The sequence below is a fragment of the Ciconia boyciana genome, chromosome 18 (assembly GCF_034638445.1).
Source record: "Ciconia boyciana chromosome 18, ASM3463844v1, whole genome shotgun sequence".
NCBI lineage: Eukaryota > Metazoa > Chordata > Aves > Ciconiiformes > Ciconiidae > Ciconia > Ciconia boyciana.
This window is the reverse complement of record NC_132951.1, coordinates 6,158,772-6,269,991: the sequence shown is the minus strand read 5'-3', so window position 1 is coordinate 6,269,991 and position 111,220 is coordinate 6,158,772. Positions and strand designations below refer to the sequence as shown.

Here is a 111,220-nt window from a genome sequence, read left to right as displayed (position 1 = left end):
AAGGGGATGTTCGCAAGCCGACAGGTCTGGGGGTAACCCTGGCCACAAAGATGGCAATAACAGATGCATGGATGTGTGGGTTTAGCGATGCACTAGGAAAAAGGGGGTTGGTGAAGCCTGAAGCGTGGGTAGACCCTGGCTGGGGCCTCATCCAGCCCCAGGAAGGGGAGGAGAGAGGCAGGGGACGGGCTGAGCTGAGCCGGGCAGCGGATGCGCTGCCCGGCTCAGCTCAGCCCGTCCCCTGCCTCTCCCCTCCTCTTCCCAGGGCAGCTCCTGCATTGATGCCTATCCAAGCGTGCAAGCATGGGATACTGGATACTACCCCATCCCCAGTTTCCAGCCCCAGTCATAGCTCCAGCCGTGCCCCAGAGAGTGCTGTGCTTTGGCTGTGTTATACCACTGATTTTTCAGGTCTGAGCACAGCAGCGGGGGGAGGAAGGGAGGAAAGACAAGACCTTTTGCGATGAAGCAAAGCGAGCAAGCGCCCTAGAGCGGGGGGGACCGAACCTCGCTGCTTGCACGCAGTGCTCTTCCCACGAGGTGACTGTAATCCCGACAATTAAATCAACAAGGACGCGTTGGGGAAAACCCCCGTGATGGCGTCTGAGGATGCTTTATTAAATGCATGCAGCGTGGCAAGCCCACGTGGAACAAAGGCTGCGTGGCTGAGCCTGGCAGACTTGCTGTGTCCTGGGGAAAAAGAGCTCAGTGGTTTTATTAGACACTTTTAAGTAAATACCCAAGGAAAGAAGAGCTTTCTGCAGATACAGACTTGGCTACGCAGCCCATGCAGCTCCCAGCGTTTGCAGTCAGTGTGGAGTGTCCTCAGATCCCATCCCAACCTCCGGTGCTGGCGTGGCAGGAGAGACAGCGGCTTCCCTATAAGCGAGACCCTGCTCTGACTGCGGCAGCGAGTATCGCCCAGGGAATGATCATTTCCATAGCAGCGTGTTGCAATATGGTGAACAGACGGCGAATGCACCACGAGCAGCACACGCAGTCGCTTAATGAAAAAGCCAGTCCAGGCTGGGGCTGGGCAGGCTGCAAGCTCGGGCTGCAGTCGCTGGCGGTGGGGAGATGCGAGTCCTGCCCGGGCTGCGGAAGTATTCCTCAGAAGAGAAACACGGGGGGATTTGCAAAGCAAAACTGCTCTCAAGGGCTGGCCCTGCATTGGATTTTCCTCTCTGAGCAACCAACCCGGCGCCTTCCCTGGCGCGCTGACCGCATTCGGCTGCACAGGATTGTTTTGTGCCCCAGTCACTGTTCAGATTTCAATCCCGCCAGCCCCAGGAGTCTTTCCGGGCTGGGGTTGTGTTTCTCTGGCTGTAGAAATGTCACTGCATCCCAGAAAATGCCATGAGTGTTGTTATTTAAACAATAATAGGGTTAAAGCTAATAATTAGGAAAAGAAAGTGACTGGCTTGCACAGTTTCCGATTACTTTTCTCCTCTCGTCTGTGTGATCTGAGCTCTCTCTTCAGCGTTCCCCATGGTGGAGGCAGGGTAGAGTTTTAAATAGAATTAAATCCCTTTAACATCAGTTTTGCATCAGCAGAGCTTGTGCTAAAACGCCTGGGCTGCACGGGGAAGCTTTGGGACCTGGCTGGTCACCGCAGCCGGGCGTGGGACAGCTCATGCTCTGCACACAGCAGGACACCCCTGCTGCAACGCGGTTATAGCCCAGTGACCACAGACGAAGCAAAATACTGCAAAAATTGGTATTTTGCTGATGGGCAGCAAAGGAAGGGGCTGCGCAAGGCATTTTGCAGCAGATTTGGGGACCAAACTGAAATCTGCTGAGGCCTATGCCTGAGTCGCAGGCGGGCCTTTGTCCCTAAAAGCCGTGCAAATATTGGTAGCAACCGGGAGGGATGCGGGGGGGAAGGCGGGAGCCTCGCAGAGTCCTCGCAGCCATGCGCTGCAAATCCCCCATCGCTCAGTAGTTACTCCTGGTCATCCCCCGGGACATGCCGCTGCTGGGTGCCCAAGCTGGGACATCGTGATGGTGTTTTTATACTCTTCTGCCTTAATGAGCTCATTTGCGGAAGGCTGGGTAATAGACGACTATGCATTTTAGAAACATCTACCTGGGGAATGTATCCCCAGAGAAGTGAGACTCAGGCAACCCTTTGCTGCTAAAAAAAAAAAAAAAGGTGCGGAGACCAGCGCTGTATCAGCTGTGCTCCCTTCGCAAATACCCCGTGTGTTTTGCGTTGGGCTCTCTGCAGCCTTGCAGGCAGGTTTTACTGTATCCAAGCGCAGGTTTTTTCCCTGCGTGGCTCCTACCACAGAAGCCCAGGCATGTTCGGGCAGCTCCAGCGAGGCCTTCGTTGCAACACAGGCAGGAAGAACGTTGTATTTATCGTGTGCATCGCTACAGCTAACGAATGTGTGCACGCATACACAGAGAGCTTTTGTAGAGGCGTAAAGCCCTGCATGGTTTTGAGGTGGAAAAGAGCTGGGTGCCGGTGCTTGTAGCACTTGTATGGTTTCCTGGCTGTGCTGCAAACCTGCTGCAGGTTGGATCCGTGGGGTGTTTGAAGGGATTGAACGTGGTGTCTGTATGCATGTTGCAGAGTGAACGAAGGCTCACGAGAGCCCTGAGGATCCTGGGCCGAGAGGCACAGAGCTGCCTTCAGCTGGGGCAGCCGGGAGTTGAAGACGCTTCCACAATGGAAGGTGTTGGTGTCCCCCCAAGGTCACCCCCGGCCCCCAGGCCCCGAGCTCAGCCTTGCCCCAGGCTGCCTGTTCCACCCCGCGACCTCCCCTCCCTCCCCATATCCTTCAGCCCTCCACGCAGGACCACGACCTCCAGCGACGGGAGGGCTTGCCAGCACCCCAAGCTGGGCATCGCCCACCCCCCCTTTCCTCCTCCCGACATTGTGCTCCGGGTTCTCCCCGCTGATCCGTGCGGAGCTGCTCCGGGGTGGGGGGTGGGGTGGGGCATCCCCGTGGCGGAGACCGGGCTGGGATCCCCCCGCGTTGTGGGGGGGGGGGGCCGTGCCGGAGCCCCCGCCCCCCCCTCCCCCCCCAATCCCATCCCATCCCGCCCCGCAGCGCGGCTGCTCCGCGCCTGGGCGGGGAGGGTGCGTGTAACCAGGGCCACGCAGACACACACACGCACACGCACACACACACACATACACACACATTACACACGCACGCACACACGCACACGCACACACGCACACGAAGGCGGCCCCGCAGCGCCGCGCCGCTCGCCTTTGCGGCCAAGCCCCGGCAACAAAGACACCCCCCCCCCCGCTCCCCCCTCCCGGCTTCGCTGCGCGGCGCTGCCCGTCCCCTCCGCGGGATGTAGCCCGGCCGGGAGCTGCCACCGAGGCACCGCGGCCCCCCCCGTCCCTCCATGCCCCCGCAGTGAGGCCGGGAGGCGGCGGGCGAGCCGGCGCTGCGCGCTCTTGGCGGGGCTGACGGCGCTGCCGGCCACCATGGGGAAATCCAACAGCAAGTTGAAGCCTGAAGTTGTGGAGGAGCTGACCAGAAAAACGTACTGTGAGTACGCGGGGCCTGCCTGCGGGAGTGCGTGTCTGTGTGTCTGCGTCCGTGTGTCTGTGTGTGCGTCTGTGTGTTGGGGGGCCGGGGGGCTGCGCCGCGGGGATGCTGCCGGGGCGGCCCCGGGTGCCGGGGGAGGCGATGGGGCCGTGGGGGGCTGCCGGGGTCCGCGGCCAGCCCTCACTGGCGGCGCCGGCCCCGGCCTCCTCCCCCGGCTCGCCCCTGCGTTTGCGGCGGCGGCGAAGCTGCGATTTCTCCGGGCATCGGCGCTGCCGGGGCCGTTCCCCGGGGGAGGGCGCAGGCTCGGCCGGGCTTTGTTGCAAGAATTCCAGAGATCGGCCTGGGAGGATAACAAAACCCCACAAGGCAGCGGAGACGAGGAGAGGGGTAGGGAGCCAGGGGAACACTGTTTTCTTATGAAAACAATCCGCCGGGGCCTATTCCTAAGCCTCCGGTAACTGTGGGACGAGGGCCGCATCCTGCCCGCCCGCTGTGCCCACCCGGAGCGATGCGCCCTTCTTTTCCTGACCCCCCCGCCCCTGCTCGGAGCATCCTTCCTCCCGGGGCTGCCTGCCCCCGGGGTTTCGCTGCCAGGCGGGTGCCCGGGGACTGGCCGTGGTGGTTGTTCTCCCCTCGCTGCTTCCCTGGAGCCCGGCAGCTTCTCCCTAAACGGGGAGCCAAACCGTCTGGGTGGCTTTCAAAGTTTGGGTGCCTTAGTTGGAGGGGTTTCCTTTGTTATTATGCTCTGAAGTGGAGAGAAGAGCCTGACACCAGAGAGTTCGGTATTTTTCTATGAGTATCTCAGTATCAGTTTAATAACCTGATTTTCTAAGTGAGTGGCTTTCCCGTCTGAACCTCCGCTGTAATCTTATTAATGTGGCTAGTGCCTGAGCCATCCAGTTTTAGCAAAATCCGTTTTTTTTCTGAAGGATGCACGAAGAAAACAAAGGCTTTGGTGGTTCAAGTTTACCTCTCCGCTCACAGGTCGGAGATATTCCCCCTTTGCTTCGCCAGAGAACTGCTAACGTGTAGCAGACCTGCGAGCTCTCCCCGCTGTCATTGCTGCAGTCCCACGGCAGCGCTTACCCAAAAAGGCAATAGATTAGGATGCAGCAAGTTCTCCCATATGGAGAAGAGGCAATACTGGTGCATTGCACAACCCTACACGCGGGGTTGCTCTCTCGCCGTGGCACAGCCGGCAGCAGGCAGGAGGAGGGCAGGTTGCGGGGGGCATGTCCGCATAGCCAAACCGTGAGTGATGGTAGGAGAGGTTGGGGTGCCCTGGCTGGGCTTCCTCGAAGTGGCTCGGGGAGGAGAAATAGTGAGAACGTGGCAGTGCCGGCTGGGCACAGACCCCGGCTGGAGCTGGAGCTGAGCCCTGGGTTTTGGTGTCCTCACTGCAGCTGTGACCACGGCGGGTGCAGCCGCGCTGGGCCAGGTACGGTTATTCATAGAATCATAGAATGGTTTGGGTTGGAAGGGGCCTTAAAGATCATCTCGTTCCAACCCCCCTGCCATGGGCAGGGACACTTTCCACTAGACCAGGTTGCTCAAAGCCCCATCCATCCTGGCCTTGAACACTGCCAGGGGTGGGGCATCCACAGCTTCCTTGGGCAACCTGTTCCAGTGCCTCAGCACCCTCACAGTGAAGAATTTCTTCCTTATGTCTAATCTACATCTGCCCTCTTTCAGTTTAAAGCCATCGCCCCTTGTCCTATCACTACATGCCCTTGTAAAAAGTCCCGCTCCAGCTTTCTTGTAGACCCCCTTCAGGTACTGGCAGGCTGCTATAAGGTCTCCCTGGAGCCTTCTCCTCTCCAGGCTGAACAACCCCAACTCTCTCAGCCTGTCTTCATAGGAGAGGTGCTCCAGCCCTCTGATCATCTTGGTGGCCCTCCTCTGGACTCGCTCCAACAGGTCCATGTCCTTCTTATGTTGGGGGCCCCGGAGCTGGACGCAGTACTGCAGGTGGGGTCTCACGAGAGCGGACTAGAGCAGGAGAATCACCTCCCTCGACTGCAGGTCATGCTTCTTTGGATGCAGCCCAGGATACAGTGGCTTTCTGGGCTGCAAGCGCACATTGCTGGGTCATGTTGAACTTCTCATCAACCAACATCCCCAAGTCTTTCTCCACAGGGCTGCTCTCAATCCATTCTCTGCCCAACCTGTATTTGTGCTTGGGGATTGCCGTGTTGCAATCGCCCGCTCGGTTTGCAGCCGCCACGATGATCCAGTCTCCGATGGAGAGGGATCTGGGAAGAGCTGGCCCCGGCACAGCCTCGTCTGCTGGTGATCTCCTGCGTGCTGGGCTTTCTGCACCCCTGGGGTGGCTCCTCTCTGCGTTGGGAAGATGCCAACCCCAGCGGGGCCGATGGCAGGGCACGTGGGCAGTGATGCCCTGTGTCTTACCGGCAGCCGATGCCGAACAAACACAGCGCTGGTGAAACCATCATCTGTGGGCACGGGGATGTCTCTTTTGCTGGGTGAAGCCAGCAGAGGGTCATTGCCTTTTGAATCACTTCATTCCCAACTTTCTGCTCCTCTTTCTTGGGTGCCCTCCCCTTTCCACCACACCCCCTCCAAAAAAGACTCCTGTCTTCTAATCGCTCCCTCGATGAATTCCCAGCCTGCCTGGGGTTTTGCCTGCCTGCTCTGGGCCTCTCGCTGCCTCTTTTTTGAGGTGCACCAGACCCGTGTACCTGTGCAGGTGAGGCAGCAGCGCCCGGCAGCCGTGCCGTGGGGCAGCACGTGGCCCGTGGCCCTTTGCGTGGCCAGAGCCTGGGGCAGCATCCCAGCGAGCCCCGGCAGCGTGTGGCCGGCAGCGCGATGCCTGTCAGGGAGAGCCATCACTGATACCAGGCTCTGTTTGTTGAGCTCTGCTCGTTCCACCTCTCGTCTCTGGGATTAATTACTTTTGCTGAGTGTTTCTGCCCCTTTACTGCAGCTGTCAAGGCGAGCGCGCGTTCCCTTGTCTGGCGAAGCACTTCACAGGGCCCTCCCAGGCACGTCTGAGAGCCTCTGATTTATCTTCAGACCCTGGGAGATTGGAAAGATACTGATTTCCTTCTGCCTTTCGGGGAATCCAGGCAGAGGAGATGCAGGTAGGAGGGCAGGGTTGCACTGAGTGCAGTGGGAGGGACCGATCCAGACCCCTGTGCCGTGGCTAGCGGACCAGCTCGAGCAGGGGATAGTCGTACCCGCAAATCCACGGCATATTCAAGGGTTTCTGGGAGTCTGCTTGGGAAAGGTTTTACTCCACAGCGCTGTGGTATTTTGGCACCTTTCTGGTGGACCGGCGATGACCATCCTTCCAAGAGCATCCCCAGTGCGTGGCTGCCCTTCCCGCATGCTGGCTGCCATGTCACTGAGCGGGCGCTGGCTCTGCCTCGTGCGTGGTGCTGTTCTGCTGCTGTTACAGCACATCTGGGCAGATGTCTCCGGGAGCCCATAACTGGCAGCTAATGACGGGGGACCCGCTTTTGTCCCAGGCGGGTTCCCGTGGCAGTGTGAGCCAGGGCTGCGGTACACGAAGGGTTTCTCCCACAATGGAATTTCCTTCCATTGCATCATTTTCTGTTTGTGTGATTTCGAAAGAAAATGAAGCAAATAACAAAAAGCCCCTTCTTGGTTCTGCTGGGATCGGCGGGATGGGGAGACTTCACCCCCTCTCCCTGCCCCATGTGGCTTTTGTACAGATTTGTCACATCTGTGGGACACAGAGGACCCGCAGCCTGTGCCATGTCCCCTCAGTGCTTTTCCTATGCCTGGTAGCTTCTTGTGTCCCCCAGCCGCTGTCCCCTCTCGTTTCACCACCTCCTATTTGTGGTGTTTCTCTGTCCCTGCCTCAGTGGCAGCAATCTTGGGACAAGCAGTCAGCGGGAGCAGCCGGGAGAGGAGCGTGGGACCGCTCACGTGCCAGGGCAGTTGCGGGCACGGTGGTCGTGCTGGGGATGCTGCAGGGTTGCCATCAGGGACCTCCATGAGATGCAAGAATTATTTCACTGCAGGTATTTAGAGCAGGTCGTCCTGCTGGGTCCGGCCGGGTCCTGCCAGGTCCTGCCGGGTCCTGCTGGGAACCGGACACGGAAGGGCAGGAGCCTGGAAACCTCGTCTCTTGGCTCCCCTCCCCACCCCGCTCCTGACTTACGGTGCCGGGGGCCAGATTTTAATGGCACTTGGACACCTAAAGGCGCAGAAGGACATCCGAGGGCTTCTTCGAAGTGCCAGCTGCCCAAGTCCTGTTGATTTGGACCCATCACCGTGTGCCTTTCAGCATCTCCGGGCACCTGAGTGCCCAGGAATATCTGTCAGTGCCAAGCTCACCCGTCTGCCAGGCGCTGGAGCAGCGCTGGCGGGGAGAGCCTGGCTGCGGGGTGAGGATTTAACCTTCCTCGGAGGCCAGGCTGGTGCCATATAGGAGTGTGCGGGAGAAGCCAACGCTAAGTGATAATAATAATTAATAATAAATTATGTAATTCCCTGTACCTCCATAGAGCCTTTCATCCAAAAGCTCTTAAAGTGCTTTATAATCATTCATTTATTGATCTTCCTGATACCTTGTTGAGGTAGCTCGGAGACGCAGTTTTGGCCACTGCGTGTTTTGTCCCAGGAGGTGATAACGCCTGAGACTCGAAGGAACCACCGTCTTCCCTGGATCGCGTCTGCTGGCCCCTCTCTGCCGGGGATTTAAGCCTGGGCTTAACTTGGGCCAGGTGCTCGCGGCTCAGGGCCGCAGTGGGATTTAGGATTGTGCCTAAGAGCCCTGTGGGGCCACGGTCAAAGGGTTCTGCTAAGCTGGGGATTTATGAAGGTCCTGGGGTATCGCTGCTCCCTGCAGCCTGCGTAAAGTTGTGTAAAGTGCACGTGTGCATTTGTGGGTGCTGAATATGTGTCGTGGGTGGAAATGGCTTGACGTTGATTCCTGGTAGAGAAATTGGGAGAGAAATGCGGTGCTGAGTATCCCTGCTTGCAGCAGTGCTCCCAGGCCAGCCCAGCCACAGCATTGGCAACCCTTAAAATCATGAAACAGGCTTAAAAATATGAGGTTGTTGCAGAAGAGCACATTTTAGCTCTTTTGTTAGGCATCTGGGGGGGGGCTTGGATTTCAGGGTTCACTTTTTATAGCTATTGCCAGTGTCCAGGACTACTAACACTGTGATTTCTTTAACACCAGCTGCAATAGCCATGCAGTCCAGCACACTCGGAGCCACGTAGGTGCAGTGGCATCGCTGCTGGGACCGGGTGTGGGGTCAGGACGACGGTCCCAGTGCTCCGGAGGCCGCAGCGAGGCTCTGGGGAAGGCGTGGGAGCTGCGGTGAGGGTGCCAAAACGACGCCCGCGGCGCTGGGAGGCCTGGGCTGCAGAGTGGGCGCGGGGAGAGGAAGATGCTCTTTTCCCAAGAACCGTGTCCCACCCACTGTGATCTATTTTGTGGATTTTAAACTCGCTCTGGCATCATCGTTTTCTGCTCTTTTACAATAAGCCGCAAAATTGGCTCTGTTGCTCAACAGTAATACATTGAATTAATGGGCATTAGTTTAAGAGCAAACTACAAACATATTGATTTGTAGATACGGGGGTACGTAGTGGCGGGTTGAATTCTGCGGGAAAGGAAAGAAAATTCTCCAATTGCAGCAGTTTTCAGCCAGGAAAATGAGTCGGTTCCTCGCTGGGGGCACAGGGTTGGGGATTTGCTCTGTCGTGCCGCCCCGGTGCCGGGGAAATGTGCCGGCCGGGGCAGTGGGCAGGAGCAGAGGGGCAGGCGGAGCGGAGGAGGCACCTCGGTGGGTCCCCACTGCTGGTTTATTTTTAGCCTCCGAAGTGTTTGGCCCCGGGCGCTGGGTTTCTCTGGCAGGTTGGTTCGTGTTGAAATCCCTCCTGCTGCTCATCCGGCAGAAAGCGGGGCCAGGTGGTTGTGCACCCGTTATCCCTCGGTGGCAAATGCTGGGTGAAATACCTAGAGCGTGGAGCCCCGAAGTCGGGCTGAAACGCGGCTCCCTGCCTGTGTCTGGCAGCTGCCTGCGCTCACCTCTGCAGCACCAGCCCCGTGCCCCTTGGCTCCGCTCAGCCCTACAAGCACCCGTTTTGGGGCTGCCCGCACAGCCCTGGGCAGAGAGCCGGTGGGCAGGATCCCACCCTGGGGTGGGAGCCCCGTGGGACCTGCTCCTGGGCGAGGGGCACCGGGGTGCCGAGCTGGGTGCGCGCCCGGCGTGTTCAGCTGAGGCTGGGCTGCTGCTGGCTGGTTGACCCGGCGAGCGTGCCTGCCTGCTCCGAGCCCTCTCAGCGTGTAACAGGATTTGCAGGAGCCCAAAAGGGAAGTTTTGGGGGGGGGAGGAGGAGAACACCTGCCCCAGCACCCTGGAGATGCTCTGGGGAGGGGGGAGCAGAGCGGGTCTGCCCTCCCAGGGGGGTCCCGGGGCAGGACGTGCCGGAGGGATGCCCAGGGGCTGGCTTTGGTTTGGGGCCTGTTTTTACTGCAGCCGCGTGTAACCCAGAGCCGCCAAGGTGGCAGCTGCAGTGCGGGTTCACTGCGAGCTCCATGGGGACCTGATGTGCTGCCTCTGGAGGGCTGTGGTGGTCCGGAGGGTATCTCCAGCCCCTTCCCCAGGGACACCCCAACCTGCGCCCAGGGAATCTCATGTCTGGGTATCCCACGTGCACATGGACCTGGTGCTCTGCGGGTAAATGCAAGCGAAACAAGTTTTGGGGTATCAGAAGCAAGTTTTGGGGTGTCCCTGTGGTCCCTGGGAGGTGCTTGCAATGCCGGGGTGGGAAGGGGAAGACGTGACCAAGGGCCCCTCGGGCTCCCTCTGCGGCAGAGCGGAGCAGCCGTCCCTGCCGGCCACGCTCGCGCCGCTGCCTGCTGCTGCTCAGGCATCAGAAGAATCACATTTCATTTATCCCCTGACACGTTAATGGATCTGCTTAACCAATCTCCTGACCTTTGCTGCTGCCGCTATAATTAAGGTTGTGAAACAAGAAGCTCTGAAGGCATCAAAGGAAGCGGCTGCTTCAGGGAGGAGCCCGCGGACACGCTCGCTCCGTTATCGGGGTGACATTTGTGGGGTCGCTTTGTTCCTCCCTCCCCTCCTCAGCCTCCCGGGTCTTCTAGGGAGCTGGATGGGAAGGGAGCCAGCGTCCGTGTCCTGCACCCCTGCCTGCCCTGCCTGCCCAAGGGCAGGGGTGGCTGAGGGGTGCTCAGCCCAGGGCATGGTGACCGCTGCTGTGGTTTCTCGGTGGCCGCTACTGCAGGTTCCCGAGCCCGGCGGTGCCGGCACAAAGCTTGCTCCCCACACCTCCTGCACGTTGTTCTCCCTTCAAGGCACATTTTCGTTTCTACATGGAAGGAGGGCTGCCTGTGCTTCGTGTTTCTCCAGCGTCTCCTGATCGATGGCCGGACCGCGTGGAGATGCCTGAGGTGTCTGTGCTACCCCCTGTGGAGGAGCGGGTGTTCGGTGCCTCCAGCACCCTCCGCTTCGGCAGCCCTTGGCACAGCCCCATCCCTGTGGGCGAGACGGGAAGGGGGCAGAGGCCCCGCTGCCAGTGAGGCTTTGCCCTGCAGCATCCTCCTGACCTTCCCTTGGCTCCAGGGTCTGATGGCCGAGGCACGGAGGCTGCCCTTCCCCTGCCCGCGCTGGGTGCGGAGGGGAGTTTTCTCCTCTGCTCGGGGCAGGGACCGCTCCGTGGGTTGAGGACAGCCCCTTGGAGCGGCAGGCCATGCCAAAATCCCCGCGGCCAAGGGGAGGATTGAGCGGGGGGGCAGGACACAGCTGCCCCCGCACGGCCGGGGCGTGGGGGGCTGCTCTCTCCCTGCTCCCGGCAGCCCTGGGGATGCTCTGCCCTGCCGTGGGGCATCGCCGTGTCAGCTCGTGGGGAAGCCGGGATTAAATCCAGCCTGGGATAGACCTGCCGCAGCCAGGTCTATCACAGCTCCTGCTGTGGGTGTGTTTCAGTCTGATTCATTAATTTCCAAACGAAGGCACTGTGCTTTGCCCTTCCTCTGCTGCCTTTGCTGCACGGAGTGACTGCTGCTTTTTCCCTGAACCCAATTTCCAAAGCCTAATGTCAGGCCCTTAAATATTTAATAAAGTCTAAAAAGGGTTTTAACTGCATATTGGCTTTCCTGTTGGTACCAGCCCCGGGGGAGATGAGAACAGAGCTGCTCATGGACCTGTTTATCCAGTCTGGGAGCAAGACAGACCACTAATGGCAACCGCCGGCAAGAAGAGTGCCAAATGCACATGCAGTTCTCTCTGCGTATTGCTTCGTATCTCAGCAGTAACAAATGACACCAATAACACTGTCGGGCTTGTGCTCCGAACGTCTCGGAGGCTCCTGGACCCGCCGTGATGCTGGCGACGTCTGAGTCTGATGGAGTGAGAAGCCAAATTGGGCAAGTGCACGGGGAGATGGGCGAGCTGGGATGGGGATGTCCTGCTCCGACGGGTAGGCAGCTCTGGCTGTGTTGGCTCCCGCGTGGTGAGGCTGCTCCGACGTCCCTTTGCGATGGGATGTTCCAGGGACAGGTACCCACACGAGGACGACCCCGGCATGGGGACACCTCCGGCGCGTGGGTGATGCGGCCGGGAGCGGGGACTGGGCATCGCTGGGGTGCGTGGGGCTGAGATGGAGGCACAGTGGTTCAGGCAAGCTGCTGCGGGTCATCTCCAGGAGCAAAAGAAAATGTCATCGGTCAGGCTCTTGCCACGGTTGTTTCCATGGGGGGTGACCCTGGTGCTGCAGTCGGGTTTTGCTGGGGTCGTGTTTTAATGCTGCTTCCCCAAAGGTTTGCACCGGCCCGGGCGCAGGAGCAAACCCCAGCCCCAGGGTGGTCTGGCAGCCCCGGAGCTGGGGCTGAGCCCTGACGGAGGGCAGGAGGACGGTGTGCTCTGTAATATTTAACCAGGACATTGGTTACATATTTAAACCTGAATTTTAATGAGACCAAGTTGTCAGGGCCAAACAACCCAAATTTTTCCAGAGTGCTGACGTGTGTCGTATCTTAAAAGTTACCGTCATCGAATGGGGACCCGGGTGAGCTCTGAGGTGCCCCAAGACGGGGTGACGGACAGTCCCGGGGAAGGACTGAGCCCGTGGCAGCCTTGGGGCTGTTTTTACCCCTTCCCCCCCTCCCTGCAGTGCAGCTCCCGCAGGCACTGGGCTCCGTGCCGGGGGTTTGGTGCCGGAGCCGGGGGAGCGCGTTGCTGGGGGAGTCTCGTGCCCACACTCCAGCCGTCCCCGGGGCCAGCAGATACTTCCCCCCTGCCAGCCTGCACAAAGCCACCCAACAGCCCAGGCTGCCGGAGATCGTCCCAGAGAGCCCCGGCACACGGCGGGTCCCGCCCGTGGGGAGACGCCCGTTCTGCACCAAGCAGATGCTGCCCAGCGCCCGTTTGGGGACTGGATGAAGCCCCACAGCTACTGCACTCATCGGTACCTCCAACAGCTTGAGCTGCTGCCGTGCTCTTGGCTATGTGTTTTGTAGGGATGAGGCCTGAATTTGGTAACGACTGCTCAGGTTATGATGCGGTTACCCCGGGTAAACCGCTCTGCAGGGCCGGGGGTTGGCGCTGGGCATGGGTCCATCTCTGCCGACTGATGGGACCTTCTTGGGTCCGTGTTTGCAGGAGCGAGGTGTAAAGTCTGCACCGAGTATCCCTTCAGACGGCTGTCCTGAGCCCTGCGGTGGCTCTGCGGGGACCAAGGGCTAAGTCTGGGTGGGTGTTTGTTCGGGCTGTGATGCTGACGCCCAAATCTGGGTCCCGGGGCAAGGAGTGAAATCCGCATGCACGTGCTGCTGAGCCCCGTCACCCGCGCGGTGGGGAGGGAGGGGGAGCTCATAATTGGTGAATATTAACGTTGTGATGATGTTGAAAGTGGAGTTTGTAACAGATTTATGTTCAGACAATTCTTAAATATGTATGTTGCAGAGGCGAGGGGTGTGTTGGGCATAAATTGCAGGGTGTGCGGGGTTCACCCCGGAGCACCGTGGTATTTTACGCATGAGGGACCAATGAGCTCATGCATGAGCATCCCAGTCATTTCTGCCTCAGCACCCAGTAAGTTCACGCATGAGCACCCAATTAATACACACACGAGCGCACAATTAATTTACATATGAGCACCCGGTTGATTTATGCATGGGTGGCCAGTTTATTTGCGCTGGATCGCACACTGGTCTGTGCATGAGCACCCTGTTAGTTGATGCATGGGTGCCCAATTAATGGGTGCATGTGCCCCCAGTCAGTTCATGCCCGATTGTCCAATTAATTTATGCATGAGCACCTGATCCATTCACACCCGAGTGCCCAATTAGTACCTGCACAAGTGTGTTATCTACTAATTGCACTAATTTACACGAGTGCCCAATTAGTTCATGCAGGAGTGCCTAGTGACTTTACGCGTGAGTGCTCGATTACTCCATGCATGAGCGCCAGATAAATTCATGAGTGCCAAAGAATTTATGCATGAGCACCCAGCTGGTTCATGCATGAGCACCCAATGAAATCATGCATGAGCACCCAATTAGTTCACCCAGAAGCACAGAAATAATTTATGCATGAGTGCCCAATTAGTCCACGCATGATCACCCGATTTATTTTTGCATGAGTGCCCATCTAGCTGCGGCATAGGTGCCCCATTAATTCACGCCTCAGCACCCACTTTGCTCACGCGGGAGTGCCCACTCTGCACACACATGGGTGCCCAGTTTCCCCTCATCTGGGCGCTGCGCTGAGCATCCGCAGCAGGTTTAGGCAGCCCCAAACCCGGACGGGAGCCCCAGCGCGGGGTGATGTGCCGGCTCCCCCAGACCGGGATGCACGGGGACCCACGGGGACCCTGGGAAGGAGCCACAGCGCGTCCCCGGGGGAAATGAATGCCACAGGACTGCCACCGCCACGCCTCGGTGGGTGATGCCGGACCAGTTGCCCGTGGGTTGGTGGTGGAGCCCACGGCTGGCAGAGTGGGAGTGCCCTGCAGCGGCGGGGGAGCTGCTCTGTGCCTGGAAATAATTAACCCTGGTTTCCCTGATAAGGCGGCAGTGCCGGTGGCCCCATGGGATCAAGGTGCTGTTGTAGCTGCTGGAGCGAGGGGGCACATGCCAGGGCTCGGCGGAGACTCCCCCGCTGGCTGCTGCATGGGGACGGTGCTTGCCGAGTGTTTGGGAGCTCAAGCCCACACGAGGACAGGCCTGTGCCGTGGCCGTGGCCATGGCACATGGGGGCAAGGCTGAGTGTGCACGCTCCCACTCAGGATCTGGCCCTGCAGCTGTGGCTAAACCCCTGCCCTTGTGCAGGCTGGGCAGGGGGTGGCTGCAGAATGGGAGGGCAGCACAAAAAAAGCCCTGTGAGGCTGGAGCATCGTGTCACCTCGTGCATCCCACCGTGGCCAGAGGTCCCCAAACCGTTCCGAATCCGGCCACCTCTCCTGCACTCCTTACTGCTGCCCTGCGCCCGCCGCGGTCCAGCGAGCTCCGCTGCAGGCAGGGCAATGGATGGGGATTCGCAGTCCTGGGTCCCTCCTCTCCTCGCTGCCTGGCAAACAAATTAACAGGCTGGAGCTGATTAACCAGAGCTGTTTCTTGCTGCAGTGGCAGCTGGGTGGTGGGAAGAGAGGGGGCACACGAAGGGCGGGTGGTGACGGAGCTGTCAGTCCTCGCCTGTGCCGTTGGGGATTGATGGAAAAGTGGGGGTAGAGGGTTGGGGGTTTTTGGGTACCGGTAGCTGGGAGGAGGCGGGTGGGTGCTGCTCGCAGTGCAGCCCCATCGGGCAGTCTCTGCCCCTCTGTGCTGGATGAGATGTGTGGCTGGATGAGATGTGAGATGGGAGCGGGGATGGACTGACCAGCGCTGCGAAGGGGCGGCGAGGGCCCGTGGCTGCGGCTTTGGCCATGCGGAGCAGCTCCTGTGCTGCTCTGGGGTGACTGCCCCTGCTGCTTGCCCCTGCTGCCTGCTCCTGCTGCCTGCTCCTGCCTGCCATGCGAGCCCTGCGCTTGGTGTTTCCCTGCGCTTTGCTAAGAGCGGCGGAAACAAAGATGCTGCCGGCACGAGCTGCCGTGCGGCATTGTACATGCGGGAGGGAGGGTGTCTGCAGCGTGTAGCCGGGGCTCCCAGCTCGGCAATGCCTCTTACAGTGTTGCGGTTCATAACGAATGCTAATACCCTGCCTTTATTTAGCGCCTTTCATCCCCAAGGATCCCAGGGCACGCTGCATCCGCTAACAAGCTGCTACATGTGCTATTTATAGCCATCCCCATAGCGGCTGCGGGAACGGCGGTCCCTGGGGAGCATGGCACAGCAGCTGAGCCCAGCCGCAGCCCCGGCTCGGCAGGGGCACGGCGAGGGAGCCAGCCCTGCTCCGGTGGGATGCTGCAATGGGGCTGCTGCAGGTCATCCCCTTGTCCTTGAGCGCTTGGGGTCAAACGCGGCTGAGGTTTATATTGCTGCAAATTGATTTGCATTGGCTCAGCGTCGCGCTGTAATCAATGCCGGGAGAAATGCAGCAGCCGCTGCTGCACAGGTATTTTCTGTGAGCTCGGCTGGGCTCTGCACACCGGGGAGCTGCAGAGGATGGATGGGGGAGAGCGGAGGGACAGCCCTGCCCCTGCGTGTGTCCCCTGTCCCCAGCCCCAGGACAGGTGGCTCAGCCCGGCCAGGAGAGTGGCATATCCACAAGGCTTCCATGGCCGCGGGTCCCTGCTGCGGGGACGGGCATTAGCATCCCTAATCGGTGCCACTCGGAGTGTTGACACCCAGCGAGGTCAGAGCGGCTGGGAAGTGGCAGCCGCGAAGTCATCATCTGTCTCGGGTCCGTAACTGCAGATACAGGGAGGCAGGTACTCGCTCAGCCCCAGCTTGCCCGGCCGCAGCGACGCTGGGCTCGGGGCCGTGGTGTTTCCCTGCGCTGGGCAGATTTGGTGGCAGCGGAGGGACGCGTCCAGAGGTGGGTGGTTTTCCAAGGGCTGGGAGATGGGGCTGCGTTCCCACCCCAGGGCAAACCCCGCAGCTTCGCCTCGCACCCGGCGCAGGAGGAAGGGCACCGGTGCCAGGGCGCTGGAGGAGGGATGGGGCTTTGCGTGGCCCCATTCCGGGGATGCACATTAACGAATCCCACCTCAGGAGCCCTGTGCCAGTTTTCGGGCTGGCACCTGCACAGTCCCCTCCGTTGGAAAAGCCTCTCCCGGGAGCATCATGGATCCCTCCCCTCCTGCCCCTGCCCGAGCGTGTCATTACCAGCATTTCTCCTGTACTAAAAAAAGCACAAATTTCTTAATTGTTTCCTGCTGGAGTTGAAAGGCAGCTCCCGGGCCCAAAATAGCACGTTGTGGGAAACACAGCCGAACAAGAGAGAGAGGAGAAGGTGATTTGCCGGAGGGGCTGAGCCGAGCCTGGACCGCAGCCCCAGGCTGCTGCCATTGCCTCTTTCCCCTGCGCCGAGGGCTGCCCGAAGTCCTGCCGCTCACCCTCCTCCTCTTCCTCGCACCCACCTTCATCAGCGCCTGTGGGCGATCGGGGCTGCAGAGCTGGTGCCTGGGGCATCCCCTGGGCATCCTCGGCAGGAGGGCAGTCCTGGCTGGTGTCTCGCTGCTTGTGGGGAATGCGTGCAGGGACAGAGAAGCCTGTTTCTGTTAGAGACATCACTCGGCATCTCTTTTTTGGAAGGATGCTTCGTGCAACCCTTTTGTTTGGGATGGGGAATCCTTTGGGACTGACATGACTGTTGGTTTTGCCCGCCCCAGCTCCACCGCTGGACACAGCGTGTCCCTCCTGGCTCCCTCCTGCCAGGAGACCTCTGTCCTTCCCCTGTCTGCTCTCCTCCTGCCAGACAGCCCTGCCAAAACAACCCTCCAAAGCCCTCCTGCGGCGCGGCCGAAGCCCTCGGTGTCCTTCAGCCCAGGTGCCGAGCATCCCTATACCCGCCTCCCCGCTCCATCCCCGGGTGCTGCCGTCTATAGACGTCCCGCGCAGTACGGCGGGTGCTGCTGCCCTCCTGGCACGGCTGGTCCCGGCACGGCTGCCACGGCCCTTTGCCAGCTCCCTGGGGAGGCAGGGGGAGAGGCTGCCAGGCTCTCTGCGCCACGCCGAGCCCTTCCCGGGGGGTTTGCAGGCTCTGTCCCTCCAGTGGTCCCCAAGCTGGCATGGAGGGACCCCCTGTATGCACCGGGACAGCCTCGGATGTGGCGATTCCTGCCCACGGGGACGTGGGAGCCAGCACCCGGCTGGCTGCGAGGTCGGGGCCAGCACGTGCCCTCCTGGCCACCCCACTGCTGCCACCTGCCAGCCCTCACCTTCTGTGGTCTGCGCCTTCTGCCAGGCACGTTGTAAATCTTTCTGATGGAAAATTGCTTTCTTTTATTTGCCATCCAAGGTAATTGGCATCTGTTGATGTGTCTTGGGTCTCTATTTTTATCAGCCGTTTGCACATTGACACATCTCCGCTCTGCCTCATTATCCCAGCGCGTTTCAGACCTATTGCTTTTTTATTATTATTTAGATGCACGATGCAAAGGAAATGACTAATGAGGCCATTCCCCCCGCACCCACCTGCTGGCACCGGGCTCCCCGCTGGCGTGTCGGCCAGGCACCGCTCCTGCAGCGGGACGTGCGGGGACAGGCACCAACCCCCCGCCCCATCGGGCTCCCCGGCATCCCACATCCCAGCGGAGCCTTTCCTCTGCTGAGGACGTTTGCGATCTCAGTAGCTGTCCCTAGGCTGGGGACACTCGGGGTTGCCAATGCTTGCCATTTTCTAGCTTGTCACTTTTTGGGGGTTTCTCTGGAGCCTGGTAAAGCTTCCCGGGGCCCTGGCATGGGTTTGACGATGTTTCTCCGTGCGGTTCAGAGGCAGCTGGTACCTGGGGGGATGCCGGCCCTGGGGCTGTGCCCATGCCCACATTCAGTGTGTTGGTGTTGGGGCCGGGCGGGTGCCTTCCCCACGCTGCCTCCAGGCAGATGTTTTGCCAGATGTTTCCAGGGATGTTTTGGCTCTGGGGAGGTGGGAGGGCAGGGCCGGATCCTCCCCAGCCATGAACCAGCCCAGCCCCTGCGTGGTCCCTAGCGTCTTGCAGCGATGGTGCTGCACTCCCCTGGCAGGGAGCAAAACATCTTGGTGGGCTCCGTGGTTTTGGGGCTGGAGGGGCCCCAGCACCTGCATCCCTGGCCCCGTCGAGCACCCGGGCTGGCCCGGGCTGTGCCGCGAAGGCAGCCGCTTGCATGCGGGTAACACGCGGCAGCGCATGGAGCGAGCGAGCCCGGGAGCATCCCCCCCAGGGAGGTCACTTATGTGAAGTGCAGAAGAGCAACCATCACGGGGAAAGCGCTAAATTCCTTTCTCTTTTCTTTTCTTTTTCTCTTTTCTCCTGTTTTCTCTTGCAGTTACGGAGAAGGAGGTGCAGCAGTGGTGAGTGTCCGGCACGGCGGCGTGGCGGTGAGCTGCCGAGGCGCGGGGCTGGCAGGCGAGGGGGTGGGAGCTGGTGGCACTCAGCAACCCCGCCAGCCGTGCAGAGCAAGGGGGTGCAGGACGGTGCGCCTTTTTGGGGTGCAGGTGTTAGCTCATAGAGGGGAGACCAGAAAATAGAGGGTTTTTTCTTGCACACCTCATGCACGGTGGATGGTGGGGCTTGGCTCTGGCCGCTGTCAGCCGCCCATGTGGGACGGTGCACCTCCCTCTCGCCTCTTCCCTCCCCGTATGGGCGGCCGAGGGGAGCGGGGACATGGGGACTGTCCAGCTGGTGGCCGTGGCCCTGGCTGCGGGAGACTGGTGCTGTCCCAGCGTGTCCCCGTTTGCAGCGGGGCCCGCAGAGGCTGGCAGGGGCCGGGGATGTGGTGTCTCGCCAGCAGCACGCTCTCGCCTCATCCCCTCCACCCCACCAAACACGACGCCCTAGAAAAGCCACCGCTTCCCTTTCATCTTCCTATCCCACCAGTCAAGGTTTGCTTTCTTTATCTCTTTCTCTCATCCTTCCCCCCCCACCCGATGAGTCATAGCTGCAGCAGCGTGAAAAAGATGTCACCGGCACTTCGGTTTCCCACCTCGCCACCCCCTTCCCCTCCTCCTCCAGCCCTCGGCCCGCTGCAGCGGGTGCCTGACAGATCTGGGCGACGCGTTGCATAATGCTCACGCACCCTCCGTGGTCCCTGCGTGGTGCCCGCGTGGTCCCCGCGTGGTTCCCGCACCCGCGGAGCCGGTGAGCCCCTTCCCCTGCGCCCTCCGGGGTGGCACTTTGCAGCATCCAGGTCCAGCCCGGAGCCGGGACCAAGGGCTTTGGGGGTGTTTAAGCACCGACGGCTTTTGGGAGATGGCCTGGGCCGTGCCACCCCGAGGACGCAGCAACCCCACTGTGCCCCCGCAGCTCTTCCGAGCAGCTTTCACTTGGGATTGCACAAAAAATGCTGTTGCGGAGCCTCGGCTGCCCCGGGTGCTTCAGGCCGCCGTGCTGTTGGTTTTTACCAGGGCACGGCTGCAGCATGTGCGTGTGGAGCGGTGGGTTGCAAATTGCCCGTGGGCTTGCCATCGATCGTGACTCCCTCCCCTGCGGCGGTGCAGCGACTCGGGGGGAGCTTTGCCAGCCGCCTCTGTGCCGGAGAGCTGGTCGGATGTGCCCGATGTAGCGGGGCCGTGCCGCAGCGGTGGAGGGGAAGGGGAGCTCTGGCCCTTGGGTGAAGCTTTCCGGTTGCAGCTTCTTGCTTGGGAGCCTGAATGTTCACATGAATCTGAAGTTCTGAGCAAGGGATATAAATGCTCTCCCGCTGGCCCCGTGATGGCTTCAGGGCCGAGCGAGGCATCGCCTGCCCCGGCACCTCCGCCTGCGGCGTGGCCGTGCTGGCGGGAGGTGACTCTGTGCAGAGGGCTTTTTATTTTAAAGGAGGTTTAAAAGACTCTCCCAGGTGCTCCTGGCTGGGCAGTGGGTCCCTGTCCTCTCCCAGGTCCTGGTCAGTGTTCATCAGGAGCCCGGTTGTGGCTCGGTTGCCACTTCTGGGCTCGCAGCGGGGTTGGAGCAGTGCGGTGGGCACCGCTCGGTGTCACCGGTGCCGCTCGCTGCTTCTCCAGGCTCTCCCCGCTGCCACCCTCGCTGCGGTGCTCGCAGGGACCTCATCCCATGGGGCTGGGAGGTTGCGGGTGGATGATGGGAGCAACACGGAGCGTCCAGGGACCTTCCCGGCTCCAGCCCACCGCAGCGCTGGGGAGAGCCCCATCCCGGCTCCGCAGGGCTTGGAGGGCTGCGTTCGGCGGGGAGACCCGCCTGGTGCCCATCCTCTGCCCTTCCTCCGCAGGTACAAGGGCTTTATCAAGGACTGCCCCAGTGGGCAGCTCGATGCCGCTGGCTTTCAGAAGATCTATAAGCAGTTCTTCCCCTTCGGCGACCCAACCAAATTCGCCACCTTTGTTTTCAATGTCTTCGACGAGAACAAAGTAAGTCTGTGAGCCGGGGGCATGGTCCGGGGGGGTCGGGGCTAGGCCCCTGGCGACAGTGGGACGGGTTCAGTAACACGGCTGCGCGGCGCCGGAGGACCAAAATATTCCAGCGCTTCCTGGGGCGTGAAATTAAAGCGGCGCAGCTGTAGCGAGAGAGCCCCCGCGCTTATTTTAGTCGATGAGAGTCACGCGGGAAAAGGCGATGAAGTGGCAAGCAAGAGAGGAGAAATGCGATGTTTCGGTGCCGCTGACAAAAGCTCACCCGCGCGCCGTGTCCCCCTGCGCTCCGGAGTCGCTCCCACCGGGACCGGCACCGGTGGGCTGGGCACAGCGGCCGGATCACGCTGCTGGAGATAAATGTGCACCACTCCTCCCTCCCCGTTTACTTTTCGGATGTGACCCTAAAAGCACCCGATGTCGGGCATGCATGGGCAGGGAGGACTTTGCGGGGCGGGGGTGGCAGCGGCACCCTCACCCCCTCCTTCCCCCCCCCAGGATGGGAGGATCGAGTTTTCGGAGTTCATCCAGGCGCTGTCGGTCACCTCCCGGGGGACGCTGGACGAGAAGCTGAGGTGTAAGTGCTCCCCACGGGACACCGGTGGGCTCAGCCCCGCGAGGGGGCCGGGGGGTGGCCCGGGGGCGGCGATGGGGCGTGCGTCTGGCGGGGGGGCTGCAGTCCTCAGTGCCTCGGCGTTGCTCTGTCTTGCAGGGGCATTTAAGCTGTACGACTTGGACAACGACGGGTACATCACGAGGAATGAGATGCTGGACATTGTGGATGCGATTTATCAGATGGTGGTAAGCCTCGGGGCGGGGGGGTGCAGGGTGAGCAGCCCCTGGGGGTCCCCACTGGGCTGGAGCCCGGCTCTGCGGGCAGGGGGGCTGCAGGGAGGATGCTGAAACACCCCCCCATTCCCTCCCCGGGCTTTTTTGGTGGGGGGTTGCGGCCATTGGGGTCTGGATCTGGCCACTGAGGACGGCTCTGGCACAAATGCCCTCTGTGCCCTGTCCTGATGCGGGGAGGGGCAGGGGCGAAACGTGTGTCCTCGCCCGGGGACACCGTCCAGGCAGGGCACAAACAGGTGCGTGACCGGGTCCTGTCTTGCCACCGCAGGGAAACACGGTGGAGCTTCCCGAGGAGGAGAACACGCCAGAGAAGAGGGTAGATCGGATTTTCGCCATGATGGACAAGGTGAGGATGCTCGAGGGTTTTTTTTCCTGGGGCCCAGGGATTTAGGAGGCAGTTGTGGGCCCCCTTGACACGTCTCAGCTCTTGCAGGTGCCTCCTTCCGCTGTGAATACAAGGTCTCAGCTGCTGCTGGGCTCGCTGCAGACGCCCGCATCCCTCCGGGATCCCCGTATCCATTTCAGGGCCCCCAAGGTGGCATTGCACCCTCCATGGCATTGCACCCTCCATGGCATTCCTCCCTGGCTGCAGGCGTGGGTGGTTTGATGGGGAAACTGAGGCTACAGCGGTGGGGGGGACCCGGGTGGCTGTGCGGGATGGCGTGGGTGCTGCCGGGGCCCCAGGGTGCTCGGTCCTGGGGTGCTCGGTCCCGGGGTGCTCGGCATCTCCCTCGCCAGGGCAAAGCGGCACTGCAGCGGGAGTGTTTTGCAGAACGCGGACGGGAAGCTGACGCTGCAGGAGTTTCAGGAGGGCTCCAAGGCCGACCCCTCCATCGTGCAGGCGCTCTCCCTCTACGACGGGCTCGTATAGTCCCGGGGCCAAGCGGCGGTGAGTGCAGCACAGGGGGGTCCGGGGGGGCCCCATCTCCCACCCTCCTGATGCCATTCCCACCTTCCCTGGGGCAGGCGGCTGGTTCCCCTCTGCTGAAGCTTCAAAGCATGGGCATCCCCCTCAAATCCAGCTGGGGGGAGGATGTTGCCCCCGTACCGATGGGTTTCTCCCAGTCCCCCCCATCCCACAGAGCACCCCAGGACCACGAGGAGACCACAAGCCACCCAGCTGGCAGGCATTTGCCCACGGCACAACTCGTGCTGTCGCCTGCAGATGCGGCTGCAGAGGAGGCAGGGAGGCAGCTGGCATGCTGGGGGCATGGGGATGCTCTGGCGAGACATTATATTAAATGTTTTATTTATATCTTATTAAGTTACGCTCTGGAGCTGGCAGGGTTTGCCATGGCGGTGTCAGGGACGCTGTGGTTCGTAGCATCCCAGGGGTGTTGGGCTGAGCACCCTGTGGTCCTCACCATGGCCCACGGGGCCGTGCAGAGATGTTTCTTGGGTTGATTTTGGTCATCGCAGGACCAGGCAGTGTCCGACCATGGGTGGTGGGTTGTTTTTTTTTTTAACCCCGCTGGAGTTTTGAGCTTTTCTTTATTGCGTTTCCAGCTTTGCCCTTCCAACTGCGCTGGTGTCGCGCGAGGTGGCTGCGGGACTTTCTGCCCATCCTTCTCACCCGATTTTCCTTCTCCCCACCCTCTCCTGCAGATGCCTGGGGGAAGACGCTCTCCGTGCCATCCGACCGCTGCCGCACGAAGCTTGCCTGTCCCTCTCGGCCTTCCTTTCTGTTCCGCGAGCAAAGGATGCCCTCGAAGCGCGAGCTCACTCCCCCTCTCTGCACTCTGAACCAGCCGCTGCCATTTGCCAACTTCTGCTTTTTCCAAAAAAAACCCCGCAACGGATCCCGGTCTGAGCGGCAGCGAACGCCCAAGACTTCAAGGCCGGGGGAACGGGTCGAGCATCGCTGAAGGCAGAGACCCCCCCGGCCTCCTCGCCCTCTTCGCTCCCCTTTCCTACCTTTTCGGATGGGACTGCGGATGCGCCGGCGCCGGCGTGGTCCTCTCCCGGGAACTGGCTGGCTGGAGACAGAGCCCAAAGGTACCGGGGGGCCGTGCACCCCGGGGTGCTGCCTGCGCGGGGCGGCCGGGGAGCCGAGGCACCAACGGCGATTGGGAACACAGTCCTGGCGTCACCTGCGATGCCGCTGGCAGCTCGGCCCGGCTCACTAGGGATATATATATATTTTATTTTGGTTTTTTTTTTGGTGAGACAGTATTGTGCTTTTTCTTTTTTTTTTTTCTTCTTTTTTTTTCCGTTGGTGGAAAAAAGTGAGGCTTTTTTTTATATGCCTATCTCGACGATCAATATCCTTATTTATTTGTTGTAAATGTTGCTGCCGTGTTTCGTCTCTCGTGTGTGTGTCCGACCACCTAGGTGATGATATGTAAGGTTTACATGCTCGTACACTATTGCGGGGCACCGGGAGCCTGCAATAACAATGAAGCCAAAAATCTGCCTTCCCCCCTCTCCTCCCACCCTCCATATCCCGAGCTCCGTGGGCTGGCTGCTGTTTGAAGGGGATGCTGTAGCTTCTTTTCCTCTTCCCGTTTCCCCGTTCCCTGCATTTTTCTGTTCACCCTTCCCTTTGCAAGCCCAGCGAGGGCTCGCTCAGCCCAGGCTCCGAGCAGTCCGAGCCCGCTCCATCCCTTAGCCAGGCAGGGCGAGGAAACCACTGCGCACCAGAACATCCTCATTTCCATTTTTTTTCCATTTTCTCACTGCATGAAAAAGTATTAATGGAGCTGAGAGTCGGGTTTAGCTTTCAAGCGGATTCCTTTAATATTTTCTGTTTTGCAAACGGTGGGAAGGTCCGTTTGTCTGGCTGTGAGTTAGCCGGTGTGCCGGCGGGGCTGGGGGAGCAGTGGGGATACCCGCGGGGATGGCTCGCTCCGTACCCCCGTCCCGGCTGGGGCGATGCAGCAGCTCCTGCCTCGGGGTGCTGGGCTGGGAGACGTGCAGCTTGGGGTGTCTCCTTATCCCCTTGCTCCTCGTTTAGGATGTGGGAGGTTTTGCTGTAAACGGAGAAAACGGCCCCGAAGCAGAGCCGCTTGCGCCCGCGCTGGGGGAGGCGAAGGGCTGGGGAAGCGCGCCTGGAGACACCCGAGCGTGGGGCTTGGAAACGGCCCCCCAGCCGCGAGCAGTGCCTGCGTGGCCGCTCCATCACCCACCGCCACTCCGGGATGTGCCCAAGCAGGGCTCAGCCCCACCGGGACACGCACCGTGGGACGCCGGTTGGCATCTCGGCTGGAGGACGAGCGTTAAGTGGATGCTGCCGCAGCTCCGTTTCCACCCGCCTTGGCCCCTGCCCTGGGGAAGGAGAGATGTGCATCTCCTCGGGAGCAAAGTGCTGGATGCCTGTGGGACTGCTAAAGCCAGCTGGGGTGCAAACCCCTCCTGCTCCAACGTGGTTTGTTCCTGGCCCAGCAACCCCAGTGCCGCTCTCCCACCACCCTAGGGGCTCACCCCTCCATCCCCGGTCCGGCTGACGGCCGGGATATCTGCAGCTCCCGCGGCTGAGCCCAGCCAGGGGACTGTCCCCGTGGCGGTGGGAGGTGACATCTGGACGTGGAGGATGTTCTCACAGGTGTCCCATGATGCGGGAGACACGACGATGCCCCAGCGGGGTCTGGGTCCTCCCAGCGTGGCAGGGACAGGCTCTCCAGCCAAGCGATGCTGGTCCTTTGCTCCCCAGTTCTGGGGCTGTGTGCTGGTGGCACTTTCTGATGCCCATAAAAAAACGCCCTTCCCCATCCCCAAGGAGACCGACCTCACACCCATGTGCAATATTTCTGCCTCTTCTGCGGTTCCTGCCCCCGAGGGTGCCCGTGTTTCATTGCTGGGGGCTCCTGGAGGATGTTACCCCACTCCCTCCCATGGAAACTCCTTTTCCTTGATGCTTTGTGGCCAAAACGCAAGTCTCTTGGGTAGATCTTTGCAGTGCCTCCAACTTCTCTAACGCTCGTCTGCCAGACTGGTCCCTTCCTGGTGCCAATCGATGTTCCCCATGAATGTGACACTGCTGTAATTGCCTCCGCTGATAAATGATGGACCTCGCGACGTTTGACATAATTCCCAGGCAAAGGCAAACCTCATTTGCTCTGACGCTTTCCCCTGAAAGGCTTTTAATTTTCGGAGCACCTGCCATGCTTCAAGCTCCATCAGCGCTCGCGGATGTCTCACCGGGGAGGCAGCCCTGCAAGGGCAGCGGGTGTGCGGCCCCCGTCAGGGGTGCGGTGAGGGTCCGGTGTTGGCTTGGGAGAGCTTCAGACCCCAGAAATACAAAAATTCAGTGTCCACCAGGCCGGTGCTGCCATTGCTGCCAGCAAACTCCTGCTGCTGCTGCTGCTGGCGGGCTCAGGGGTGGAGCCCGATGCCCCGTCCTCCCTCGCCCCTTGTTAAATATTTGCACATTAGAAAAAAAAAAAAGAGCAAAAAGGAAAAAAGGTTTTTGCCTGTATTCCCAGGCTCTGTGCCGGCTGTGAGGACCCTGTTGGTTTGGCGGTGACGGTGAGTTTTCCCGGGCAGAGGCCCCTCCTGCAGGGTCAGGGCTGGCTCTTGTCCTGGGTCCCAGCGTGGGGTCTGTCCTGCCTTGCTCTTGGCGTGCTGAGCGTCCCCGAGCAAATCATTTTGGCCCCAGTATTCCCCCCAGCTGCGGATTTGGAACCCTGGCTCGAATGCTTCTAGCCTGCCTTTGGGGAGCACCAATGGCCCCCGACGACTCCTGAACGTCACCAGGATCTGCAGCTTCTCGGTACCACTGAAGATAAGGCTTGAAGCATCTCACGCTTGGAAACGTTGGCCTTAACCGCCTCGTGCCTCAGTTTCCCCATCAGTGAAGTGGCCTGGGTGAGCCATCCCCCCTCCAGAGAGCGATTCGATGCCTGTGCCCAGGGCAGTGCGAGCGCTGGATCCGGCTCACGGCTGCGACCAGGCGGGTTTGGCAGGACCCACCGAATATCGGGCACGTGCGGAGCACCGGGAGCCGGGCATGAACTGCTGGGTTGGAGTTTACATCACTGAATAATTAATTTCGGTCTTCTTTTTACACCTGCTCATTATTAAAAGCGAACAGCTGACAAGACCTGATTTGTTTCTGTTTATACTCGGGTTCCTGATGCCTGTCTGAAATAAAGCCGGCTGCAGCCCCGGCCACGGGAAGGGGACCCGAAGCACAGCCAGGCAGAGGTGAGGATCCGGCCCCGGCAGCTGCAGCGTGTCCCCCCACCCCTCTCATTTGTCCCCCGTTGGTGTTGCCCCATTAAAATGCCGTGTCTGTACTTTCCTTTCTTTTCATTTTTCTGTTCGTGCGCTGACTGTTGCTGCTTTGTAACCGACTTTCCTTGAGCTCTGGGGCTGGGCTGGGCTGAGCTGTTTCCCTTCGAGAGCAAGGATGTGGGAGAAGGCTCTGGGGGCAGATTCCCCCCCCACCCTCTCATCACGGCACAAACCAGGACCTGAGAGAGAGAAGCAAAGCGGGTTTTTCCCTCTGGAACAGCCCTTTAATTGCTGCGCTTTGTAATGAGACCGGGCAGCCCCCGGGAGCATACCCCGCCGGGTTGGTGGAGGGGAGGGTTTGCTTATGGGGGACCCCAGACCCCGTTTGTGCCGGGTACCGGCTGCATCTCACCTGACTGCGCAGAAGCGGGTGCCTGTCGGTGCCTGCCTCCCCGGCTGGCAGGACATGGCATCTCCGTTGGACGGAGGGGGTTGAGGCTGTGGGACCCCCATCCCAGAGCCACTGCTCCCCCCGAGCAGGCAGGGGTGCAACTAAGCGTCTGCCACCGGCTGCCGCGGGGAAGGGTCTCGGGGTGTCGGGGTCTGGGGCTGAGCCCCGCTTGGAGCAGGGCTGGCTTCAAAGCAGGGCCAGGCATGGCATGGGGGCAGCCGAAATCGCTGGCAGAGCTGCCCTCTTCCCATATATTTAGGGTCAGGGGGTGTTTGGACGGGGTGGGCGGGTGACCCGCAGCCCGCTCGCTGGTCCCATCGTCCCCAGCCCCAGGGTAAAGGTGGGGATCTGGGGCATTTTGAGAGGGCATCAGCCACCCCTCCTTCACGGGGGTGTTGGAGGCGAGGGATCCGGCTGGGGCGGTGGCGGTGGCCGGCAGGAGCGAGGGCTGGGGGCAGAGGAGGGAGCCGATGGCCCTGGTGTTGGTGCACAGCTCGGGGGTCTCCTTGCACAGCAGTTTTGGGGTCTCGGTCACACGTGCCAGCCCCGGCTCTGTTCCAGCGGCACTGCAGGAAAGCCGTCCTTCCCTTCTCTCTCTCTGCTCCTGCGGCCGCCAGCCCCGGGTCGGGTGCCATGTCCCACGGGACCCCTGCCCGGGGGACGGCCGAGCCCCGGGCTGAGAAACAGCAGCTCCAGCAAAGAGCCTTGTTTGTAAAGATGAAGCCTGTTTGTGCGTCCGTGCCGGTGTCTCGGCTTGCATGCCCTGCTGCCTTGTCTTGAGATGAATTCAAGAGCAAACCAAGCAAACGAACCAGTTTAAAAACAAAGGAAAACAAAACCCAGGAACTTTGTGACAGTGGAAATAAAAGCTTAATGACAGTAACGAAGCACCCGTGGTCTGTGATGTGCTGCGGGGTGAGCGGGGGAAGGCAGGCGGGCTCGGGGGGGGGCACGGCTCAGGCTTGCCGCCTCCTGTGGCCCCCAAAGCTGCCCTCCTGCTCAGCGGGGCCGGGAGCTGGGCTGGGGGACGCGACCTGCGGTGCCCCGTGCCCCGCGCGCGGGGCTGCAGCGGCACCAGCAGTGAGCGGTGCCCGGGCTACGCCAGCGTGGCTGCAAATGGGGATGCCCTGAGCTGCGTTGGCAGGCAGTCAGCGCGGCACCGTGCCCACGCGCTGTGATGAGCTGTCAGGTCTCAGCTCCAGCCACGTCAGGGACCGTTCATCCCCGTAACGCTGCTCCTTCCACCTCCCCTTACCCAGACACAGCTTTTTTTCTGCCAGGTCCTATCCCCCCCCACCGTGCCCGCATCCTTTCTTCTTTTTCTCTTTTGCAGCGAAGACGCTTGCAGCCGTGCTGTGCCTGCCTGCGCCATCCCTGTCTCCTCCGAGCCCCCTTGTCGATGCAGCGGGCTGGGAGGCCTCGGGTCGCTTTTGGCACACAACGGCTGCTGAGGAAGCTTGATACTAATATCTCGTAATTGTGCCTCACAGCCTGTAACCGAGGTGCCCCTTGGCAGCCCCCCCCACGGCTGGCTGGGCGAGCAGCGGGGCTCGCAGCCTGCATTAGGCTTTTCACGTGCCGCAGGATCGCGTTTGCCGTTCTGCCCTGCCAAGTCTTGCGGAAACGAGCGCCGTGAGGCCTCCATGCCAGCCCATCCTCGTTTGTTTGCTCTCCTAACAAGGCTGACTAATTGTTTTCGGGAGGCCAGAGGAGATGCCCTAATGGTCTAAACAAGGAGGCTGTGTTTGCAGGGGGGTTTGTTTGGAGGTGCCTTGTGCCAGCACACAGCGGGGGCACCCGGGGATTTATCTCCCGTGCCGGGGAGCGGGCGAGGACGGGCACAGGCTCCAAACCACGGCGGTTACCCAGAGGCTGTGCCTGGCTTTGCTGAGCTTTAACCCCCAGCAAGGAAGGGGTTAAAGCCCAGCTAGTGCAGGTGCTCCTCAGAGTGGGAGCACTGGTGGGTGTGGGAAGGGCTGGCTGGGATTAATTTGGTGATGGGGAGAAGCCGTTGGGGTTTCTCGGTGCCAGCAGCGTTGGAGAGAGGGGCTCCCTGCTGGGGTGCAGGATGGCGTCGGGGCGCAGGGTTCGTGGCTGGGGTGCTCTGCGGTGGCTTTGGTGGCACTGTGGCGCGGGGGACACACCGCACCCCACCTCACCCCCTCCCCCCAAGCTTGCAGTGAGTGTGGGGCTGGGGGTGCAAAGCCTGGGCTGGACAATGCGGACGAGCGGCTGCGTGCAACAGCCCTGGCTGTGGGACAGGAGGGGGACAGGCCACCGGCACGGCTCACGGCTCAGCCCTGTGGGACAGAGGTGCTATGTGGCTGCCCCCTCTGCCCTGCTGCCAGGCAGGGGGGGGTCCTCGCCCACCCTGGAGCTGGGCCGGGCTGAGCCCAGGCTCGCAGGGACACGTGGGGCAGAGGGATGCGCAAGAGGGTCCCCGCTGTCCCCTTGGGGGGGGGGTGCGGGATGGGTGGTCGCTAACTCACCCTGGCCCCTGGGTCTGTGGGAGCGGGGCTGATGCCCGTGAGGCGCTGGGGGCCGGAGGAAGGGTGCTCAGCCCGGGGCAGGATTCGGCCGTCGGTTCGCAGCCTCACCTGGAGCTGGCCTTGGCCGTGGCCTCTCCCTGGGTCCTGGGGGGGGGGAGTTGAGCAAGAGCAGAGCATCCCTGCGGAGCAGCCATGAGCTCAGCACTCCGCTTCGAGGGCAGCCAGGAAAAGCTCCGCCGCCCCTGGGGCAGGCCCCGGCCAGCGCTCCCGGCCAAGGGCTGCCTTTCCCGGCCAAGGGCTGCGTTTCCCAGCCCTTGTCCTGGCTCTGGCTCTCCCCACGCTTTGCGTGGCTGTTTGCTCCCCGTTCCCGGGGCGGCTGTGCTGGGGACCCCCCCCCCAGAGCCCCTTGTCCCCCCCAGCCCCATTGCAGACCCCTATTTCGGGGAGAGCCCTTTGCCTGGCAGAGGGGGTGTTGCTTCCTCGGGGTCCCTGTCGCAGCTGGCTCTCCTCTCCTCCTCCCCGCCCTGGGTTTGGCAGGGTTTCCCCGCAGGCGCTCAGCTGCGAGCCCCCGTGTCCTCCCCTAACCCCCGGCTCCCCCGGCAGAGCGGGGGGCTCTCTGAGCCGGGGGGGGTCAGGGCCAGGGAGGGGGGCCTGGGCAGCGTTTCTGGCAATCCTATGGGCTGCAGGACCTGCTTCCCAATCCCCGCATCCCCGTCCCGGCTTCCTCCTGCTCCCACCCACCTCCCCGCTGCGCCGCTGGCTCCAAAAGTCCTTCTCTCCCTCCCTCCCCGAAGTTGAACGCTGGAGGAGCAGGTCTGCAGCTGCGGGCGGCTGGGCGTCCCCCCACCGGGGTCCCTGCTCTGGCCCTGCCACGTGTGTCCCCTTGCACCCCGTGTCCCTCCCTGGTGCAGGGACGATACCCAGGTGGTCTGGGGGAAGGAGCGGGGCGAGGACAGAAGGGGTGTCCCTGCCACCTGAAGGCCTCCCCCACGATGCCACCCCACGGAGGGGTGCTTGTGGGTCTCTGGCTGCTGCTGGCCCCCAGTCTCGCCGAGTCCCCCCCCGGCACAGGGGGGGCCACCCTGGCCTTCGTCTTCGATGTCACCGGCTCCATGTACGACGACTTGGTGCAGGTGATGGACGGGGCCTCGCGCATCCTGGAGCGGATGCTCAGCAGGAGCACGAAGCCCATCAGCAACTACGCGCTGGTCCCCTTCCACGACCCAGGTACGGCTGGGACAGGGTGAGGGCACGCGTCCCGCCGGGGGACGGGGCTGTGGGGAGCTGGGGAGCGGTTCTGGATGGGTTTGGGGCTGAAGCGTGCGCTTCACAAGTGCCTGCACTGTGCCTTCTCCACCTTTTTAATGCCCCAGCGACCGCTGCGATGGGGATGCCAGCACAGGGTGAGCCGCAGCTTGAGGGCACGGTGCTGCACAGGGGCTCCCATCCCCAAGCCGCCCTGTGGGCATGGGGCAAGCTGTTTCTGCCCGGATTAATCCCAGTGATGCTGGCACCCGCTTGTGGGTGGCTTCTCTACTTCCAGCCTGTCCCAGTTTCCCTGGGCTAATGACGGGGGGGCATTTCTGTACAAGTCCGCAGCGTGCCTCACGTTGCCTTAGCACCACTTGCTAAGAGGTTTTGATAATTTCCTGCAATACCAGAATCATTTCTTTCTGTCCCAGTCTTTGCCGTGGAATTTTTGTGCACACCCATAAATAGCAACTGCTCTGCAAAAGAGCCCCGACCCCCTACAAGGAGAGTGGGACTGAGGCTTTATTTTCAGCAGAAATAGAGTTTGAATGAAAATTGCTGGAGCCGGACGGGGAAGGAGGCAGAGGCAGTAAATGGGTCTCTGCATCGCTTTGCTGGGAGCCTGCCCCAGCAGAACAGGGTGCGGGGTTTGCAGCTCACCCTGGCCGAGAGCTTCCCGGGGCAGGCTGTACCCCTGGGCACGGGGCCGGTCTGCCCAAACCCACGTCTCGCTTGGGGCCAAGCCACGGTAGATGCTTAACCCCGCGTCCCGCAGGTCCCGTAAGGGTGTTTAAGCTGGGGCGGGTGCTTAGGGATGCCAGCAGCGTGGCACGGGAGGAGGCTGGTGCCGGTGGTCAGGGAGGCTGAGGCGGTGGTGCCGGTGTGCTTGCAGAGGTGGGACCTGCCACCCTCACCGCGGACCCCCGGCTCTTCCAGCGGCGCCTGCAGGAGCTCCACGTCCAGGTAGGCGTCCTCAGCCCTGTGACGCTGCTCCATGGCTGGCTTGGTGCGTGGCCCTTGGCACTTGGTGGGAAGCCTGGCCCTGCGTTCCTGCAAGGTGGGGGGGTCCTGGGAGCGATCCCTGCTCCCCTCTGGGCCCGGCGTCCCCCGGGAGTGTGGCGGGGGCTCGGGGCTGAGCTGGGCTTGCTGGGGGCTGACCACGCCGGGGTGGGAGCGTAGAGGGTGGGTAACGCTGGAACTGTGCCCCAGGCTCCTGCAATGGGACAGAGCCCTCTTGATTCACAGCTCTTGTCCCAAAGTGGGAATGCTTTCCCCAGGAGAGTTTGTACAAACTCTCCATGGAACCAAAAATCTCTTCTAGAATTGCTGTTTGAAAATTGAGTTTTTTAATATTTTTTTTTAGATTATTTCAGCCACATTCTGCCAGCTGAAATGCTCTCCAGGAGTTTAATCATGCTTTATCCATCCCCACTCTTGCCCTGCCTCCCGTGCCTTGCTAAATCCCTGTGGCATTTTCCTTCAGTCGCAGCTGTGTCTTGGCGGGAGGTGTAAAGCTGCGGCTGCAAATCGTTTCACAGCCCTTCAGGGTGCAAAGCCCCGTGGAAGCGGGAGCTGGTCCTCGTTGTGCCTCTGCGCTTGCCTGGGGTGGCCGGTTCTGCTGCGATGTGGGGGGTGACGGGCTGGGGCGGGCACGAACATGCCTGCTAAAGGCGCTTGTGGGAAGCCAGTGGCTTCTGTGGGTCTGGATCCCCAAATGGGTGGTTTAATCATTGTTAGCGTGAGACAGGGACTGGTCCTTGTGATCCTGCGTGTCCCTGCGGAACCATCACGCTGCTCTGGCTGCGCTTGGGCTGACTCCAGCAAACTGGTGCAATTCCTCCCCATGAGCAGACCCTGGGTGGGATCCTGCCAGGAGCCCAGCGGGGAAGGGCTGGGCACTGGGTGGCTCGGTGCCTGTGCCACATCCCTCGCTGTGTGCCGCAGGGTGGAGGGGACTGCCCGGAGATGAGCGTGGGAGCCATCAGGCTGGCCGTGGAGGTCTCGCACCCCGGCTCTTTCGTCTACGTCTTCTCGGATGCTCGGGCCAAGGACTACGAGCAGCAGGAGGACCTGCTGCGGCTGCTGCAGCACAAGCAGACCCAGGTGAGCGGTGCTGCCCACCGGCCTCCTGCAACAGCCGGCTTGGGTGGACGCTGCAGCAGCACGACGGCAGCTCCTGGCAAGGAGCCGCAGCAATGAACCCTGCTATGCTGCCTGTTAGTGGAGTGAATTTTGCATCTCCCGGCCTGGCTCGATGTACTGGGGGCTGGTGGCTGCTGGCTGCGTCCCCTCCCTGGGATGGACAGACCCCCATGGCTGTGTGTGATGCTACGGGGAGCGTTGCTGTGGCAGGTGGTGTTCGTGCTGACGGGGGACTGCGGGGACAGGAGCCACCCCGGGTACCGCGTGTACGAGCGCATCGCGGCCACCAGCTCCGGGCAGATCTTCCACCTGGACAAGCAGCAGGTGACAGAGGTGAGCGGGGGGACCTGCAGGAGCAGGGACGGGGTGACTGAGGTGCGTGTGCTCCAGCCCGGCTCAGCTGCTCTTACATTTTCCTGGGGTTAATCCTCGTGCCCAAGGTGCCTCCGGGTTGCTCTGGGAGCCCTGCTTTAGCCCGAAGCCGAAGCGAGGGCTGGAGAAGGCTGGCCGCTCTCGAGCTTGCTGCTGGGCTGCTTGCGTGGTCCTTGGGATGAGCTGACGCGCCTGCCCCTGCCAGGGGAGGTGTCTGCCTGGGGCTGAGGCTGAAGCTGGGGTGCTCCTGTTGCTCTCAGCACCCCGGGAATCAGGTGGGTGGCCTGGGCACGGGGAGAGGAGCCTCTCTACCCATTCCCAACCTTGAAGCTCTTGACTGGTGCATCTGTGAAGTCTCCGAGACCTCCGAGACCTCCGAGAGGGAGAGTAAAGTGCTTTTCTGCTTATTACCAAGCAGCATCTCCCAGCAGACCCCCGGCGATGGCCCCTGTCCAGCCTCCGGCAGTTGTGTGTTTTAATGGTTTCTATTCCCATGAGCGAGCTGGGGGGTAATAACTCGCCTGCTCCAAGCAGCTGAGCAGAAGCCACTTGGCAATAACAGTTACACCAAATTACTCAATTCCTTTTGCACCTGCTCGTAGCGAGGGGGGCTCAGCCAGGGCTGTCGCCTCCTGCCCGCCCGTCCCCGTGCCAGCTCATGCTGGCACCCACCGGAGCCGGCTGGGGCTGGCCCCTCGCCCGGGCACTGTTTTACAGCCGTGCCTGGGATTTTGACCCGGTGCAATACAGCCCTGCTCCTGAAATGGCCGTGCCTGAAATGGCGGGGGGGGGGAATCTGGGTTAATCCTCCCCCATGTGCCCCCAGGTGCTGAAGTGGGTGGAAGAGGCCATCCAGGCCTCCAAAGTCCACTTACTGTCCACGGACCACGAGGATGGCGGGGAGCACATGTGGGCCATCCCCTTTGACCCTAGCCTGAAGGAGGTCACCATCTCCCTGAGTGGCCCTGCCCCAGGGATCGAGGTCCGGGATCCAGCAGGTAGGAGCCCAGGGGAGGGAAGTGGGCAGGGGGTGATGCTTTGCCTTCCGGAGAGCCCTCAGGTCAGGACAAATGGGAGGCTGCAGGCATGGGGATGGCCAAACCCTGCGCTGAAAACTTAAATAAAAAAGCAACGAGCTGCAAAGCCGTCATTAAGCACCAAGTGCATCTGCCCTGCACCCCTCCCGGGTTGGCTTTGCCTCTAATTTTAGGAGGGTTTTCTCTGCTGCCCAGGCTGTGAGAGCTGTGTGATGGGCTCTGCACCACGGCGAGCCCCGAGGAGGGGGCTCCTGGCCGACTGCAGGGACTGGGGGATGGACTCAGGTTGCCCATCCCAGAAGTTCACTTGCTGTTGCAGGAAAGGTCCTCGAGAAAGGCCAGGGTCTGAAGGAACTGCTCAGCATCCCCAACTCGGCCATGGTGGTGGCCATGGAGCCCCACGAGCCAGGGACGTGGTCGGTCACGGTAGGCTGGTGGCAGACCCCACATGTTGTCCCCTACCCATCCCCTGCTGGATATTTAGCCGGCTAGGTGTGGGCTTTCCCCCGTCCACCTCCAGCCAGGCAGAGAACGTGCGACCAGGCTGGAAAGGGCTGACTGCCACCTCCTCCCTTCCCCATCGCCTCCCCCTTCCCCTGCCCTCGGCACACACCTCTCGCTCCGCTTCCAGACCCAGAGCAGCGGCCGCCACTCGCTGAGGATCACGGGCATCAGCAACATTAATTTTCAACCCAGCTTCTCCACCCAGCCGGACTTTGACGCCAGCCAGCCCGGGGAGCCGCTGGTGCAGGGTGAGGCTGGTGCTGCCCAGGCAGCGTGGGTGCTGCGTCTGGGCTTCTTGCAGCTAGGAACGTGGGTGGGTTGTTTTTTTGCCATCCCTACCTCCAGGTCTGCCCATCTCCGTGGTGGTGAACTGCACTGGCCTGAAGCCACCTGGGCACTTGCAGGAGATCGAGCTCTTCAACAGCTCCGGCCATGCCCTCCTCTCGCTGCCTGCACGGCCCCTCTCCAACACCTCCTTGGGGCAGCTCTGGGTGAGCTCGCTGCTCCGTGTCCCCCCGGGCGACTTTCTGCTGAAGGTGAAGGGCGAAGACGCCCAGGGCCACCCCCTGCACCGCCTCTCTGGGGTCACCTACACCAGCGTGGTCCCCGGTGAGTGGTCCCTGTGCTGCCCAAGGGTGCTGAGAAGGGACCAGAGGCTCCTCCTCTGCAGTACCACCTCTGCTTTGGTTTCTGGTTGGGTATTTTTTTTATCCTGCTTCCCAACACAGCTCTTGGTGAGCTCCCGAGGAGTGTTATATGTGTGCGTGTCCACAACTACTTCCAGGCCTACCCAAAGTGAACATCTCCAGCAAGATCCAGGCTTACAACCGTGAGCCGCAGCTGATCTCCTGCTCCGTGCAGAGCGAAGTCCCTTTCCGCCTGCAGCTCAGCCGGGGTAGGATGAAGCTCGGGGAAGAGCGGCTCTTCAGGTGAGCTCCAGTTTGGCTCAGTGGGCTCCTTGATGGACCCGTATGGGCAGCAACAGCCCCCTGAATTGTGCCGGCTAGGGGGATGCTGTGTGCTGGCTGGGTGCCTGCAAGTCCTGAGCATCCCAAGGCAGCAGAGGAAAATCCCGAGGGACGTGTCCGCGTGATGCCGTGGGGGTGGGGGTACATCTGTTTGCCTGACTCAGATGGAAAGGAGTCCTAGGGATTTGGAGCTGGGCGGTGGCATGGTGGCCCCAGCTCTGATGCCTCGGGGTGGGGGTGACCCTGTAATCCCCCTTTTCGTAGGGGTTGGGGGAACATCAGCTGGTTGATCCCTGCGGTATCCAAAAGTGACGAAGGGTTTTACGAGTGTACAGCCACGAGCAAGGTCGGGGCGACGCGGGCTCGTGCCTACGTCTCTGTCTCAGGTGGGGACTACTCGTGCCAAGCCTCGGTGCCTGCGGGTCTCCAGGTCTGCAGCTGGGCACGGGCTCATTTCACCCCGGCATGCTGTGTTTGCAGAGCCGCCGCTGCGTCTCATAGCCCCAGGCAACATCACGGCTTCACCAGGCCAAGACGTGGTCATGTCCTGCCCGGTTCTGAGCGACGTGCCCTACAACCTGACGTGGAGCTGGGATGGGAAGGCAGCGCAGCCGGGGGACGGCCGGACCAGGCTGCTGCAGAACCGCTCGCTGGAGATCAGCCGCGTGCAGCCGGGGGACGGGGGCCTGTACGAGTGCACGGCACGCAGCGCCCACGGCACGGCCACCGCCTCCCTCTGGCTCCTCGTCCAGGGTAGGCTCTGCCCTGCGCGGGACCCTGGCCCGGGTGATGCCCGGCCCCGTGGGAGGGAGGGTGGCCGGTGGCACGCGGGGGCTGAGCCCTTCTCCAACCCCGTGCAGAGGTGCCGTGGGTGAAGGTTGACGCCAGCCCCCAGCGTTTCGGCAGGGGCCAGGAGCTGCGGCTGAGCTGCACGGCTGGGGGCCAGCCCCCGCCCCACACCACCTGGAAGCGCTGGGGCTGGGTCCTGGAGCAGGACGAGAGGTAACGCATGGGGACCCGGGTGCCTTCGTCCTCCCTGTCCTGCTGGGGATGGTACTCCCCTCGCAGGGATGCACGGGCTGAGGGAGAGGGGCGTGGGGTTGCCATAGCTCTGGAGAGAGGAGAGCATTGCAATATCCCCAACCCGTGCACCTGAGATGGCTGGCATGCTGCTAGCCTTAATTTCATGTATTTATTTTTAAGCCATCCTGCCTTAGCCAGGTCACCGTCCCCACCGAGGGGGACTCGAGGTGCTTTGCACACCTGGTGTGCGCTCAAGGCTCAAAGTACTCCTTGTGCTTCCCCTTAATTTCTTCTGCTTTTCGGCTTCCACCTCCCTGCCCATGTCAGGCTGTGAGTGCTGGAGTGGACTTTGGGGAAGGTTTTTTTTACTTTAGAGGTGAAAAAGCCCAATTCTCAATGCTTTTTCCCTAGTTCAAAGCAATGTCCTTCCCTGCAGCAGCTGATGTAGCTGGCTTTAAGTACTAACCCACATCTTTCAAATGCCCAGCGCTTACCACGTGTGCGGGATGGCCTTAAACCCGCTCACTTATTTCATCACGGTTTTCACAGGGCTCGTTTCTCCCTCTCTCCCCGTTTGCCGCAGGGTTTTCACAGATGCGCAGGGCACCCTGCACATCAGGGCTGCCATCCCAGAGGACGCGGGGAATTACAGCTGCTACGCCAGCAGCGCGCTGGGCTGGGACGAGCAAGTCGTCACCCTGGAGTTCACCGGTACCCGCTCCACACCAGCTGGCAGCGTCCCGGGAAGGGCCCAGGCTCAGAGCTGCTGCAGGAGGGATTTATTATCCCTCCTCGCTGTCCCTTGGCTGCCGGCTGGGACCTTGCGACATGCGAGCTATGGGATGGGGCTGTCTGTGATGGAGGGTGTCGGGGGGGGTGGCTCCCAGGGCTCCAGGCTCCCCTCGGGGGGAAACGGGCACCGCGCCCAGCGCTGCAGGGAGTCACCGAAGCCATCTCTCTCCCTGCGGTGCAGAGCCTCCCGCCATCCTGGCGGTGACGCCCAGCCTGAAGGTGCTGGTGGGAGAAGACGTGACCCTGGAGTGCTGGGTTTTGGGGGTGCCCCCACCCCACATCGTGTGGTACAAAGGTGAGACTGGAATGGAGCTGGGGAGCAAACCCCCTCCATGCACCGGGGGCCCTCCACTGCCCTGCAGGGACATCGCATGTGGGGTCCCCCGGACCGATGGCAGGAGGGACCCCCGGAGGCACTCGGGGTGCTGACATGGGGGGTCTCGGGGCAGGTGAGCAGGCGGTGGTGGCGTTCCCGCCCGGCACCCAGCATGCCGTCCTGCGGCTGCAGGCAGTGCGGGAGGAGGACGCGGGGCAGTACATCTGCGAGGCTCTTGGCGAGGCCGGCGTCGCCTTTGACAGCACCGTGCTGGACGTGGGGTGTAAGTCCCTGCCTCTCCTTTTGGGTCCCACCGAGCGCTCAAGCCTATCTCCGCTGCTCTCCCTCCTGGCTCAGCTCCTGCTTGCTGCTTCCCAAGGCTCCTCTCGCCCCCAGCTCCCGGCTTTCCCAGCGCAGGGGTGTCGGTGCTCAGTACAAGCAGGCTGAAGCCTGGTGGGATTCCCAAGGGTCAGGAGGAGGGAAGAGGCTCAAGAAGTGGCAGAAGACCGGTGCAGATGCTATCGCATGGGACACGATGGCTTGGGGCAAGACTGGGGACGCAAAGCGCAGTTAGTGGGATTAGGCAGAGGTGGGGGCTGGCTTCTCTGTGTCTGGTACCCCAGGTACCTCAACCGATGCTCAGGGCTTCCCACCGGAGGCAGAAGGGATGGAAGAGCCTGGGGAGGAGGAGGAGAGGAGGGTTCTTAGTTGGGGGCAGCAAGGCTCGAAGCAGTTAAAGGTGGAAAAGCGCAAGAGGTTTTGCTGAGCCAGGGGGGTGCTGAGTGTAACTGGAAGGGATGGAAACTGCAATGGCTATAACAGCTTTGGAAAACCACCAAACGCTTTAAGTCAATCTCGTAACTTTTCAGGGCACCTGGCTCGTGGGTTTTGCAGCCCTGTCTCTTCTCCAGGCTTGGCTGTGCACAGAGCCTGCTATGGGGAATCCGGGGCGTCGGACCTGCCTGAGCCCCTTCCCCACTGCTCTCTCTCCAGCTGCCCCTCACTTTCCTGAGCCCCTGGGGGACGTGGCGGTTGAGGTCGGGGAGAGCGTGAGCCTGCTGTGCCGTGTCGAGGGCTCTCCCCCGCCACGGATCGCCTGGTCCCGGCAGGACGGGAAGCCCGTGACGGGCTGGCATGGGCCGCATGGTGTTTCCAGCCAGCTGGAGGCTGCTGAGCTCCTCATCGACAGTAAGAGAGCCGAGCGTGCAAGAGCGCGTTGGCGTGGCGGGGAGCGCACGTGGGCATCCCGCCCGGGTGCATGCTTACACGGTGTCACCCTCGGGTGCTCTCCCCCCACCCGCTGCAGGCTGGTGTCCCAGCAGGGGGACTGGCCCCCGTGCCCACTCTTTTTGCAGTAGTAAAGCATTGACATAGTGGGTTTATTTGCACTTTTTACTTGTGCAAGCTTAGCTGTGCTGTAACAGCCTGCAAGCCTCCAGCGCTGCAGGGTCTCTCCCCTCTCGGAGGTGGTGGCAGGGCAGGGGAGGGTGGTGTCACCCCATCCTGGAACTTGCTCGGGGCTCTCCAGCCCTTCCAGGCTCAGGCTTCTCCCCACTCTTCTCCAGGCGCCTCGCTGGATGACCAAGCCGTCTACATCTGCGAAGCTCAGAATGAGTTTGGGAAAATCCAAGCAGAGGTCAAGCTTGCGGTCACCGGACACGGTTTGCTTTTACGTGCTTTTGTTGGTGTATTGATCCTGGCTGCTGCCAGCGCTGGCCGTGCCAGTGGTGAGCGAGCGGCAGAGCCATGCAGCCATGTCTGCTCCCGAGCCGGCTGCGGTGAATGCCCAGCAATGCCCGCCCCCAGCGCAGGGTTTGGATAACGTCCTTCCACCTCTTTGGCTTAATGCACTGACATGCACTTGAACCCAAACTGTAGATTAATATCCCCAAATTCTTGGGGGAGCTGAATGTCGGAGCCAGCCTGTGCTGAGCCAAGGTCTGGACCTCGGAAGAAAGGCGATCCAGATCTGTTCTCCTGAGCATTCCTGGCTGGTTTATCTCCAATTAATATTGTTTCCCTTTCCCCCCTTTCAAGCAGCCCCAGAAATAGCTCTTGCATCCCCTGTGGTCCGCGTACTCCCAGGCCAGCCTGTGTCGCTGCCCTGCGTGATCCTGGCTGGGAGGCCGTTCCCAGCCCGTCGCTGGCTGAAGGATGGGCAGCCGGTGAGGCTTCCGTGCCCACTGGGATGGTGGGTGGGTGGGTGGGCGGGCAGCCGTGAGCGTGGCCCTGCGGCAGGGGCTTTGCTGCAGGACGGGTGCCCCAACCTCCTGGGGCCAAAGCTGCTGGTGGCAGATGCCAGGGGAGCATTTGTGTTGGGAGGGTAATGTGGGTTTGTCACTGCATCGGGATGTTCCTACTGCTCAAGGACTGATTCCTAGACATGCCCCAAAGACACAGTGACATGGTGATGTTTGACTCCCCTTCTGTCCTGCTTTCTGCTCTCTGCCCGTGCCCAGGTAGCCCCAAGCGGCCGCTACTCCGTCCGGGCTGACGGGAGCCTGCACGTGGACCAGGCATTGCAGGGGGACGCGGGGAGGTACACCTGTGAGGTGACCAATGCCCTCGGCTCACACAGGCAGGACGTGTCCCTGGTCATCCACGGTGAGCGGCAGGGTGCTGGGCATCCCTGCTCTGCGGTGAATGGGGGCAGATGCCCTCTGCACTTCTTAAGCTGCAAAGCACCGCTCTCTTTGGTGGCCGTGGCCGTGGCCACGGGATGAGGTGCTTCTCTTCATTTCCAGTTCCTCCCAGCATTGAGCTTGGCCCCGTCCTCATCGCTGCCACCGAGGGAGCAGCCGTCACCCTGCGGTGCAATGCCACCGGTGTGCCCCCCCCTACTGTCACCTGGGCAAAGGTAGGTGACAGGGACAGGCAGGCTGCTGTCCCCCTGCCAGCCAACCTGTGGGTCACCCTCGGGTGCAGGGTAACATGTTTGGAGGGGACAGAGCTCACCAGTGTGGCTGTGGCCGCCTGGGGAGGTGGCACCGAGTGCCCTGGGAAGCTGGGACCAGGAGGAAGCTTGCTCTGATGGATTCAGAGCCCTCTTCTTGCCCTGGGGATGCTCAGCTTGTAGGAGAGTCTCTGCTGTCTTCCTTCCTCCCTTCCCTTTTCTCTGCAGGGCACGGAGCCCATCTCGCTGAGCCCACGCTACCACCTTGACTCCGATGGGACCCTCCTGATCCCTTTGCCCTCCTCCGAGGACGCTGGGACCTACTTCTGCACAGCTACCAACACGGCAGGCTTCTCCAGCCGGGAGATGCAGCTCTCTGTCAGCAGTGAGTGCCCGGGACTGGCCCTGGCACCAGCTCTCAGTAAAGTGGCTCCAGAGGGTGGCTGCTGGGGAGAGCGTGACCTGGGGGCTCTCCTGGCTTCCTTGGGCCACCCAGCCAGGTGCCAGATGGGTTTGCGGGATGGGAAGAGCAGCAACGAGGGCTGCGGGGCACCTGAAGTGTTCCTGCAGCAGCTGCGCTCCCTCTCCACCCAGCGAAGCCCAGGATCAGCGTTAATGGATCGCAGGCGTCGGACCCCGTAACCATCCTGGCTGTGCTTGGGCAGGAGACCACCCTCCCCTGCGAGGTTCAAGGCTATCCCCCTCCCTTGGTGGTGTGGACCCAGGGGTCCCAGCCGCTGCCTCTCGCCACTGCGAGGTAAGGAGGGCTGTGGGTGCCAGGGCCATGATCTCTTGGTGTGGTGTGTCTCCCTGGAGGGATGTCGGGTCCATGAAGGGTGGCAGCAGTGGGGAGATGCAAAGGACATCCCTGGTGCTGAGCAGCCGACGCCCAATGCTCTGGCAGGAGCGGCATGGTGTTAGTGCTGCTCTTCAAAGAGAGCAGAGCAAGAATCACCAGGATTTTTTTTCCATCACACAAACATCTGCTGGGATGGAGCAGCTGCTCCCGACCCTTTGCACGCTCACCCTGGACACAGGTTGGGGTTGGGAAGGGAAGGCAGCTCCAGCACAGCTCCCCGGCCCCGCTCGCCCGCCCGCCTTTGTGCACATTCCTGCCTCGTGCCGTCACGGTGCCGGAGGCGGCGAGGCCAAGGACGCGCCTGGGGATGGCGGATCCCTGCGGGAGGTGTTGGACCGGGGCTTGATGCTGCTCCGCACCCAGGTGGCTGCAGGGCACCGAGGAGGAGGAGGAATTTTGAGGTCTGAAAGAGGAGGAGAGCAGCGTAGGGGAGGAGGACAGGCAGCCTGGGAGGCTGGGGGTGCTGCAGCCTCCCCTGCCCCTCGCAGCCCATGTGTCAGGGTGACTTCATGGGCTTTAGGCATCGAAATGCTCCTGGGCCAAGGTTTGGCAGAAACACAGTTGTGAGCCCAGCGGTGGCTTTGTCTGCATTGGAACGTGGGTTTAAAGGCCAGTTCTGTTCCAGTGGGTGACTTCTGGAGAGCCAAATTAATTTTTTGATGGCGTTGAGGCTGATCTGATGGGATAGTCATTTAAGGCCATTTGATGAGAGAAGATAACCTGGAGAGTGGTTGGATACGTGTTTATCAAGTGCCTTGGTCTTCCCCTTGGAAGCAGGATCTGCTTTTCCAGCACGTTAGCACCACGCTGGAAGGGGCTCCCTAAAATCATGGGCCCTGATCTGGGGGTTATTGCTTCTTTCCCTGCACCTGAGGATTGCTGTGGGCTGGGGAAGCAGGAAGGCATCTTGGTTTTGCTCTTCTTGAGGGACCGTGTTGCCTTGTCGTTCTTGTCTGGTTTCCCATGGCTGCTCCTGGTTGACCTGTGCTGCTCCCCACATCTCAGCTGGCTTGTCCTCATGTACTTGGGTGATTTATGGGCGCACACGGGGAGGAATCTGCGGCTGTGGGCTGAGATGATGTTATGTCTGTGGAGCACAGACAGTGCTGGGACTGAGAGCACGGCCAGCTCCAGCTGCAGGGGCCATGCTCCGCAGGGAGCCCCGTCCCTCCTCGTCCCCCCGGGTGGGTGGCTCACGCTGCTGCCTCGCGCTGAGCTCGCGCAGGAGCTGAGCAAAGGGATTTTGCACCCGTGGACAGCTCTGCTGCCCTCCTTGTGCAGGAGGTGGTCCTGGGGACCTTCTCTTGGCTGTCTCAAGGCGATGGTGAGCTCCCAGCCCTTAGCTCCTGCCCGGGGCAGGTGATGGAGGATGTGGCTGTTCCTCCCATCCAGCTCTTCTGTTCCCCCTCCCCCAAGGTACAGCGTCCTCCCTTCGGGGTCCCTCCGGCTGGCCGAGCCCCAGGTGACGGACACCGGCCTCTACACCTGCACGGCCACGAATGCCGCAGGGAATACCTCACTCAGCTACAGCCTGCAAGTCCAAGGTTCACATGCGCTGGTTAAAATGCTCTCCCCACGGGCTGCGGGTCTTAACGTACCACCGGGGTCCTGCACCCTCCAAGCCCCTGGCTGCTCCCATGTTCCTGTGCCAGGGTCCGAAGGTGGTCCCAGCCTGAGATCCCCTTTCCCCCCAGCTCCCCCTCAGCTGCTGGTCGGCGATGGGGAAAGCCACCTGACGGCCGTTGCCAACGACTCCCTGAGGATTCACTGTCGTGCCATGGGCATCCCCACACCCCAGATCCAGTGAGTACCGCAGAGAGGAGGGATCCTGCCCGTGTCCCCGTGAGTTCCCTTAGGGGCTGTGTAACTCCCTGGGGGTGCTCTGCAGCCCAGTGTGCAGAGCTGCGGCAGAGATCGGGATGGGGGCTCAGGATGGGTGATGGAGACCCCATTCTGGGGTGTCCCTTAGGATGGGAGGCATCAGTTCTGCTCCTTGCCCCTGAGATCCCACTCTTCCTAGCGGTCTGGGCACTGCCAGCCCCTTTCCGGGTGACAAGGGGACAGTCCTTGCTGCCAGCACCCTGCTGTTCACTCCTTCGGTGGGCAGAAATGGGGGCTGGGGGTGGTGGGACAGACCAAGAACTTGCTGCCTGCACCCCTCCTTACAGGTGGCTGAAGGACGGGCACCCAGTGGGCGAACGGGACGGTGCAGTGGTGTCCAAGGACGGTGGGACCCTGCTGATCACTCGTGTGGGGCTCAGCCACCAAGGGCTCTACATCTGCCAGGGCAGCAGCCTGGCAGGGGTGGCCCAGGCAGAGGTGCAGGTTTCGGTGCAAGGTGAGTGCAGCATCTGGGGGGAGACCTGCTATCCATCCCATGTGCCAGTGAGGACACGGCTAGCCAAAGGAGTGGGTGTTCTTGGCCCTGCTTTTCTGGGAGGGGTAGGGTCACTACCTTAATCTGTTGGGATCTTGCTCTTTGCCAATCTCATCCTGAGGCCGAGAGCTGATGGCCACTGACACCGCAGTAAACCATAGCACCCATCCTTGATGGGAGGAGGGTCTACTCCCAGCCCCTCTGGCCAGAGCACCCCTGGATGCTGACTTCCCTGCCCTGGGAAGGACGAATATCTCATCATGGGGGGCAACAGATCTGCTCGCTGACTTGGGGAGCAGCAGTGGCACCGTGTGGCGATGCAGTCCCCTCCCTGAGCAGGGAGCAAGCCCTGGCCCCTGGCCACTGCTCTCCCAGGACTCGGTGCGTGCCGAGAGCCCCTGGTGAGCCCGGCCGTGCCCCACGGCACTGCACTGTGCAGCTGGCTCGGGCCGTGCGGAGCCGATGGCTGTGCGTGCTGGGTTGCAGTGCCTCCGAACATCGAACCCAGCGCAGTGGACCTGGCTGTCCTGGAGAACGGCACGGCGTCCCTGGAGTGCCTGGCCTCGGGGCTGCCTGCTCCTGGTGAGCTGGTCTTCTGCCTTGGCTCTTGCTCACGCGTCCCTGTGGCTTTCCCTGCGTCCCCTTGGCGAGAGGGGTGGCCGCATCGCTCCTTACAGCTCGGCTCCCTGCTTCCCTCCAGACGTTGCCTGGTACAAGGGGCATGAGCAGCTCTCGGCCGGACCGGGCCGGACCCTGTCCAGGGATGGGAAGCGCCTGGAGATCCAGCGTGCCCAGCTCTCCGACGCCAGCAGCTACCGCTGCGTGGCTTCCAACGTGGCCGGTGCCACTGAGCTCTGGTACAGCCTGCAGGTGACTGGTGAGTCCGCGGTGACCAGGGGAAGGACTGAGGCTGCCTGAGAACTGGGTGCTTCCCCACCACCCCGGCACGTCTCGTGTGTGCATGAGACCAACGGGGCTGTCCCAGCCCTCAGGACGTGTCCTTGGAAGATGGCTTTAGCAGAGCCCCTGTCCTCTGCCCTGTTTGCAACTCCAGCCATGCAATCCCCTGTGTTCATCCCAAATAATGTCCTAGAAAACCACGGCCCCATGGATGGGTATTGCCTGCTCCACGCCGTGGTATCTCCTACCCACCCCGTCCCTTTTGCACCCTGCTCCTGGTGACATTTCTCTGCCCCCCCCAGTGCCCCCGCGGATCACAGCCGGCCCCAGTCCCCTCACGGTGGTGGTGAACGAGCCGGTGATGCTGGAGTGCGATGCCACGGGGACCCCAGCTCCGGTGCTGCTGTGGCTGAAGGACGGCAATCCGGTGCCCAGCGTGGTGGCGGGTGGCCCGCAGGTGAGACAGCTCCTGATGGCAGGGGGCTCACTGGGGATGTCCCTCCAGGAAGACGCTCCTTCTCCTTGTTCTGGCTTTTAAAAAAACTATTGCTGGAGCTGAGCAGGTGCAATGTTGCCCAGACCTGCCCCATGTTTGGTCCGTGGGAGCACGGACCTGCCCAGCCCTGCGCTGGGCTTTCCTGCTGTGAAGGGGCATGGATGAGCAGAGGGTCCCCAGGATGTGACGAGGATAGGGTCAAGGCAGGCTTATGCCCACCCATCCCTGTTCCTGCGTGCCAGCTTGCAGCCCCGCTGCCTGTGAGTTTCTCTGGTTTTGTGCTCATCTGGGCTCTTTCTGCATCTCGGGGAAGCACAGATCCTCTCCGGCGGGCGCGTGCTGTCCTTGCCCACCGCTCGCCTCCAGGACTCGGGGACATACACGTGTATCGCCAGCAGCGCCGTGGGGGAGGACAGTCGTGAGGCCGCCCTCGAGGTGCGGTGTAAGTACCCCCGTGCATCCCCAGCCCCTCCTCACCAGCACGGCTGTGGGCTTAGAGGTGATGCTCGGGACGATGGGGCTGCTCCGCCATCTCCTTGCAAGCGCACAGGGCTGTGGGGGACCAGCCCTGGGGAGGGGTACAAAAAGGGGTGGCTTGGGGAAGGTGTTGCCCTGTCGATCTGTTTTCCAGTGCCCCCCACCACCCTGGGTGAGGAGGAGAATGTCTCTGTCATCGTCAACCAGACGGTGACCCTGGAGTGCCCGGCCCCTGGGGTCCCCCCTTGGGGGTCCCGCTGGCTGAAGGATGGGAACTTGCTCACACCAGAGCTGGGCACGGAGCTGTCTGGCGGGGGGACCCTGCTCCAGGTGACGTTGCAGAGTATTGCAGGGGATGGGAGAGGAAACGGGGCTGTGAAGACCTCCATCTCCCCCTTCCCACTCTTGGGAGAGAGTGGGTGCAGAGGCAGGGGTGTCCCTCCGCCCTGCCCATGGCTCAGCACCATTCCCACCCCTCACACTCATCCCATCCCTATGGCTTCTGCTGGCACAAAATCCCCCCACGGAAGGGCTGCGTGGGTCCAGCTCTGCTGCAGAGCATCTTAGTGTCTCTGCTTGCTCCGGCAGATTGGGCGAGCCACTGTGCAGGACGCAGGCAGGTACACGTGCCAGGCACCCGGCCGCCCAGAGAAACACTACAACCTTGATGTGTGGGGTAAGGGCCACTGCAGCTGAAGTAGCCCATCGGGGCAAACAGTGTGTGTGAGTGTACATGCACACTATTATATACCATTTGTTTATATGTATAATGCGTACCTGGGGTAGTTGACGGGCTTGGAGAACGCTACGCCCAAAATATTAAAGCTCTGCAAAATGATGGAGCTGGAGGTGGTAGGGAATCCCCACCAGAATGGGTGTCAGAGGGGAAAAAGCCAATGTTTGCGTGAGTCTTGCGGAGAGACTTCAGTGACGACGCAGAAGAGGGGTCTTTCCAAAATTTGGGCAGGAAAGTGAAGGGGGTTCCTTGCCATTGCCAGGGCTGCTCTGTCCTTTCTTTGCTCTTAGTGCAGCGGTCGCTGCAGGTGTCATCCCCTTCTCTCCCCCTGAGTCGGGATGATGCCAGCGGTGGTTCCCAGGCTGCTGCCAGGACGGGCACCGGCTGCTTTTGCTCGCTCGATTCGAGCATCTTTGCAGCCTCCCGGCCCGTTCAGCACGTCCGCAGCGCCGGGGGCTGAGCCAGGGCCTGGCTTTTCTCAGGAATGCTCTAGGCCAGTTGGTGTAAGTCCTGCAGGCAGGTGGCCAGGGAGCGGAGAAAATCCAGTTCTCCTGATCCGGGCTTGTTCCTGCGATCCCTTCCCAGGGAAACATTTGCACGTCTGGCGTCCTGGCTCGGGTGGATTGTTTGGGTTCTGCTGTTTTTGTTTTTCAGGGGTTTCTGGGTGTTGGGGTTTTTCTTCTACAAATTGATATCCCTCATGGGAAGGAGTTACCGTTTTCCATCCAGCTGTATTTATGAGCAACTGAGAACAGCATCTGATAATGGAAAGAGTTAGGTAACCTTCCCAGTGAGCAGAGCTACCTAATAAGGCTGTGTCTGGCCAACCTGGGCTTGGCTTGCCTGTGTGGCTGGCGCAGGATGCCGGTCGTCCTCTGCTGTAGGCCACGTGCAATTAAAAGCATCACTTGCTTAATAGCTGGAGATTCCAGATTATTATTTCCACATGGAGCCAGTGCAGGGGAGGCCTGCCGGTTCTTTGTGCAAAGCCCAGCGAGGCCGCGGGTGGTGTGTAGCCAGCAGGACAGAGCTCCGGCGGGGAGCTGCCCCTTGTCCGGTGCCATCGGCAAGCTGCTCCTCTCCTCTCGTCCTCTGCAGTGCCCCCGTCCTTCTCCTCGGCAGAGCCCACCGCAGTGTCCGTGCTGGAGGGGCAGTCTGTCAGGCTGGCCTGCGAGTGCCACGGGATCCCCTTCCCCACCCTGAGCTGGCAGAAGGACGGTAGGGTCCTGCTCCTCAGCCTCATCCCTCCCCACACATGTGTTGGCCCACCAGACAGATGTTGGTCTCCGCAGAGCAAGGAGTGCTTTATGCTGGGCAGTGTCCAGCTTCTGGGTGGGAACTGGTCCTGCTGGGAATCTGAGAGAGGCTGTTGTCCGCTTCCCGGCAGGTGAGCCCCTCTCTGACCACCCCGGGAGCCTGAAGCTGGTGTCCACAGGAGGGAAGATGCTCTACATCGAGAAGGTACGGCTGGTGGACAAGGGGACGTACACCTGCGAGTGCAGAAATGCCGCCGGCAGCAGCAGCAAGGAGCATCGCCTGGAGGTGCATCATGGTGAGCTGGGGGGCTCCAGAGACACAGAGGACCTGTGGGGGTGACTGAAGTGGAGGGGTGACATGATATCTCTCAATGCAAGGTCCAGCTGGACCCAAAAGTTCACCGCCATTGCCCGCTGCCTTGGGTGTTTGGGAAAGGATGCTGCTAGCTGGGTTAGCTTTGCACCTCCAGGTTTCCTCTTGGCTCCAAGCTGAGTGCAGCTGGTTTTCACTCCAGCAGCCCAACTGCACTAGTCGCACCGGCTCACGTTTGCTTCACCCTCCTGCTGCCGCCATCCGCACCGATGGTGTTTGTATATCCGCTTGCGTACGGCCAAGGGAGCTGCTACAGCATCGCCCCCACCCCGTGTCCCTCTTCCTGCAGCACTGCGGAGGATCCAGGGCAGCAGCAAAGCCCCGAGGAAGGTTTCTGTCATCAAGGCTGGTGAGACGGTTTTGGAGTGCGAGGCCGTGGGGACGCCACCGCTCACAGTGACGTGGGTGAAGGACGGGCAGCCTGTGGCCGGCGGGGATGGACTCCTGCTTACGGAGCAGGGGAAGCAGCTGCGCATCCCCAAGGCGGAGGTGGCCCACGCAGGACGCTACGCTTGCCTGGTGGCAAGCGTGGCGGGGCAGGAGCAGAGGGAGTTTGACGTTGCAGTGCACGGTAAGGGTGCGGGACGGGGCTGGTGGCTGGGGGACGTGGATGCAAGCAGGCTCAGGAGGGCGGTGATGTCCCACTGCACGTTCAATGCAGCATAAGCACAGAGATCAACCTGACACGGAGCAGATCTTGGACAACCCAGCACATAGAAGGTCTTGGGTCGGAAGTGGGATGCTCCAGGCAACATAGCTGTAGAACTGGCTCCATCAGGCAGGAGTCTTTCCAGGGTCTTCAGAGCAGACCATCTCGTACTTTATAAAGTTATCTACTTTCAAGGATTTGGGGAAACGTCATGGGTCAAGGTACCAAGCACTTGAGCTGGAAGAGGCCTGAGGTGGCTCAGGGTGTGTGGCCAGCTTTTAGCATGGGCTTGGGGTGCAGGTAGGTGGCATATACTTGCTGTGGGTCACCTGTGCCATAACACCTTCAAGGCCGACAACTTCAGATGGTGCTAATGGTCCTTCTGGGCTTGTGTCCTCAAACTGTATGAGCAGGAGGGTGGGAACAAGCCGGGTTTACTCAGTTTGCCCCCTTTGCCTTGCTCCTCTGCTGTCTCGGTGGCTGCTTTGCAAATGGATGTCCATCCTTTTCTGTCTCCCCAGTTCCTCCTGAGTTCATTCAAGGATCAGGATCAACAACCAATGTCAGTGTGTCTCTGCACAGAGCCCTGACACTGACTTGCGAGGCCACTGGCATTCCCCTGCCCACAGTCACCTGGTCCTGGGACGGCTCTCCCGTCACCCCCAGCAAGCACATACATATGCTTTCAGGTCAGGGATGAGGCATGGATTCTGTGAGAGGTGGGAGCTTTGGGAACTCATTTTGCCCCAGCGCCGATGGGTTTAAATGCCGCAGAGCTCCAGCCCTGCAGGAAGGCTGCTGGGATGGGCTGGTGCCTGGATCAGGGCCCTGAGACCTCTCGGCTCTGTGCTTCCAGGGGGCTGGCTGCTGAGGCTCTCCCGTGCACGAGCCCAGGATGCTGGCCATTATTCCTGCCTGGCCAGCAATGTAGCTGGGGAGGCCAGGAGGCATTTCCACGTGGAGGTCCTAGGTAAGGAGGAGTCCTCCATCTGCTGCAGGATTCCTGGTGGGATTTCAGAGCTGCACCCTTGCAGGGACAGTCATGAGTTAAGACTGGGCATGGTGGGAGCTGCAGTGCTGGAGTCCTTCATGCCTTAGCATGTGAGCTCGGAGGCTCGGCGAAGCTGGCCGGCTGCTGAGGTCCCCGGTGGTTTGTGTTCCTAGTTCCTCCCCACATTGAGAACGCAGGTGAAGAAGAGACCATCAAAGTGCCCGAGGGCCACCCTGTCACCTGGTCCTGCCTGGCTGCAGGTGAACATCACATGGGGAGTGGAAGTGGTGTAAGCCAGTGGGGGAATGAGGCTCAGGGACCTGAGTCTCCCTTTGGGGCGTGGAGCAAATGGACAGCTCCAGTCGATGACATGAAAATAGCTGAAATCGTCTGAAGAGCTTTTTTGGGATAGTTCCTGGCTTTGCAGTTGGGCTGTCCGGGAAGCGCTGGGGAGGGGACGCCCACGCAGGGAGCTTGTTCCACGACGTAAGCTCCAATCTTTCCCAAACCGAGCGAAAATTCCTCTAATCTGGTTTCTCCTTTAGTGATGGGAATAATTAATCACCTCCTACTCAAGACAGTTTTCTTTCTTCTTGCTGGCTCATCCAGCAGCCTCTAAAAAGCTGATCCAGATCATGATAATTTTGGATTTGGGCTGATGTCCCTTCTTCCCAGAAAAGCTTCAGTGCGGTGACCCCGATCAGGCTGCATGCATGGAAAAACTTTGCACGAAGGCCAAAACCTGCTTTCCACCCTGCACAGGCAACCCCCAGCCTAAGATCAGCTGGCTGAAAGACGGCCACCCTCTGCCCAGTGGAGACACCTTCTCCATCTCCCCTGATGGCTCCGTGCTCCACATCCCCCGAGCCTCCCTGTCTGACGCTGGCCGCTACTCCTGCGTGGCCTCCAGCTCTGTGGCAAATCAAACCAAGCACTACCTGCTAGATGTTTTGGGTATGAGATGCCTTTGCATGGAGGCGAAGTCTTGGGTGTGAGCAGGGGACATGGACTTAGAGGGCTTTTTAATTTCCTGGCCCGGGTAGGTGGTGAGGATTCTTGAACCCTACTGCCAGCAGCATGGCATGAGGTCCTGGACCTGCCCCAAAGCCTTCGTCAGACCTCCTGGATGGGCATAAAGGGCCCATCTAGTGCAGGATCCATCTCTGATGGTGGCTGGTGGGAAGGGGGAAAGCATCCTCTGTGTGCCCTGTGCTTTTGGAGGGCAGAGTCTGAAGCTGGGCTTGTGCTGTGCGTGCTGTGCATTTCACATGCTGTGATCCAGTCTAACTCCCTGAACTTGGATCATGCTCTCTGGTGGGGGGATGAAGCATCAGGAAGCCTAAGTGGGTGCTAATGCTGATCTGCCATGCAAACGTGTGTCTGCAGCCAGTCCTACCTCTGCTGGAGATGCCCGTGATGCCACCACAGAAGAAGTCACAGTGATCATCAACAACCCCATCTCTCTGGTCTGCGAGGCTCTGGCATACCCATCTCCCAACATCACCTGGCTCAAGGACGAGGTTCCCCTCAAAGCATCTAGAAACGTCCACCTGCTCCCTGGTACTGTGCTGGTGTCCACTGGCTCTGCATGACCATGGTGGCTCCTTGCTGCATGCCCGGGGGAGTGGGGCCTTTTCTGGGTCTGACTGCGGTCCAGGGCAGTGGGATGGTGAGAAGTCATTGTCCTGCAGGACCCGAGGGGCTCAGGCCATCAGGTGGATGCTGCTCTTTCAAGTGCCCCATCATCTGATAATAGCTAGAGCCTCCTTGGCAGCATCAGAGAGACAGCACTGGTTTTTGTAGGCCTGGAAATTGGGCTCTAGAAGAGCATTAGACCCACTCAAGTCAGGCTTGCAGGTGATCAGCAGGTCTCTTAAGATGCCTTCTTGTGCTGCATGGGGATAGACAGCTGTGGCTGTGAGTGGCGACCCTCTGAGGAGACCCCCTTTGCCCAGGTGGCCATGGGCTGCAGATCCTGAATGCCCAGGAAGAGGACACGGGCACATACAGCTGCATCGTGGCCAACGAGGCTGGGGAGGCTGTGAAGAACTACTCCGTGAAGGTCCTGGGTGCGGGAGCTCTCCATGTCCTTCCTAATTCCTGAAGCGACCCCACCAATGTAACCGGGCCAGTGCCCCTTCCTTCCCTTCCCGTGCCTTCACTCCGGGGAGCTGCACCTCTTGTAGCTGGTGCTCATCACGCACATATCAGCATGTGGCCCCAAAAAGTCTCTGGTCTACCCTGGGGAGGGCAAAGGGGTCTGTCTGAGGGTGCCAGCAGCACCCCAAGGTGCTGATTAGGGCAGAGCAAGAGCTTTGGGGGCTCTTCTCTCATCCCAGCTGTGTCGTCTCTCACCACTAGTTCCTCCTTGGATTGCCAGAGATGACCCTTTGGGGCAATTTGCCATGAAAGAGGTAAAAGCCAGGGTCAACAGCACGGTGATGCTGGAGTGCGAGACCTGGGCTGTGCCTGAGCCAACCATCCGGTGGTACAAGGACAAGCAGGTGAGGTCCTAGCTGCAACCAGGGAGGAGCTGCTGGTTTTGGGGACCCTGCCAGATGGATGGAGTGGGAAGATATCTTTTATATGACTGGTTGGGCTCTGTCCCACTCCTGGGTGTGTAATCCTCCTCCTGTCCTTCTGTTTCTTCCCTGCCTTGGGGCTGGGGTCCCTGTGCAGCTCCTGGAAAGCACCGGCCACCTCCAGATCCTTAGCGAGGGGCAGGTCCTTCAGATCAAACCAGCTGGCGTCTCTGATTCGGGGCACTACACCTGCGTGGCCACCAACGCTGTGGGTGAAGACAACAGGGACTTCATTGTGCATGTCCAAGGTGAGCCCTGGGCCAGTGCCTGGAGCGGTGGGTGTCTCAGCAAGAGGATGGGTCCTTAGTGGGGTTCCTTCATGGGAGCAGAGCAGGTTGAGCAGGAAGAGGGTTTGTATCTGCTGGAAGATGGACATCTCCTTGGCCCTGGTCAGGCCTGGGCAGATGCTCTGGTTGCACCTGGGGGTGCGAGTCCCCATTCCCCACAGCTGACCACAGCCTGTCCCCACAGTGCCGCCCCTCTTCCAGCAGCAGACAAGCCTCAGCGAAGCCCTTGAGATCTTCTACCGTGAGGAAGACCAGGACGGGGAGGTGACGGAGCACCGGCAGGCCATCCTCAACCAGCCCACTGCGCTCTACTGCGACACCAGTGCCATCCCACCCCCCCGGCTCACCTGGTACAAGGACGGGGAGCCCCTCTCCCCCAGCCCGGGGGTGCTGATGCTGCTAGGTAATGGGCATGGACCCTCACTGTGGGGTTTGGGAGAGGTTTCCTGCAGCAGCTTTGTGGGTTGAGAGCATCCGTAGCATGGAGGAGGTTGGATCCTGTCCCCTTGCTCCTGCCAGCATGCACAGCACCCGTGGGACCTGCGTGGTCACTGGGGCTGCATAGGGGTCTGTGCACAGCGAGGTTGGAGGGGACGCTCTGACCCCCTGCAGAGCTGTCCCCTGCCCCAACCCTGCCCTGTGCCGCAGGGGGCCGGGTGCTGCAGCTGCCCGCGGTGCGGGAGGAGGACGCGGGCAGGTACACCTGCGAGGCGGCCAACGCGGCGGGACAGGACCGCCTGCACTACGAGCTGGAGGTGCTGAGTGAGTACGGGGCCGGGGAGAGGAGTGGACGGAGGTGCGTGGCAGCCCCGTAACAGCCTGCTTCCAGCCGCCCCGGCCATCCACGGTGGCGTGGAGGACCTGGCTGAGGAGGTGACAGCCACCATCAATGGCACCGTCCACTTCAAATGTGAAGCCACCGGGCACCCGGTGCCCACGGTGACCTGGCTCTGGAACAATGTCCCCGTTGTGGTCAGCCCACGGCACCAGCTCCTGGAAGGCGGCACGGTCCTGCAGGTCGGTGTACCCCTGGGCAGGGTGGCTGTGCTGGGAGGGGAGGGGACAGGTGGAGGGGACAGGGCACTCTTCCCTCCCCAAGGAGGAGGCTGCCCTGGTCTTGTCAGGTGCCAAGGTCCCCGTGGGAGCCCCAGCAGCTTCCCAGCTCGGGGCAGCCCTCAGCGAGGCTCTGCTCCCCCTTTGCAGGTGGCCGCGGTGGAGGCGGGTGACGCTGGCAGCTACACGTGCGTGGCCGAGAACCCGGCCGGGTCAGCCGAGAAGCACTTTGCCCTTGCCGTGCAGGGTAAGGCATCCCCAGCGACCGTTCCCCAGGTCGCTGATTTACCCTCCTCCTCCTCCTCCTCCTCCTCTGCCAGCTGGAGTCTTACGTGGCCCCTGGACCGCGTGGCTGCCTCTGTCCCCCCGTGCTTGTCATGCTCTTCCCGTGCGAGGAGGTCGATGTGCCGGCACGCTCCAAGCAGCCGAGATGCTCGGTGCGCGTTTCCTCCTGGGGAGAGCTCGGCCTCCACAGTGATGGTTCCCCTCTGGCACTGTCTTTTGGGGTGTGCCGGAGCAGAAGCACCCCAGATCATGGGTGCAAACCCTGAAAGCATCAACGGCATCGTCAATGGCAGCATCTCGCTGGTGTGTGATGTCCAGTCCCACCCCGCTGCAGACATCACCTGGTACAAGGATGGCCGTGTCCTGCGACTCGGCGAGGAGGTGACCGTCACCCCAGGTATGTTGGGATGAAGAAGGATGACAGCCTGTCCCCCAGGGCTTGGCACGGCCACCGGCTCTCGATGGTGGGCTCTAACTCCCCTAACCTGCCCTTCTGGATGCCGCTTGCGGGACTCGAGCTCAGACTTTCAGCCATAACCACACGCTAACGACATACTGCCGAGCGATCCCTTCTGGAAAGGACCAAGGTTGCATCCTGCAAACTCTGTGCTGCTGCTCCCCGGGAGCTCAGCACCCTTCTCTGCTCTGCACAGTGAGGCCTCGGACCTCAAAGAGAGACTTTGATGGTCAGACACCTCTTGCATGGAGCTTGGCCAGCTGCTGGGGGACGGGTCAGCTTGCCGGCACGGTGGCCTGGACTCGGTCCTGGCTCCAGCCTGCCCTGACTCCCTGCTCTCCACTTCTTCCAGGCTCGCGGGTGCTGCAGCTCCCTCGCCTGCAGCTTTCCAGCTCGGGCACGTACACGTGCGTGGCACTGAACGCGGCCGGCTGGGACGAGAAGCGCTTCATCCTCGCCGTCCATGGTAAGTGGCGAGGGCTCGGCCAGGAGCTCTGCCCTCCGAGCGCACGCCGAGGAGCTGACGGCAAACCCTGGTCTGTGCGTTCCTGCTCACAGATCCCATCCCCGCTCCTCCTCCCCAGGGCCCCCCGGCATCGAGGACCCGCAGCAGGAGACGCTGGATGCTGACATGGGGAGCCTCCTCGTCCTGACCTGCCGAGTCACCGGTGTGCCCGCGCCCACTGTCACCTGGCTGAAGGACGGGAGCCCGCTGGGTATGTGCACAGGGGGACGCTGTGCCAGGCTGCCACCCCGAGCCTTACCACCACCCCGCCTGAAGCAGTCCTGCCTCAGTTTCCCCATTTCTAATCCTGCTGCAAGAGAACTGCAGGGTGCCACAGGGGAGGAGGCAGAGCACGGAGGGGCTGGCATTTTCCCTGCATGTTTTTAAGAGGCCTCAGATTTGTTCCTGAGGCTGAAACAATGGGATGTGGGCATGGGATGTGATGGAGATGGGGGGGTGAGCTCTCTGAGTACCAGCCCTTGGGCTACCTGCTGGAACGGGGGTTTGCCCCCAGACCAGTGCCTCTTTTCTCCTGCAAAGCTCCAGCAATGCACGGTGCAAACACTCTGCTCTGCAGAGCCCCGACCTCCGCTTTAACCAAGTCCCCAAATCTGGGTCCTGGGGGTGGGAAGGAGGGAGTGTGACCAGGTGCCTGGGGAGGGCTTGGCGGAGGAGCGCTGCTGCAGCCCCCTTTGCCCCGTCTCCTCGCAGAGAGCAGCCCGGAGCAGGGCCTGGTGTCTGGGGGGGGGCAGCTCCAGCTCAGCCCCCTGCAGCCCTTCCACCAGGGCCGATACACTTGCCTGGCACGGGGCCCGGGTGCCGAGATGCGCAAGGACTTCATGGTGCTGGTGCGAGGTAGGGCTTCCCCAGGGCGGCGGGGGTCCCCGCAGGCTCTCCCTCCCAGGGGAGCCTTCCTCCCCCTCCTCTTCCTCAGCCTCCCTCTCTTCTCGGTGCAGCGGCACCCCGGATCGCCAGCGCGGGGGTCCCCAGTGAGCACAGCGTGCTGGAGGGCAGAGGGGTGAGGCTGGAGTGCCGGGCGGAGGGGCAGCCCACCCCCCAGATCTCCTGGCTGAAGGATGGGCGGCCTCTGGAGCTGCAGCCCCCTTCGCGCGCCCGGTGAGTCTGGGGTGGGGGGAACCACCCCACGGGCTAGCCATGGCACAGCCCTGTCTGTGCCTCAGTTTCCCCATGTGCAAAAGAGCAGTGCAAGGCGGGCTGAGCTCTGCTGCTTCTTCCCTGTCTCCCTGCTTGGGCTGGGATGAGTCTATCCCAGCTGCTTGTTGAGGGGCATGGTCCAGGGTTAAGCCCTGGTGTCCTGGATGGTGCTGCAGCCTTGGCATGGTCACTCTCACCCTGGCAGGGTCCCAGCTCCTCTGCCGGCCTTGCAGCCCACCGCAAAATCTGCAGCCTGGGTTGTAACCAAGCACAGAGCATCTCTGCCCCATGGGCACTTAGGGATGGACATGCTGGTCACTGTCCCATTCTCCCTGCCCAGGATGTCCCTGGACGGCAGCTCCCTACTCCTTGAGGGGCTCCAAGCCGCCGACTCGGGGGCATACACCTGCCTGGCCCAAAACAGCGTGGGCGAAGACGCACGGCTGCACACGTTGAGCGTGCTGGGTGAGCGGGGCTGGGGCCCACGGGGCAGCACCGGGGCCACCCACCCCCGACAGCCCAGTCAACACCTCTGTCCCCTTGCCCAGTCCCCCCCACCATCGAGAGAGGTGCTGACGACTCGGAGGTGGTCCGTGGCGTCCTGTCCACGGCAGTGACACTGGAGTGCCGAGCGCGGGGTTCCCCTCCACTGCACGTGATCTGGCTGAAGGACGGGCTGCCCCTGCGCCTCTCCCCCCGCGTCACCCTGTTCTCGGCCGGGCACGTCCTCCGGTAAGAAGCGACCCTAGAGCGATGCTCGGCCGCAGGCTTTGGGGCTGGTACCCAGGTTTGCGTGCTGGGATGGCCACAGCTGCACCCCGAAGGTGGCTGCATGTCAGTGTGGAGACCTTGGGTGGTGGTGGGGGACCTGGAGCTGATGTCTCCTCCCCATCCCCATGCCCCACTCCATGGGGTAGGATCTCCCAGGCACAGGTCTCCGACGCTGGGCTCTACACCTGCATCGCCTCCAGCCAGGCAGGGGTGGCCGATCGCAGCTTCGTCCTGCAGATACGGGGTACAGGGCAGCTGGGGGTCTGGGGAGAGCAGAGCGCGGGGGCACCCAAGCACCAGTTTTGCTGGCAGAGCATACGTCGTGCTTTGCAGCTCTGTTTCTAAGCAGGGTCCTGAGCCGGCCCTCGGCCGCCGGGGTGGGCTCGGGGAGGACAGAGCAAGGTGGGACCTGCCTAAAAGCAGTCCCAGAGCACCCTGCAGAGAGGCTGAGCCACCTCTGGGTGCTCACAGGACACTGGGGAATCGCCAAACCCCTCCCCAGTGCCCCCTGTCCTGGAGAGTCCAGAGAGCAGCGAGGAACAGATGGTGGCCGAGGGCTCCGACGTCACCCTCACCTGCGAAGCCACCGGGTCCCCAGCACCGGCGGTGACCTGGCTGAAGGACGGCGAGCCCCTGGCACGGCAGAGCAACCAGGTGCCAGGCGGCCCATGGCTGAGCCTAGTGGCCGTGGGGCCAGCCGATGCGGGGGTGTACTCCTGCCTGGTGGTGAACGAGGTGGGGGAGGCCAGCAAAGCCTTCCACCTCCTGGTGACGGGTGCGTGTCTGCCCCTGGGGATTTGGGAGGGACAGACGGCCAATTTTTTGGGAGCAATGAGGGGATAAGCCCACCCGCTGTGCCGTGCACCTTGCAGAGCCGCCCCGAGTCGAGGCTGCCCTCCATCCCACCGAGTTGTCCATCACCGTGGGCACCCCTCTAGAGCTGACGTGTCTGGTGACGGGTGTCCCCATGCCCACTGTAACCTGGGAGAAGGATGGGCGGCTGCTGGCAGGGCCCTGGCTCGTGTCGGGGAATGAGAGCACCCTCCACATCGAGACCACTAAGGTAGGGGCTCCTCTTTCTTCTCCCCACCTCCATTTTCTTTTGATGCCTCAATTTTTCCCTCTCCTGGCTTTGCGTAGGTGGCCGACGCTGGCTTGTACACCTGCCTGGCCACTAGCCCTGCTGGGGAGGACAGCAGGACCTTCCATGTCAGCATCCAAGGTAGCATGGCCCCAGTGGTGCAGCAAGGAGGGTGCTAGCAGGGGGTGCTGCGGGGTGGTCAGAGCTCCGGGGGACCAGAGAGCTGGAGCGACCCCTGCATCCCTCCTTGGGATGGCTGGGGTGCGGATGGGGAGAGCGGTGGGGGCTGTCAAGCCTCCAAACGGGGTTCTGGAGCACAGTGTGATGGTTCTGCAGAGTGGGGGGCTATGCATGACTTACGGGGACGGGTATGGGGGTGCCCAACCCACGTCGCACCCCCTGACCCACCGGCATGCGTCCCACAGCACCTCTCAGCATCGCGAGCGTTGGAGAGACCTACAGCATCACTGCTGCGGCAGGGGGACAGCTCATCCTGGAGTGCCCTGAGGATGCTGTGCCACCCCCCCACATTGAGTGGCACTGGGAGGGCTCCCCACTGCGGGTACGTGTGATGGGACAGTGCACGGGCAGGGGCTGGGATGCACCTTCACCAGCCCCATCGTGCTCGTGGCGGGGGTGATGCGGGGAGAGCTGCTGACGGGGGCTCGCCCGGGGCGTTAGGAGGATGACCGCAGGCAGGTCCTGGCCGAGGGGCGCTTCCTGCAGATCCGGGCCGTGAGGGCGGTGGACGGCGGGAAGTACAGCTGCAGGGTCCCCAACGCACTGGGGGACACCAGCCTGCGTGTCCAGGTGGAGGTTCACGGTGAGCAATGATGCTGGTGGTGAGCACCAGCTCCGTCCCTGTTAGGTCGGGGATGTGCGATATAATGGGGTGCCCTAAGGTTGGGGTAATGGGAAGGGAGGGTTTGATGGTGCCCAGCCAGTGCTGGGCTGGGCTGACACGCTCCGTTCCCTGAGCCTTGTCTCTGATTTTCTGTGGTGCCGGCTGGGCGCTGCCGCAGTGGCCCCGGAAATCCAGCCGGGCCCCAAGGAGGCGAGGGTGCTGCTGAACGGCTCGGCGGTGCTGCCGTGCTGGGCGGAGGGGTGGCCCGTGCCCCGGGTGACATGGCGGAAGGACGGCCGGCTCCTGCCTCTCCGTGGCAGCAACAGGTACCGAGGGTCTGCGAGTTGGTGGCACCAAAAGCTGGCTCTCGGATCGTGCCACCTTCCACATCAATAGGCGTTTTGGCATGCTTGGAGTAGAGAAATCACTGTCACTGTCCTGCCGTGAAGGGCTGTGCTCTGTCCCTGCGCCAGCTCAGCAGACACGTGCCACCTTCCCAGCCACGCATCCCCGTGCGTTGCAGACCCCCATGGGGCTCCCTTGCTCCCCCTCCCCAGGCTGCAGCTCCTGCCAGGCGGCTCCCTGCAAATCAACCCTGTTCAGGTCCAGGATTCAGGCTATTACCTCTGCATGGCATCCAGCCCTGCTGGCTCCGACCGGCGAGGCCTGGACCTCCACGTCCTGGGTAAGCAGAAGAACCAAGTGGGATCCCACCTGGCTCAACGCACCACTGCTGGGCTGCTCTCATCGGTACAACGATGTGCTGCTGTCCTCTGCTCATCACTGCCGTGCCCTTCCGCAGTGCCTCCCACCATCGGCCCCGGGCCCTCCAACCTCACCCTGATGGCTCAGCGGCCGGCTGCGCTGGGCTGTGACACCTGGGGATCCCCCGAGCCCCACGTCAGGTGGGAGAAGGACGGCCACCCCCTGAACCCGCACCTCCCGCCCGGCACCTACAGGTACCCACGGCACCAGCCGCCTCGCCCGCCGAAGGGTCCTGCAGTAGGGTGGGGTTTGCCCCCTCTCGCTGCTCCCCACGGGGCAGGGGCTGACTCCAACGCGTGCGCTGCCCGTGCAGCTTGCAGTCCTCGGGGTCGCTGCTCATCGCCAGCCCTGGTCCCCAGGACGAGGGGCGGTTTGAGTGCATCGCCACCAACGCTGCTGGAGAGGCACGCAAGGTCTTCCTCGTGTCCGTCCACGGTGAGCTTGTGGGGGCTGTGGGTCTTGCTGAGAGTGGCTTTCCTGGGGTCTGTCACCACCTCGGGCATGATGTGGGATGTGCTCCAGCCCCCCTGGGCTTGGGTCCCCTTTAGAGGACTGGGCAAGGGGGGAAATAGAAATACCTGTGCCCATGTGCATGGGGATGGGATCCCCTTCAGCATTTCCATGCAGCCCCGCTCACCTCCCTCCCTCCGCCTCTCCAGTGCCCCCCACTATTGCCGATGACCTTACGGACGTGGTTGTCACCCGGCTGTCCCCCGCAGTCCTCACCTGCTATGCCTCTGGCGTGCCCCCACCCACGGTGTCGTGGAGCAAGGAGGGGGCTCAACTGGGCAGCCGAGGAGGGGGCTACCGCCTCCTGCCCACAGGTACAGGCACAGGGCGGTGCAGCCCCGGTGGGGCGGGGGGTCCCTGCCAGCCCTCCCGCTGCCTCCCCTCTGCCCCTTGTCTTCCCAGGGGCCCTGGAGATCAGGCAGGTGCTGCCTGCACATGCTGGCCGCTACACCTGCACGGCGAGGAGCGCTGCTGGCACAGCCCGAAAACACCTCCGGCTCACGGTGCATGGTACACGCAGCTCTCGGGGCTCCCGCTCCCTGTGCCTTGGACCACCTTGGGGGAGCCCCGGTGAGCAATACTTCCCTGCCGCTCGCAGAGCCCCCCGCCTTGAAGCCACTGCCTGGCATGGTGATGGTGATGGTCAACACCAGCACGGTGCTGTCCTGCGAGGCAACCGGGGTCCCCCGGCCGGAGGTCACCTGGCAGAAGGACGGTGTCAGCATCGCTGGAGGTGAGCGGGAGCCCACTGGAGGGTGGCAGAACCCAGGCTGCCTGCCAGCCTTTGTCTGGGGGGAGATTTGGGTGCCCGGAGGTTGTAGGCGTCCCGGCAAGGTACTGGGTGGCACTATGCATGGGTCCTCCTGGCTGCCATCCAAGGTGGGTGCAGCGGCTGCTGGAGCCACTCCCCAGGGACCCCCCAGAAAGGGACACTTCTGTAGGCGAAGCAGTCCCTGCACACCATCCATCTGCGTCCCAGCGTGGCCGCGCTGCCCCGTCCTGCCCTTCATTCCTGCCCATCCCCGCAGAGCCCAGGCTGAAGGTGCTCCCCAACGGGCAGCTGCATATCCTCCAGGCCTCCCCAGGGGACGCGGGCGCCTACCTGTGCGTGGCTCGCAACCCCTCAGGCACCGCTGCGGGGAGGACCAGGCTGATCGTGCAAGGTAAGGCAGGAGCGGGGCCCCAGCGCTCGCCCCCTCCTCTGCTGAGCTCCTTCCCCAACACCTTGCAGTGAAACGTGGCTGTCAAGGTGTGAGCGAGTCCCTGCCCTCCCGCCCCATCCAGTGCCCCCCGTCATCGCAGCCGGCCCAGCAGAGCTGGCTGTCCTGGAGGGGCTGGAGGTGCTGCTGCCTTGCACTGCCCGCGGCGTCCCCGAGCCTCGCGTGTCTTGGAGCCGGGAGGGAGCCCCGGTGCAGGGCGGCGGGGGGAAAGCCACCGTCCTGCCCTCTGGGGAGCTGCTGCTCTGGGATGTCCAGGTGAGCACCATCCCCTCCTGCAGCCGAGCTAGCTGTAAGGTCAGAGAGCTGGAAAACAATTGCCTCTTGCTGCTGCAAAGAAAGCCCAGGTTGTTCTGCACCCTGCCATGTCCCTGGGCTGGGGCTGGCAGGACGAGGTGTCACTTAGCCGAGCTACTTCCTGGCTGCTTTCAAAAATATTTGGCAGAGAGGGAGCCCTGTTCAGTCCTTTGCAACAGGCTGACAGGTTGGGCCAGGGTGAGTTTGCTAACGTGGGCTGGAAAAAGTGGCTGTGACCGAGCTGTGGCTTTTTGGGTGCACAACAGCCAGCAGAGATGCGGCCCAGCGAGGCAGGGCTGCAGCCGAACCCCAGGCCTGAGCCCCCACCCTGTCTTCCCCCCTTTCCCCGTGCAGGAAGGGGACGCCGGGAGCTATTCCTGCACCGCAGTGAACTCGGCCGGGAGGGCCGTCCGCTTGCTTTCCCTCTCTGTCCACACCCTGCCCACCTTCACCCGCCTGCCCCAAGACGTCACCCTGAGCCAGGGCGAGAGGCTGGAGCTGGTGTGTGCTGCTGCGGGCAGCCCCCAGCCCCGCATCTCCTGGACAGCCAATGGGCAGCCCGTCACCGGTGCGTGGCAGGGGGACCGTGGACGGAGGGGCAGAGGATGCTGAGCTTAGGGGGACGATGTGATCCTGGCTCCATCCCTGTCCTTTTTCCACCTTTCGGGGTCCCTGGGGTGCTGGCACGGCTGGCTGAGTGGGGTTATAACCAGCTGGTCCCTGTCCGTGCTTTTTGGGGGCTTTGCACCCCACAGACGGCGTGTCGGGGCAGAGCGGCCGGAGCACCCTGTGGCGGGAGGCAGCCACCCGCGCCGACAGCGGGACCTACATTTGCCGTGCCGAGAACAGCGCCGGTGCCATCACAGCCACAGCCTTTGTCTCCGTCAGAGGTAGGTGCCAGTGGGGAAACTGGGGTGCCCAGCCAGCCCTCCTCCTCTGCCACTCCTCTCCCTTCCCCAGAGGCACCCATCATATGGGGGGACCCCAGCACCTACCAGGTGGAGCCCCCCGGGGGTGATGTCCTCCTCGACTGCGATGCCCGGGGCCACCCCGCACCCCTCATCCGCTGGAGCAAGGACGGGGTGCTGGTGGTGGCCGGTGGGCACCTGCGCCAGCTGCAGAACGGCTCCCTGGCCATCCGTGCTGTGGGGGTGAGTGGGGTCTGGGGGGTGCCGGCGTGTTTCGGAGATCTTTCACAGCAAAGCCAAGCGTGGTGCTAACACCGTTGGTACCACCAGAGCGCTGACGCAGGGCACTACCAGTGTGTGGCAGAGAATGATGCGGGCACGGCGGCAAAGGTTGTCACCCTGGCCCTGCAGAGTGAGTGCTGCCCCCCTTTGCACCCTCCTTTTGAGGAACCCCCCAGCCCCCTGGACTCCCCCCCACCCCTGGGGAACAGCCCCAGCACCGCCGGGATGCTGCGGCGCTGCCCGCGTCCCTCTCCCTGCCCAGGTGCCCCTGCGGTGGCGGTGACGCCGCGAGTGGTGGCGGTGCACGCCGGGCAGCGGGTGCTGCTGCACTGTGCCGTGTCGGGGGAGCCCACCCCTTCTGTGGAGTGGCAGCGGGACGGGGAGCCGCTGCCCGAGGGTCCCCGTGCCCGCGTCCTGCCCAACGCCACGCTACTCCTGCCCGCCGTCAGCCGCCGTGATGCCGGCAGCTACTCCTGCCTCGCTCGCAATGCCCTGGGGTCCGCTGTCGCCCACGTCTCCCTGGCCATCCAAGGTGGGTGTCTGCCCTGGGGCTTGTGGGGCTTCTGGCTGGCTTGGGGGGCCTGCAGCACTGTTACACCCTGGGGTAAGACCTCCTACACGGTGGTTTGGAGGGATATTGCCTTTCCTTGCTTGCTCTAAATCCCTTGATTCACGCTCTGGTTTGCCCTCTCCTGTCTCTTCCACTGCTCATCTGAAGGTCTGAGCCCAGACAAACCCTTACCCGACCAGCCACCATGTGCCAGCCCGCACCCCCGCTTGCCTCTCCCCAGCCTTCCTGCATTTGCTGCCTGTGATTAAATTCCCATTTCCCAGGGGCTCTGCTAAACGCACAGGCACATCCTCTCCTGCTGCACCTTGGGGAGCAGGGGGCCAGGCCAGCCGGCAGCGTGGAGGAAGCGCCGGGTGCCCTGCGTGCATTCTGCACGGCTGCTGGCATTCTGCTGCTGGGCGCACAGGAGGAGAAGCAACTAAAAGCTTGGGGCTGGGGCCAGGACCGTGGGGGGTGATACAGTGCAGGGTTTGGGGGGTTTTGGTGCACATCGGTGAGCAAAAGGCACAGGGCCACACTGGCAGCATCCCCTGTCGACGTGGCACCGTGCTGCCCGGACCCGCGGGGTCTTTGGGGACTGTGCTTGCAGCCAAGCAGGGACGCTGCCTGCCTTGCTCTGGCTGCCTTCACCTCCAGAAAATGAGGTTTTTCTTGACACACAAATTACTGAGAAGGGAGACAGGGAAGCACCCCACTTTCCCATGGGAAAGCAGCCCCAATGCCGCTGCCCCTGTCCCTTTTGCCCCAGGGGAGCCGCACCGGGTGCGGGGCAGCCTGGTCGGTGCCATCAACGCCCACGAGCTCGGCGTTGCCGCCCTTGAAGCCAGCGTGCTGGATGACCCGCACTCCGGCACTGCCGTCGTCCAGAGCAGCATCGGCAGCATCCCACCCGCTGTGGGTAGGTCGTCACCCCCGCCCTCCCCCCAGGGATGATTTTGACCTGTGTCAGGTGAAAATCTTGGCGGAAAGATTTCTCCCCCCTCCCCACCCTCTCCCCCCAAAAGCAGCACCCTTGTCTGTGCTGTGCCCTATGGGCGAGGGGGGACCGGGGCGCTTGGGTGCTCCCTTAGGGGGGTGCTGGCTCCGGGGTGACACCCTTTCTCCCCCCCCCCCAGGGCCGCTGATGCAGGTGCTGGTCGCCATCGTCGCCCCCATTTACTGGTCCTTGGCACACGCTGGCAGGGAGGCCCGGAGCGGGTTCCTGCTCACCCGCGGCACCTTCCAGCACGCGTCGCAGCTGGAGTTTGCTACAGGTGAGGGATGCCAGGGGCCCCGGGCGTGCCGGGGGCTGCGGTGCCTGGTCCTTCCCGGCTCAGGCTCCATCATCCCCATGCACCATCCCCGGGGGGCTCAGCCCACTGCTGGGCTGAGCTTCGAAGCTGGAGATGGAGCTGCATTTGGGGGTGCCGTGGGCTGCTGCTCACCACTCCCCCCCCCGCCCCGGCAGGGGAGCTCCTGCGGGTCACCCACCTTGCCCGGGGCATGGATGCCACCGGCATTCTGCTGCTGGACAGTGTGATCAGCGGCTCTGTGCCGGAGAGCATCGGCGAGGCTGCAGTGCTGCTCCAGGTACCGGTGCTGCCCCTTCTCCCCGTGGGGCCACGATTCCCGTGCTGGGAGCCGGAGGGGGGTCCATGGTCTGATCCCCCCCCGCCTCTCCCCAGGACTTCAGCGAGCGCTATGTGCAGACGGGTGCGGGGCAGCTCTCAGGGGGCTCAGTGCAGAGCTTCCTGCAGGATGGGCGCATCATCCGTGCCCGCTGCAATCACACCATCGTGTACGACCCCTCCACGGGCCCGCATCCCCCCCGGGTGCAGCACGTCCGGGCCAGCGCCATCGAAGCCTCCTTTGACCCGGCCTCGGAGGAGCTCCGCTTCCAGCTCCGTGCCTCGCTTGATGCGGGTAACAAGGGGGCTCCCAGGGATGGGGACGGAGATGCTGGGATCCCGGGTGGCTGTGAGGGTGCAAAGGCCATGCCCCTGCAGTGGCATGTCCCTTCTCAGCCGTCTCCACTTGATTCCCAGGGGCCGACAGAGACCAGTGCCCCCCGGGATTCATCGTGGACCCTCAGCAGCTGTACTGCCTTGGTACGGACCTTCCCGAGGGGGGCATGAAGATGGCGAGGGGCACCTGCTGCACGGTGCCACCTCCCTGTCCCCTCTCCACTCCCCAGATATTGACGAATGCACCGAGGGCTCCCACATCTGCCGTTACAACCAGCTCTGCCAGAACGCTGCAGGGACATATCGCTGCGTCTGCCCTCCCGGCTACCGCTCGCTGGGTGCTGGCTGGCCGTGCTTGGGTACGAGCTGGAGTCTCAAGGGACACTACCTCGGGCACAGGGCGTGTGGCCACGGTCTCTCCCCTGCCCTGCTCCAGCCTCAGTTTCCCCGTCCAGCTGCAACTCCCCCGTCTTTCCTCCATCAGATGTAAACGAGTGCCTGCAGTCTCCGCCGCCGTGCACCTTTGAGTGTCGCAACCTGCGGGGCTCCTACGAGTGCCTGTGCCCCCCCGGCAGGACCCTGCTGCCGGGCAGCGAGTGTGGCACAGTGGGGGTGGATGGAGGGGGCGTGACGGGCAGCACCTCCCGGGACACCCCCTGGGACCCCTCCCCGCACTGGCTGGGGCCGAACAGCCCACGGGGACGGTCCTTCTACACCCAGCTCGCCCTCCGCCGGGTAGCGAAGGCTGCGGGGCTGGGTGCCCAGGTCCCCCCCTGCCCCATGGGCTTCGTCAAGAGGAACGGCACCTGCACTGGTGAGTGTGCATGGGGCGAATATCGGGGAAGGGCTTTGCAAGGAGTTTGGAGGCCACTTGGTGCCCAAAAGGCAGCTCCTCTGCCCATTGCTGCCCCGTCTCCCATTTTGTTTGCACCCGTTTGCGGGGTCGGGCTCTCCCCGGGCTTGGCTGTGCTGGGAAGGGGAGGCGAGACCCAGGCTGTGCCAGGGCAGTGGGCACCAGAGGGACCGATGCTTCCCCGCTTGGCTTCGCCCCCTCTCGCCCGCAGACCTCGATGAGTGCCAGATGCTGAATCAGTGCCAGCACAAGTGCAGGAACAGCCTGGGCAGCTACCGCTGTGTCTGCCCCCCTGGCTACCGGCTGCTGCCCAACGGGAAGACCTGCCACGGTCAGTGTGGGGGTGATGCCCTCACCCTGGTGGGATACCTGTGTCCTTCGGGGTGTGAACCCAGACCCCATGGTGCCCTCGATGTCATCCCTTTGGGGCTGCAAGCCTGGGCGCTTTCATCTCGCTGCCCCGGTGTCTGAGACCCCAGGCAGGGGGTGGGAAGGTGTCGGAGCTGGGGTTTGATCCCTGTTTCAGCCTGGGGCACATGGGCACCCTGGCACCCTTGGACCTGTTCCCTCTCTGCCTGCAGACTTGGATGAGTGCACGGAGGGCACGATCCAGTGTGGCTCGAGCCAGATGTGCTTCAACACCCGTGGAGGTGCCCAGTGTGTCGATGCACCCTGCCCGGCCGGGTACCAGAGAGGCTCCAGGCCTGGGTGAGTCGTGCTGTGGGGCCGGGGCTCCCCATCCCACACTCCTTCTTGCGGCACTGTGGACCCAGGTGTCCTGGCCACTCCTGACACCAGGCCATGTCCCCCCTGGCTCTCGTGCAGGCTGTGTGTTGGTCACTGCACCCCGGACTGCGGCTCGGCTGGCCCCCCAGTGCTGCAGTACCAGCTGCTCACCCTGCCCCTCGGCATCGCCGCCGGCCGTGACGTGGTGCACCTCGCCCCGGGCACTGCCCTCCGCTACCGCCCTATCTTCACGCTGCTGGAGCGGGAGCCCGGCAGCCCCTTCACCCTCCGCACCGAGCGGGGCCGCGGCATCATCTCCACCCTGCGCCCACTGCAGGACCCTGGCACCCACCGCCTCAAGCTGCAGGCGTTGGCCCCGGGTGGGCAGCGGGCACCCAGCATCTTCCTCCTCCTCATCTCTGTCGCACCCTACCCCTACTGACACAGCCAAGGGATGGGAGGGGATGCGGGGTCACATCTCCTGTCCCTCGCCACCCCACCCCTGGGGGCACGTGGCTCTGGGAGAGCTGAGCTTGCACCTTTCCTCTCCCCCCCTGGACCTCCCCCTGCCCCTCAGCAGCCCCTGCCTGCATTGCCTTCACCCGGGGCCGGTCCCTGACTCAGCAGGGCCCTGGGGGGGACAAGATGTCCCGCCAACCTCTTGCAAACAGCAGGTTTTGTTGCAACCCCACAGCTCGCACCGGCGGCCCCGGAGCAAACACAGCTCTGGGTGGCCTTGGCCGCGATCAGCCCCCAGATAGAGGGGGGGAGGGGATGAGCTGGGTGACAGCGGCTGGTGGGGACCCCACCGGGGTGCAGGGTGGGTCCCCCGGGCTGGGGAGGGCATGGAGCACCCTGACATTAACCACATATTAAATTGAAATAGCCTTGTGTTCAATTTTTTTTTTTATCTACTTGGTTTCTGTGTACACTTATTTATTTATGGTTTTGTTCCAAATAAAGGTGTTTTGTGGATAAATATCAGCCGTGGTTGAAGAAAGCAGCTTCCTTCAGCGTGCAGGAGGGGGCTGCCCTAGCAGCAGCCCTGACTTCCCCAGGGCTTTGGGCATCTCCCTGTGTGGCCTTGGACCATAGAAGGGAGCTTGTCTGGATGTGGCAATGCTAAAGGGACAATGTCCAGCACCTGAAGGTCCAACCCTGCCCCAGCCTCGGGTCCCTTGGTCAGCGAGAGCAGGATGCAGCCTTTGTGCACGTGGTGCAGGTGGGGGCTGTTCCCAAAAAAGCCGTTTCGGTCCTACTCCACCGCGCTGGCTGGAGGGACGGGGGTTGCTGGCCCTGAGCCCACTCCTTCCCAGGTTTGGGCCATTGGGTCTGATGACGGCTGTGCACCCAGGTGAGGGTGCCACGGGCAGATCCCATCACGGGAGCTTGCTCTTGTTGCATCCATGTGGAGGCACTGAGATCCCCCCAAAAGGCCCTGTCCTTTAGCTTAGGGGTTCCCCATTCCCCAAGGCCACGTCTGCTGCTGGTCTGGGGTCCCCTGGGGTCCCCAGGTGGTTTTGCCCCCCGCACAGCTCCCTGCCCCATCCCCTCCTGCCCACCCGGGCTCCCGCTTCTCATCCTGAGGGAGTTTCAAATAAATTCAACCTTCCCCGGCCATGCCGTGCCGGGGAGGAAAGCCGGGCGGTCACAGAGCAGCCGGGCACCGGCTCCTCTTTGCCCCCCCATTCTCTCACCCCTCGGGGCAGGTGGCTCTGTGGGGTCGGGGGGGGGCGGCACCCCCTCGGTGCTCTAGGGAGGGTGAGGAGGAGGTCAGGAGTGGGGGGACACGGGTGACAGCACCTAGAGGAGCCGTGCAGCGGGCTAAGGCCGGGCACAGTCTCCGTCCCGGCTCGGGGTGCGAGCTGTCCCCCCCTTTCTGCCCGTGTGCCCTGCGGGCAGGCGGAGGGCAGGGCCTCGCCGGGGGACGGTGCCCACGGAGGGGACAGTCCTGCGGCGGCTCCGCCTGCCCACGCCCGGCTATAAGGGAGGAGGAGGAGGCGGCGGATGCTCCAAGCACCGGACCGGAGCGCCGAGGGCAGCGGGCCCTGGGGAGTGGGTGAGTGCGGCCGTGGCACCGGGGGGGGGGGGCAAGGGGAAAGGGGGCCCTTTGCCTTGGGGGACCTGGCTCCCTGTCCCTGGCTGTCCCCTCTCCACCCACCCAAGGGTCTCCCCCACCCCTAGGCGCTGGAGAAGGGCTCGCTGGTCCCTGCAGGAGCAGGGCGGGGGGGTCCCAGCCCCTTCCCAGCCCCTTCCCAGCCCCGGGAGGTGCAGGCTGCAGTCAAGCCCCTTCTAGCTCCGTTTTGGCAGGGGGGGCTGTGAGTGAGTTCCATCTCCCCGACGGGCACCCTGGGCTTGGCCACCCCCAGGGTGGGGAGCTGGGACCTCGGCTGGCACCACCCTGTACCCTCCCCGCTCTGCTCTGGGGATGCTGAGGGGCAGGATGGGACCCCCACGAGGTGGAGGGAGGATGCTGAGGCAAACCCCAGCACCAGCGAGCCCATCCCCGCATGCCTCTGCTGCAGGAACCCCTGTGCTGCCTGCCCCTGTGCTGCCTGCCCCTGTGCTGCCTGCCCCTGCTGCCTGCCCCTGTGCTGCCTGCCCCATCCCAGCCCGCAGGCAGCACTCGCCGGAGCAGAGGCTGCTCTTCCAGCCCGGCTGACGAAGGCAGTTCCTCTCCTTACCAAAGTTTCAAGCTTTTTATTCCCCTCCCCTTTTATTTTTTTTTTCTTGGTTTTAAAAACAAAAGCACAGTGTTCCTGTGCAGCAGAGCAGCTGGAGTCACTCTGGTAAAAACCCTGCCCCAACTCACACGGAAATTGCTCCAGAATAATAAATAGGGCTGAGAAAGTCCCTCCATTCCCCTTCAGTGAACTTTGTTTGCACTGATTTATTACCATCTAACACCAAAACATTGGGGCTCTCCCTTCCTGGGCAGGCAGGCTTGGCACGAGCCCCGTTTCCGGAGCTGGAAATGCTGGATGGCCCCGCACCATTCCCAGGATGCGACCACAGGGAAAGGTGCCCCAGGTCCCTCGGGCATTGCACGGGCAGCATAACATGTCTGAGCAAGCAAAAGTTGGAGGTGTTTCCTCTAACCCACTGCCGGGCCACTCATGAAGTGAGTGTGCCCGGTCTCAGAGGTGCTTGGTCAGGCTGGCGGCTGTGACAGCGATGCTGGCGGCCGCAGCGGGGATGGGTTTTGGGGATAAAGGAGGGAATTTGCCCAGCAAGGAGCCGCAGGTGCAGCGTCATGCTTGGGCTGGGCCCTTTTGGGAACTGCAACTGGTTTCTTGTAAATGCCCCAGTGAGGAAGGGAACTGCACGGCTGAGCTTCCCTGGGCAGCAGCCCAGCTCGGCACACCCACGGGGCCCTGAGGGTAGGGAAACGCCAGTTGCACAAGCCTGGGTGCTGGGTGCTGCCTGCACTGCCTGCGCAGGCAGCCCAGTGGGCGCGAGCAAGCTCAGGGAGCCAAACTGCGGTTACAGGGCTGCCGGGCCCCTTTGCTCTTCAGCAACAAACCAGCAGCAGCAGGCCAGATCCTGCACCTGGGCCAGCTCCAAGCCATGCCCCGTGGGACGCTGGCCCCACACCACGCTGGCAGGACCAGGGTGCTGGGGCGCACCCCAGCGTAAGCGCATCCCGCTGTGAAAGGTGCTGGGTGGGCCAGCCTGGAGGAGCTCTGCATGGCGCCTTCCCTGCCTGCAAAAGCAGGAGCAGGATTGTGCTGACTTGGCAGCAGCAGCATGACAGTTGCTCAGGACAGGATTTGGCCAGCTCTGCTGTCTGCTTTCCCCGGCCAAGGGTCAGCTGGCATCACCTCTTCACGGGACTCTGGGATTCACAGCCCGGCCCGGGGACTGCGGGGACAGCTCCGAGCCCCTTCCCGCAGCGGGATCCCCCATTCCTCCCTGAGCTGCAGGCTGCTGCGTCCTTCCCCATCTCCTGTTGTTGTCTGAAGTCCTCGATATCCTCGGCCAAAGGGTGAGGGGCGTCGAATCCCCACATCGGTGTTTCACGCTGGCAGGAAACACAGGGCAGCGTAATTAGGGCAAATGCCCGATAAGCATTAATTAGATTTGGGGCTGGGCTGTGGGGGATGCTGCCAAGCGCCTCAGCCCTGCAGCTATCGCACACCCGGCAGTGCCGGCGGGCGCTCGGGGCTGAGCTGGTGGGCGGCTGCACCTGTCTGCCGCGGTGGCTCCTCTGTGCCGGCGCAGGGCCACAACGTGCCGGGTCATGCCCGAGCATGGCATCGGGCTGTGTCTCTGCCACGGCTGCGTGCCTGCATCTGAGTCCCGGCCCCCTGGCATTGCAGGGTGCTTGCAGAGCGCGGGGCAGTCTGTGCAGGGGTTGCCAAAGCGAGAGCTGCGTGGAGCAAAGGTAAGAGCCAAACAGCCCTGATGGCTGCCCTGGCCTCCTCCATCACCCAGCTGCCACTGGGTGCACCGGCCGGCATGCGGGCAGGGTGCCCTCCCCGGCTTGGAGCCGCAGCCTGGATGTAGCCGTGGTGCCATGGCTTTTCCTCCTGCCCCCACCCCTCCCCCCTGCTCCTTGCAGCCCCGGGAGGGCTCTTGGTCCAAGTGATCCCTCCCAATGGTGTGGCGAGTCCCCTCCTGCGCTGCCTGCTGCTTGCTGTCCCCAGCCTGGCGCTCCCGGCAGAGGAGGGAGCTCAGCCAGCCCCGGGCTGAGGGCAGCCCGGCTTGGTGTGCTGCCCGTGGCCCTGGTCCTGCGGGAGCATCTGGCACCCGACAGCAGCAGCTCTCACTGCCTGTGAGCGAGAGCAATCCTGGGAGTCTGTGTTTTAATCGGAGAGCTTGTCCCAGCACCGGTGGCTCCACCACGTGCTCCTCCACCTACCCAAGCCGCTGCTGGCCCCGAGTGTTTAGTTTGCTGTGGGCTTTGCTTCTTGCCTCCTGGTTATTCAACTCCTGGATAACATTTGTGTTGTCCAGAATATCCCATCCCCAGGAGAGCCCTCACCCCTGGCTGCCCTCAGTGCCCAGCTGGACCGTGATGGCCCTGTGGCCAGTTCAGGGACACCGGGGAGGGTTTCATGGCTGATGGCTGCAGCGTCCCGGTGCCGAGCAAGGGCAGGGGCTGGGACCATCGTGAACCCCTTTCCCTTTTGCTTTGCCAGCGCCATGGCTCAGCCCAAGGGCATGGTGGTCCTTGCCTACAGCGGGGGCCTCGACACCTCCTGCATCCTGGTGTGGCTGAAGGAGCAGGGCTACGACGTTGTCGCCTACCTGGTGAGCCCCGCGCCGAGCCCTGCCTCATGGACCCTGTCCCTGGGGGCTGGGGGTGGAGGGAGCTCTGGGCCATGGGTCTGGGGACCTGGGGTGGGTGACGGGGATCCTGGCATGTGTGTGGCCACGGCGGTGACCCCGCTCTCGCTGGTTAACCATTGCCCAGCCCGGGTGCTGCTCTGCTGAGCTGCCAGCCCTGTGCGGCACAGCCTGTCCCTGCCAGCAAATGACCCTCTGCTAATGAGGGCAGTGCATCAGGGCAGAGCCAAGGGCTTGGCAGAGGAAGGCATGGCCCCGAGGTATGCTGTCTTAGGGGGCAACCCCCTGCCTATCCTGGGTGGTCTCAAGCCCAGCCAGCACAGGCTCTGCTGTGCCTCACATGGTACCCCATGCTGGGCTGGGCTTGTGCTAGGTTTTGTGGTCTCCTTTCAAACTCAATCTTGGGTTTTTTCCCCCTTCCAGGCCAACATCGGGCAGAAGGAAGATTTTGAGGCAGCACGAAAGAAAGCGCTGGCACTGGGGGCCAAGAAGGTAACAGCGTCCCTCCCTCCGGGTGCCCGGGGGGCTCTGAGCTCCCCCTGCTCCCTGCCGTGGGGCTGAGCCGTGGGGCCTCGCCCACCCCACGGCTGGGGCCACCATGGGGAGGGGGCAGCACCAGTGAGGAATCCCTTTTCCGGAGGTTTTGCACCAAAGCCTTTTAGCAGTGTCTAGCAAAGGGGAGGTGACGGGACGCTTTGCCGTGCCATCCCCAAAGCCCCAGAGGAGCGGGATCCCCCCGCTCAGCCACCCTCCCGTCACGAGGCTCCCTCCCTCCCGGCAGGTTTACATTGAGGACATCAGCAGGGAGTTTGTGGAGGAGTTCATCTGGCCAGCGGTGCAGGCCAACGCTCTCTATGAGGACCGGTACCTGCTGGGCACGGCACTGGCACGGCCCTGCATCGCCCGCAAGCTGGTGGAGATCGCCCAGAGGGAGGGAGCCCAGTTCGTCGCCCACGGGGCCACCGGCAAGGTGAGGGAGGACGGGGGCACCGGAGTGGGGAAGGCATGGGATGCTTGGGGGGACCCAGTCAGTCCCTTAGCCAAGCTGCAGGTGCCAGGAGGGGTGCACAGGGCATTTTATGGGTGCTCTGCGGGGAAGTGTTTTGACACTTCCTTCTCGCTTCTGGGATTTCTGTGCCAAATTTCGGTTCCCTCTCGCCATCGGGAAGGCTCAGGTCACAGCCGAACCCCCTGCTTTGGGCAGCAGCTTTCTAAAAGCTGCTACAGGCAGAGGCTGCCCAGGCCGGGACCCGGCTGGGGCTGAGCCAGCACCGCCCGGGGCGTTTGGGGGCACCCCGGGCAGGGTGGGGCTGTCCCCATCCCTGTCCCCATCCCTGTCCCCATCCCCTGCCGTCCCCGTCGCCTCCGGCTGCAGGGAGGACCCTTTGCCGCTAGAGGCAGCCAGAGACCGTGGAAAGGATGCTCGGGGCCGGTCCCTGCCCGGAGAGGGGGAAATCCTCCACGGGGAACGTGGCACCTGCGTGATGTGACCGTGGGCCACCCCCTGGCACCTCCAGCCCCTGCCCGCACGCTGCCCAGCCGGGTGCGGGGACACCCGGGGCAGGGTGACGCTGTCACCAGAGGCCACAAGCCCAGCTGGTCCCAGTTGCGGCTCTGTGGGGCCCTTGGGTGCTGTGCATTGCACCCAGGACCTGCCGGATGCCTCCTCCTCCCCGTCCTGCAGGGACCCGAAGCACAGATCGTGCCCGTCTTGGCCCGGGGCAAAGGCGAGGTGCCCACCTGGAGTGGTCTCAGTGCAAGGGGCTGGGTTTGGGGGGCTGGGTTTGGGGGTCCCCGGCTGTGGCGGAGGACCCTGCTAGAAAGGGGATGTTGGATGCAGCCAGGGGATAGCCAAGGGGTTTGCTGGCACCAGGGAGATGGGGCAGAGAGGCAGCCGTGAGGCTGGGGGGCTTCGTGGCTGAAATAACTCTTGCCCCTGCTGTGATGGGTTCTCTGCACCCTTTCCCTGTCCATCTCGCCCGTCCCCAGCAGCCTCCTCTTGAAAGCCCCTGCTCGAGGGTGCCCTGGAGTAACGCAGCCCCAGCGTGACAACGTCCCCTCCGCTCCTGGGTACCACCAGCACCAGCCGTCCCCGCTCGCAGGGGCACCCTCGGCTGCTCCCCAGGCTCTGCCTGCTCCCCAAGCCATTAAGCCGCGGGCGCAGACAGGGACCGACCGCGGGTAACTCGACCCGGCTGCACATCGTCCCTGGCCGCGGCGTCTTAAATGCGGGCCATCTGCGGTGTCCCCGCTGCTGGAGCAGATGGACTTGTTTTGGGCCTGTAAGGGAAATGAGTGCTTTGGTGGATGTACTCGCCTGCGTGTAATAGTCCTTGGGGATTTCCCAGCCCGGCCTTAAATGTATCCTCCAGGCTGGGGCCAAGAGGAGGGGAGGGGGGTCCTTACGCCCCTTGGTGCTGGTGGAAAATAGGCTTTGGTGAGCGCTATTCCCTTGGAAGTGCTAATAACTCCCAGGCTTGCTCCTTGCCCCTTCCCTACTACCTGGCCTCATTAGTGGGACTTCATCAGCACAGGCCAATTAAGATAAAGGGAGGTTCAGAGCGATTTAATTATGAGCTGCTGCATCCTCCTGGACACTGTGGTCTTCCTCCCCCCTCACCCTCTCCCTCCATGTGTCTTCTGATGTTTGCGGGGGGGGAAAATACCCAAACCTGGGTTTCCACTAGTTCAGTTTTTCTGAGTCTTAACGCAGGGGAGAGCATGGCTCTTGGGTGGCCCCGGGGTCAGCTGGGCTCCCTCGGAGCCAGGTGAATAAGCAGCATCAGGGTTTTGATTACTCGGTGCCCAATCTATCAGGAGCACTGGGAAAGGTGGTTTGGGTTCAAACCAGCCATGGAGAGGGACCAGGAGTGACCCTGCAGGACAGAGCCAGCCCAGGTCCTGGCATCCATTACCCCCCTCCCACCGCCCTCCGTGCTGGGGGAAAGGAAGAGGTAGATGGGTCCTCAGCCTCAGGCTTTGATTTTCCAGTGAAAATTGCCAGCAATCCCATCCCAGTGGCGTTACTGGGAAAACAGATGCGACTCCCCTCTTGCACAGAGAGCCTTGGTCTATGAAGTCCCGGCTAGCGTCAGCAGACGTCCCTCCTGGCTGGTGGCTCTCGCAGGGATTTGCAAATGCCCCGCTCGGCCGAGGGTCTCCCAAGCCACAGGCTGGGATGCTTTTCCCAGTAGACATAGGACAAGTGGCTGTCCTGTGTTGGCTGCAGCCGAGACCCTGAGATATGGCCCCTGTAGCTCTCTGCTGGGGGGATTTTGGTCCCGTCCCATCCCTGCGCAGGGAGAGCAGCCGGGAGCAGGGAAACGGTGGGTCCTTGCCCAGCATGCCTGAGGTCTCCAGCATTGCAAGGGGAGCTGCTCCTGTAGCCAAGCAGCGTCTCAGAGGCTGCACACGTGTGTGCCATCACACACGTGTGCGCTGCCGCACACGTGCTCTCCCAGCACCCAACAGCCCCTGAGCCTCCCAGCTCCCTGGATGAAGCCGTGGGGCTGTAGCACAGCCAGGAGCTGCTGTTTTGTCATCTGCACTTTTAATCCTCCTTCCTTTTTTCTTTTTTTTTTAACAGTTCCCACCAATTTTGCAGTTTCTTTCCCCAAATCCAAACCTGCAGCCCTGCCAGGCCATGCTCCTCTCCCGGGGATGCTGTATGGCCCTGGGCAAGCTGGTCCGGGGACGAGGCCCCGTCCCCCATCAGTGGGATCGGGGTAGGGGACACCCACCTCCCAGCCCGCCCTGGTGTGGGTTGACCCCTCAGCATCTCCCATTCGTGTTTCAGGGCAACGACCAGGTTCGGTTCGAGCTCACCTGCTACGCCCTGTGTCCTAAGATCAAGGTAAGGCACCCAAAATTGTCCCCTGGGGCCCCACTGCCAGGCTCCTCACCCCCTCCCCAGCTGATGGGGAATTTTGTTTTAACATCGATGCGAGCGGTCGTGCCTCGCTGTAACAAGCTGCCAGCTGCACAAAGCGACGTTTTGGCATTTGAGGGGGCTGTAATGATCCTTAATTTGACCTATTTTTACCCCAAACACCACGAGGCCGTGGAGGAAACAGTACCAAGGCAGCTGCCAGATAATCGATGCTGCCTGTTTCCCCCTTGCATCCAGCGCCTTGTTAGGGTCAGGGGTTTGGGTTACTCCACCCTCCCGCAGGGAGATTAAATTTCGTCTGGGGGACCAACACCCCACGGGTCCCGGCTCCAGGGGGCTGCCAGGAGCCCTCTCCTGGGGGGAGCCCAGGGGGGTGCCAAGGGGCAAAGGGGGCCCAGGGGCTGCAAGGGGGCCGGGGGCTTCTCATCTCATGCTCCTGCCCTCCCGCCAGGTCCTCGCGCCGTGGAGGCTGCCCGAGTTTTACCAGCGCTTCCCCGGGCGCCGCGAGCTGATGGACTATGCCAAGGTAGGAGCCGACGTGGGGCGGCCGCGGGATGCTCGGGGCGGCCGCGGGATGCTCACCGTAGCTTGGCGGGTGACAGCAGCAACCCTGCACGACATCCCTGCAGCACCATGCTGGAGCCTTCTGGTTGGGGGTTTTTTTTCTTTCCCCTCTATTTTTTTTTCTCTCCTTCCTTTCTAAAAGCCCCATAATTACCTGGCTATTAATTGTAACCCGCTTTCCAAGGAAACGGGTCCCAGCTCCCTGACTTGCCTAACAGACAAAGCAAATACGTTCGCCTTTGTTGTCCCTTCCTTTTTGAAGTACAAGTTGCAATAAAACATATTAGAAGTTTTGCATCAGGTTTTTACGTGCCCACCAGGGTACCTTTCTTTTTTAGTGACTTCATGGAAATGCTTGACAACTCGGCTCAATCAATCAAAAGGGAAAAGGCAGCTCTGTGCATAAACCAGAAAATTGCTTCAGTTTTTAAATAGCTGCCGTCGAAGCTGCCTGGGTAATCTCTGGGAAGGCGAGGTGCAGAGCCGGAGGGATGCAGAGCGGGGCGAGGAGCCCTCCGAGCCCATTAGGGCCGCCGAGAGCGGTGTGTTGAGGATTGTGTTTGCCATCTGCTGTTGTATTATGAAGGGGCAAGTTTACGAGAGCTTTCCATATGTTGCCAAACAAATTGTCAAATAGGGGAGTTATTAAGAGTGCCGTGGTTTTATTATATGGAAAATGGAACATGTGTTTTGGGTTTGGGGGTTTTGTTTGGGTGGGGGTTTTTTTGTTTGGAAGGGGGGAAAAAAGGAAATTAAATGGATTGGGGCCCCATTCGAAGAGGAGAGGTTGGGGTTGAGGGTTTGTAGTGCCTCTCGGTCTCTGGTTATGTTTGGTATTAAAAAAAAAAGGGGGTTCCCTTCTTTTTCGGGCTCAGGAGAGGGAGATGCGTGGCCAGGTCCTTTCAGTGCTTAGATGTGCTCGCCTCAGCGCTCGGGGAGTTACAACGCGATGATGTTTGGGGCTCAGTCGCTGCCGGGGAAAGTGGGGATCTGTGCCGCCGTGGCACAGCTCTTGCCGTAGATTTGCTGCCCAGGTGCTGGAGCCAACCTTGCTCCAGCAGCTGCTTCGTCCCTGCAACCGGCCGAGGGTGAAACACCTTGATGAGCAAGGTGAAGCTCTCCTGGATGCTGCTCCAGGATGAACCACCGCCTTGGGCAGAGCCAGGCAGGATGGAGCTCGTCGGGGCTGTGCCCTGAAAGTGAGATCTCTCCTCGGTCGCGGCATGTTTGGCCCTGGCCGAGGATGCCTGGGCTCGGCGGTTGTTGGTACGTGGGTCTGGACTGGGAGGATCCCCTTTGAAGTGATAACGTGGGGCGAGGATGGGCTGGGGAGCACGGGCTTCCCCGGCTGCCAGGAGGAGGCAGAGGGAGGAGAGGGCTGGCTGGCAAAATAAAGCAACTGGGGCTCACGGCTCGCAATCGTGGGTATTTGGGTCTGAAAGATACGTTTATACATCCCGGGGGAGACGGGTGTGGCTGATGGCACGGGGAGAGCCCATCGGAGGACACGGCCTCCCAGCCCCACGCTGCTGAGTGTGGCCCATCAGGGTAAACAGCACTCAGCATTAATTGCTTGGCTTTAATTACCTAAGGTGAAACCTCCTCTGCCAACATCCACGAGGGCGCTGGGATGAGGACAAGGGGATGGGTGCTGATGGGAGCATGGTCTGACCCCAGGCGGGGCTGAGGGCTGTCCCCCAGCCCTCGGTCTCCCCTGGCATTATTTGGGGGGGCTTTGGGGGGTTGGGAGGCACCTGCAGCTCCATCCATCCGAGGAACGGGACAGGGAGAGGCATCTTCTCGCTCTTTCCTGGAGAAGCCAGGTTATCCCCAGCACTTGCACCCAGCAGGCAGCGTTTTGCCCTCCCAGCAAGCCCAAGCTTGTGTTTTGAAGCCTGTGTGAAGCGTAGCCATGCCCTGCCTGCTCTCCCCCGAGGTCTGCGGGCAGGAGAGCACCCCGTGCCCAGCAGCCCTGCAGAGGGGCCTGCGTTGAGGAGGAGAAGGCTGCCCAGCACCCAATTCCAAAGCCTGGGATGGGGGTCCTGGGGGGGGTCCCACACTGGAAGTGTGCTTTGGGACCAGCGAACCAGGACCCATGAGCCCGGGACAATGTTCCCCTGGGAGCAGGGCTGAGTTAGTCCCTCCACAGCCTTAGGAGGTATCTCAGGACCCTGCTGTGATCTCAGGTGATGCATTGAGGATGGTGATTTAACAAGCACAAGTGCTTCCTTCCGCTCTTCCTGGCAAACAAGGAGCCTCTGCTCAGCCCCTGCTGCTCTCCTCCTGGCCAAGTCTGAGGTCCCTGCTGTGGTGCCACCGAAATGGCAGAGCCGCCTGCCAATGCATGGGCTGTACGAACGTGCCAAGGCACGGTAGGAACCCACAGCCACCGCCACCTCCAGCCCTGGCTCTCTGTAGCCATCCTGCAGCCGGGACGTTGTGGCTCGGCATGCCGGCAGGGTGGGCAACGTCCCCGCTGGCTCCGGTTGTTAGCTCGCCGCCGTCGCCTCTCCCGCTAATTCCCCTGCGTATTCACCTCGTCTTCACAGGCAATTTCCCCCATTGAAATGTCAGCGGATAATTGAGCACGCTGCTGACCTTGTTAGGGAGCTGGGCTCGGCGCTGTGCGCTGCACCAGGGAGGCAGCCGGTGCGGGGCCGAGCATCCCTGGGCACGGTGCTCTCGGGATGCCTGGACTCGGGGGAATGCCTGCCACCCCGTGTGCCATGTCTGCATCGCCACGTGTTTGCACGAGGCTCTGGGGACGCGTGTGCTGTCTTCTCGTGGCAGAGCATCAGCCCTGCTTAGGCTGGAGAGCATCCTGTGGTTTTGGGGATTTCTGTCCCCATGTCACCTCCCCTTGATGAGGAGCTAAGCCGAGGGGAATGCACCATCCTGGCGCTGGACCTAGAAAAAGCATACAACGTCTGTGCCGACGTCTCCATCATTGGGTTCATGGGGTGCTCTGGGGCTCCATCTCAGCTCGTGGCAGGGCTGCGGCAGCCGTTCTCCTCCCAGCTGCACCATGTCCCTGATGTCCCCATCAAGGTTGCCCTCGTGGTGGGAGCTGATGTTGTCCAGGGTCAGGGACACAGATGTCCATCTTGCTCCTTGCCGCCTTGCTGGTGGCCGTGGGTTGTGCCTTTGCACTGTCGGGGCTGATCCTGGCAGGAGCCGGTGCTGCCGGGGGCTGGCTCTCCCCGTGGGCTCGCTCAGCGCCGCTCCTCTTCTCTCTGCAGAAACATGGGATCCCGGTGCCTGTGACGCCCCAGACGCCCTGGAGCATGGATGAAAACCTCATGCACATCAGGTGAGGGGCCGGATGGGCAGGGAGCTCCCATCGCGTGAGGACCCAAAGCCTGGGGCCCAGGTCTCCCCATCCTGCATGGTCAGGACATGGTCTTCCCATCTCCAGAGTCCCAGGCTGCCCCACCACATGCTGGCCAAGGGTGACCCCAAAACCTCCAACCTCCCTTTCTGCCCAGTTGTCCATGTTCCATACGGCCGTATCCATATCCAGAGCTCTCCCAAGCCTGGTGCTCCTCGCAGGGTTGCTGCTAAAAGCCCCTGGAGATCCATAACACGTATTTACACCCATCCTCATGGGGTGGTGGGAGTGGGGGGGTCGTCGCGGCGGCTTTTGGGATTGCAGGTTGCAGGTGCTGCAGTGACTTCTCTCTCCTCCCCTGCCTGCCGCAGCTACGAAGCCGGGATCCTGGAGAACCCCAAGGTAATCGATCACGGCTGCCCGGCTGGCGTGGCAGCCACAGGGCTGAGGGTGTCTTGTGTGTTTGCAGCCTAATTGGAAATTTCACGGCAGGCCGTGTACGGCAGGGAGGCCCTGCCGCCCGCCCCGGCCCCTCCGCCTCTCCCGGCACGTTAATTGCTGCCGGCGTGAATAGGGGAAGGGACCGTTTCAGGGTGACACCGGACGGGACAATGTCACAGGGCAGCAATAAAGGAGCAATTAGACAGATGAGGCGCTGGTGGGAGAGCGGGAGCTGGTGGTGGGTGACGGAGGTCCGGGCTGGCCCCTGCAGCTCGGGTCCCCTGCCTGTGCCTGCAGCTCACCCAGCCCTCCTCGCTTTCCCACCCCCACCATCTGGGGGGAAAAATGGGTAAAACCTCCCCTTGCGCGGGGTGGTGCTCGGAGACCCCGGGGGCACCCGTGGGACCGATGGAGCCAAGAGCCCGGTGGCGGCGGGTGCTGCGGCCGGTGAGCGCAGCGCATCGCTCCGGAGGCGTGGGTCCGGCCCCGGCTGCCTCCGAATAGTGCTCGCGGTCCGGCTGCTGCTGGCCCCTGCCTGCACCGTTCATGCTCCAGCAGGTCAGGACGCTCGGTGGCCACTTAAACTATCCATCAGCGCTAATGAGACAATCCGGGGAGAGGAGGGGGAGCAGGCAGAGAGGGAGAGGAGCTGGCTGGAGCGCGGCGGCCAGCGGCCGGCTGACTGCGGCTGGGCTGGCGCGTGCCTCCGACGGGGCCGTGAGGAAGAGGAAGGTGGAGAGGGGGTCCCGCTCCCCCTTCGGTGCCCTCCGGAGGGGGATCTGCAGGTCGGGCTTGGCAAGGCCGGGCCCTCGGGAGGGGTCTCCTCCTCCAGGGGAGCGGTTGGCACAGGGATGGGTTTTCATACCTCTAGCTGGAGCTAGCAAGGGACAGACCCGCTCCCTTCCTGGTGCACCCACCCTGACCCACCCCACGGCACCCAGCACCTCTCCCCCTGGGGAAGATCCCCGGTCCCGAGGCTCCGCCAAGCCCGCTTCCTTCCCAAAGCCAGCTTGGAAAATGGGGCCAGTTTAGCAGAGAACCGAGCAGCCGCCCCATCCCCAAGCATCCTCCGCTTGGGCACCTCTCCTTCTGCCAGCACCGGGAGGTGGCTCCCGGGGCGCGGGGCCACCGCTGTCCCCTTCCCCGGCCGGGGAAGCGGTGCCGGGCACCAGGGCGGCCGCGGCAGGATCCGGGGTGCCAGGCACGGCGGGGTCCCCTCCCCAAGCCCCCGGGACCTGCCAAACGCAGGGATTTGAAAGCAGATGGTTGAGCTATTTTCTGCCTCTGTGAGGCCCGATTGAAGGGCAATGAGGCAGCTAATGCGGAGAAAGATAGAAATTTACTTGCTTTAACTTCATATGGCACTCTGAAAGAGTTCATTCAGTCCCGGGCACAACAATATCAGCCGGATGAATAAACCATTTGCGGCATCGATAGCTCTGCATCATGGTTTACTTCATGGACCATTTGCTTCCAATTTCTTCTCTTCTTGCCCCGTTTTTCTTGCTTCTTTCTTCCCCCCTCCCTCTCTCCCTTTCCCCACACTCTTCCTTTTTTTTTTTTTCCCCTTTTTTTTTTCCTCTCTCCCCTTTAAAGATGACATTGCAGGACTAGCCCCCCTGCGGGGAGGGATAAATAGGAGGCATTGATACACTGCAACAAACTATTTGTCATTTGAACTGTGCTTTTAGGAGAGAGAATAAAAAGAGGACAGACTCGTACCGTAATGATGGAATGCAAGCCAAATGTCACTTTTATTTCTATTTAGTTATTTTATTTAATAGGGGTTTTCATAGTTGGCTCGGAAAATTGGAAACTACCTGACTTTGACTTCCAATGTTTAGTAAAGAGTTTTTAATACTTTCCAGTATTTTTTCCCCTCCCACCCCCCCATCTTTCCTTTTGAACTCAAAGTTTTTCATCATCTCTCGCGGGTTTGTCTAGTTAATAAGTGTGATCAGGGCTGGGAAAGGCCAGACGATGTAAAATTGAAATCCGCAGCCCGTGTAATTTGTGCGTGTGCGCGCGCGGGGGGCACGGGGGAGGCGCGTGTGCGAGCGCCTCTTGTTTAAAACAAGGGAAAGAGGCAAAAATGAGATAAAATGGGAACCCGAGGGTGGTTTTGCTGGAGCATGTGCTGGGGCAGTTATGTCAGTGTTCCCAGGACTTGGCCGCGGTTGCTGCCGGGACGTGCGCCCCGGGGTTTGGGGTGAGGCGAGGGGGGTCCCCCGGTGTGGAGGGGGCGGCAGGGATGCTCACAGCCAGGCGGGCTGCCCTTGGGTGCTGGCAGTGATGGGGCTTTGCTATTTATTGGACCAAAAAAAAAGAGGACATTTTCACTAAAAGGCTTATTTCCAATCTTTAAAAATTTTAGATGAAAACTTCTGCAGAGAAATTACTTTTCCTTTAAAAAAAAAAGCTTAAAAATTTTATTAAAGCAATCCCTTTTGCTTTTTTTTTTTTTTCAACTTGCTTTCTACCTTGTCCTTTTTTCCTCACTGGAAAGGAAGAGGAAAAGCGAGCAGGAGAAAAGTTGGGGTTTAAAAAGGAGAGGAGAAGCGGGGGGAGCGTGGCCAGGCTGCAGGTGGGTGGTGCAGGCAGGGCCCCGGGTGCAGGCAGGGCCCCGCTGCCCAGGGATGCCCAGAGCTCCAGCTCTCACCAGCCGGGTTTTGTGTGGAAATACCAGTTTACCACCACTTAAAACATTTGCAGGAGCGGCTCAGTTTGGAGAAACTCCACCCGAGCTGCTTGCACAGGGGGTTTTAGGTTGCTGGGACCCCTCAGCTGGAGCCTCCTTTGCAATGTTCCCTCCAACGTCGGCCAAGGACAGCTTTGGCCCAGCCCTGCTCTGCAGTTCGCTTGCTTGGCGCTGCCTGCTTTTCCACCGCTCTGTGCCTCAGTTTCCCTCCCTCCGCCTCCTGGAGCTGTGGCTGCGTGGGGGGTCCCTTTAGAGACAGGATTTTGCAAACACCGGTCTGAAAGTGTTTTGGGGCCAGTGCACGCAGCCGCATCGTGCATGAGTGCCGAGGGGGCACGCGAAATTGCAAAGCATTTGCTCTCCGGGATGGAAAGCTTTTTTTTATTATAATTTTTCCCCCTCCTCTTCTGGCACGCGCTTCAATTGCAGCAATTCATCGTTGGCGCCCGAGCCTCCGGTGGCCTGGCTCTGACGGAGATAAGATGCCTCTTTCCTATAAATCTAGAAAAAAAAATATACATAAAGGTTGATGTGCTCTGAAATGGGTTTTTGCTTTGTTCCTCTATTTTCCCCCGTGTGTATTAACCCCAGGGACACCATGAAAGAGCCGGTGCGCCTGGAGCACCTGCTGGGGTCAGGCCTCCTCATTAGTTTTTTCGGTCAGCGCCGAATAAGCCCGGCCGTGGCGCGGGGACGTGCGGGCGCCCGCTCTGCCGCTCGCTGCCGTCGTCCCGCTTTTCCCTGCCTGGCTGGTGTCTCTGCAGCCATCCCGCCTCCAGCTGCGGGGGCGTTGGAGGAAAAGATGAGATCAAGTTGAGGGGAAAAATTGGCTGATTCTTCCAACCCCTTTGTTCCCAGGGCCCCGGTAAGCACCGGTGCTGTGCCGTGCCGGCCCCACGCTTTGGGATGGGGTACGCCGGGGATGGGGGATGCACATCAGGGATGGGGGATGCACGCTGGGGTCAGGGCTGCCGGCAGTGTTGGCCATGCCAATGCCACTGACTCTCCCTCTTCTCTCCCCTCCCCGGGCAGAATCAGGCCCCCCCTGGGCTCTACACGAAGACCCGCGATCCGGCCACCTCTCCCGACACCCCGGACGTGCTGGAGATCGAGTTTGAGCGGGGTAAGCGCCTCCTCCCAGCCGGCCCCTCGCGCTTCTGCCCCTCGAAACCGAACCCTGCTCCCCAGCCAGGACCAGGGGCTGCAGACAGCCGGGAGACCCCTGGGGCCGGGGCAGGCGGGGTGAGCCCCGACTCGTGGCGTCAGGGCTTGGAACAGTGCTTGCAGCACATTGGGGCTCTTCGAGGTGTGCAGAGGGTCTGGGTACGTCTTGGGGGGCTTGCTGGGACCCCCCTGAGAGTGGAGAGGGGTCTGAGCCCCCACCCCAGGCATCGAGGTGCAGTGGGTACGGGGTCCCTCTCCCGCAGGGTGGCACGCAGGTGGCCCTGGGGACGCGCAGGTGGCCCTGGCCAGTGTCACAGCTGGGGAGATGCTCCAGCAGGATTTGGCCAGCAGTGCTATCAGCATCGCACGGAGGAGACAGGGACACCCCATCCCATCCTGGGGGGGACGCACAGTGGGGCCCAGCCCCGGAGCCGTCACCTGGAGAGGGGACACGGGGCAGCATCTCCCACCTCCGCCAGCCATGGGCATCCCTGTGCCACCATCCTGGCAGCAGCAGCGAGCCCAGCCCGGGCTGGGGAGACCCCGCTCAGAGGGGGCACCCCCTCCCCACCACCCCCCCGCCGCCAGCATCCCTGCTCCATTATAATGATCCCCCTGCAAGGAGCAGCCCCCCTCCCAGCGGCCCATTCAGCCCCTAGTTAATTTATTTGAAGTTTTAATCTAATTATTAACTATTTTAAAGGCTAAGCAGCTTTCGCCAACAACGGCCCCGACAACGTCGGCTCTCCGCCGAGCGGACCCCGGCCAATACCCCGGTGGAGGATGCGAATAGAAAGAGCCGGGGCGAGGGGAGGGCGCGGAGGGGGGGGCCGCACCGAGAAGCAGCTTAAGGTTCATTATTGCCGCGAGTTACATTTAATAGCAATTTACAACTGAGTTTATAAAACCCTGGAAAATAGGGGGTTTGGGGGGGGGAGCTGACAGCCCCCATCACTAGACAGGGCTCTTGCGGGCGCCTCCGTAATAAAGACTAGAAAGGGAGGCATTGAGGCTGATTGGCAACTGATAGTGCGTTAAATGGTAATGAGGAGGGCAGATGGAGGGGGGATTAGCCTCCAACTCCGCACCGCTTTTCTTTGTGGGCCCCGCAGCCCCCTTGTCAGCTTCCTAATACATTTATTGCTCATTTCACACCGCTAAAGAAAAATGCCTCTTTCTATTCAGCAAACCCCCCCCCCCGCCCGCCCCGCTCCTGCCCAGCGCCCTTAAAAAAAATTTAAGGGAAAAAGGGGGGGGGGGAAAAGTGCAATAATTAATTCATGGCGGGGAGCACCCCGCCGCGGGGTGCGTGTGCGTGCGTGTGCGAGCAGCCGTGCCCCGGTGTGGGGGTCCCCCCCAGACAGCCCCTGCGCTGGCAGGGTGGGGGACACATTTGTCAGCCCCCCCTGGCAGGGGCTGGTGGGACAGAAGGTGCTGCGCCGTAAGACAATTGCCGAGCGTGAAATTCAATTAGTTAAGGGCCTGGTTGCAATTTCACAGGCCCTAAAAAAGAGAGAGGGAGAGGAGAGGGGAAAGGGAGGGGGGGGACGTTTTTATGGCCTTTTTTATTTATTTCTTTCGCTTCTCTCCCGAGGTGGGTCCCCCTCCCCTCGCCTCCTCCCCGCACCAGCTTGGATATGCCTTTTTAAGAAGTTATTTAGAGTTCATATCTGTCACATCTATTTAACACCCATGGGGTGATGTTCCGGGGGGATCCTGACACCGGCTGATCCTCCCCGTCCTCCCTCCCCGCCTCCGCAGGTGTCCCCGTGAAGGTCACCAACGCCGGGGACGGAGCCACTCATTGCTCGGCGCTGGAGCTCTTCGTGTACCTGAACGACATCGCGTGAGTGCCACGTTGTCCCCTGCCACCTGCCCGCTGGCTGGCAGCAGGGATGAGGGCAGGGTCCCCAGGGTGGGGTGGAAGCAGGATGCTCGCAGCAGGCACATCCCGATGAGCCAAGGGATGGTGGTCAGCGGTGTGAGGATGGGATGGTCCCAGTTGGGTCCCAGTTGGGTCCTAGTTGGGTCCTAATTGTGCCATTCATGCCAGCAGGCAGAGCTGGGCGCCGAAGCCAGGAGCACGGGGGTATTTAAGGGTTCCCTGTGCAGGAGAAGGGCTAAGAAGTCTCATTAACGCCCTCTGCATTTCCCGCCCGCCCCAGCCGCACGGCTGGGTGAGGGCTGCCCTGCCCACGGCGGGGGGCTCAGCCCTGGGCCACCCCTTGCCTGCCCGGCACCCTTTGCCCCTGCTCCCAGCTCAGCCCTGGACCCCCAGCTCCTGCGGCCGAGGGGGCATTGCCTCGCCCCGCCTGCCCGAGGGGGCTCAGTGTCCCTTTTGGGTGGAGAGTTGGCTTTTTTGGGGCACGGAGATGTGCTGGCTGGGTCCGTTGCCCTCTACTCCTCCTACCCCCGCAGCAGCCGCTCCTTTGGGGTTTTCTGCCCCAGGCCACCCCTTGCCCGGTTTCTGCTGCCGCCGGGGCAGAGCCATCCCCAGGGCCTTGCCCAAAAATACAGCAGCACCCATGAGGGCACCCGCTCCTCCCACCCCGCGCCAAGTGCCACCCAGTCCCCAGCCACCCTCCTTTGTGCCTCTGCCTTTATCTCCCCGCTGCTGAATGGGAATGAACTTTTCCATGTAGTTCTCTTTTTGAATGTTAATTAAGTAGTTTTAAAATGACTTCGGCCATCGGGAATACAGCTGCCGTGTGTGCTGTCGCCTTGCCTGGTTTATTTTCCAGTGGCCCAAGTGCCACAGCTGCCTGCGGCACTGCCAGCCCCAGCAGCGAGCGAGGATGGAGAGGCTGGTGGCACAGCAAAGAGGAGGGGAAAAGGAGAGAAAATCCATCTCCTTGTCACCCGTCCTATCCGGGTGTCACTACCAATGGTCACCAGTGCTGCTCAGGGGCTGCCCACGCTGTCATTTGGGGTTTGCCCCCCGTTGTCCCCCCCCTCAACCCACCTCTGACGGCCGCCTGCGTCCCGCTGCGGGGCTGGGGCTGCTGCAACCTCCCTTCTCCTCCACAGGGGCAAGCACGGCGTCGGGCGCATCGACATCGTGGAGAACCGCTTCATTGGGATGAAGTCCAGAGGTGAGCAGCCACCGGCCGGCGGTGCTGTCCCTGCCCTAAAAACAGCAAAAAAAGAAGGGAAAACCCTGGCAGGACGTGGTGGATGCTCAGCATCGCCGGGGTGCTCTGGCTCAGGCCGTGCCAGTAGCCCTCAAACACTCCCTTTTCATCAGCTTTTGCCCGAGATTTCCCTGTGACAGGCGGTTCTCCCTGGTCTCTAATGAAGGCAGCTGCCCGCTCGCTGCCGGTGCCCCTGTTTGCCCCAGCCCTGGGGTCCCAGTGCCACTGGAGACCCTGGGTCTGGGTGAGATCTGTCCCCAGTGGGAAAAAATGCCAGCTGTGGGCTTGCCGTGGGAAGATGCTCATGGGAGGTCCTGGAGAGTGCAAGGCTGTATAATGCAGGTACAAAGCGCAGGAGGCTGATGCAAGTCACTGAGGCTTTTTTTAAAGCCAATTCTTTGATTTATCTATGCGTTTTTGAGGCTGTGACTCTTAGTATTGATCATCCATTAGGATCAGCTTCATTGGAAATCTCTGGAGGCAGCGAGCTGCCCCGTGCAGAACTAAGTAACGAGAGGGCTTATAATCATTTCCCATCTCCTTGCCCCTGCTCTTTTGTTTTAAATCTCGTTACTACCTAATTAGACGCTCCCTTTCCTTAAACTTGCCCTTCGTGCAGGGCATCAGCAAGTATTTTGATAAGACTCACCCCACGGTCTCGCTCCCCACTGCTGGGCACCGGCCCCTTTGCAAGAGCATCAGCCACGAAAGGCGAGAAACAAAACCCCAGATCATTTGATCTGAGTTTGAATAATTGAATTAAAACCAAAAGAAGGAAAAAAAACCCAAACCCCAAACCACACACACCAGCCTGCACATTTGCATGCAGGATGCTGAGTAATTTGTCAAAATCTATTTTATTTTTTTAAGAGCCACTGACACGCTCTAGTGACCCTTCCAGCATTTAATAATTTCTCTAAACCCCATTTAACTGTCATGTCTGTCTCCTGCGTGACATTGCCAAGCGATCGCTGCCGTGTTTGTGCGCCGGCAGACGCGGGAGGACCGGGCTTTCTGGGGACAGCGGGGCTGCGTGTGCCTCGGGGACAAGACCTTGGCAGCGGGTTTTCCCCCTTGCTTGGAGCAGGATCCTGCCCCTAGTTTTGCTCCTTGGGATTAGTAGAAACCTCTCCGAAATCTGCTCTGAGAGATGCTCTGCAGGAGAGATGGCGAGCTGGGACGGGAGGGGGCTGCCGGTACCTGCCTCCCCCCGGGGGTTTTGGGGTGCAGGGCAGCTCGGGGTGGCCCCACCACCACTCTGCAGGAGCATTTTGGACCCCAAATGGGGTTAGGGTCAACGGGGCAGGAGACGGGACTTGGGCTTGCAGGCGGGAGGAGATGATCCCTTAAACCCCAGCAGTGTGCGGCGGCCCCGGTGTCTCTTTGCTCCCACCATCTTGGGGGTCCTCGGGGCAGCACAGGGACCCCTTCACCCAGGGACCCCCGCTCTGCAGGGGAAACTGAGGCACGGGCAGTCAGCAGCACAGCAAGAGCCCTCCACAGCCACGGAGGTGGCAGCGAAGGCTCCCTCCAAGGTGCCTCCTCTTCCTCACCTCCTGGACCCGGAGAGTTGAGGAAGAGAAAAATTCGTTTGCATTGATTTTTACTAAGCTCCTAATTGAACTTCGTTAAGGCCTAATGGGCGAGGGGCGAGCTGAGCATGCCCGCACCAGCCTTTTAAGCCCTATTAACTCGATTTTGCCATATTTGTTTTAGTGGGAGGAGGGTGGGTAATTAGGGGGTGCTGGGGAGCAGCGCTGCAGCCGGCCGGGGGGGCCACGGCTCGGCCGGGGGCTCTTGGCTGCGAGCAGGAGCCCGGCCCTGCCTCTCCCGCCTTTTCACATCCTCATTATCAAATTATCTTTTTAACTCCAAAGGGGGGCTAATTAAGTGAAGTAAATGAAATCAGTGGGGAGGAAGTGGGAAGGAGGGGATGGCCGCTGCCAGAAGAGCCGAGCGCTGCCTTCGGCTGGGGCTTTTCCTCCTTCCTTTTCCCTTTTCCTCCCCTGGATGTGCTGAGCACATGGAAGAGGAAAGCGGAAAACTCCTTCCCTTCCATGAACCCACACCAGGCCACGCTCAGCATCAGCCCGTGGGCAGCATCTTCCCATGGGCAGCGTCGCCCTCCCCTTCCCCTCGGGAAGCCACCGCATCCCGTCCTGTCCCACGGATGCTGTCGGGAGTGACAGCCCGCACTCAGCACAGCAAAATTGCTCGGATGGAGGTGAACTGACAGCCGAGGTTACAAATTAGAAAATTTTAAGCAGCGGCAGCTGTCTCCTGGGCTGCCCCCCCATGCTGCCCCCCCCCGCTCCGGTCCCCCCCTTCCCCAGCAGTAATTACGGGGTGATTGAAGCTTCGCCAGGCTGCAGTGCTGACACCTCTATCTTTTTCCTGTAAACACGGGGAGATGAAAATAGACACTTGGAGACGCTGCGAGTGTCACTTTGAAGGTGTCTCTTGTCTCCTCGGTGGCAAGGCTGGGAGTGCCGCTGTCAGCTCCCCCCCCGCCCCGGCTGTCACACTCTGGTCCCCAGTCCTCTAGCGTCAGGTCGAACGGGATGGGCAGGGGTGCAGACAGACGGGCAGGAGGTGGGGGTCAAGACACGAGCCCAAACCTTCGATCAGCCCAAATTGGCTTTGACACCTCCGAAGGGGAAGGAGAGGGGATATTAATTGTGTCAACTTTGCGGTTGGGAGCTGGAGAGGGCATACAGCAGCCCTCTGTGCCCCTGTGCCACCGCCATGCCCATGTGGATGGCTGGTTTTTGGTGTTAACTCGGCTGTCTCCCCCCGCAGCCCGGTGGGGATGGGTGGTCGGTGAGCACCCCGTGACGTGGCCCCGGGGACCAGGCTGCACCATGGCTGGGGTGGCCTGAGAGGAGGAGGTGGCTCTCCTTTGGGACGCAGACCCGTCCCGTGCCTGTAGGATGCTGAGATCACAGACCCTGGTAGGGATGAGGTTTGATGGAAGTGGCCTGGGCTGCCATGGTAGACAGGGCTCCTGCCGCGTCCATGGGACCTGTGGCCACCCCGGAACGGGACCTGGCTTGAGCCTGTGCCACACTCCAGGGCACTGAGCAGGCAGAGCCTGGCACAGGTTTGAGCCCCCATGACAGCCCCATGGGCTCCTCTCACCCGCTCTCAGGGCTGGGGCTGGTTGGGGACACGTCCTCTTCAGCTGGGACGGTTTCCTATGGGGTTTCTTTGTGTGCCAGCAAAACCCAACGTGTGTGTGGTACCCTTCACCATTCCTATGGCCATGCCATAGCACAGATGCCCGGCGTTGGGAGGGGACAGGGACATGCTGGTGGAGCAGCCCTGGCCACGGGCAGGTTGCAGCCCTGCCCGCAGCGTGTTCGCTGCCGGACTAGCTCAGCATTTCCCCCACTGGCTTTCTACCCGCATCCAACCTGGAGCGGAGCATCGCATGGCCACCCTCATATTTAAACACCAAGTAAACACGTTATGCGGCAAATAAGCCCCGAGTGGCTGGAACAAAGGGAGCAGCTCGCCCGCAGCGTTAGCCCCCATCGCCAAAATAATTAAGCATCCCTCCATCCCCAGGCCTCGTGCAATGGGGGGCAGGCGGGAAAGGACCGGAGGGGGGGCCCTGCCAGCCCCGAATGAGGTTGTTCTCCCAGCCCCCGGGTAGCCTCATTGCTTCGCAGCGGATGCGCGGGGCTCCTTCTCGCCAGCCGAGGGGAGAGGAGGGTATTTCAGGCCCTCCGCTCCCCGTGCCTGTGCCCCGCGTCGTTCCTTTAATTACAGGTTTTCAGCCGCAGACCGTTGGGCATGGATCGGTGGGGGGATCGGTTCCCAAACCCTGTCATTTAGCCTCGTCAGAGTGCCTCTTCAAAGAGGGGAATCTAGAAATTTTCTCCGCAAGGTGCGGAGTGGACTGTCTCGGCCCCAGCATGAATATAATGACAGATGCATTTTACAGCAAGCTGGGACTGAATGCGCTCGACCACAGCTCCTTCTGTCAGCCAAATCATTATTTTTTGTCATTTGCTGACAGTTTTGGTCTCATTCGTTTCTCTCTCTTTTTCTGCTTTTCCCCCTGCCTGGAAAAATGGCTAGGTATCTATGAGACCCCAGCGGGAACGATCCTATACCATGCGCATTTAGATATCGAGGCCTTCACTATGGACCGGGAAGTACGGAAAATCAAGCAGGGGCTCGCCTTGAAATTCTCCGAGCTGGTGTACAACGGTACGTACGGTCCTTCAGCCCGGCCCTGCCGCCACAGCATTCTCACAGCTCTCTTCATCCTCCTCCCTCGTTGCTACCGGAGGCTGCAGGTCCCGCTGGTACATGCACTCAGGGCTGTAAAATTCAGGTGTGGATTTTGAGGCTACTCATGGGGGAAGAGGTGGGTTTGCTCGTGCTGAGGGCTGAGCTTGACCCCGCGCTCTGCCTGCTTTCATGCGCAAGGGGCTCCATGCCTGCCTTCAGCAGGCGATGCCACCTTCCATGAGGGCTTGCTGGTGGGGGATGCTCCCAGCATCTCTCCCAGCCACCGCTTCGTCCTATCCAACACATTCGGATGTCTCACAGGCTGTAATTCACTGTCCCTTCATGTCCCCCCCGTATCGCTTTTCCCCAGCTCTCCCCTCTGACGCCCTCCATCTCTCCGCCTGCCCTCGCCCCACAGGGACCGGAGCACATATGGGGCACAGGAGCACCCAAGCTCCTGGCACGGCCGTCCCCGCGGTGGGGTTTGAAGCCGGAGACCCCTCCCCGTGCACTGGCGGGGGGAAGCACAGGGGTGCGTGGCACGGGGGGCTCTCGAGGCTGGGTGGCCCTGGCCAGGGGGGGTCCGGGGGTTGCGGGAGGGGACAGGAGGGTCCTGGCCGTGCTATGCGGTGTGCAGCCCACACAGGGGCACTGCCGGTTGTGGCTTTGCCGGGGGCTGCAGGAGGGGCTTCCAGCCGCTCCCAGCGCAGCCGGGCCTGGGCCAGTTCAGCGCTGCCCGGGGTGGGCTGGGAGCCCTACGGGACAAGGGGACGCTGGCTTGCACCCACAGTTAGGGACAGACATAAAGCCCTTTGCCCTTCCTCCTGTGATGCGCCCAGCGGCTCCGGCTCGGGTCCGCTCAGCCACCCACGTGGGCTGAGTTTGAGGGGTCTCAGCTCAGTCCCCCCGCGCTGCTGGGGACAGCCTGCTACGGGCCATGAGGCTGCTGCCCCTGGGGCGGCGGGAATGGCAGTCCCGGGAGGGGACATCGGCCCTGCCCTGGGGTCTGCTCCGTGGACCAAACCCCACTCAGTTGCTGGTGCTAAGTTGAAGGAAGCAGGATTAGCCCAAAATGTCGTAGGTGTGCTCGAAACCCCACTGCCCACAGCAGGCACCTTCTACATGGCTCCAAGCACAGCGGTGTGTCCCCATGCCCCAGCTCTTCTCCATCCCCATCCCCAGTTCAGAGCTGGCGTCCCTGGAGTCCCCACACCGTGGAGATTTCCTACCCCTCGGCCAAACAACACTTTTATCATTCACGTCCTGATTTCTCAGCCTCCCGGTTCCTCCTCCCATCCCTTTTCAGGCATTGCTCTCTAACTGCGAGGACTGGGATGATCCCCATGGGATCTTCCATGAGAAGATCCCCTGGAAATAACCTGACTCCAGGAGCTCAGGCTTTGGGCAGCAGCAGGTCCAGCAGGACTGGGTCGGGCTGTCTTCTCCCCTGCAGTTTTTGATGTGGGGACAGTGCCTGTCCCCTCCGAGGACATTCCCTCCTGCGTCTTCCTCGGCAATTGCATTTAATGCCTGAGCCCCTTTGCTGCTTAAACTGTATTTTAGGGCCCCAGCGGGGCAAGAGCTGCTGGGGCCGCAGAATTCTCGATTACCTTCCCCTTGAATCACAGCCCCTGCCTTAGTTCACTCGCTGATGCCACTCCTGCCTCTGGCTATTTTTATTAGACTTTGTCCTGGGCTGCCTTTATTTTGACTTTTTTTTTTTTTTTAGTTGAAGCATAAACCTGCTTGTTTATTTCTAACCACTCGCTTGTTGTGAAGCCACCAAAGAGCCGCTCGGGGAATCGTGGTCTCGCTTCTCCCTCCCCACCTCTCCCAGGTGAAGGCTGCTGTTTCCCCGGCTCCAGATGCTGAATCCCTGGGGATTTTCAGCCTGGCCCTGGGCTTTCCTGGCAGCCGAGCCCAAACCCAAGGAACAACCCCAACGGGGTGCAAACAGCACCCGCGGGTCCCCCCGCCAGAGGCCAGGCTTTCAAGCTCACCTTCCTTTAACACCTCATTATTGCAACTAGTCCCTGATTTTAGGAGAATTAGTGTTTATCTTCCCCCCGTCCCCATTGATCCCATTGTGGAGGGGTGGCTTTGAAGCCAGCTCCCGTCCCGGCAGGTACGGCCAGGTGCGGAAATGCCATTGTCCCCCTGCCCGCGCCGTGATTAGGGCAGGACGGTGGTTACAGGGCAGGAAGGTCATTAAGGGGGATCGCTTCCAGTGGGGAATGTGTCTGCAGTGGGGGGCGAGGAGGGGGGATGCTTCCTCGCACCTGGAGTCGGGATTTAAGTAGCTGGTTATTATTTTAATGTGTCTCGGGTTTATTTTTACGGGGATGCAACACTCCTACATCAATGCTGATGTTTGACGGGTTGTACCTGGAGGGCGGTTACCAAAAAGCGGGGTGTATTTGCGTGGAGCTGAGGTCCCTGCCTGCACGGCAGTGCCGATTGCAGGGAAGGGGTGCCCGAACCCCCCGGCTGTGCCGCGGTGGGGTGGCCAAGGGGGTCTGGGTCAGGGTATGGTTTTGGTGCTGAGAGGCTGCAGGGCTTTGATGCTGTGCCTCAGAGCAGGGCTACGCAGATCCCAGGGACAAGGCTGCAGGATACGGCCCCGCTCGGGGCCCGGCGAGGCCAAACAACAAAAGAAATTGTTTGTTTCTTTAATGGCTTCGGCCCCAGAGCCCAGCTGGGAAGGGAAAGGTGAGAGGGCACCGGTGTGCGAGCGGAGGGCGATGGGAGAGATAAAACCTGGGGATGACCGGAGGGTGGTGAATGGGCTCTTTCTCTCTCCTCCTCTATCTCCCTCTCCATCTCCCAGGCTTTATTCCAGGTCTCCGAGGGCTCCCCGGCTAATTACCCCGCTTAGGGACAGGAGGGGGCACGGGGACAGCAGGCAGGGCCACGGCCCCTCCGTGCGCCCACGGTGGCCCCGGTGGATGGCAACGCCGACGGCTGCTCCCGCACGATGCATTTTGGGGGGCCACGGTGCGAACGCACATCACCCCAACGCCCAGCCCAAGCTTCAGCCCGGCTGCCGGGGGCTGGGGGTGCCGGGGGGCTGCCGAGCCGGCCGGAGCTGGGGCAGGAGGGGGAGGCGCTTGCCATGGCCGTGGTTAGATGGAGCTTTGGGTGGCTGCTGGCACCGGTTCCCCGCGTCCCACCAGCCCCTCACTCCGGGGGTGCGGGGGGAACAAGTTAAACCGTGAGTGGAGACCGGGGGAGCGCAGCGGCCCTAGGAAGGGCCGGGGAGGTGAGCCCACCCAGGGCTGCCGCAGCGTCTGTGCCCCAGCGTGCGGCCCGATACGGCCCCGGGGTCAGCCCCAGCCGTGTTACTGGGGGGAGCGCTCTGCTCCGCATCCCGCCGGGACGGGACGTGGGAGCAGGCTGGGGGGGCCGCCCCGCTGCAACCCCCATCACCGGGGGGGGTTTCCCTTCCCAGGGCTGCCCGGGGGGGAAGCGTTGCTGTGGGGGCTGCGTCCCCCTGAGCAGAGCCCTCGGTCGGGGCTGACCCTTCGGGGCCGATCCCTGCCCTGCCTGTCCCAGGGGAGAGCAGCGCGTCCCCATGCCAGGGGGCTGGGAGCTGGTCACCCCCCGGATTCTGTGTCCGTCTGTCTGTCTCCACCTGACCCTCCCGAGATGCTGATTTTTGAGTGGCGGTTTCATAATAACTTAACGAAGCTTTTAATTTCCATGAGGGCCCCCTACCCAGAGGAGTTGGAAGGAGAATGGCCCTGCTGCCTCTTCTCCAGCAGCTGGTTCCAGCTTCCTCTCCCGGGTGGGGACCCGAGGGCCACCAAGGGGAAGGGACACCCGTGGGGTCTCCATCACTCAGAGCTGAACCTGGGTGTCCTGGCACCTCTCCCAGTCCCGTGACCACATCCTGTTCCTTGTAAATTATTAGGGTCTGCCTTGCAGGATGTAGCCTGGGCAGACCACCCTGCATGGGCACCCCGGGGCACCCCGGCCTCCCCCATGCCCCCGCTGACGCTGCCTCCTGCCTGCAGGCTTCTGGCACAGCCCCGAGTGCGAGTTCCTCCGGCAGTGCATCGGGCGATCGCAGGAGGTGGTGGTGGGCACCGTGCGCCTCTCCGTCTTCAAGGGCCAGGTCTACGTCCTGGGCAGGGAGTCACCGCGGTCGCTGTACAACGAGGAGCTGGTGAGGTGAGCGGGGTTTGGGGGCCAGGGTGGGCAGCGAGCACCCCATCCCATCCCATCCCATCCCATCCCACCCCATCTCATCCCATCCCATCCCATCCCATCCCACCTCATCCCATCCCATCCCATCCCACCTCATCCCATCCCATCCCATCCCACCCCATCCCACCCCATCCCACCCCACCCCATCCCACTCTGTCCTGTCTCATCCCTCCCAATCCTGTCCCACTCCATCCCGTCCCATCCCGTCCCATCCCTGGTGACACCAGGGACAGTGTCCTCCCAGCCAAGTGCCTGGCTGAAGCACGAGCCCTGTTTTCAAGTCAATATTTTTTTTTTCCTCCGGCTTTTCCTTTTTCTTCACGTTGTTTTCTCTCTCGCTCGCTCCCCCCCCCAGCCCTCCCTCAACCCCTTTCAATCTCTCTAAACACTTTATAAGCCATAAATACACCCGAATGAGTTTAGATCAGTCGGAGTAAATGTCAAATTATCTTCTCTCTTTCTCTTCTCTGGCTTTTTTTCCCCCTTTCCCTCCCCCTCAAAATCAACAGCTCCTAATAATCCGTCCCAACCCTTCATTATGCTTCGCGCTCTCACTTGGAGAGATTAAATGAATAAAGTATTAAAAAAAAAAAAAAAAAAAAGAGGGAAGAAAAAAAAGGAGGATGGAGGGGGGTGGGACGGAGGAAAAAGAGAGAGGGAGAGAAAAGCAGGGGCACTTATTCTCCCTGCGTCTCCAACCATTTTCCTTTTCTTTTTGATTTCTACATCGCTGGTTTGAAAGCCTTTGAGTGACAGCGTCACAGGAACCCGAGAGAAAGCTGTGAGAGGCAGAGCTGTGTGGAAATGCCTCTGCACAGTAGGTAGAAAGTAACATAATTATAGAGCAGGTCAGAACCACTCGAATGAGCAAAAATAAAAGCACAGAGGTTTTTCTGTAGCCCGTCAGGGGAGGTAAAATCATTGTAAACTCTTTCTTTTTTTTTTTTTTTTTCTTCTTTATTTCCCCCCCTTCCTCCTTTAAGGTTTGCGGTTTCTGGGAAATGAGCCGTGTGTTTTGGGGATGTAGGAAACCATTGGAGTTGGGATTCGGTGGGTGGCTGCTGCCTTTGGGGAGGGGGATGCGATCGGCATTGTACCGAGGCACCGGCCACCGCAGCCGTAAACCCACCGGTGCCGGGGGTGTCCTCCAGCACCGCGGCCCTGCCTGCGGCAACGTCCCCTGCCCCGGAGCCGGGGCAATGTCCCTGCCTGGCATGGGACAGCCATACCCAGGGGACGGCTCTGGGGCAGGGCAAGCAGCCCCGCTTGATGCAAGAGCACAGGGAGGAAGGGTGATGATGCACACGAGGGACCATGGAGGGGAATTTGGGGCTGCATCTCCAGCAGGGCCCCGGGGACAGCCACTGGGGTGGCCCTGCTGCTCCCGAGGCCATGCGTTCCTTCCCGGGGGGCTGGCGGGGACCCTGCCCTGAGCCCCCCGCAGCCGCCGGCAGCCGAGGAGGGGCGGCAGCGGGCACCGGCCTGGGGGAGCAGCCGGCTCCGGGGTCACCTGCATCCTCTCCCTTCCCAAAAGGCAGCCCCAAGCCCCCCCGGGCCCCCCCATCCCGGTGACGGTGCCTTTCTCTCCGCAGCATGAACGTGCAAGGGGACTACGAGCCCGCCGACGCCACCGGCTTCATCAACATCAACTCGCTGAGGTCTGCGGGGTTGAGGGGGGACCCTCCCCGGGGGGAAGCCCCCAGCACCCCCGGGGCTCTTCCCCTTCCCAGCTCGGGCTCTAGGGGTGCACCGAGGCCACCCCCCAAGCCCCCACCGACCGCTGGGGTGCAACCAGCCCCCCCCAGCACCAGCCCTGCCTAATTACAGCCTTCCCCAGCACAGCCGGTCGTTATTTTACTTATTTCTCAGGCCCTGCCATACTTCCCCCCCCGCCCCCCAACTCCAGGGCTGTAAAACGCTGCATTTACATAATGGGCTCTTAATTTTTCCATTGCCTGTTAACTGCTTTGTTCTCCCCATCCGCCATGTCCCCCTACCCCTCTAAGATAAATTAATTACATTATCTAGTGGAAAAAAAAAAATAATTAAACTGTACAGGCCTTAACAAATGCCTGCTCTTCACGCCCCCTCATTCTGTTTAAATTAATTGAAAGGAAATGTGTGTTATTACTGTTAATTTACAATTAATTTTTTTTTTTTTTAAATCTGGTTTCCAGGCTGAAGGAATATCATCGTCTCCAGAGCAAGGTCACCGTAAAGCAGGATGAATAGCAATCAATCGCACGCGAGCCTCCTGCTCCCCTTTCTAATTTCTCTAAGAACTAGCACTAATTGTGGTGGTAATTTGTAATTGTAACTCGTCTCCCCGGAGTCACGGCGGAGGTGATGGCTTTGTTACGGGGCGGCAAGTGAAATGCAATCATTAAAAAAAGGTGGTTGGCCGGAGGAGAAGTGGGGAAAGAAATAAAAACCCAGCCACGCGCTGGGTCCGCTCATTGAGAGCCGGGCTTTATTCTTGCCTTGTTTGTTTGCTCTTCTGGCCCAGCGCTTCCCCAAGCCGGGCTTTGTGAAATTTGTAATGGATTAAGTGCCTCTGAAGGACGTGGGGGCATTTGTCGGTACCTTGTTGTGAAGGTGGGAAGCAGGGGACATAGCCCCGCGCGGTGCCGGTCTGGAGGGGCGAGCTGGGTGGCGGGGATGGGTTGAGAGGATTTGAGCCTTCCTCTTTTGTCTTTGTTTTAGTGCGTTTTAAGAGCAGACCTGGGGCTCGTTGAAAAGGAAAAACCGAGGGAAATATCCTCTGACGGTGTTGCGGGAGGCAAGGAGAGGAGCGCTTGCTCGGGGCTGGGCAGCGGGTGTCTCTCCCATCGTGCTTGGGCAGGTTGCGGGTCCCTCTGTCCCCGGGGCTCAGGCTGCAGCACTCAGCCGGGATGCGGGGACGGCTCGGTGGGGGAGACCTGCTCCAAAACGTACGGTAGAAGCAGGAGGAAAGAAAGAAAACACTTTCTAACCCATGCAAACGCCCAGGATGTGCTGCTGCTCCGCACCGCCAAGGATGGGGAAGGTCCCAGTTTGGGATGTCCCCATGGTGTGTGTCCCCAGGCCAGCAGCAGAGATGCTCTCTGGGGGCTGGGAGCGATGCACCCCCCATGCCGCATCCTGCGGTGCCCGGCACGGCTGCGGGGCACCGGGCAGCCCCATCCAGTGGCTTTCCCACCCATTTGGGGAGCAAAAGCAGAGCTGCCACCAGAAAGGGGAATGTTTTTGCAGCCCCTGGGGGACAGCCAGGCCCAGTGGCCATTTGGGGATGTCCAGGCGTGCCCTGCCCACCCCGCTGCCGAGCCGGCAAGTGTGACAAGCTCTGACATCACAGCTGGGAAAATAACATGTTATTTTCCCAGCTTGGATGTGACTTTCCCTGCTATTACTGGCAGCGACCATCTTGGGAGGAGAAAGCAGTGGAGGGCTGTCAGGCGAGGGGAGAGAAATGGTTTTCTGGGTTAGTGGAGCCTGTCTGACCCCCGTGGGGTGCGGGGAGGGGGGATGCTGCATGGGGCCACCCCGTTGCCTATATCCATTGCTTCCAGCAGCAAGTCCATGCAGAAAGTGCAGCTACACGTGGGGGTCCTGCATGAGCAGTGTCCCGGAGCCCCCGCAGTGGTGGTGGTGGTCAGCTGGGTTGTGCTGCTGAGCCCACCCCAGCATGGGTGCCCGGCGCCGAGCCAGCCCTGTTCCTCCCACAGCAGCCCCCTCCCACACGGGGGAAAGGGCTTGAAACCTCATCAGCAGCCAGCTCCTAGGGGCATCATCCAAAAAAACAAGATGGGAGCAGAGCTGCTGCCCTCCCGCACGCTGGGGAAGGATGCTGTGCTGGTGCATGGGACAACAGGCAGCCCTGTAAGCTGTGAGCGTTACCTCCCCTGCCTGCCCGCCCGTCCTCGGCAGTGACACAGCTTGGCCATGGCAGAGGTTTCCACTGGCAAAGTGGAGTTTGAAAGAACTTGGTGCAATGAGAAGCTGATGTCTCTTTTGGGGGGAAAAACAAAAAAAAAAAGGTGTCACAGCAGAAGCTTCTTGTGCCCAAATGCTTGAGAAATGCCAGACGTGCTCGGGGAGGGCTCATCGGACCAGCTGGGCCACCTCTCCCCGGGGTGCTTAAATCATCAGCTGGAAAAAGCCATTTCACCCCGAGGCCTCGAATCTCCTCCGGCACTCGCGGCGCAGCACTTCGCAGCGTGGACCCCAGGGTGCCGCGGTTGCCCATGCCTCGCCGCACACGCTGGGACGCGCCCCGAGGTTGTCGGCTGAGGGTAGAGGATGCTGCGTACCACGGCAGCTCCGACTCCTTGGGCAGCGCAGGGTTGCTCCCGGAGGCGGTGGTGGACGCGGCTGTGGTCAGCCTTGGAGGAGCAGCATGTGTTGGCTTCCAGCTGCTGCTTCCAACTGGGCTGAAAGCGCATCGTGCTGGTAAAGCAGAGCTCTGTGTATTCGAAAAGCCAAGTCAAACCCAGTGCGAGTCTTGCAGGAGGAAAAAACAACCTTGAAAATCGTGGGGTCACGGGACAGAGAAGACCCAGCGAGTGCCTGCCCTTTCCCCTTGGTGCAGCTACTGGGGGCTGCAGCGATAGGATGCTGTAAGTCAAACACCACATGTTTAATTACTTTACTACTTTAATTGCCATCAGCCCTTCCAGTTCCCATGATTTGGTGGTTTCTACTCGCCCTCCTTGCACTTTCCCAGCATCCTTCCACCCCTGGTGTGTCTCAGGGAGGTGTTTCAGGGGCTGGGGCTGCCAGCCGCACGTCCCAGCAGGAGGGAAAAGCAGCGGGCGAGCAGCATGGTGCGAGCAGTTCCTGAACCACCTGGTAACTCCTCGGCAGAGGCAATTTGGGGATAACGTTTTGGGCTTTCAAGGTGGCAGGCTTGTTTCTGCAACACCCACTCTGCTGTAAGGGCAGCGAGTGTGGGCTGGGGGCTACCCGTCCCCAAGGCAGAGCTGCGGCCGGGAAGAGCCTGGAGGGACCCCAGGAAGGGACCTGGGTCACTGCTGGGCTTTGAAGCTCTTCTGCGCATCGCCCCACAGCGTCACCCAAGCTCAAGCTCCAGCCTGCTCCGAGGCAGCCCCTCACCGCCCTGGGGCTGGGGGTCCCTGGGGATGCCCTTGGGAAGCTGCACCCCCTCTTTGCACCGCAGGCCGTGCCATGGGGCTGCTCTGCCGCCCTCCCAGGCTCCGGGGAAGGGCTTGTCCGGGGTCACTGCAATCGATATCTCATCTGCAGGCTCTCCTAGCGGAAGTGATGGTATATTGGAACATGGTAATGGGTCTTGTCTAGTGGAAAAGGCTAATCTTCCCCAGCTGTACAGGATCTCCGCAGGTGTCCTCCGGCTCTCCCCGCTGCCACCAGCCCTGCAGCCAGCCAAGGAGCAGACACACTTCTTTAAAGCTGCAGCAGTCCAATTTATTGCTGGTCCTGGCGAGGGAGAGCTGCTTCCAGCCTGGCCCCGCAGGGTGCAGACCTGTGGTCAGGGCTTCCCGGCGAAGGGCTGGCACCCAGGGTGGCACCACACGGCACGGGCGGCCGCAGCAGCTCACATTTGCTGGCTCAAAGCAGAGGTGACGTCTCCTCCAGCCTCGCTCACCCGGGGATGGTGTTTCCCCAGGGAGAGGAGGAGGAGGAGGAGGATGTGGGGACGATGCCAGGAAGGATGTGGACCCCTCAGAGTGCCACCTGCAAGCGTAGGTGGGAGGCAAGCATGAGCCACAGGGAAAAGCAGGGGGGGAAAGCTCCTTGCTGTTAATTTGGCTTTTTTGGCAATGCGCTCGCTGCCTGGCAGGGCTCACCGCACGGGACTTGGCCCATTTTGCCCGTCCTTAGGGATTGCCAGCAGAGGCAGGTCTCGCCTTCCCCTGCCCAGCCGGCTGTCGTGCCCAGGCGGGCTTTGTACAGTCCCAGGGGGTCCCAGTTTTTATAAGCTGACCGGCCAACGCTGGCTACCGCAGCCTGCTGCATCACTATGGCAAAATCAATTTTCCCATTTCTCTGGAGGTAGAGGTAATTACTGGGTTTAAGGTTTAATATGCATGTGGATTTTAGCGCAAGCGTTGCCAAGAACAACTCGGAACAATGCGCAGGTTTGGGCAACGCGTCCTGGGGGCTTGGATGTGGCCACGGGGTGAGGAGCCCCCAGATCTGGTCTGCAAAATGGGGGGCCCAGGGGCTTGGGGGGGCCCCTCGGAGGCTGTGCCGCCATCAAGTCCCACGAAGGTCGTGCCAAAATCCTGCTGTTTGGGGCAGGGACTGGTTCCTGCAAAAGACAGTAAGGATAGATGGGTGTTAAGAGAAAACCCCCGGGGGGACAGAGCAGCTGTGGAGCCACTGGGTTTTTGCTTAAACTTTATTTTATTGCTTGGAGAAAGGGAGCAAAAGGGGGGATGTTTTGCAGGAGGGAAGCAGGGAGATCATGTGTGGCTGTGCCCTGTGGGACTCTGTCCCCATCACGTCCCCTCCTGGGGCTCCATCTCCCCACCTGCGGGGTGTGTGGGAGGGGACCCCGGCCCACCTCTCCCAAGGGAGGGGGAGAAAATCCTCTTGTGCTACCCAATATCATGTAATTTGGGGCAGGCAGGGGTCCCTGGGTGCTGGTAACGGTCTGGCAGCGCAAAGGCTGGCGTTCCCCTGGCAGGGACACCGCTACTGGCGATGCACTCACAGGAAAACCATGGGAGACTCCACGATGAGCGTTTGGTCCCCGTTTTCCTTCGGAGACACGGCTCCAAGCGGGTTCATGGGAGCGCACGGGTCACAGGGCTGCAGCACAGCACAGCTATTAAATATTTCCATCTTTCTGAGGGAAAGCCATCCCCCCGGTGAGGTTGGGAGTCGCTGGCCGCGAGCTTCCCAGGCAAGGGGGAGATGGTCGCCTTTGTAAACCCCTTAACAAGGTGGCTTTGTCTCCCCATTTAACAAGAAGCTCCCTTGCTTCTTCCCGGGAGTTTCCCAACGCCGGATCCCTGAAAGCCAGCTTTATGCTCCGGCCAGGGACGTGCTGCCGTGGGGCCGGCGGGGATCAGAGGGACACAGGGGCCCTTCTGCACACCCCTGACAAAAGGCTGCCCCGGGGGGACAGAGCGTCAAAGCTCAGCCAGCTCAGGGCGGGGGACAAGGGACCCACAGAGGAGGCTGCGGCGCGAGCCCACCATCCATCTGGTCACTCGATAGTGGCAGGCAGTGACCCAGCAACGCTCAGGGAGGGCCAGGGGGGTCCTTCTGGTCCGTCCCCCCCGGAGAGGGGGCAGGGGGAGCGGCTGGGAAGGGACAGGTAGGTTTTGTTGGCCGCAGGTAACCGGATCTGCGGCCGTTGGTGCCTTCCTGCCCTCTCCTCTGGCTTCGGTGGGGGCTGAGAGATGGGAGGTGGGAGTGAGGAGCCGAGGGCTGGAAACCGAGACCTCCGTTTGGAGGGGATGCTTCCCCTCGGCTGGATGGAAACGTGTTTGGAGAAAGCCTTGGGGTGTCTCTGCTCCGGCACCCTACGGCCCTCCTGGACAGACCAGGGCACGCGCGGCAGCAGGAAGGACCGCTCGGGAGTGATGCTCGCTACGAGGGGCATCCCGGTCATGGCAGAGGCATCGCCCATCCTTGTGTCAGCATCTGAGCTGCCCTCTCCCACCTCCTCTCCCTTCTCCAGGGGCTCTGCCGGCCTCCGCTCGGTTTGGGAGCTCTTGCCCTTCCCGCATCCCACCACCCAGTGTCCTGTCTCGCCTCCCCCCTCCAGCCATCTGCCTCTCAGCCCCCCGCCCAGATTTACTGTCACGCGTTAAAACCACGGCTCAGCACCAGGGTCAGCATGTCACGGTGGCCCCTCATCGATTTGTTTTACCTCCCCTTGGCAAAAGCACTTTGGCCCTGGCTCCCTCGGTGGCATAAGGGGCTTCCCAAGGCCCCCGGCGCTCCCCTTGCCCATCCCGGACCCCATGGGCACGGGGCAGCAGGCGGCCAGCTGAGCCGCTGATCTCCTGACCCCCCCGGGGCACCTAATGTGTCTCCCTGGTTTATCTGGATCAATATTTCTGCAAGAGCAGGGAAGACCCCTCGGGGGGGTGGGGGGGGAGGATGGGGGGGTCCCACTTGTTTGCACAGCCCCACGGCTGGTTTAGTGCTTAGCCAGGCTAGGTCCCTGCTGGGGGCTGGGAGGGGAGGGAGACCCCAAACCGGGGCTGCCAGCTCAGACCGGGGGTGTTTGGGGTCTCCTCCTTCCAGCAAATGTTTGCGGGTGTTGAGCTCTGTGCCAGCGCACGATGGCGGGGGTGCCTTTGGGTCCAAAACCCGAGGAGCTGGGGTGGCTTCAGCCCTCGAGCCCCCCACCTGGCAGGCGTGGGGCTGCCACGGGCAGGGGGGCGGCAGTGGGTGGGGGCACAGGGTGCTCACCGGGCTCTGGATGAACGGCAGAGGAACTGAGGGATGCTGATGGCCGCGAGCAGGCGGCTGCAGAGAGAGCGCTCGGTGGGGTCTGCTCCCGGCTCCCCGGTATTCAGGGCTGGGTGAGGGATCTTTGAACTGTTTTATTTGGTGCTGGGGGTGTTTTTACAGGAGCCTGGAAGTGAAGGTAAAGGATGCACGTTGGCTTAATAAGCCCAAGCGGTGGGCTGCTGGGAGACACGGCCGGGACGGCCGCCTCCAGCCCTTCCCAATGCACACTGCAGGATACCAGAGGCACGGGGGCTCTGGCTCTTAGCTCTTGGCTAAGGGAATCAAGGCAGAGAAAACACGGACAGCCCTTGAACGCCACGCAGGCTGCAACCGCCCCTGCTGAAGGCACCATGCCTCCAAACCCCTCCTGCCCCCAGCCCTCTCCCTCGGCATCACCCCAGCCCTGCCACCACCATGCCCACGGGTCCCTGCGCCGGCGGCCAGGGCAGATGCGCGGCTGCGCGGGCAGCCTGAGGAGAAAGCGGGGGCTCTTGGCAACTCTGCCTTTTGCTTTCAGCCTCGCCCTCTCGCTATTTATCGGTGACTTTTGTCCTTGGCCAGCTTAGCGGCTGAAAGGGGCTGTATTATATCACATGTAGGCAGCTCCTGGGGGGAGAGGGCCGCGCTTTCTGCTGGAACAAAGCGCGGGTTGGCTAATTCCCCTCTCCTCCCGCAGCACCCGGGTCCCATCTGGTTGACACAGTTTGCTCCAGTGTCTCCTGCTATTAAGCCCCCACTTGCCTGCTAGAATCGCTCGCGGTCCCCCCGCCCCTGTACCCTTGGCCCCTTTTTCTTGCTTTATTTTTCATTTTCCCCAAAGCCAGGCAGAACTTGCGCCGTGGAGTGATGTCAGATGTGTGCGAAGCAGACCAATAAAACCTAATGCATCCCCTTCTTTGTCTGCCGGCCTCTCCAGCGCCTCACATTTTCCACTCAGAAAGCCACTTAAAACACATCAGCAACAATCCCTCACAAAACAGCCACTTGTTGGCTAATTGTGCCTAGGACCTGCGCGCGCCGCATTGCGCTTTCCTTCCGAGGAGGGTCTAACGTTGCCGGGGGCCGGGGCTCCCAACCGAGCAGAGGGTGATGGGGACCCTCAGCATCCACCAGGATCAGCCCCGGGGTCTCAGCTGATCCCCTTTGGTGGGGCAGGGATGCGGGATGGGGATGTTTCCATTCCCCGTGGCCTCGGGTAGGTCCGGATCGGCTGGAGAGGATGGTTGCAGAGCCAGGAGCAGGGCCCAGCTCAGGACCCCTCTTTGCAGTGGGATGGACGAGCAGATGGACCCAGCAGAGCTGCCTGGAGCTCTCTGTCCTACCTGCTAACTCCTGCCCAGGCAGGAAAGCTGGCAGGCACGCTGCCGGTGGGATGGGAGCTCGGGGGGGAGACGAGGAGGGTGCTGGGACCCCACCAGGCCAGTGACTTTTTGCTTGGTGCCTGTGATCCTGGGGTGATGGCTCTGTGTCTGAAGGCTGAGAAGAGCTGGCTGCTCCATGCCGACGGGAGAGAGCTCCCTTGCAGCTTCGAAGGATGCCGGTGGGTTTCAACGGAGGGGATGGAGACCCAGACGCGCGTTGGAGGGCAGACAGGGTGAAAGTGAGAGATGTCCCATGCTGGGAAGGAGGCAGAGGGGCTCGGAAAGTTGCCTAATGGAGAAGCATCCAAAAAATCCCTCCCCAGGGATCCTTTGGGCCCTTTGGGATGGGGAAGAAGAGATCAGCAGGTGGTTAATCTCCCCCTTTGCATCCCGGGGGCAAGAGCATCCCTCTGCCCATCCCTCTGCCACAGAGGGTCCCCCAGCACGCCCAGCCTTTCCCCGCAGCAGACAGACAAGTGTGTGGAGCAGCTGCATTTATTTTTCTGCAGAAAAACTCCAGCAGCTTTTCCTGCTGCCACCCCTGGTGTCCTGGGGAGCAGGACTTGGAGCTGTGTGTAGTCAAGGCAGCCTGGTCTTGGGGGGGAACTGTCATACCTTGTAGCTTAAAACTGTCTAATCCCACTCTGGTTTGGGGTTCATTTGAGGCAGGCAAGGAGGTTCAGTGCCAGAGCCGGCAGCCAGCGGTAGCGGGAGGCTGCCGGGGGGTGCTGTGCCGGGCAGGCAGCCCAGAGCCCTCCCGGTGGGCACCGTGCCGCAGAGCTCACCTGCCCGCGCTCACCTGCCCACGCTCACCTGCCCGCTTAAATGTCACACGGGCAGAGCGGCACGGGGAGCCCGGCCAGAGTGGGGTCCGGCTTTTTGCTTTCCCCACAGAGAGCCGCGCTGCCGCCTGCTCCGGCTCGGTTTGGTGACCGGGCTGAGCCTCTGCCGCGCTGCCCCAGCCAACAGCAACCAAGCGATGCGGAGGGAGCTGCAGGCAGCTGCCTCCTCTTCCCAGCACCTCGCTTTGCTGCCAGACCCGGCACACCGCAGTGGGTCGATGGGGGACCCCAGGGCCAAGTCGGACCCCATGCTGGCCACACACCTGGGCAGCGAGCGGGTGCCGGGGGAAGAAGGGGTTAAGCTGAGCCAGCGGCAGAAATCAGAGGATTACAGGTTTGTTGCCGGACTGTCCCATCTGTCACCAGCACAAAGACAAGCCCTGTCTCGGGCTGGGCTGTCAGCGAAGAGCCCACCACTACATTAGGACTCCATTAGGGGAGACTGGCGGTGGGAAATGGCAGCTGTCAGGGCACTATCATTTCTCCTGTAATTCCTCCCGCTCGCTTCTCAACTGCACTTAAATAGCAGGTCTACCCACTGGGCCAATTTTGCATTTTCTTCCTCCCGCTGCTCCTCTTCTTTCTTTAAAGCTGCAGCTCCCTGGGCCCCTTCCCTGGCAGCCTGCCCATGGCACCTCTGCAAGGAGAAGGGCTCGTGGGCACTGGCAGCATCCCGGCTGCCAGGGCGGCTACGGAGCTGCGGCGATGCCAGCCCGGTCTGCAACGGCAGCGGTGGGCTCAGCAATGGGACTCGCCGTCTCCTGACCCTGGCCCATGGAGAAGGAGAGGTGGGTTATGACCTCCAGGACAGGCAGTGTCCTTCCCATCTCCCATCATCTGGGACTCTCCAAGCTGGTGAACGTTTCCTGCTCTGTACTGCCCTTGCCCAAAAGCCCGGCTGCCCGGACAGGGCTGGCACCGGTCTGCGAAGGGGGCCAGGGTGGGCAGGATAGCTCCTGGTGAGTGGGACTGGGGACCGTGTCCAGTGACCGTGGGCTGGAGCAGGGTTTCTTCCTCCGGCCACCGAATCTGCCCAATCTTTCAGCCTCCTGGGTTGCACTCCCTGGCGCAGCCATGGGCACCTTGGGGTGGGATGCTCCCCCGGCGCCATGTGGTCTCAGGATCCATCTCACCATCTCACGGCATGTCTGAGCTAGGGATAAAACCACGGACAACCAGGTTTCCTGATGGGACAACGTCACCTGGAAACTCTCAGGACCCACAGACAGCATCTGCTCCAGGAGAAGCCTTGGAGAAACATCTCGGCACGGTGGGGACCCCTCTCACAAGCCACGTCTTCGCTGGGGGTCTCCACGCTCACACCTCTCCCGGGAGCCCCGGGGCTGCCCGCACCCTGCCCTGCCCTCACCCTGCCCTGCCCTCACCGCGTCTCCTGCCAGACCCGGCACTGCCGGCGTGCCGGCACTCCCCGCGGAGCCTCCTTTTCCAGCGGGGGATCAAAAAAACCACTTCCGCAGGGAAGTGCATTGCAGTGGTGCTCGAAATAAATAACTAATTTCTCCCTACATGATCTTAAGGAGCAGGAGAGGCGTGAATAGCAGGGCCCAGTGTCGGGCTGACTGGACTCCCCGGTGCGGTAATTCAGAGGATGACAAACATAAGCCAAAGAAAAATGTTGAAAAATGGGCACTTCCCGCAGCCCTGAGCAAAGGAGCTATTGCAGGGTTTGGAAATAACGAAGGCAAAAAGAGGGAGAGGGGGGAATTTTCTCATTGAGACCAAGTGAAGTGCCAAACAAGCTGCTATTATGGTGGCTTTGAGAGGCACAGGGAGGGGGCGATGGGGAGGAGAGCAGGGGGAAGGAGAGGAGGGAGGTGGGGGAGAAGAGAGGGAGAGAGGGCTGGAGGAAGGGAGAAGGGTGGGGGATGCGGGGACGAGGGGGACGTGAGGACCCAAAGGCACGAGGTGACACGGGAGAGATGGAGAGAGGACCAAGTTGTGTGATGGCGGCAGGGCCACCACGTCCCAGCACCCCGTCCCTCACCCCGGGTCCCCCGCATCTCCCCATCCATCCCCCGTCCTGGTCCCCGGCCACCTTCCACCCCCCGCACCCACAACCACCAAAAGGGAAAAAAAAAAAAAAAAAAAAAAGAGATGGAAAGAAGGAAAGCAAAATATCTACAGTTGTCGAGACAAGGGGAGAAAAATAGAGGCAAACATCCATAATTTTCTCTGTGGGGCTTTGCAGTAATTGAGCCATTTGGATAAAAATAAAGGCAGCAGGCCCTTTAGGTAAGAGGAGCTTTTGCAATCCAAGAAGCCTGAATTATGCGCCTTGTATCACTTGAAACCCCCCACCCCATCACCCCCCTCCGCCTCCCCCATGCGACACCAAACCACTTTCCCTTTTCTTCTTCTCCTCCTTTTTTTTTTCTCCTCCTTTTTTAAGTACCCTGTCAAACGTGTCCGACGAGAGGAGAATTTCAGCTGTCACAACTAATTTCAGCGCGTGTGTGTGCGAAGGTGTGTGTGTCTCGGATGGGGGGAGGCGGGTGAAGGAGACATCGAATCACTCCTTTCTTTTTTTCCCTTTTTTTTTTCTCAAAAGGAAGATTTACATCAGAAATTTGTTTCTGGAAGTGTTTAAGGCCTGTAATTTCCTTCTTTTCAATTGCTGCCTGATGTCTTCTTCTTGCCGGGCTCCCTCCTGACCATCCCTGCCCGACCAGCGCTGGGGCTCGCTGTCACCTCCTGGCAGCCTGGTCCCTTGGCCATGGTCTTGCCCAGCGCCGAGGAGGCTCCTCCATCTCTTGCTAGGGCTTGAGTCTGCCGAAACTCGGCTCTCACAGCCCCGAGCGCCGCACTGGGTCTGGCAGTGGCGGCTACGGCTTCTCTCTGTCTGCATCCCAGCGCCAGGGGCTTTAGGCTTCAGATTTGGTCACCTTTTTTTGCAGCCACTTTGAGGTTGGCGTTAGCTGGAGGGTCACGGGACAAATCCTGCTCAGGGCAGGGCACCCCTCCGAGCCGAGTGGGGCTGTTGGGGTGATCCCCCCACCCGGGACCTGCCTGGGGAAAGGGGCAGCTGGGGAAAGGCTGGTGCTGAGCCTGTTGCGTCTTCCTGGCCAGGGCTAGGAGGGCAAAAAGTCCCGGAATCCAGCAAAGTCTCCAGGCTGTTTGCAAGAGAGGAAGAAGCAAAGCCCTGGGCATGGCTGGAGAAGTTGCCCCCACCACGGTCGGAAGATGATGGGGTGGCTGCGGTGATACAGATCAGCTTAAAATCCTTCCCCGTGGGCTGTGTTCCTTTCTCCTAAAATAAATGGGCGTTTTGCTTAAGAAAACGATCCCAACTTCTGAAAGGAGGAAAGGCTGGTGATCAGCAAGCCCACTGGTGTAACGGAGGTGACCGGCAGCAGACTGTGCATCCCAGTGAAGAAGCATGTTCCCTGCTCTTGGAAAGCCACCAGATAATTTCATCGGCCTCAGCAATTCCCGCCTACTCACGTAGGCGCAAATAAGATGCATAAAACTGGAAAGAGCAAGAAATGGCTGAGAAGGAACGCAACACAACTTGGGTCAGAGTTTGAATTTTGAATTTAATGCTCGATGGCTTTGGGAAATGGGGTCTGGGATCAAACTTGGACTGTTCCAGGCTCAGCGTGCAAACCCAGCCATGCCAGGAGCTGGCTGCAGGCTGCAATTTGGGAGACAACATCTCTCACCCGTTCAAGCAGCTGCACCTGGGTGGGGGGGTTTAGGTCAAGGCCCCCCGTGCTGCCAGACTGGGGGGGGCTGATTGCCAGACCTGGGCTCCCACCGCCGACCCTCTCCTTTTTGCTCTGGGGACCCAGCCGGCAGAGCTTGTCACCTTGCCACCGCTGGTGCCGTAAGCCATGCCACCATCCCAGAGCAAGGCGTTGCTCTCATATCCTGGAGGAAACGTGAACGCTCAGCGCCACAGCATGCGCGTACCCCCACCTGAGAGGGTCTGTGCCCGGGCAGCAGGCTGGGTGGCAGCCCTCGCGGAACACCCCCAAAAAGCACCACCATCACCCAGACGTCCCGGACTGCAAGGGCTGGGCACGGGCCACGCAGCAGCGCCCTGCTCGAGGAATAAGCTTTGCATGTTCTTTTGCATTACCCCTCGACTAACTGGTCCTTGCATCATCCCGGAGGCTCCTGCTGCTCCGCTGCGGTGGGAGGGTTGCGACTGAGGGCTGAGTCAGACCTGGGGGCTCTGGCCCAGCGGACTCGGGGTGCCCAGGCACCTTGCGGAGCTCCGGTTCTCAGGG

General features: G+C 61.5%; 4 protein-coding genes across 5 annotated transcripts; all 4 read left to right on the top strand.

The window, feature by feature from the left end:
• The first annotated feature begins 3,066 nt into the window (after window positions 1–3,066).
• Window positions 3,067–28,269, top strand: NCS1 (neuronal calcium sensor 1). Of its 2 annotated transcripts, XR_012045690.1 has the most exons (9): window positions 3,067–3,512; window positions 18,886–18,910; window positions 20,785–20,923; window positions 21,422–21,500; window positions 21,636–21,724; window positions 22,041–22,118; window positions 22,545–22,661; window positions 23,378–23,767; window positions 24,726–28,269. XR_012045690.1 is itself a non-coding variant. In XM_072883133.1 (8 exons), the coding sequence occupies exons 1-7, from the start codon at window positions 3,449–3,451 to the stop codon at window positions 22,641–22,643; spliced, it is 573 nt and encodes a 190-aa protein (XP_072739234.1). In that variant the 5' UTR covers window positions 3,067–3,448; the 3' UTR covers window positions 22,644–22,661; window positions 23,378–28,269. The 2 variants fall into 2 exon arrangements, 1 of the variants encoding a protein (XP_072739234.1); XM_072883133.1 differs by having other exon boundaries at window positions 23,378–28,269.
• Window positions 28,270–30,876: 2,607 nt separating this feature from the next.
• LOC140661214 (hemicentin-2-like) lies at window positions 30,877–67,933 on the top strand. Its single transcript, XM_072883033.1, has 69 exons — window positions 30,877–31,111; window positions 32,028–32,098; window positions 33,080–33,238; window positions 33,488–33,610; window positions 34,476–34,647; window positions 35,006–35,112; window positions 35,318–35,438; window positions 35,536–35,799; window positions 35,975–36,119; window positions 36,423–36,544; window positions 36,639–36,911; window positions 37,019–37,160; window positions 37,765–37,892; window positions 38,155–38,268; window positions 38,423–38,572; window positions 39,283–39,477; window positions 39,855–39,950; window positions 40,330–40,454; window positions 40,749–40,893; window positions 41,034–41,146; window positions 41,411–41,567; window positions 41,777–41,939; window positions 43,458–43,585; window positions 43,736–43,844; window positions 44,210–44,379; window positions 48,126–48,250; window positions 48,420–48,579; window positions 48,946–49,227; window positions 49,827–49,994; window positions 50,162–50,275; window positions 50,470–50,556; window positions 51,059–51,250; window positions 51,683–51,856; window positions 52,252–52,365; window positions 52,658–52,800; window positions 52,976–53,126; window positions 53,350–53,568; window positions 53,814–53,927; window positions 53,995–54,182; window positions 54,369–54,494; window positions 58,136–58,166; window positions 58,264–58,454; window positions 58,532–58,613; window positions 58,898–59,034; window positions 59,154–59,295; window positions 59,495–59,642; window positions 59,874–60,001; window positions 60,119–60,275; window positions 60,395–60,516; window positions 60,741–60,905; window positions 60,994–61,101; window positions 61,190–61,324; window positions 61,620–61,754; window positions 61,876–62,066; window positions 62,460–62,673; window positions 62,861–62,995; window positions 63,066–63,256; window positions 63,344–63,425; window positions 63,558–63,827; window positions 64,615–64,764; window positions 64,982–65,119; window positions 65,314–65,435; window positions 65,531–65,768; window positions 65,891–65,953; window positions 66,040–66,168; window positions 66,294–66,623; window positions 66,874–66,993; window positions 67,244–67,370; window positions 67,488–67,933. The coding sequence occupies exons 1-69, from the start codon at window positions 30,877–30,879 to the stop codon at window positions 67,828–67,830; spliced, it is 10,608 nt and encodes a 3,535-aa protein (XP_072739134.1). The 3' UTR covers window positions 67,831–67,933.
• On the top strand, window positions 44,679–47,487 carry LOC140661235 (hemicentin-2-like). The gene is made up of 8 exons (XM_072883084.1): window positions 44,679–44,685; window positions 44,905–45,000; window positions 45,119–45,295; window positions 45,621–45,775; window positions 46,133–46,256; window positions 46,446–46,621; window positions 46,880–46,967; window positions 47,318–47,487. The coding sequence occupies exons 1-8, from the start codon at window positions 44,679–44,681 to the stop codon at window positions 47,485–47,487; spliced, it is 993 nt and encodes a 330-aa protein (XP_072739185.1).
• A 4,600-nt stretch (window positions 67,934–72,533) lies between the features above and the next one.
• Window positions 72,534–98,689, top strand: ASS1 (argininosuccinate synthase 1). The gene is made up of 14 exons (XM_072883113.1): window positions 72,534–72,641; window positions 73,101–73,169; window positions 73,459–73,647; window positions 76,474–76,530; window positions 77,018–77,092; window positions 80,370–80,440; window positions 80,830–80,860; window positions 84,630–84,720; window positions 86,523–86,607; window positions 87,789–87,853; window positions 91,976–92,107; window positions 96,145–96,301; window positions 97,930–97,995; window positions 98,515–98,689. The coding sequence occupies exons 1-14, from the start codon at window positions 72,534–72,536 to the stop codon at window positions 98,567–98,569; spliced, it is 1,251 nt and encodes a 416-aa protein (XP_072739214.1). The 3' UTR covers window positions 98,570–98,689.
• The last annotated feature ends 12,531 nt before the right edge of the window (window positions 98,690–111,220 follow it).

Coding starts and splice junctions, on each gene's coding strand:
- NCS1 (XM_072883133.1), top strand. CDS start 3,449: ATGGGGAAATCCAACAGCAAGTTGAAGCCTGAAGTTGTGGAGGAGCTG. Junction 18,911..20,784: donor GAGAAGGAGGTGCAGCAGTG/GTGAGTGTCCGG, acceptor CTTCCTCCGCAG/GTACAAGGGCTTTATCAAGG. Junction 20,924..21,421: donor ATGTCTTCGACGAGAACAAA/GTAAGTCTGTGA, acceptor TCCCCCCCCCAG/GATGGGAGGATCGAGTTTTC.
- LOC140661214 (XM_072883033.1), top strand. CDS start 30,877: ATGCCACCCCACGGAGGGGTGCTTGTGGGTCTCTGGCTGCTGCTGGCC. Junction 39,478..39,854: donor TGCTGAGCTCCTCATCGACA/GTAAGAGAGCCG, acceptor ACTCTTCTCCAG/GCGCCTCGCTGGATGACCAA. Junction 61,755..61,875: donor GACCAGGCTGATCGTGCAAG/GTAAGGCAGGAG, acceptor CGCCCCATCCAG/TGCCCCCCGTCATCGCAGCC.
- LOC140661235 (XM_072883084.1), top strand. Junction 45,001..45,118: donor CTCGGGGCTGCCTGCTCCTG/GTGAGCTGGTCT, acceptor GCTTCCCTCCAG/ACGTTGCCTGGTACAAGGGG. Junction 46,968..47,317: donor CTACAACCTTGATGTGTGGG/GTAAGGGCCACT, acceptor CTTTGCTCTTAG/TGCAGCGGTCGCTGCAGGTG.
- ASS1 (XM_072883113.1), top strand. CDS start 72,534: ATGGCTCAGCCCAAGGGCATGGTGGTCCTTGCCTACAGCGGGGGCCTC. Junction 80,861..84,629: donor GGATCCTGGAGAACCCCAAG/GTAATCGATCAC, acceptor CTCCCCGGGCAG/AATCAGGCCCCCCCTGGGCT. Junction 96,302..97,929: donor TACAACGAGGAGCTGGTGAG/GTGAGCGGGGTT, acceptor TTCTCTCCGCAG/CATGAACGTGCAAGGGGACT.